The 128,840-nt window shown below is 47.3% G+C and overlaps 5 protein-coding genes and 1 pseudogene across 9 annotated transcripts; 4 read left to right on the plus strand and 2 right to left on the minus strand.

Moving 5' to 3' along the window:
• Positions 1-805: 805 nt before the first annotated feature.
• Positions 806-38,998, plus strand: LOC118721574 (sodium/potassium-transporting ATPase subunit alpha-4). The gene is made up of 22 exons (XM_045583410.1): positions 806-958; positions 1,135-1,194; positions 2,771-2,974; positions 3,561-3,674; positions 5,961-6,095; positions 6,374-6,491; positions 10,257-10,525; positions 13,231-13,429; positions 13,657-13,766; positions 13,935-14,069; positions 19,869-20,058; positions 20,202-20,374; positions 24,893-25,029; positions 25,769-25,919; positions 26,489-26,657; positions 28,329-28,483; positions 28,640-28,763; positions 30,311-30,456; positions 34,491-34,621; positions 34,730-34,831; positions 38,603-38,694; positions 38,970-38,998. The coding sequence occupies exons 1-22, from the start codon at positions 806-808 to the stop codon at positions 38,996-38,998; spliced, it is 3,096 nt and encodes a 1,031-aa protein (XP_045439366.1).
• LOC118721343 (high mobility group protein B1-like) lies at positions 15,463-16,327 on the minus strand. Its single transcript, XM_036442220.1, is given in 1 exon segment — positions 15,463-16,327. A coding segment is annotated over 1 exon segment (786 nt). The 3' UTR covers positions 15,463-15,541.
• LOC118721833 lies at positions 17,182-17,279 on the plus strand (annotated as a pseudogene).
• A 3,753-nt stretch (positions 38,999-42,751) lies between the features above and the next one.
• CASQ1 (calsequestrin 1) lies at positions 42,752-52,817 on the plus strand. The gene is made up of 11 exons (XM_036442722.2): positions 42,752-43,376; positions 45,204-45,288; positions 46,037-46,137; positions 46,367-46,478; positions 46,780-46,853; positions 47,176-47,306; positions 48,348-48,393; positions 49,029-49,083; positions 49,286-49,386; positions 50,138-50,212; positions 52,217-52,817. Exons 1-11 carry the CDS (start codon positions 43,098-43,100, stop codon positions 52,370-52,372), a joined length of 1,215 nt encoding a protein of 404 aa, XP_036298615.1. The 5' UTR covers positions 42,752-43,097; the 3' UTR covers positions 52,373-52,817.
• A 3,476-nt stretch (positions 52,818-56,293) lies between these two features.
• Positions 56,294-66,035, plus strand: PEA15 (proliferation and apoptosis adaptor protein 15). The gene is made up of 4 exons (XM_036442737.2): positions 56,294-56,443; positions 62,356-62,529; positions 63,839-63,994; positions 64,117-66,035. Exons 2-4 carry the CDS (start codon positions 62,358-62,360, stop codon positions 64,179-64,181), a joined length of 393 nt encoding a protein of 130 aa, XP_036298630.1. The 5' UTR covers positions 56,294-56,443; positions 62,356-62,357; the 3' UTR covers positions 64,182-66,035.
• A 1,497-nt stretch (positions 66,036-67,532) lies between these two features.
• DCAF8 (DDB1 and CUL4 associated factor 8) lies at positions 67,533-117,223 on the minus strand. 5 transcript variants are annotated; one of them, XM_036442711.2, is made up of 14 exons: positions 117,139-117,223; positions 115,931-116,005; positions 94,570-94,644; positions 90,934-91,604; positions 89,899-90,039; positions 88,914-89,008; positions 81,101-81,211; positions 76,668-76,740; positions 76,153-76,210; positions 75,532-75,639; positions 73,867-73,997; positions 69,597-69,716; positions 69,069-69,185; positions 67,533-68,486 (listed from the first exon to the last, which is right to left on the minus strand). In XM_036442711.2, the coding sequence occupies exons 3-14, from the start codon at positions 94,616-94,618 to the stop codon at positions 68,370-68,372; spliced, it is 1,791 nt and encodes a 596-aa protein (XP_036298604.1). In that variant the 5' UTR covers positions 94,619-94,644; positions 115,931-116,005; positions 117,139-117,223; the 3' UTR covers positions 67,533-68,369. The 5 variants fall into 5 exon arrangements, with proteins under 5 accessions (XP_036298604.1, XP_036298603.1, XP_045438942.1 ...); XM_036442710.2 differs by having other exon boundaries at positions 116,967-117,191; XM_045582986.1 differs by having other exon boundaries at positions 116,927-117,191.
• Positions 117,224-128,840: the final 11,617 nt, after the last annotated feature.

The following is a 128,840-nucleotide window of genomic DNA, read 5'->3' on the forward strand; positions in this document are numbered from 1 at the left end:
GGGCCTGGACTAGGGGCTCCCAGCATGCCCTGAAGCCCAGCTGGCCCCTCACTCCCACTGCATTTCCCACCTGCTCAGGTCCCTGTGGCACCTTCATCACTTAGGCACTAGCTACCATCCACCTGTTCTTCTCCCAGGCCCTTACCTTCATCTCGTCCCCTCCATCTCCTCACCCTTTTACCTCTAGGTAACTCTCCTGGGCCCCAGCCTCTTCTCACCCCTCCCCCCCCTGTTCCTACACTTCCTGCTCCCATCTCTGCCTGCTTCACCCTTCACTCCCCTCACCCTCTTTCTCTAGTCTCCTCTCTGGCCTTGACCTTCCTCTCTTAGTCTTCTCCTTAGTCCTCTCCTCACTCCCATTTCCTTTCTTTCTTTCTTTCTTTCTTTCTTTCTTTCTTTTTTTATAATATATTTTATTGATTTTTTTACAGAGAGGAAGAGAGAGGGATAGAGTTAGAAACATCAGTGAGAGAGAAACATCAATCAGCCGCCTCCTGCACACCCCCTACTGGGGATGTGCCCGCAACCAAGGTACATGCCCTTGACCAGAATCAAACCCAGGACCTTCAGTCCGCAGGCTGACGCTCTATCCACTGAGCCAAACCAGTTTCGGCTCCCCTTTCCTTTCATATCTTCACTGCCTGGCTTCTCCATTCTGCTTTCTCTTTGCTCCCTTCTCCACCCCCTCACACCATCATTCCTGTCACTCTCACCCCTCACCCCCTCCTCCCTTTCTGCTCCCCTACTGCCTGTCTCTGCTTCCTTCCCACCAGGCGAACTGGGTCAGCTGAATCCAGAAACAACTATGGCACTTGAGGGGGGAAAGGAACCAGTGGCTCCTCTTGAGCAGAATCCCAGCCCAACAGCTAACGTGGAGCCAAACAAGGGCCAAAAAAAGGTGTCAAAGAAGAAGCAAAAGAAGATAGATCTAGAGGAACTGAAGAAGGAACTGGTCCTGGTGAGAAAACCCAGAATGGATGCGGACCAAATGGCTTCTGAAAATTTTCTCAACCCTCCGCCTTTTAACATCTCCCCGCGGCCCCAGCCATCCCTCTTCCCCCAAGGGCTTCCCCCCTCCCCCGGAAGTGCCCTAGAGTCACCACCTCTCCCTCAGTGACTCTGCTGTCTTCCCAGAACGATCACAAGTTAACCTTGGAACAGCTGAGCGCCAAGTACTCCGTGGACCTGACAAAGGTGGGTGAAGGCACTCCCCCGGGGAGGCAGCCAGGACAAAACCTAAAACCAATGCTCTTACCCTTAACCTGCACGCAGACAGGCTTCACAGGCCACACATGTGGCAAAGGATGATAATGGTAATAGCCCCCCTCCAAGAGCTTAGCATCGAATAAAGGGATAAAAGCATGATTTAGAGCAGCACTTCTCACACCTTTGTCTCTAAGACCCTTTTACACTGGATTATCAAAGAACCCAGAGAGCTTTGCTTCTGCGGGCCATATCATCTATAACTATCATGTTAGAAATTAAAGTGGAGAAATTTAAAACTATTTTCTAATTCATTTTTTAATTGAGAGTAGGCCCATCATATGTATATTAGAATGAGTAATCATTTTAAGACAAATAACTGTCTTTCTAAATAAAAGTGTAGTGGCATTTTACATTTTTGCAAGCCCCTTTGATGTCTAGCTTTTTAACAGAAGATAGCTAAGTTCTCTTATATTTTCAGTATTCAATCTGTTGCAATATCATATAGCCTTTGGGACATTCTACTGTACACTCAAGAGAATAAGACTGTGCTGAAACCGGTTTGGATAGAGCATCGGCCTGCGGACTGAAGGGTCCCAGGTTCAATTCCGGTCAAGGGCATGTACATTGGTTGTGGGCACATCCCCAGTAGGGGGTGTGCAAGAGGCAGCTGGTGGGAATGCAGACTGGTGCAGCCACTGTGGAGAACAGTATGAAGTTTCCTCAAAAAACTAAAAAATGGAACTCCCCTTTCTGCTCCCCTATCCTTTCTGACTGGTGTTTGACCCAATAATCCCACTTCTAGGAATATATCCCAAGAAACCAGAAACACCAGTCAGAAAGGATATATACACCCCTAAATTCCTAGCGGCACAATTTACCATGGCTAAGATTTGGAAATAGCTTAAGTGCCCATCAGCAAAAGAGTGGATTAAAAAGCTGCGGTACATATACAGAATGGAGTACTATGCTGCTGTAAAAAAAAAAAAAAAAAAGAAGGAATTCTTACCATTTGCAACAGCATGGATGGACCTGGAGAGCATTATGCTAAGTGAAATAAGCCAATCAGAGAAAGATAAATATCACATGATCTCACTCATTTATGGAATATAATGAACAACATAAACTGATGAACAAAAACAGATCCAGAGACAGAGACAGAGAAGCATTGATCAGACTGTCAAACTTCAGAGGGAAGGTAGGGGAGGGTGGAGGTAAGGGGGAGAGATCAACCAAAGGCCTAGTATGCGTGCATATAAGCCTAACCAATGGACTCAGACATCGGGGTGAGGGCATTAGTAGCAGGGGGAATGGGGATTTTTCATGAAACCTGTCTGCGTGCAGGTTAAGGGTTAGTAGAGAGAAAAAAAGTTTGTGAATCAAAATCCCACTTATCTAGGAAGAACTTATAGTCTGACCTTCAGAGAAACTTGTTGGTCTCTAGACCCATGCTGGGGCTGTAATGGCAGATCGGAGTTATGAAGCGATACTCCCCTTTGCTATAGCCGTTTTTCTTTTCTTTATTTTTTTGTGATTTTCTACCCATTGTTATTTCTTTTCCATGTAGGGCCTTAGCTCCAAAGAAGCAACGGAAATCCTGGCTCGAGATGGACCCAATACCCTTACCCCACCCCCCACCACTCCAGAATGGGTCAAATTCTGTAAACAAATGTTTGGTGGCTTCTCCATCCTCCTGTGGATTGGTGCCATTCTCTGCTTCTTGGCCTATGGCATCCAGTTATACTTTCATGAGCAAGCTACCAAAGATAACGTGAGTCTCTTCAACTGCTACTGCCCAGCCCTATCTCTGCTGATCTCCGACGCACTTCTGCTCAGCAGCCCAGCACTCCCGAAGCCCTCTGGCCCAAATCCCTGGTGCTCCCGGGGCTTTCTAAAGGAGCCCTCCATGCCTTCTGGCTCCCCTGGTCTTTTCTCTAGTAAAGCTACTGTTTCAGCTTCCTGAGCTACATGGTCCCCTCGAGAAACTTGCTCTCTCTTGAATGATCTTCCCAACTGATCATCATAGCCCTCTGCAGTTCCTCTCTCTTTCCCAGAACTTCAATCTCTTCCTCTCTTTCCTCCCATCTCCCTCCCTCTCTGCCCACCCCCCAACCCCATAAATATAGGATAGAATGTGGGCCTTCATGGACCTGGGGTTTTGCTGGCCCCTTACCAGGGTTCCCTCACCAGGAAGCCATGGGAGCCAGCCCTGTCTCAGACTCTTTTCGGCCCCTGTACTCTCCAGCTGAGCCCTATGGGTCCTAGCACTTAGAGAGATGACTCTGCTCCTTGCAGTTTTCTGAGGGTGAAGGGGACGAGAAGGGTCTACTAATAAGCTCTCTCCTTCCCACCCCCAGCTGTACCTGGGCATTGTGTTAGCCCTCGTGGTCTTCATCACTGGCTGCTTCTCCTACTTCCAGGAGGCCAAGAGTTCCAGAATCATGGAGTCTTTTAAGAACTTGGTGCCTCAGGTACGACTGGTGTGCGAGGATCGAGGGAAAGGAGGTATAGAATGTGGCCAGATGCACAGTTATTAAGTCCCGGGAGGATTATGTCCTACAATGAGTGAGGCTAGTGATGAGAGTGATGCTTACTTTGATCTTCCTCTATCTGGCCTTCAAAGTAGCCTGAGAGTGGGGTGGGGGTGGGGCATTGGTAAGATATGTACACATACAATACCTTAATTAAAAAAAATAATAAAAAGAAATATCATAAAAAAATTTTCTTCCATGATTTCAGCTATAATGTAATAATGTTAATGAAAACATAATGAGACAAATAAATAAATGCCGTGGCTAGTGTGGGAAAAAACAGACAAAAGCAAAGTAGCCTGAGGAAGGCACAAAGTAGCCTGAGGAAGCGGTCTGTTCTAGATGTATGATTTGGCTCTAATGAGCATACTATGAAGCCCCAAATAAGAAAATGCTATTTAATAAAAGCGGGGAGGGCAAAGAAAGATGGGGAGGCTAGATTCTTCAAATGTCAGTGACCTTAGAGACAAAAATACAGTTGTGGAAATGGTCTAGGTTAAAGGAGAGTAGAGAGACATGATAACTAGATGGGATGCCTGGCTCTAGGCTGGCACCTGTGCTGAGGAGAAAGGATGCTGTAGAAGATAAATCGGGTCCATGGACAAAACTGAAAGGCAAATAAATTAAAATATTGTGCCAGCGTGAAACCCACTGAGGTTGATAACTGTGTCGTGGTTATTTGATATCCTAACACTTGGGAAATGAACACTGAAAATGTAGAATAAAAGGTCATGATGTGTGCAACTTGCCCTTAAATAGTTCAGCAGGAAAAGGATTCACATACACCCATATGTAGAACAAAGAACAAGTGACAAAGCAATGAGATAAGATGTTAACAGGTGAATCTGGGTAAAGGTTATACTGGCATCTTTGGTATAATTTTTATTCTTACAATTTTTCTAAAGGCTTAGATTATTTTCAGATAAAACATGTTTTGTTAAGTACTTTGAAGTATCTGACAATAGAAAGAGGTTCCTCGGCATAGGACTGGGAAGTTGGAAAGGAACAGGCTCCCAAATTTCCCAGCAGCATAACGCCATTCTCTCTCTCTCTGGCATGAGCATAATGTAATTCCTTCCTTCTGTAAGAATTCTGGGGAAATGTTTCGGTGGAAGGAGCTAGGAGTTGGGAAACTATCAGTTAGCTTTTGCTACCTAACAAACCACTCCAAGACTCAGTGGCTCAAAACAACAAACATTATTTCTCACAGTTCTATGGCTTGGCTGTTCTGATCTGAGTTGAATTTGCTGATACTGGACGGTCTAAGAAGGCCTTATTCACGTGTCTGAGCTCTCAGCTGTGATTACCGAGGCCAGTTAGGGCTGTTCTTTTTATGATCTCTCTTCCTCCAGGAGGCTAGCTTGGGCTTGCTCAGTATGGCAGCAGAGTGATTCCCAGTGATGTCAGGGCAAGCCCCAGTGTGCAAGCACTTTTAAGCCTACCCTTGCCAATGTCCAATGGGCCAAAGCAAACTATAGCTAAGCTCAAGTGTAGGTTTGTAGAGATAGACCCCATCTCTTAGTGGGAGAAGCATCAAAGTCTCCTTGCAAGGAGCCCTGCAAACAGCAATGGGTAAGAATTTGCAATCTACCAAGAGCCCTTCAGGAATTATATTCTTGTACACCTGAAAATTAGATTCTACTAATCAATGTTACCCCAATACAATTATTTTTTTTCTTTGTAAAAAAAATTTTTTTAAATATATATTTTATTGATTTTTTTACAGAGAGGAAGGGAGAGAGATAGAGCCAGAAACATCCATGAGAGAGAAACATCGATCAGCTGCCTCCTGCACACGCCGCAATGGGTATGTGCCACCAACCAAGGTGCATGCCCTTGACTGGAATCGAACCTGGGATCCACTGAGCCAAACCGGTCAGGGCTGTAAAAAAAAAAAGTTTATTGATTAATTTGAGAAAGAGACGCACACAGAGAGAAAGGGGATATACATTGATTTGTTGCTCCCCTTGTTTATTTGTTCATTGGTTGGCTCTTGTATGGGCCACAACCCTAGCACATCGGGACAGCATTCTAACCAACTGAGCTACCTGGTCAGGGCCCAATATCACACCAATACATTTAGTAATAGACATTTAAAAGTGATGTGATGAGTGACAGTATGAGAAAGGGGAGCCAGAAGGAAGGAGACCAGGAGCAGAAGGCTATAGGCCAGGGGCAGCACTGCAGAAGCAGAAAGCTTTCCTACCTTGTACTATCTTCCCACAGCAAGCTCTGGTAATTCGAGATGGAGAGAAGATGCAGATCAATGTAGAAAATGTGGTGGTGGGAGACCTGGTAGAAGTGAAGGGCGGAGACCGAGTCCCCGCGGACATCCGGCTCATCTCCGCACAGGGATGTAAGGTGAGGGGATGTGGGAAGCTGGGGGAGGGAGAGCCACGCATGGCCTTGAGGCACTGCTGCAACCTGGGCTCAGGGAGAGAAAGTACAGTCTTATTATCCAGAACCTTTAGAAGTTACAAAGTGCAGACTTGGGGTCAGAGACAAGAAGGTGCTGATGCGTAAATCTGTGTTTCTCTCTGCACATCAATAATGATGAGTTGGTGGCAGAGATAGCTGTGTCATCTTTATAAATAAATCTTTTTTCCTCGTGCTCACCTTGTGACTCCTTCCCATCTCAGGTGGACAACTCATCCTTGACGGGAGAGTCAAATCCCCAATCCCGCTCCCCTGAGTTCACCCACGAGAACCCTCTGGAGACCAGAAACATGTGCTTCTTCTCCACCAACTGTGTGGAAGGTGAATATCTCATGATACATACCCTACATGCAAAAGCAGAGATTGAAAGGATTCAGGAAGTCTCTCTCTTCTAAAGGTAGCAGGGCAAATAACAGCTGGCAAGTAGTCTAGGCTCTCCATTATTCATGAGCTGGGTGACCTTTGGTAAAAGGTCAAAGCCATCACATTCACGTTGTATGTGACAATACTAAACGTCAATACCCTGTAGATGTTTATGTGGATTAAAGGAATAATAGATAAAATGCTTAGTACGAGGCCTCACACATTGTTAGTGGCCTATTATTATTCTGGGCAGTGAATGGACTATGCCCTATGAACCGGAAATAGCACAGAAGGGAGGAAAATAATCCAGCCCTGCTCAGTCATTCTCCTGCTGAGGTAAACCCTATCTTCTTACTATCCCGAAAGAGGATATGGGCATTGGAAATTTGAGTTCCCAGAGGTGCCATTCACACTTCAGCTCCTCGCATCTCTGGCCAAAGTGGTAACAATGGACTCAATCGCATGATGACAACTTCATCTTTTCCCCTTAAGGAGATCTGCATGACTCTCTGGACACACTTTAAAGTCATCATTCATACTTAATCAGTGTTTGGGTATCTAAGAAATAGCTGTTTCATAAATTGAATGCTTAGTATGTGTCAAGTGCTACAGATAGCTCTGATTCTCAGAACACTAATAGACATCATCCCTATTTTACGCATGAAAGACTAAGGTTTAAAGAAAGTAAATGCAGTACTCAAGAGCACAACTCAACAGAAAAGAGAGGGTCAAGGATTCTAAAGCAAGTTTGTTCCCACAGATCATGGTCTTTCCACAGACCCTCCTTGGGAACAAAACTTGCTAATGACCTACCTGGTAATAAAATTAGTTTATTTGGAATTACCTCATAAGATAAAGTAACATTAAGACAAAAAAAAAATCCAGCCAGAAAGTAAAATATAGATCAAAATAAATTTTTTTAAAAATTTGATTGAACACAAAGATGCAAGTGAGCAAGCTTTCCCCACAAACTTTAGGAAGAAATTTCGTCAAATTTCTCCTTCCAAAGTAAATTTCTCATCAGCAAAGAATATGCATCAGATGAGAGGGAAAGTGGGTGGTGGCTTTCCACCTGAGAAACAAGCACCTGGCTAGAATGGAGGAGCTTTAGAAGGAGACAGAGGGGTCCAAGAGGTGGCCAGGAGGGTGGAGCTAGGTTGAAGGAGCTCTTCACTGTTCAATTGAGGGGTGTCTGTGCAATCTGCTCACTAGTAGCATAACCTTAACCTTGATGCCAGAACTTTGTCTCTCTGCTTTCACCTCTGTGGACTCTGACAGGGCTGCCTGTACAGATATCTCTCTGGGTTCTCACACCTCTTCGTGGGGGGCCGAAGCTCTATCTCTGGCATTATATAGAAGACTATTATGGGATATAGGAAGCTTGGCCTTGTTTATCTTCCCCATGGTTGCTATCAACCCACCCTGTGTCTAGACACGTTGAGATTAGTTATGAAACCCCTTCTCGCCAACCATGGGGAAACCATAGCACAAGGAATGAAAATGAAGAACTAAACTCTGAACTAGCTATAGATATAGGTGAAATAGATATAGGTGACACCATACTCTATTCCCCCCAACAACATAAACCCGTTGACCACTTCTCAATTATTTTAGTGTCTTCCTTTCACAAAGCTCAATGAACGCCTTTGGTAACCAGTCTGAAACTCATGTGGAGAGTACCTCAGACTAGGAACTTTCCAGAACTTCCACCTAACACTGACCTGACCCGTCTGCTGTCAGAACAGGACCCTGTTCTGAGATTCATCCAGCTGATGGTATCTTTGGAAATACATGTTAGATGTTGTGGGAGCTGCCGGATTAGAGCTGCCCCTACTACTTACACGCGTGCCTTTATGTCTGCCCTGCTGGAGACCCCGAATTCATCTAAATGAAGAAAAGAGTTAAACTAATATTTGAGTGCTTATTACGTACTCAACCTCTTCTAGGCTCCTTTAAAGACATTTATTTCTGCCCTAACTGGTTTGGCTCATCGGATAGAGCGTTGGCCTTCGGACTAAAGGGTCCTGGGTTCGATTCCAGTCAAGGGCATGTATCTTGGTTGTGGGCACATTCCCAGTGGGGGATGTGCAGGAGGCAGCTGATTGATGTTTCTCTCTCATCAATGTTTCTAACTCTCTATCCTTCTCCCTTCCTGTTTTTAAAAAACAATAAAAGTATATATATTTTTAAAAACACATTTATTTCTCATAGCTTCCATCCCACTTTAAAGACTGCATCTCACAGCATTGAAGTAACTCGCCCTAGGGCACACAGAACATTAGAAAGTTGAACTTTCAGCCCTGAGTCTTACTGAGTCTAAAACAAATACTATTTCTATAATATGTTGCTTTTCTGAGCATTTCTGGCTGTGACTTTAATGGTAGGAATTCAGCCATAGTGGTAAAGCAGGAAGCATTGTTTTGAGTCAAGAGTCTTTGCAGGCCCCTCCCCTGAAGCCATGCAGGCAGGTGGTCTGCAGCAAATGTGTGTGAAGGCACACACGACATCCCAGCTCCCCTTCTGATTCCGGCAGTGCTGGCGGAGGGAAGAGCACAGAAGCCTAGCTGTGATGGCCTATCCTAACCAGCAGGGGGCAGACTGGCTCCAGCCAGCAAAGCAGGGAGGGGGCTCATGTCAGAGCAGGGTTCCTCACCTCAACGCTATTGACATTTCTGCAGAATGATTCACTGCGTGGGGAGAGGAGGCCTGTCCTGGGATAGCAGGATGGTTAGCACCGTCTTTGCCCTCTACTCATGAGATGCCAGTAGCAACACCCTCCCACCCAGTTGTGACATTGTCTCTAGACATTGTCTTCTAAGGGACAAATGGACCCCAATTGAAAACCAATGGGTTAGAGGATAAGAAAATACTGGAACAAAGATAGCACTCTAGCCCTAACCAGTTTGGCTCAGCAGATAGAGCATCGGCCTGCGCACGCAAGGGTCCCAGGTTCGATTGCGGTCAAGGGCATGTACCTTGGTTGCAAGTGCATCCCCAGTAGGGTGTGTGCAAGAGGCAGCTGATGGATGTTTCTCTCTCATCGATGTTTCTAATTCTTTCTCCTTCTCCCTTCCTCTCTGTAAAAAAAAAAATCAATAAAATATATATTTTTTAAAAGATAGGACTCTAGCAGATAAGTAACCTCTATTTCTGGGGACCTGGAAACTTCAGTTACCGAGGGCACAATAAGAAACATACAGACACTAGAAGACATTTAAATTAACTGTAATGTAGACCTACTTGACAGTGAAGACAATCAGGTGGCATAAAGTTGGGTATCTTTGGAGAATTGAAATCTCTTCAGATTTTTTTTTTTTAGATTAGAAGACCCTTATTTGTAGGAGCTAAATATGAGGAGGCTATCCAAAACGGGTTTGGCTCAGTGGGAGAGCGTCGGTCTACGGACTGAAAGGTCCCAGGTTCGATTCCCGTCAGAGGCATGTACGTTGGTTGCGGGCACATCCCTGGTAGGGGGTGTGCAGGAGGCAGCTGGTCGATGTTTCTCTCTCATCAACGTTTCTAGCTCTCTAGCTCTCTCCCTTCCTCTCTGTAAAAAATCAATAAAATATATATATATTAAATAAATAAATAAATATGAGGAGACTAGAACATGATGACCTCTCGGAGGTCCTTGAGTTTCCAGTTTGTGTTTGACCACTGACAGCTTCTGTATTAACCAAATCCACTATCCTTCCCAGTTGAGACTCCCCCCTTTCTCCACAGGGACAGCCCGGGGTATCGTGGTTTCTACGGGAGACAACACAATGATGGGCCGCATCGCCACACTGGCCTCAAGCCTGAAAGTCGGCAAGACCCCCATTGCTATAGAGATTGAGCACTTCATCCACATGATCACCTCCCTGGCCGTCTTCCTCGGCGTCGTTTTCTTCATGCTCTCCATTATCTTGGGCTATGGCTGGCTGGAGGCCGTCATCTTCCTCATCGGCATCATCGTGGCCAATGTCCCTGAGGGGCTGCTGGCCACTGTCACGGTGAGTGGCCAGGGCAGAGGGTGGCCTCAGGGCAGACAAGCCACTAGTGTCTCTGCCACTGACCAATCTCTCAAGCCCAGCACGCCCCTGACATATATACAGATGTCAAAGCATTTAGCTTCCATATTACTTTCACTCGCCCCCCGCCATGTTTCCTGGTGCCTTCTTTCCTTCTCAGTGAGAAAGGACGTGAGTTGCATTGCAGAAAAACCATGAGATTATACATCTCGGGGAGTGAATTCCAGTCCTAGCTGGTGAACCTGTCCAAACACTCTCTTCCAGGCCTCCATGTATTGCTCTGTTTATAAAGGGAGATTAGTTTAGAATCATGGAATCGTGTTGGAATGGACTCCAAAGCCCATCAAAATCCAACTTTCCGGTCAGGGCTGACTGTCTTACACAAAGTCTGTGGGAGATGATGAGTGTTTCTAGTCCCACCCCCCTTTTTCAGTCTCTGTTCATCTCATCGTTGGGCTGCTCTCATTTGATTGCATCATGTTGAACAGAAATATAATTCTGTGTTTGGTCTCAGTTTTCCCAGCTGCAGAAATACAAAATAAGTCAATTCTCTCCTACAAACCACCCTTTCGATTGTTGACAGTAACCATTTTGTTTCCTCAAAGTCTCCAGGTAGGAAGTGAAATAATAATCCTGTTTCCCTTAGCTGTATGACATGGTCTTTGGGCCCCTTGTCTTGCTGACCCCTTGTTTAGGGTATGCTTTAGCTTAACTAAAATAAAAATGAGTGTACTACTAGGGGTTGTGGTTGGACTAGCACAAAAATATTGGGAGCAGTGATATTATGTAAATAAAACGTAATCCCATAATTAGAATTATGTACTTGCCTAACCACATCCTAAGAATTCATTAGCTTTTAAAACAACCTTGTCATGCACCTGGCTTTTATTGAATATACTAGAGGTCCAGTGCACAAAATTCATGCACAGGGGGTGAGGGTGTCCCTCAGTCCAGCCTGCACCCTCTCCAATCTGGGATCCCTCTCACAATCCAGGACTACTGGCTCCCAACTGCTCGCCTGCTTGCCTTCCTGATTGCCCCTAACCGCTTCTGCCTGCCAACCTGATCACCCTCTAACCACTCCCCTGCCAGCCTGATTGGTGCCTAACTGCTCCCCTGCCAGCCTATTTGCCCCTAACTGCCGTCCCCTGCAGCCCTGGTCACCCCTAACTGCCCTCCCCTGCAGGCTTAATCGCCCCCAACTGCCCTCCCTTGCAGGCCTGGTCCCTCCCAACTGCCCTCCCCTGCTGGCCATCTTGTGGCAGCCATCTTGTGTCCACATGGGGGCAGCCATCTTTGACCACTTGGGGGCATCCATCTTGTGTGTTGGAGTACTGGTCAATTTGCATATTACTTTTTTATTAGATAGGATGATATATGATCAACATAATTTAAGGTCAACAAAAATTTCTTTATTTAGCCCTGGCCATGTTGCTCAGTGTCAACCCATGCCCCAAAGGGTCTCGGGTTCGATTCCTGATCAAAGGCACATACCTGGTTGCAGGGTCGATCCCCAACCCTGTGTTGGGGCACATGTGAGTGTCAACCAATCAAGTTTCTTTCTGTCTTTCTTTCTGGTTCTCTCTCTCTCTGCCTCCTACCCTCCTTTCCACTAGCTCTAAAAATCAATGAAAAAAATACCATCAAGTTTTTATTTTTTATTTTTAGTGCTGCAATATTTATTCTCACTTCCATCATTTTTTCCATTGTTTTTTAAAATAAATTGGTACACCCCCCTCTACACATACTCCATACATAGCATCTTATTCCACAATAAAAGATTAGCTAATGTGGGCCTTGGAAAGATTGAACTTGAGAAAGAGATGTGGTCTGAACTTGAATGAAAAAGAGGCTGCTGGATAGAAAAGATGAAAGGACCGTAGGGGAGTAGAATATATCAAGGAAAATCAGATCATCATTCTCTGTAATGCCTGATAAAAGAATATACTCAGGTTTTAAAACTCTGCCTTCAAGCACAACCCAAAGTCACTTTCCTAATTTTCTTTCCTGTAGCCATAGATGGAAGGTGTTGTTGTTGTTGTTGTTGTTGTTTTAATATTTTTTAAATATATTTTATTGATTTTTCACAGAGAGGGAGAGAGAGGGATAGAGAGATAGAAACATCGATGAGAGAGAATCATCGATCAGCTGCCTCTTGCATACCCCCCCACTGGGATGTGCCCGCAGCCAAGGTACATGCCCTTGACCGGAATCTAACCTGGGACCTTTTAGTCCATAGGCTGATGTTCTATCCACTGAGCCAAACCAGTTTCGGCATGTTGTTGTTTTTTTTTTGTTTGTTTGTTTTTTAACTAGATAGGGACATAAGGGAAATTAGTACAAAAAAATTAAGATAGAAAAAAAAATCAGCCGGGACCGGTTTGGCTCAATGGATAGAGCGTAGGCTTGGGGACTGAAGGGTCCCAGGTTCGATTCCGGTCAAGGGCATGTACCTTGGTTGCAGGCATATCCCCAGTAGGGGGTGTGCAAGAGGCAGCTGATCGATGACTCTCTCTCATCGATGTTTCTAACTCTCTATATCTCTCCGTTCCTCTCTGTACAAAAATCAATAAAATATATTTTAAAAAAAAAAAAAAAAGGAAAAAAAATCAGGTTTCCAAAACACGAGGTGGTGTGAGTGGCCAACAGCTTGTCTCCACTTGTTCTCTGACTTTTCACGGCCTCAGGTGTGCCTGACGCTGACAGCCCAGCGCATGGCCAAGAAGAACTGCCTGGTGAAGAACCTGGAGGCGGTGGAGACGCTGGGCTCCACCTCCACCATCTGCTCTGACAAGACGGGCACCCTCACCCAGAACCGCATGACCGTCGCCCACTTATGGTTCGATAAGACCATCTATGAGTCGGAGACAAGTGAAGAACGGCTTGGTGACTAGTGGCATCAGGGGGGCCAAAAGAGGAAGGGTTTGGGGGAATGTGATGAGTGAGCTGAGAGGGAGTGGAGAGTGCGGACAAAGGAAAGACAGCTGGAAGGGAGTGAGAGAAGGAAGGCTCAGAGGAAAGTGTCTCATGAAGTTGTGGGCTAGAGACAGGATGGAAATAGCGCCCAGCTCTAACTCCCTCTCCCTGGTTCACGGTCTGTTCTTCCTCCCCAGAGCATGTGTTTGACAAGAACTCTGACACTTGGCCCATACTGGCCCGAGTCGCTGGCCTCTGCAACCGGGCTGACTTCAAGGCCAACCAGGAGGACGTTCCGATAGCTAAGGTGTCAAGCCCAAGGGGCAGAGGGTGCCTCAGTGTCCAGGGTATAACCCACCTCTCCCTCTCCCCACAAAAGATCTCTTTCCTGGCTCTCAGGGATTCCCCTGGCACCCCCTCCCCTCTCAGCCCCTCTCCTTGTCCCGGACTTATATACAAAACCCCCTTCTGGCAGCGGACAACGGCAGGGGACGCTTCTGAGTCGGCCCTCCTCAAGTTCATCGAGCAGTACTACTGCCCCGTGAAGGAGATGAGAGAGAAAAGCCCCAAGGTGGCAGAGATCCCCTTTAATTCTACCAACAAGTACCAGGTACAGGCCGACGAAGGTGGGAGAATGATTGGCGGGGAGGGGGAACAAGGGTGGGGTCGAGGAGTGGAGAGGGGTATCTTTTAGGGAAGCAGGAGTTTCGTCTTTCACCTCTCCTCTGAGCAGTAGGACAGAGAGGGCAGACACCCCGCATCCCAACTAGGAAGAAGCTCCCCTCAAGGAGAAGTAAGGGAGCAGCAGGCGATGGAAGGGAGAGGGGCTGAGCCCTAAGCTGAGTTGGAGACCCCACTACCTGTGGGAAGAGCGAGTCATCAAAGGCTCTCTGAAGGCTGGGCAGTGGGCATCACGTGACAGCCCTGCAGCTGTCCGGAGGCATCTCTGTGACGGCTGGCCGGCTGCCGGGCTAGCCAGCAGAATAGGCTGGCTTACCAGACGCTCCCCATAGGCGCCAGATTTCATTAGTCATCTTTTTTTTTCATTCCCTGCCTGCAGTTCTAGCGGCTGCTGGCAGGTAAGCGATCAGGGGTCCCCAGCGTGTTTGTGAGCTTCATTTCCCAGGAGCACTTTCTCCGCCACCCAGGGAGGAGTGGCGGGCGAGGGAGGAGGAGGGCCAGGGAGGGACGCTGGTGGCATTAACAGTACACTCCATGGGAGGAAAGGGAAACCCAGTATTTATTCTATTTTTTTAATTAAAAAATTGTATTTACTTAGAAACATTCAGAATGTCAACAAAACTGCTGCAATTTTTAAAAATATATATATTTTATTGATTTCTCACAGAGAGGAAGGGAGAGGGATAGAGAGCTAGAAACATGGGTGAGAGAGAATCATCGACCAGCTGCCTCCTGCACACTCCTTATCAGGGATGTACCCGCAACCAATGTACATGCCCTTGATGGAAATCAAACCTGTGACCCTTCAGTCCGCAGACCGACGCTCTATCCACTGAGCCAAACCAGTTTCGGCTGCAACGTTTTTTGCAATTACAGAGTGGTATTCAGTTAACAGGACAGCAATTATTTCGTATAAGCTGCGTCAGAGACAAGTGAAGATGGCAAAACTACCATTCCCATAGATTCCCTGTTTCCTCAAAAAAAAGACAGTGTCTTATATTAATTTTTTCTCTTGTGCCCTAGGTCTTATTTTCAGGGGATGTCTTATCTTTCCATGTGCTAGGTCTTATTTTCGGAGTATGTCTTATTTTCGGGGAAACACGGTATCTAGTTTGTGCTGGGCACCAACAAGAACTGCTTTAAGTTTCCATGCCAATGTACAGCCCCCAGACTGTGCCAGGAAAGATTAGCGGCTATTGGAAATACCACCAGGACCGGGCTAGCTACAGACACATTCGCTAGTGTTAACTATACAAAAAAAAAAAAAAAAAAGACACTGTACAGTTTAAAAACAAATCTTACACAGCCTTGCATTTCAATTCTTTTCTTTAAAAGGAGTGAGTTGTGTACAGGGGGGTTAACTGCTTTATAGACAAGAAAAAAAACTGCGCTAGAACCAACTTATTCATCATCTTCATCTTCATCATCATCTTCATCCTCTTCTTCCTCCCCATCATCTTCCTTGTCTTCTTCCTCTTCCTTCTTTTTCTGGCTTTTTTCAGCCTTGACAGCTCCCTTTTTGGCAGCATCAGGCTTTCTGTTAGCTCGGTAGGAAGCGATATCCTTTTCCTATTTCTCCTTCCGCTCAGCACCCTCCTTTCCATAAGGCCGCTTGTCATCAGCAGCAGCTTGAGTCCACATCTCTCCCAGCTTCTTTGCAACGTCACCCATGGATGGGCCAGGACGCCCTCCTCTGATTTTTGAGCGAGAATCAGAACAGAACAAGAAAAAGGCCGAAGGAGGCCTCTCGGGTGCCTTGGGATCCTGGAATTCCTTTATTGTTTCCCCTTTAGGAGGAATATACGTTTTCATTTCTCTCCCATAACGAGCCTTGTCCGCCTTTGCCATGTCTTCAAATTTCCCTTTCTCCTTAGTAGACACGGTCTTCCGCCTCTCTGAGCACTTCTTAGGAAACTCGGAGAAGTTGACTGAAGCATCTGGGTGCTGCTTCTTGTGCTCCTCCCGGCAGGTTTGCACAGAGAAAGCAGACGATGCCATTTTGCCTCTTGGCTTCTGAGGGTCTCCTGTGCCCAGGTTTAATTCCTTCCCCCCAGCGAGCACAGTCACCCAGTGCCCGGCGCTGTCTCTGTGGAGCTCAATGTACTGCCGAAACCCAGCATTTCTTTCCCACGTTGGAATCCTGGCACATTTTGAAGTGTGGAGGGCTGGGAGTGCTGGCACTGCCATGATGGGAACTCTAAGGTTTGTGTTCTGTGGGACAATTTTGATTTGCTCAGGGGTGTGGGGCTCTCCAAGTTCATGCACAACTGTCAAGGTCAGACGTTCAGGTGCAGTAACAGAGTAGAAAGGAGACTCCCAAACGCCAGTTCTGTGTTTGTGTCTTAAAATGCACCTGATTGTCAATAGCCAAGTTATGAAAGAAACCCAAAGGCCATTAGTGGACGACTGGAAAAAACATTGGAATTTTTAAAAATGTGGTGACACATGTATATATTGAAGTCTTACCATTTGTGACAGCATGGATGGACCTAGAGGGTATTATGTTAAGTGAAATAAGTCAGTCAGAGAAAGACAAATACCATGTGATCTCACTTACATTTGGAATCTAACAAATAAAATAAAATGGAAGCAGACCGATGGTTACCAGAGGAGAGGGGACTTAGGGGGCTGAGTGAAAAAGGTGAAGGATTAAGAAATACATTGAGCTGAAACTGGTTTGGCTCAGTGGATAGAGCGTCGGCCTGTGGACGGAAAGGTCCCAGGTTCGATTCCAGTTGGTGATTCTCTCTCATCATTGATGTTTCTCCCTCTCTCTCCCTCTCATCTCTGAAATCAATAAAAATATGTTTTTTAAAAAGAGTATAGGATTGTCTAACCACTACACTATATACATGAAACTGATAACAAATAATAATTTTTAATAAATCTTTATTCAAATTATGACAATTGTTTCTCCTTTCCCCCTCCCCCAAATAATAATTTTTAAAATAATAAAACTAAGAGCAGAAATTCATGTATAAACATTTTTAAACCATAAGAAAATATTTTCTTAAAAAAAAACACAAAACACATGGAATAGTGCTGGTGCCCACAGAGCATATGCTAAAATTGGAACAATACAGAGAAGATTAGCGTGCCCCCCCATAACATGCAGATTTCCTCAACGTTCCATATTTTTATATTTGCAGGTTGCTTAAGAGGGTAGATCTTAAAGGTTTTCATCACAAAAAATATTCATAAAAATATTCATAAAAATATTCATATCCAAAAATAATAAAATAAAAAAAGCTAGATAGATTTCTAAAAGCCCAATTATTTTCACATTGAACACCGAACAAGTAAGAGTTAAAGAACTAGATCCATCGGGGGGTGTGTGTGTGTGTGTGTGTGTGTGTTTTGTCTCAACTGGCTTTTAGTCGGTGTAATAAGATAGGTCTTTTAGACTCAAACTGCAAACTTATTCCCACTTTTTTTCCTGACATTTAGTGGCCTCACTAACCAGACAGGAATTTTTGCTAGACAGGCCTGATTAGAGCCTTTGACCGGAAAGAATTAGGTGCCTCTCCCTCTATATGATTCAGAATAAAAGCAAAACACAGCCACGTTTGTCGGAATGTCCAACAAAACAGCCGCGCTGCCCAAAGTGACGACGTTTGTGCTTTCACTGAGCTATTGAACATCAAACAGCAAAACCCTCCGCTGGTGGCCGTGAGCTCAGCCAGCCGCCAGCACCCAGCTCTGCGGGCTTGGCAGGGGCTGCTTGCCGGAGGCCCCGGGAAACCCTCTGGCGTGGTTCACACCCTGCAGACCACCGCCTTCACTGGCCTGCATTCAGGGTAGTTAGAGGCTCCGGTTTGCAAGGTCTTTCTTAGCCTGCGGTCCCTTTCCCTCCCTGAGATGGACGTGAAAGAAAAAAGGTTCTCTGTTCTCATGTTTCCAGATGATTTCCCCCATAGTTTCATGTGCAATTTCTATCAAGATGTGATTTTTCTGTGACCAAGTTAACCGCTAATGTAGGCCTTGCTGTCATCCCCAGTAATCACCAATAAATAGTCTACACAGATGTGTTCAGCACTCAGAAAGTTAAGCTTTATGAAAAATATATTTTTTTATTGATTTTTTATGGAGAGGAAGGAAGAGGGATAGAGAGCTAGAAACATCGACCAGCTGCCTCCTGCACACCCTCCACCGGAGATGTGCCTACAACCAAGGTCCATGCCCTTGACCGGAATCGAACCTGGGACCCTTCAGTCCGCAGACCGACGCTCTATCCACTGAGCCAAACCGGTTTCGGCAGAAAGTTAAGCTTTTTAAACCTTCGCTGCTTCTGCTTAAATAAGTTCAGGTGTTTCAACTGCTCAAGCAGTTTTTTGAAAGTTGGAAGGACCAACTTTGACCAGGTTGCACACACCAGCCTCCCCACTTCCTTACCCTCCGGGCAGTGCCGTCTGGCCTCTGCACCAGCTCGTGTCCTACCCACATGCTAATTCCCCTCCCAATAGCCCGTGGACCAGGAATTTCCTGTGGATCCTAAGAGGAGCCCACAGAGAGTTCCTTTCCACAGGTCAGAGATGGTGGGGAAATGCAAAACCAAAGCTGACTTAATTTCTGTCTCCTCTGGTGTGTTGTTCCTCGGGTTTCCTCCATGGATATGCCCCTCTCTCCCCCCACTAGCCACACTGGCCCTGACCCTCACATTCGACAGCCCCCACGGACCACCCACACCATCCAGCCCCTCTCAGGGGACTTTCTCGTGATTTTAGGAGGGTGTGGAGAGGGGGCTAGAATGAGTAACCTATTTTTAAACTGTGTTTCACAGTTTTTAAAGGGTTTTTTTTTTCTTCAAATATTATCTATCATACAAACTCAATGAAGTACGCACTGCCAGTCCTTTTGCATTTCATCAAAAAGCACTACGGTTTTGAGAAGTCAAATGGGTTGACGTGAGGCCATGAGGCATTCAGGCTCAGGACACAGGTCTTTGGGCTCTAAGCTCTCTCTCCCGCCCTCTCTGCGGTGCTTGCCAGCCCACCACTTCTCTCCAAGCAGAGCAGAGGCAGGGAAAGTGAGGCACTGGCTTCGGCCCGCAGCCTCTAGTGAGGCTGAGAAGACAGAGGTTCGTATGCAAACAATCCCAGCCGGAGGCTCCGGGACAGGGCGGGTGGGCTGGCCGGGCCTGTGTGGAGGAAGGGCTGCGGGGTTCTGGCACAAAGGAAATGGAGGTATAACATTGGTTGCCTGTTTCACCTTCAAAAACCTTTCCCTTGCCCTGGCTGATTTGGCTCAGTGGATAGCGCGTCGGCCTGCAGACTGAAAGATCCCGGGTTCGATTCCCATCAGGGGCACGTACCTTGGTTGCAGGACATCCCCGGTGAGGAGGTGTGCAGGAGGCGGCTGATTGATGTTTCTCTCTCATTGATGTTTCTAACTCTTTCTCTCCCTTCCTCTCTGTAAAAAAAAAAAAAAAAAAAAAAAAAAAAAAATCAATAAAATAGCCGAAACCGGTTTGGCTCACTAGATAGAGCGTTGGCCTGCGGACTGAAGGGTCCCAGGTTCGATTCCGGTCAAGAGCATGTACCTTAGTTGCAGGCACATCCCCAGTAGGAGGTATGCAGGAGGCAGCTGATCGATGTTTCTATCTCATCGATGTTTCTATCTCCCTTCCTCTCTGTACAAAATCAATAAAATATATATTTTTTAAAAACAACCTTCCCCTTGCCCCACCCCTGCTCTGCTGTTCCACCAGTGCTTCCCCTCCTCTCCCTAGATGTCCATCCACCTGCGGGAAGACAGTTCCCAGGCCCACGTGCTGCTGATGAAGGGGGCTCCGGAGAAGATCCTGGAGTTCTGCTCTACTTACCTTCTGTTGGGGCAGGAGTACCCCCTGGACAATGAAATGAAGGAAGCCTTCCATAACGCCTACCTGGACCTGGGAGGTCTGGGGGAGCGTGTGCTAGGTGAGGGGCTGGGGAGAAGACCCTCGCAAGAACAGCATCAGAGTGGTTCTGGGTGGTGGGGCGAAAAACATCGAGGCTGTTGGGGTGAGCAGGGTGGGGACGCACATCAAGAATGACTGCTGGTGCCTTCTGGCCCTCTCCAGGGTTCTGCTACCTGAACCTGCCTAACACGTTCTCCAAGGGGTTCAAGTTCAACACGGATGAAATCAACTTCCCCATGACCAACCTCTGCTTCGTGGGGCTCATATCCATGATCGACCCTCCCCGGGCTGCCGTGCCCGACGCCGTGAGCAAGTGTCGCAGCGCGGGCATTAAGGTGAGGCTGGGGCACGCCAGGGGCCGCTCCTGTGCCAGAGCAGGGAAAAGCCTTGTGTAGAGTTGGTTCTTAATAACACTGCTTTCATCAATTTCTGTTTCCTTCCGCTTAGAAATGTTTTCGTCTTAAGAGCCTGAGAGTAAATGTCCTACTTTTTTTTAATTTCTCTATTGATTAGGGTATTAAATATGTGTTCTCATTCCTCCATGTATCCCCAACCCCCCCACTCATGCCCTCACCCCTGGTGTCTGTGTCCATTGGTCACGCTTATATGTATGCAATACAAGTCCTTTGGTTGATCTTTCCCCCTTACCCTCACCCTCCCCTACCTTCCCTCTGAGGTTTGACGGTCCGATGAATACTTCTCTGTCTCTGGATCTGTTTTTGTTCCTCAGTTAATGTTGTTCATTATATTCCACAAATGAGTGAGATCATGTGATATTTTTCTTTCTCTGACTGGCTTACTTCGCTTAGCATAATGCTCTCCAGTTCTATCCATGCTGTTGCAAATGGTAAGAATTCCTTCTTTTTTACAGCAGTGTAGTATTCCATTGTGTAGATGTACCATAGTTTTCTAATCCACTCATCTGCTGATGGGCACTTAAGGCTGTTTCCAAATCTTAGCTATGAACATGGGGGTGCATATATCCTTTCTGACTGGTGTTTCTAGGTTTTTGGGATATATTCCTAGAAGTGGGATTACTGGGTCAAATGGGAGTTCTATTTTTAGGTTTTTGAGGAAACTCCATACTGTTCTCCACAGTGGCTGAACTAAATGCCCTCTATTGTTAGACTCCTGTCTTTTGTGGAACATTACAATCATCAAGAGAACTTTAAAAACCTGGTGCCCAGGTCACATCCCAGACCCACTGCATTAGAAACTCTCAGGGTGAGACCCGGGCATCTGCATTTTTATAAACTCTCCCAGAGAGTCCAATAGGCCGAAAAGCTTGAGAACCAGCATCCTGGTACAGTGCTTCTCCAACTCCTGTGCACATGACATTGACACCGTCTCTGCTCCTACCTAATGTGCTGGATCCCAGACTGGAGGAGAGCAGGTGACAGTGGGGGGCGGGGGCACATTAGAGGTACTTAAGGAGAGCTAGCTGCTATCTGTCAGAGCTGGCTTATCTTAGACCTTTGACTTTTGCCAGTTTGGAGGCAGCCAGGGCCATGCTAAGTTCAATGATTGGCCACAGAGGAGTGGGAGCCAAGGAATGGATGTAGAAAATAATGTTGAGTGAATCCCCTAATTGCTACCAGATGTTTGGGGGTGATCGAGTTCTTTGCAGAGACGCCATCATTATAGCACATTTACACAAGCTGACCAGGTTGTCCCGATATTCCCCAATGGTCTGTACGCTGCCATAGCGATTGTGGGAGCCACGTGGAGAAGGGCCTTGTTTGCATTTCGAAGAGTTGACGTGGGCTGCGAGGTGAGGAATAACACTGTGGGTGTGCCTAAAAGTGATCTCATCAGGGAATGCATGGGTCTCTGCAGCAAGAAGTAACCATTTGTGCCCCCCCGATGGGGAGGCCCAAACAGGAGACTAATGGGTGATTTTAGCCAGAATGACCTCACAGCCCGAGGCAGAATGTCTGAGGAGACATCCCAGGCTGGCCTAGAGCGGGCAGAGGCCTCTGTGCTTGCTGGGCAGCGGCTGGCTCGGGCTCACAGGTCTTGTAATTTCTTGCTTCTTCTGGACCCGACGCCGGCAGGAATTTGGCAGTCTCGGTGGGGAACTTTGAGTCCTCCCTTTCCTTACAGGGAAGGGAAAGGCTTACTGTGACCACACGTAGTGGACATGTGGGGGGTTGTTCCATGGGGAAGAGCCTTTCAGGGTCCATCTGTAATGGAGTCGATGCAGAACTGAAGGACAGCACTGGGCTGCTGGGAAAGGTCGAGTAACATCTGCAGGGCAGCACGTTTTTACAAGAAGTGACTGTGGAACTGGTATTTCCCAGGTAGAGCCATGTGCCTGGGTCTTTGGAATAACTGTGATTTATAATACACACACATACACACACACACACACACACACACACACACACGTGACATGGTGCACAAAATTCATGCACGGGGGTGCGTGGGATGTGTTTCTCTCAGCCCAGTCTATACCCTCTCCAACCTGGGACCCCTCAGGGGATAACCTGCAGTTGGACATCCCTCTCACAATCCAGAACTCAGAACTGCTCGCCTGCCTGCTTGATTGCCCCTAACTACTTCTGCCTGCCAGCCTAATTGTCCCTAACTTCTCCCCTGACGGCTTAACTGCCCCTAACCACCTCTGCCCTACATCCAGGCCCCAAGATTTCCTCCTCCAGCTGACCACAGGCATCCAGGATCTGGACTTCCCTCCCTCTGGTCAACCATAGGTGCCCAGGCTGGCTGCAGCCCCAGGGGATGCTGAGCAGGTGGCTATGCCTGGGCTGCAGCCACAAGTGTTGGTGCCCAGGACTGTGGGGTGGGCGGCTTCTCCGTCTTCCCAGGGACGCAGTGTAGGCGATTTCTCTGGCTGGCTGCAGCCAGCCTCAGGCTCGGGGGCCGGTATCTCTGTCTCCCCCAGGACTTGGGGCAGGCGAACATGAAGCCTCTGCTGCTGTCTGCAGCCTGGGATTAGGGGGCAGGTGGCTTCTTCGTCTCCCTAGCTGCAGCCTGTCTCAGGCACTGGTGCCGGACTTCTCCAACCCCCACAGGCCTGGAGTGGGGGTGGAGAGCTGCTGCCATGTTTTCAGGTTAATTTGCATACTCACTCTGATTGGCTGGTAGAGTAGCGGAGTGGCAGCAGCCACTTTTATTAGTGTGTGTGTGTGTGTGTGTGTGTGTGTGTGTGTGTGTGTGTCTGTGTATAATCTATTTGCCTCTACCTGAGGCTCGCGGGAGCATGGAGCGACTCTACCCTCGCGGTGAGGCTGGCCTCCTCTATGAACTGCAGTAGAGCCCGCAGCAACGCTGCCAACCCTGGAGCTCGCCTCTCAGATGCATGGGAGCCTGGATGAGAGGGGGATGAGAAGGGGAGGGCAGGGAACAAAGGAACAAGAGGGCAGCTTGCAGCGCTGCGTGGGGACATCAGAGGTACAGCAGCCGGAAGAAGTTAGACATGAAATTCTTTTAATACTTGACGAATCCCAGAGACTGCCAGATGCCCTTTCCCTCACAGAGACCCATTCTCTGCAGAACTGGCGTCCGTTGTCTGCACGAATGTCCACTCGCTAAGAAACTGCGTCCTCGGAGCTCGCTCTCGGGGTGCCTGGCATGGAGGTGGTACTGCCAGGAGCTGCCATTTGAATGGTCAATCTGGGCTAGGGGCGAGGGGCATACCAGGACGACACCACACCTGGCCTACAGGCCTCAGGTCACTATTGATGAGCCACTGAAAAGTGCAGGGCGCTGTGAGCCCAGAAGGCATCACTGAGGGCTCAGTCTGAGCCTCATCTGGAATCTTCTGTGCAGCCCCCTCCCAGACCCTCGCCTTATCCCTCCCCGACAGGGCAAGCCTGGTGAGGACCCAGTCCCCACACGGAGACGGGGTGCTGAAACCAGCGGTGTGGGTAACAGCTCGTAGCGTGACCTTCCTCCAGCTCCAGCACCCCAACTTAGCCACACTCCCTTCTTCGGCCAGCCTGGGTGCCAGTGTGGGGGGAGGAGGGCTCAGAGGAGAACTAGCAGGCTTACCTCCGTGCTCTGGAAGCAGACAGACGGGCTTTTCCAGGACCTCTGTTCCGGAAGCAGTTAGATAGTTCAGTCACAATCAGATAGTGTCCCTTTCCTCCCTCGGAGCCTGAAAAACCGGGTCCCTGGGAACTATGAGCATTGGTGCCAGAAGCAGCCCTTCCTTCATCCCTTGGTTTGGTCATTGTTGGTTGCTGGTTACTGTGTTAGGCAGTGTGCTAAGGCAGGAAATTCACAAGGTGGCATAGCTATGCCCCGCCCCCCCCCCCCCTCACAGAGCTCTCACCAGCATGTGGGGGGAGTCTATAAGCAATGGCACCCCCTAAGCAGAGAATGCTAGCAAAGCACGGAGCATGGACCCCTGACCTCTGGGAAGGAATGGGGCTCGGGCTAGTAACTGCTATGCCAAATGGGCTGAAATCTGGGGGCACAGGGAGGCAGTGGGGGAAAGAGAGGAAGGAGTGAGGCTCAGAATGCACCTGGGCCTTGATGGAATTTCGCTCGGCAGATGGGTTATTCCAGAGATTCCTTTATTACCGTTTGTTGTATGTGTAGGCATTTCTGTCTTTGAGCTTAAAGAAGTAGAATAGCTTCTGAAGCACTTAAATGAAATTCTGAAAATAGCAATATACCTAAATCTCTGACTTATTCCTGGAAAACCTAGTACCCAAATGGTCTTCCATGTTGTGACCTGGTGATCCTGGCCCACCCACAAGGATTGAAGCAAAGGTTCTTGGGAATGAGCTCCTGAAAGCAGCGGTCTGTGAGCTCTCAGAGAGGAAGGGGAGGGACCCAGGACCTCCCGGAAGATGATTCTCCTCCTCTGCGCTCCCTTCCCAACACAGGTGATTATGGTGACAGGGGATCATCCCATCACAGCCAAGGCCATTGCCAAGGGTGTGGGCATCATCTCAGAAGGTAACGAGACAGCAGAGGACATTGCTGCTCGGCTCAATATCCCTATCTCCGAGGTCAACAGCAGGTGAGAAACCCCTAAAGAACTCAGATCTGCCATGTTTTCCTCTGTCATCAGCCTGTCTTCCCGCCCCCCCCCCGTCCCCTCCCCCAGCCAGGTTCCACGCACTGAAGCTCCTGAGGGACCCTGCAGCAGGCCGGAGGTGCAGGGCTTACATAGTGCAAAGTAGAGTGTAACAGGAAAGTGACCACGTGGGTTTCGGAAGACGTGGAACAAAGATGGAGATGGAGGAAGGGGAGATATGGTTGGGAAAGGGGGGAGGAGATGGCTCGTATCCACCTGGGGTCAGTGAATGGCTGGGACACATGAGGAGACCGAGCTGAAAGGAAAAACAAGGAGGCTACGGTAAAAGTGGGTTATGGGGCAGCTGATGAATTCTCTACACACTGAACTGGCCTTTGGAAATTCTTTTTGCACCCTGGCCGGTGTGCCTCAGTTGGTTGGAGCATCGTCCCAAGCACTGAAAGGCTGTGGGTTTGATTCCCAGTGGGGACAAGTACGGGAACCAATCTATGTTTCTCTCATACATAGATGTCTCTCTCTCTCTCTCTCTCTCTCTCTCTCTCTCTCTCTCTCTCTCTCTCTCTCTCTCTTCCTCTCTCCATCCCCTCTCTCTAAAATCAGAAATAAATAAATAAATAAATAAATAAATAAATAAATAATCACACAAACCCATATCGTCCAGTGAGGATTAAAAACAAAACACAATTTAAAAATAAAATAAAATAAAGTTCTTTTTGCTCAGGGATGCCAATGCCATCGTTGTGCATGGCTACAAACTAAAGGATCTGAACTCGGAGCAGCTTGACACCATCCTCCAGAACCACACGGAGATCGTGTTTGCTCGGACCTCCCCGCAGCAGAAGCTCATCATTGTAGAGGGATGCCAGAGGCTGGTAAGGGGGCAGCGGAGCTGGGGAGGAATCTGCAGAAATCAAGTGGCACAGCCCCGGGCCCACACCGAGCAGAGGAATGCGTGCTGGGCCGGAGGACACTCCAGAGTATCCCATCCTGAACCTCAGAATCTCAGAGATGGGCAGCAGTTTGTGGGCACCCTGAGAGGTCCCCCCAAGAGTTTTAATATATATTTTTAATATATTTTATTGATTTTTTTACAGAAAAGGAGAGAGAGGGATAGAGAGCTAGAAACATCGATGAGAGAGTCATCGACCAGCTGCCTCTTGCACACCCCCTAGTGGGGATATGCCCGCAACCAAGGTACATGCCCTTGACTGGAATCGAACCCGGGACCTTTCAGTCAGCAGACCCATGCTCTATCCTCTGAGCCAAACCGGTTTCGGCAAGAGTTTTAATATATGAGGAGGACCAGGAGAAGGAAGGGCTAAGAGGCCTACATCAAGCATGATGACAATCAAGAAGCGAGGGATGATGAAATCAAACTGGTTTGGGGAACTGGCCTTGAATCTGACGGTGATTACTTCGCTCCCTCTGTGCCCCCTCCCAGGGCGCCATCGTGGCGGTGACGGGCGACGGCGTGAACGACTCGCCGGCGCTGAAGAAGGCGGACATCGGCATCGCCATGGGCATCGCGGGCTCCGACGTGTCCAAGCAGGCGGCCGACATGATCCTGCTGGACGACAACTTCGCCTCCATCGTCACGGGCGTGGAGGAGGGTGAGGACGCGGAGCTGGGGCGTGTCCCTCACACTCACGTGGGAGTCGGTGTGCAGTGCTCCTTCCCGTCGCTCGTCATCCAACTTGGAGGATGCTGCAAAAACTGGGGGGAATCTATTATGTTTAAAATCATTTTTCTTGAGATAGTAATGCTTATGGCATGGACAGGGCTAGTTATTTAGTATCTACAATCTGATCATGGATTTCATTTGTATATTGTAAAAGAAAAAGAAAAAGACTGGGGAAAATCACTGTGAGACAAAATTGTGCAAACTAGATTCATTTAGTACTTGGACCATTACAGTCAGGAGCCCTTTTTTATTAGACTGGAGGAAATGCCAGATTATTTAGGAAGACTAGGACTGTACTATAGTATCTTCTTTCTTTCATATATATGTATATGTATATGTATATTTTATTGATTTCAGAGGGGAAAGGAGAGGGAGAGAGAGATAGAAACATCAATGGTGAGAGAGAATCATTGATTGGCTGCCTCCTGCACACCCTACACTGGGGATCCAGCCCAAAACCCAGGCATGCGCCCTGACCAGGAAGTGAACCATGATCTCCTGGTTCATAGGTCAATGCTCAAGCACTGAGCCATGCCAGCCGGGCTATAGTGACTTCTTTCTTCTCTCATGGAGATTCAAGCAGGTCCGCAATACATTCCAGCCATCTCCCTGGACTACTTCAAGCTCCATAATGTCAGGAGGGCCCCATAGGGACCTATTCTATGAACGATGTTGACAAACTAAGATCCTTTGGATCCTGGCCTATAAATTGATTGCATGAGCCAAAATGATTACCTCTTTCCCAGAGAATTCTGAAGACAATACACATTGGTAAACGGGAACTCCAGAACTCTGCCTCCCAGGCTTCCTGCTTTCTGCCTGGAGCTAACTTACTAAAACTTACATAATAGGACAATTCACAGAATAGGAGTAGCTGTCGTTTTATGGAGACCTCAGATGATCCAGATGTTCAGTATTTTATATCCAGTTCAATACATTTTTCAGATTCAATACATTACCGTCAGATTCAATCCATAGTTGTACCAGGTACTATTCTAGATGCTGGGGATGCAACCATGAGGAATCAAAAGACACACATTCCTGTTCTCAGGTCATTTCATTTCTAGCAGAACAAGGCAGACAATAAATTGTATAGTATAGTATAAAGGACGCTGCGTGCAATGAAAAAAATAAAGCAGGAGTCCAGGGAGACATTCCAGTTTTTGAGAGGGTCATCAGGGAAGAAATCAAGCCATCTTACAAGGCAGAAGGTGAGGGGTAACCAAAGTCACAAGCCAGTTATGGCAGAAAATGAGATCAGAACCCAAGCCCAGGCTCTATCCACTTCAGCCTCAATCTTCTAACCACTTTTATATTGGGGTTCACAAGCGCCTCTGAGTGTTAACCAGGCCCAACCCTGCTTACTAAGCCATGTTGAATCCAAGAATGAAGAGTGCATAGATATGGCATGTTGATAAACCTTGGCTCTAATTCATAGACACACAATTTAGAAATAAAATTCGGACCACCGAGGCCTAGGACCTCCAGACACTTGCATGGATCATGACACTGCTTTATAGAGGTCCCTCTGTCCAGGAGCTGGTCTGTGGGAGGTATGTCCTCACTAGTCTTCTCATAGAAGGTTGACCCTTCTCCCCAGGCCGCCTGATCTTCGACAACCTGAAGAAATCCATCGCATACACCCTGACCAGTAACATCCCTGAGATCTCCCCGTTCCTGTTCTTCATCATCCTCAGCATCCCCCTGCCTCTAGGCACCATAACCATCCTCTGCATCGACCTGGGCACGGACATGGTAAGGACCAAACCGGGACCTGGCTGCAGAATTCCTGTGAGATGGACTGAGTAGGAGGAGGAATCTGTGTCCAGGGACAGGGACCGAGCTGGGATTACTTGTGTGTTTCCTTCTGAATTGTGTGTCTCCCTGTTCCTCCCACCCTCCATTCTCCAGGTCCCTGCTATCTCTTTGGCCTATGAGAAAGCTGAAAGTGACATCATGAAGAGGGTTCCACGGAACCCAAAGACTGACAAACTGGTGAACGACCGTCTCATCAGCATGGCCTATGGACAAATTGGTGCGGCCAGAATGAGGGGGGAGGGAGTGGGGGATGGTTGCACCTGTCTCGCCATCGGAGCCATCTCAGTTGGGAAGTCAGGTCGTTCTTGACCACAAACGGTGTTAAGCCCTGGGAATACAAGGAACCATTGATCTGTGGTCTGCTCTTGACTTAAAGCCTGGGCAGGAAGGAACAAATAGATATAAGATGATAGCTTCTTTCCAAATGCCAAAAAAGTGAGCATAGACAGGAGTACAAAACCAAGCAGGCTCCCCAATCATGAGGATTGTCAGAACACTTTATGAGGGAAACAGGCCTTAAACTTGATGCTGAAAGATAGGGCTTAGATTAAGTGTGGTTAAGTGAGGCGGGGCAGGGAGAAGAAGAGAAATTTACATGGTCTGGTTGTTGAAGGGTGAATAAACCAGTTTATTCCTGATAAAGGAGTAGTGGAAAATAAGGCTATAGGCCATCAGTCCAGGTTTGAAGTACATTTGAAAACCGTTAGATGTCTTTGTTCTCGGGCTGCCAGGTGCAGTAGGGTGTTTCAAGAGTAGAATGAGGGCTGGACAGGGAAGAGATTGAGGTCAGGGGAACCTGGCTCAGAGAAAGACTTCAAAAGGCAGACATTGGAAGGGGTCCATCCCAACATCTAAAGGTGGAAACACACAGAAAAAGTAGAGATGTAGGAGCCAAACCTACGTTTGTATCCCCATTTTACCACTTGCTGCATGACCCCCGACAATGACTGAATCGTTTTTGTGCTTTTGTTTTCCACTGAAGAGACGGAAATAATAGTTCAGACTTGTGAAGACCAGTGTCCACGGTCATCTGCCCAGGGCAGAGCTCTGTAGTTAGCAGGCTATTGCTGTGGTCCAGGCATGGGGAATAGAGGTTGTGAGTAAGGGAGAGGCAAGGCCCTGATGGGAGAGAGGAGAGGAGAGGGGAGGGGAGGACTTTGCGAGTCTTCTAATGTCAGAGGAAATTGACAGGGAGGACTCCAGCACTTACTCACTGGGGAGAGGGAAGACATTTCCTCGAAGGTCCTTTTCAGATTTTAAGGTTACATGATTGAAAGATGACGCTGGGTTAGAGCTTAGAAATACACATCAGGCCTTGGAGGTCAGTCCAGCAGAAATGATGGGGTCAGATCATTGCTGGAAGCATCTTCAGCATTACAGCTCCACACATACCAGGCCAGCTAGAAGCAAGTCCCAGCCACCACCCCTTCCAAGGTCTGCCTTTTAAAGTCTTTCTCTGAGAGCCGAGACCAGTTTGGCTCAATGGATAGAGTGTCAGCTTGGGGACTGAAGGGTCCCAGGTTCGATTCCGGTCAAGGGCATGTACCTTGGTTGCGGGCATATCCCCAGTAGGGGGTGTGCAAGAGGCAGCTGATCGATGACTCTCATCGATGTTTCTATCTCTCTATCTCTCTCCATTCCTCTCTGTACAAAATCAATAAAATATATTTAAAAATAAATAAATAAATAAATAAATAAATAAATAAATAAATAAAGTCTTTCTCTGAGCCAGGTCCCCCTGTTCTGTGATTCTACCACTCACAGGGATGATTCAGGCTCTGGCTGGATTCTTTGCGTACTTTGTGATTCTGGCCGAAAACGGTTTTAGGCCTATTGATCTGCTGGGCATCCGCATCAACTGGGAAAATCGATACTTGAATGACCTGGAGGACAGCTATGGACAGCAGTGGGTGAGTAAGAGGGGTGGGGTAGTAGATAGTGACTACCTAGTAGTAGGTAGCAAGAGTGAAGACGTGACAGGCCCTTCTAGCTGGTGTGGCTCAGTTGGTTGAGCATTCTCCCATGCATACAGGAGGCAGCTGATGGAAGTTTTGATGTTCCGTTCTCACATCAATGTCTCTCTTTCTCTCTTTCCATCTTCCTTCCTTCCTCTCTCTCTAAAAATCAATAAAAACTCTTTTTTTTTAAAAAAGAGAAGTGACAGGAAGAGTGGGTTTATCAAATTTTTGAAGAGTGGGAAAATGGAGGAAGCAGAGAGAGTTGTTGCGTTATCTCTAGTCCCAAGTGAGTATTGTAACTTTCAACCTCGTTCTCTAGTCATGTCAGCAAATACTCTTCTCTTTGTTTACGTGACTTCATTTGTGTTCATTCCTACTGTCTGTTTTCTGTCCTTACCTTCCTGTACCTTTTGGCTTCCTGGAAGTCTTGTCTTGTCAACTTTTGAGGTCTGGTTTCTGTTTTTTCTATCTTCTAACCATCATTACCCAGAAATTAGTGCTTGGGCCTCTGTCTCCTGTTTCACTGTCTCCCTCAATGGGAGCTCAAATATGATAATAGAATTTCAAATCCAAAAACCTATTTTCTTTGTATATCCCTTCTTTGTAATTCTAAACTATTTTAATTTTAGAGAGAGGAGGGGGAAAAGAGAGAAACATCAATTTGTTGTCCCACTTATTTATACATTCATTGGTTGATTCTTGCATGTACCCTGACTAGGAGTCGAACCCACAACCTTGGCAGATCAGTATGACACTCTAAGCAACTGAGCTCTCTGGCCAAGACTCATTCTAAACTTTTTAAACTTAGAGGATTCCTCTCTGTAGTGGTCTTTCATAACACTCAAGATGAATGAGACCAAACTGAAGCCCTCTAAACCAACACTATATGTTTAAGAATTTTAGTAAGTTTTTTTTTTTAATCTGTGAACTAGAGGCCACGAAATCCATATACTGGGGGGAGGGGGGAAGGTCCCTCAGCTCAGCTTACATCCTCTTCAATCTGGGGACCCTCAGGGGATGTCTGATTGCCGGTTTAGGCCTGATCCCACAGTGATCAGGCCTAAACTAGCAGTTGGACACCCCTCTCACAATCCGGGACTGCTGGCTCCCAACCGCTTGCCTGCCTGCCAGCCTGCCAGCCTGATCCCACTTAACCACTCCCCTGCCAGCCTGATCGATGCCTAACTGCTCCTCCGCCAACCTTATTGCCCTGTCCCCAATTGCCCTTCCCTGCTGGCCCATAACCCCCAACTGCCTTCCCTGCAGGCCTGAATCCCTCCTTCCCCATTTTCCTTCCTCTTCAGGCCTGGTCCCCCTAATTGCCCTCCCCTGCAGGCCTGGTCACTCACAACTAACCTCCTCTGCCAGCCATCTTGTAGTGGCCACCTTTGACCACATGGGGGCAACCATCTTGTGCAAGGGTGTAAGGGTTAATTTGCATAGTCCCTCTTTATTCTATAGGATTCTTCTGTCCCAAGTTTTAAGACAGTGGATAATGTGACACCAGTTATTGCTAGAACCTTAGGACCATAGAGAACACAGAGGCTACTATTGTCATTCTATAAATGAGGACACTGAGTTTGGAAAGACTTAGTGACTTTCTCAAAGTCCTACTATGAATCCTAGAAGAGTTGGACTAGAATTCCCAGTTGATTTCCTGCCTGATACTTCCTGCTTCACCATAGTTCCTCCAACCAAGTGAACTGCAAGTTTCCCAAAAGTATGTTAAAATCTGGGGTGTTGCCCTAGACCAGTGGTCAGCAAACTCATTAGCCAACAGAGCAGCAAACTGCGGTTTGCCGACCACTGCCCTAGATGGTTTGGCTCAGTGACTAGAGTGTCAGCCTGTGGACTGAAGGGTCCCAGGTTTGATTCTGGTCAAGGGCACATGCCCTGGTTGTGGACTTGATCCCACTGTGGGGCATGCAGGCGTCGGCCAATCAATGATTCTCTCTCATTGTTGATATTTCTATCTTCTCTCTCCCTCTCCCTTCCTCTCTGAAATCAATTATATATATATAAATATATATAAATATATATAAATATATATATATAAATATATATATTTAAATCTGGGGTGTTGGAATGATTACCCTCACACACACTGAGCCTCATGAAGTCATCAGATATCTGTATTTCCAGCTGCCAGCACTGCTCCAGAGTCCAGTGGTGCCCTGAGTCCCCATTGTCCGTATCACCTCAATCCTCAGCTCAAATCCTTGTTAGTTTTATTTCTTTTTAAAATATATTTTTATTGATTTCATAGAGAAAAGGAAAGGAAGAGAGAAATAGAAACATCAATGGTGAGAGAGAATCATTGATCAGCTGCCTCTCTCACACCCCCTACTGAGGATCAAGCCCACAATCAAAGCCGTGACCCTCCTGGTTCATAGGTTGACCCTCAACTACTGAGCCACACCGACTGGGCAAATTTTATATCTTGATACCATCTCCCTGCTGCCAAGATGCAGCTTGACATGTATTCATTTATAATAAATTAAAGGTAATTAAAATTAATTTGAAATAATATCAGATCACATCAAACATATCCTGAGGAAATGCTAAATGGGTTGAGAAAAATTGTCCTGAGGCATAAGCTCCATAAAGGCTGGGTCTATGTCTCCTCCAGAGCTGTGACTTTCAGATAATCGAGTACAGAGCTGTGCACCCTGGAGGTACTCCACATATTACAGAAGCAAGGATAACTCCTTAGCTTCTAGATATCAATTCCATTGATTACCACCCACTCATTTAGCAACTATTTCTCGAGCATCTTCTATGTACCAGTTACTGTTTTGGGCCTGGAGATAGGGTAGTGAACAAAAATGACCAAGTTACTGGTCTTGTGGAGCATATAGTCTAGTTAGGGGCAGAGGAGGAAACAGAAAATACGCAAATTTAGAACATAGTGGGTCAGGTGGGGTTGGAATTGAGATATTAGGGTCCGTGAGATGGAAAGGTAAAGATAATGGTCAAAGGAATTCTTGGCATTGAAACTACAAAGAAACCGTAGCTGTTGATAAGGACACCCCGGAGTTTCACCCTGGGGACCAAGCAGCCCCCGGGGGGGGGGGGGGGTGCTAAAATCTTCACGCTATGATAGGAGGGCCGGGTGATCAGAGGCTGAGTGCAGTGAAGGAGGGCAGCGGCAAGATCTGATGCACATAAGGAGCCCGGTGATCTTTCAAAGTTCGATACTTGGCTCTAATTTTCAGCCTTTGTTTTCTCATCGTTTAAGGTTTCTTTTTTATTATTATTGTGGACAAGGACACATGAAATACCTTAATCAATTAAGTCTATTTATCTCCCTCCAAATACAACTGTAACCACATTCCACTATCTCTAGTCTCTTGCTATTGTTCAGTCCTATGTAGTTTCAAAGTCTTTGTTCCATCTACAAGTCCTTTACACACATGGCGTTTCCAGTCTCATTCAGCTGCTCCTCTCTGTGTTCCCACAGCCCTGTGTGATCGCGCTCTCTGACAGCTCACCTGGTGTGCTCACATAACACATCTCTCTTCCCCAGTAGACTGTATGCTCCTTACATGGAAAGCGTGAATGAAGGGATGGAAGAATGCCGTCTCCCATCTGGTACCTCCCTCAGACATCCTCTCCCGTCTGCAACCAGATTGCTCTCTGGCCCAGCCTTCCTTCCTGACCTCTTTTCTCTGGCTCTGCTCTTCTCATGAAGTCCACCTTCTTCTCCTACACCTCCCTTCTGATTAACTCAGTCCTGAGCCAAACTATGTGCCAGGCACTGAACTAAGCATGGGAAAGGGACACGAAGACAGAGAAGGCATGACTTAGGACTCTTTCCATCAGGCAACAACTCGTCCTGTGGCATGAGATGTGCTGAGAGAGAGAGGAGGGAGGTGCTGTTGGGAATCTAAGGACCTGACTCAGCCGTGGGGTGTGGGAAGGCTGTGGAGGGCAGACGCCTTCGAGGTTGTCTGACTCCCTTCCGGCGCCACCCACCCTTCCCGCAGACCTACGAGCAGCGGAAGGTGGTGGAGTTCACCTGCCACACGGCCTTCTTCATCAGCATCGTGATCGTGCAGTGGTCCGACCTCATCATCTGCAAGACCCGCCGCCTCTCCATCTTCCAGCAGGGCATGAAGTGAGCGCCTCCGGGGGCCCAGGGCGCCCCAAACCTGCACACAGTGCTGCACCGTGGTCCCGCCCCCGCCTCCCTTCCTCCCTGACTCCACGAAGCATTTCCCCCCAGAAACAAGGTCCTGATATTTGGCCTCCTGGAGGAGACATTGCTGGCTGCCTTTCTGTCCTACACTCCAGGCATGGACGTGGCCCTGCGAATGTACCCCCTCAAGTGAGTAAGGGAGGGATGCAAGGAGGGGGATCTCAGTGCCCAGGCACTGTGTGCCTGAGCAGGGAAAATGGGGTACACTCAATGTTGTAAAAAGAATTGTCTGTGCTGCCCTAACCAGTTTGGCTCCATGGATAGAGCGTTGGCCTGCAACCACAAGGGTCCCCGGTTTGATTTCGGTCAAGGGCATGTACCTTGGTTGCGGGCACATCCCCAGTGGGGGGGGTGCAGGAGGCAGCTGTAAGATGATTCCTCTCATCGATGTTTCTAACTCTCTGTCCCTCTCCTTTCCTCTCTGTGAAAAAATCAATGAAATGTATTTTTAAAAGAATTGTCTGTGCTCTGACAAACGCTTCTTTTAGAGAGAGATTAGGAACTGTGACAAGTGATGGCAACCCCCAGACATGCAAATTGGCAGTGACATCTTTTTTTGATGATGATGTGTGGCTAGTTGTGCAAGGATACCTAGGCTCAGAGCTGAAATAATCATAAAACTAACTCAATATGCACAGCTAATTCTGTCGTAGGTATGCAAGTACGTTTGAATGTGTCTCTAAGCGAACTGGCACACTGAAAGTCTTATTGTTTGGTTCCTTGTTTGGTTCATTCCTGTGTTTTTGTTTTTCACACTAGTCTGTGCTTGTGAAAAAATTCTATTTAAAAATTTTACAGAGAAAAAAGCAAAACTCCCATTCCACTCCACCCCCACTCACCTCCCCACCTGCACAGAAGTAATTGTGTTAATGCTTTGGTGTGCATTCTTTCAACTCGTTTTCTCTGCACTTACATATTTTGCTCACATTTCTGTCCCTTGCAATGTTTTATACAATGCTTTGTATACTGCAGGCGCTCAATTAATTTTTAATAACAGATTGTCATTACTCTTAGATACTGACAATCCCAGGTTCGAATTTCTTTCTTTTTTTTAATTTTGAATTATAGTTGGCATACAATATTATATATTGGTTTCAGGTGCACAACTTCATGATTCAACATTTATATATCTTACAAAAGTAGTCACCAGAGTAAGTCTAGCAACCATCTGTCACTGTACATAGTTACCCAGGTTTGAATTTCAACTCTTCAGTGTATTACTCCGGTACCTTGGGCAACCTCTTAGCATTGTAAAGCCCAGTTTCATCTGCAGTCTCAATAATACAAACCAGGCAGACTGTTGTGAGAATTAAATGCAGAAATGCATATAATGCACCAAGCCCAGGGCTTGGGTCAGAGTCGGTGCTTCGTTAAAAGTAATGCTATGCCGAAACCGGTTTAGCTCAGTGACTAGAGCGTCGGTCTGCGGATTGAAAGGTCCCAGGTTTGATTCCAGTCAAGGGCATGTATCTTGGTTTCAGGCACATTCCCAGTAGAGGGTGTGCAGGAGGCAGCTGATCAATGTTTCTCTCTCATTGATGTTTCTAACTCTCTATCCCTCTCCCTTCCTCTTTGTAAAAAAATCAATTAAAAAAAAAAAATAAATAAATATATATATATATATATATATATATATATATATTCTAAAAGTAACTCTATTACTGTTGCTATTAATGCCAAAGTATACAATGAGTGACCAAATTATTATGAGCTCTGAACTCATAATAATCTGGCCACTCAGTGTATATCCTATATAATAAAAGGCTAATATGCAAATTGTCCCCTCTACCAGAAGTTTGACCAGCAGGCAGGCCAGCCAACTGCCTATGTCCCCTCCTTCTGACCAGGCTGGCTGGACGCCCCACCCCCCCCCCCCCCATGCACGAATTCATGCAGCGGGCTTCTAATACACACACACACACACACTGAGTGGCCAGATTGTTATGCGTTCAGAGATCATAATAATCTGGCCACTCAGTGTAAGTAATAGTAAATGCAGCTGAACATTGCCTATTCTCCCAAACACTCTATATGTACCTGGACCATAACACTCATCACCTCATATTGAGATTATTTATTTTGTGTTTCTTTATCCTCTTTTCTTTAATTGCCTGAGCTCCTTGAGATCAAAGACTACATGTCATCATTGTTATTTCCCCAGAACCTAACACAAACACTAAGTAGACATATGACGTTGGTTGTTGAATGAATAAATGGGTGGCAGTATGTCCATAACTCTGTGTGTGTGTGTGTAAGTGTAAATAATCTTGGCCTAGGCCTGGGCTGTCCACTATGGTAGTCACCTGAGTTCTTGAAACATGGCTAATGAGATGGAAAAACTGAATTTGTAATTTTATTTAGCTTTAGTAAATTTTAAAAAATATGTTTTCATTGATTTCAGAGAGAGGAAGAGAGAGATAGAAACATTATGGAAGAGAGAATCATTGATCGGCTGCCTCCCAGATGCCCCCCACCGGTGATGGAGCCCACAACCCAGGCATGTGCCCTGACCAGGAATCGCATTGTGACCTCTGTGGTTCATGGATCAACACTCAAGCAGTGAACCACACCGGCTGGGCTAGTTTCAGTAAACTTAAAGTTAAAAACTAAAGCAGTGTCAAATATTTTTCCATGAAACAAACCTTTACAGTTTGGGATGGACTACAAACATTTTCATTTAACCACTGAAAATGTAGTGTCTGATTTGCAATGTGCTGTGAGTACAAAGTACTCACTGAATTTCAAAGATTTAGTATTGAAAGAAGAATCTCTCATTAATATCAATGATATCAATGACATTTTGAAATGATAATATGTTGGCTATGTTGGGTTAAGTAACACATATTATTTTATTAAAATCAATTGTTTCTCTTGTTTAAATGTGGCCACTAGTAAATACGACATTTAACCTGTGGCTCTTAACACATTCCGTTCTGACAGCACTGGTCTAGGCCCTCTCTCCATCACCGAGAGAACTTATGTGGTTCTGCTTTAGCCCCTGCCCAGAGTCCATCTCCCGGGCTCTAATCACAAAAGAGGTTCAGGCCGAAACCGGTTTGGCTCAGTGGATAGAGCTTTGGTCTGCAGACTGAAAGGTCTCAGGTTTGATTCCAGTCAAGGGCATGTACATAGTTGTGGGCACATTCCTGGTAGGGGGTGTGCAGGAGGCAGCTGGTCAATGTTTCTCTCTCATCGATGTTTCTAGCTCTCTATCCCTCTCCTTCCTCTCTGTTAAAAATCAATTATATATATATACACAATATATATATATATATATATATATATATATATATATATATATATATATACTGTATATATATAAAGAGGTTCAGGAAGAAAAGGTTCCCAATCACTGCAACACAGAGGAGTGTGCATACTCCCAGGAAAACATTCCCACATGCCTCATCTCAGACCTCTCCTGCTTGGATGACCTCCCCTTGGTGGGTAGAAGGTCTAGAACAGTGGTCGGCAAACTGCAGCTCATGAGCCACATGCAGCTCTTTGGTCCCTTGAGTTTTTAGCAAAAACCAGCTTAGGAGGGCCTTAATTAAGTTAATAACAATGTACCTACCTATATAGTTTAAGTTTTAAAAATTTGGCTCTCAAAAGAAACTTCAATCATCATACTGTTGATATTTGGCTCTGTTGATTAATGCGCTTGCCAACCACTGGCCTAGAGGACTCAGAAAGCGAAGGGGGCCTCCCTCAGCCACAAAGTTGGTAACTAATCCCCATGCACACTGCCTAGACCCCTGCTGTGGCATTTATCTCTCTTCTCTCATCCCCAGACTGATCTCCTCAGAGGCGGGGACCAGCCATCCACCCAACACCTGTTCCCTGCGTCTGCCCTTCTCTGGCCCCTCTGCCTCCAGCCACGCTGACCAGCTCTTGTCTCTGCAGGATCCTCTGGTGGTTCTGCGCTGCTCCCTACTGCCTTTTGATCTTCGTCTACGATGAAATAAGGAAGCTCATCCTTCGCCATCATCCTGGAGGTGAGGCTCCCTGCACCCCGCTCTGACTGAGTGGTCACCAGCCTCCTAACTAGCTCTCCCATCCCACCTGGTTCGTCAGACCCATTGGCCTTCTTACCTCCTCACTGCCTGGGCTGTGCGTGGACCCCGGTCCTTCAGTCAGTCCTTGATTCCACCATCCTGCTCCTTCCAGTCCTTGGTGCCCTCCCACCTGGTCCTCCCTTACCCTTCCGCTCACCCCTCCTTGTGCCTCCCATTGCCTTTCCTGGGCCATTCTGGTCTCTTCTCTCCCGCAGGCTGGGTGGAAAAGGAGACCTACTACTAAGCTCAGAAGAGGAAGAGCATCATGTGACATGGGCTGGTGGAGGGGAGGGGGTTAGGGAGTACGCATTTGGCACGACCTCTGAGTTGGGACAGAGAGATGCTGGGACGAACCACCGTGGATGAGAGAGAGAGAGAGACAATCCTGGGGCTGGGCCGATCACACTATGGCAGGGAGAGGGAGTGGGAGGAGGGTCATGAAGCCCCGTCTGCATCTGACTGGACCCAGCGGAGAGGGACCTTGTCCTGTCGAATCAAGCACCAGTCTAGACAGTAAACGTTTACAACATCTCTCTCGTGGTGGGACGCATCGCATCAGGTTTGGGGAGCGTGGAGGGGACTGTGACGCTCTCACTCTAGATCTTCATGGCAGCCAGGCAGGCGGGACAGTCAGGGACCACAGCTGAGGCTGGGAGGGGATCAGAATCAAGCGCTGTTGCCCTCTGAGTCACTCTTCTACCTGATGGAACAAGGACAGGATGAGTCCAGCTGGAATCAGAGCAATGGGAGAGGGGGGAAAAGAGCAGCAGACCACACGACAGGGGACCACAGTACCACATGCAGTCCATTAGGCGGGCTCAGCCAGCCCCCCACTTTTGTTCCTTGGAGCAGCTTAGAGAAGCAGAGTTTTCTTGCTAGAAGAGAGCTGGCTGCATCCGTGGAGCGCCTGAGGTCAGAGAGGTTAAGTGGCTTGGGAAGGGCCGTGTGGTGAGTGGTGGGTGTGGGGCCGGGGAAGGCACTGGCGATCCCTGCCCTCCACCCTGTGCTGGTCAGGTCATCTCCTCCCCCTCCCACCCTCCGCCCTTTCTCCCTGCTGTTGCCTTGAAATAGAAGCTGAATTGGCACTTCCTATATCCCCGTAGCCTATACATTAGGCCCGTGGTCTGCAAATGGCGGCTCGAGAGCCACATGCGGCTCTTTGGCCCCTTGAGTGTGGCTCTTCCACAAAATACCACATTCTGGGCGAGTCTATTTTGAAGAAGTGGCGTCAGAAGAAATTAAGGTTTAAAACATGTGGCTCTCCAAAGAAATTTCAATCGTATTGTTGATATTTAGCTCTGTGGACTAATGAGTTTGCCGACCACTGCATTAGGCAAACTCCCCCCCCACCCCCACCCCGCCTCATGCCCCAGACTCCACAGCGGTGATGACCGTTCCCCGAACCCTGGTCGGTTCGCTGAGCCTGGGCCTATATGCTGCTGAGGGTCTGGGAACTGAGGAGTCCGCAGGGAGCCTTTCCCTCCTGCCTGGCTCTCCCTTCCTCTCCGCCCCTTCACAGCTTTGCTTTGTGCTCTGGTTACTTCGGCGTGTGGGTCCGTTCATTTCCAGGCTTCTCCTAGAGGAGAGGATTGGCTGTGCCCCACGGAGTACAGAGCCAGAGAGAAAGGCTAAGGAAAGCTGGGGGGTCACCGACTGTCGCCAGAAGCGTGCTGAGCCTGCAGCGGGACAAGGGCCCTACACCGGCCCTTAACTCACAGAACAAAGACATTCTTTCCACCCGCTTCACGTTATAGATGAGGAAACCAAGGTCGTTCTGGTTCCAGAACGTGTGCCCTCCATCACGTTTCAGACTGGTCTCACAATGAGGGCTGGGACAGAAATAGACACAGCCATCATCAACAAGCAAGAGAACCGGATTGTGATGGGCAGAGGGTCATGGGCGAGTCTGGGTGGGAGGCCAGAGAGAAGGGCATTGGAAGGTACAGTCAGCCACTGTCCCCCTCCCCCCACCTCAGAGGCCTCCCCACCCATGCTCCCCTCGCTCTTCCAAGACAAGGTCTCCTGGGGACAGAGCTATATCAGTCTGGGGTCCTTCCCTTCCCCCCTCCCCTGCCCCAGTTGCTGACAGGGCTGAACCAGACCCTGGGATTTGGAGGGGCCAGGGGGTGTGTGGACGAGGTGAGGTACAGAGGGGCCAGCTCCTCGGGTTTCAGGAGCCAGAGCCTCGGGTGTCTGGTGGGTTAAAAATACAGAGGCCCCAACTCAGGGTCATTTGACACCCGGCAGCGGCTGAGCCTGCTGAGCCCAAGGGCCTGAAAGCTGGGGCTCAGCTCGGAGGGAAGGAGCTGAGCAGAAAGCAGAGAGCAAAGCATCGGAGCGCAAAGGATGGGGGGACGGGGTGGGTGCAGCGACTGGAAAGCACCGGGTGGACCTGCAGAGCCAAGGAGGAGCGGGAGCAGGCAGGGGTGAGCAGTCTGCAGCTGCAGGGAAGCTGAGGCGACGGAGCGAGCCTGGGCCACCATTTAGCCCCATTTAGCCCCACTGCACACCCTCGCGGGTACACGGCAGGCCAGAGTCATCATGTCCCAGGGTCTCTGTCCACACGCTCCCCCCTGGCCCCCACGAGCAGATGCTACCTCGATCACTCATCCGTCCCATCCGTCCTGTCCCAGGTCGCTCCAGCGGCGGGGCTGTGCTCATGTGAGCCACATTCCTGTGGCCAGAAGATGGAGGGGTTCTGAGGGCCCGGTCTGGTGTGCCCCGCTGAGGCTGCCTCCGGCCTCTCCCGCACCAGGGACCGCCGTCCCTCCTGGACTCACTCTGCCACGATCCCGGGACTGCCTGCGTTCGGCCCGCCCCCACCCCGCAAGGCCTGCCCCGCGGGAGCGTGGGAAAGTTCACTCCTCTCCCCACATTCCATGCCACCGCCTGGGTGCACCAGAATCGCTGCCGCTCCAAAATCGGGGGGCGCTCGGGGTGGGCGTGGGGGCTTCTGGCGTTGACCCAGCCCCGCCGTGGGGGTGCCTCCGTGCACCCGCGCATGGTGAGCGCCCTGGAGACAGGCCTTCCTTCCCAGGCGCCCGGAGCTGAGCTCACCCCCTGGGCCCTCGCCCCCAAGATGGGCGCCAGCCTTTCCCAACGCGGGCTGGCTCTCGTACACAGAATGAACCTCCTGTCCTTGGCTCGAGGTTTCCCAGCGTTAATCACCCCCGCCCCCCACCAGTGCTTATACGAACCCTTGTCAGAGACATAGGAATGATGAATGAATGAATGAATGAATGAATGCTATTCACTGCTTCCTTGGCACCAGCAGCTCGGGGACCCTCCCTCCCCACTGGGCACAGAAAACCGAGACCCACAGGACCAGAGCCCAGAGCCGGAGCAGGCAGCAGGCGGCCGAGGGCTTTCTCCCCTCCGCAGGGCAGAGGGGCCCCAAGGCCCAACATCTCTGCCCCGTCCTCCCCAAGTTAGGAGCGCTGAGGGAGCAAAGGAAGCTCCTGGAACGGAGCCAGGTCTCCGGTCCTGGACGAGGCTGCGTCTCTTATTCAGAGAATGACCTCATCCTTGGTCCCGGTTCTTAAAAGGGAAGGGGGTGGGGGGGCGCGGGTCTCATTGCCGCAGCCTGGACAGCGTTAGTATTCCTCTCTTAACGACAGGACCCAAGAGACAGACTTCCCCCGGAAGGGATTCCAGGTTCTAGGACTTGGAGTTCATACCGGGCCTGTCCCTCCTCCCCTGCTTCGTGGAATGAACCTCTGGCCCCGAATATCCCCCTCTCTACCCCCACTTCCTCCTCTCTGGGGCCCCTGGCCCTCACCTCCCCTTCCTCCCCCAGCTCCGCCTTCACCAGCCCCAGCTTCATTTACCTCTCGGCTCATCTGCTCTTATTTTTAGCTCCTTCCTTAATATGGTGGTGAGCTAGGCTGGTGTGGGGACGGGGGCTGAGGAGCCCTGGACGTTGGGGGGAGGGGGGGAGGGAGGGGGGAGGGGGAGGCTCCGGGAGGGAGCCGGGGGGAGAGGGGCAGGAGGTGGCAGAAGCCGCTCTCGTGAAGCTGCCCTGGCCTCAGAAGGTTACCCGTCGCCCCTGCCAATGCGGAGAACATATTTAGACAGGACCAGGTGGGGCCGCGGGTGCCAATCTCAGGGCAGCTCGGGTTCCCTCCCCGCCCCCCCGCTCCTATTCCTCCTCTGACCCTTTTTCTCTTGGCTCTGTTGACAGTGTCTCCGGGACCCAGCAGTGTCCTCTGTCCACTGCCCGAGGCCCTTCCCCACCCCACCCTCTCCGTGCGCCCCCCGCTCAGGCCTCAGGACCCAGGGCCCCCCTCCCTCCCCAGCGAACCTCGTCCGGACCCGGAGAGCCGACCCCAGAGCTCACTACCTCCATGCGCGCCGCAGTCAGGATGGGGGCCAGGCCCGGGCCGGGCCTGGGGCTGGCGCTGCTGCTGCTGCTGGTGCTAGGGACCCCCGAGCCCGGGGTGCGGGGGCAGGACGGGCTGGACTTCCCCGAGTACGACGGCGTGGACCGGGTGGTCAACGTCAACGCCAAGAACTACAAGAACGTGTTCAAGAAGTACGAGGTGCTGGCGCTGCTCTACCACGAGCCGCCCGAGGACGACAAGGCCTCGCAGAGACAGTTTGAGATGGAGGAGCTGATCCTGGAGGTGAGTGCCAGGGCGGAGCACGCCCAGCCCCTGTGGGCAGCCCCCCCCCCCCCATCCCACCACCCCACGCAGGCCTTGGAGGGTGGGGTCTGGGGCCGGGGACAGTGTGGCGGGACCCCTGCTTTGGCCAATAGGACCCACGTGGCATGTGGCCTCAGCCGCATGAGAGAGAGAGGCTTGGGGCCCCAAGTACCAGTGGAGCCAGGCAATGTGGGGGTGGGGGCAGGGTGGGGGTTGGGAGGGGGCTGTGAGGAATGTCTCCTCCGCACTACAGGAGCTGGTAGTACCGGGTTCGGCTAGGACTGGGGTGTCCTCAGAAGGGAGGATCTTCAGGAGAAGGGGGGACATGCCCCTCTCTGCGCCCTCAGGAGCAGCACCCCAAAGGGATCTGCACTGAGTGTGGATGTAACCATCCCTAGCATCTCATAAGTCCTTTCCGTCCCGGCTGAAGGCTCGCGAGAGGCCAGCACGCCTCCACGTGGCCCCGTCCCTCGCTCTCCCTCCGCTCCCTCGCTCCCCCCGGCCCCTGCTGGGTGAAGCAGGCTATTCTGGCTGGAACATGCCTGTGGCCGGAAGAGGCTCGGAGCGCCTTCCCCAGCTTCTCTCTGTGGGGAGATTCTCCTCACCCCCGAGCTGACCTCGGCTCAGAGGAGAGGGGGCTTTCCCGCCATCGAACACCTGTGCCCGGAGATGCCGGGCAATGCAGCTGCACGTCCCTCCGCAGCCGGCGTGTGCTAACTCCCGTCCCGGCGTCAGCAGCCCCTCTCCGGCCCGGCCGTACAGAGAGGCCCTGGCTCGCCCAGGGCTTGGAGTATTTCAGGGCAAGAGACCAGGCCCGCGGGCGCTCATGTCTGTGTGCCCCTGCCAGGCTGGAACGGGCCCTCTGATTAATGAGCCGAGTATTTTTATCCTGAGGGCTCAGCATCGCGGCCATCCACCTGCCACTGCCTGCCTCCCTGTCCTCCCGGGGCCGGGGCTGGGCGAGATGGGGCTGAGCCCAAAGCCACACACACCCGGGCCAAGCACGCCGGGCTGAGCGTGAGGCCCGCAGGCTGCAGGGCAGCGGCCTGGGGAGAGAGAGTGGAGGGGACCGTTCAGGGGATGAGGGGGCCCAGCCGTGTCTCTGGCTCTGGCTCTGGCTCTCTCCCTCTGAGGGTGACAGGTGCTGGTCACAGAGACCTCTGCTCTCATCAGCAACATGACCGGCCCACCCTACCCCCACTACGCCCCTGCTCTCCAAATCCTTCCAGTCGTGGGTCACTTGTGAGAATCCCAGGGATGTCACCCCACATTGGGCACTGCTTCTGATGAGGATGGATGTGTGAGCTCAGCCCCGAGTGAGGGAAGGGCCTCGGTCTCTCTAGAGCACATGTGTCAAACACAAGGCCCGCGGTTCAAATCCGTCCCGCCAGGCCTTGCAATGTGGCCCGCACCGCGCTGTCATCACTGCACTCCGCTGCATTTCCATCACAATGACAGTTTATGACTGTTCAGTAAACCATTCGGCCCGGGATTTAGGCTGGATTTTAGATTTTGGCCCCTTCTCTGATTGAGTTCGACACCCCTACTCTAGAGCCAGATTCCTCAGCACTCCCGAGGCTTCGGAGTTCAGCGTAATAAGCACATTGCAAGCGAGCAGTAGACGTTCGGGCATGTGCTGAGCTGAGGAGCATACGTAGGAAAGCAGGAGGTATTTGGATCCTTACACGGCGTCAAGGTCAACTCTTCAACCGCCCGCATCCCAAGTGGCCCACTTGGAAGCACGCGGCGGGGAAGAGGGGTTAGTATGAACTCCAGGCCTTGACCTGAACCCACCCCTCCCTGCAGCTAGCAGCCCAAGTCCTAGAAGACAAGGGTGTTGGCTTCGGGATGGTGGACTCTGAGAAGGACACAGCTGTCGCCAAGAAACTAGGTAAGGGCGGGCGGGGTGGGAGCGCAAGGAGGGGACGGTGGCCTGGAGACTGGACGGGCAGCCCGGGTGTGGGTTAGGCACTCCACCTGCTGCTCTGAAGGGGAGAACTTACTGGCAGGAGGAGGGTGATGGCTAAGGGTCCTGGCCTCTTTTATTCCTGACAGAGACCCAGGAAGAGGTGGCCACGGTCTGCTCCCTATGCTTTTTCAGATAACTAAACCCAGGACGAGGTGCTGGAGAAAAGGGGAGCCAGGGAACTCAATGGGGCTGGGGAGGCCTCAGCAAACACCTCTCCCCACCCCTCCCCCTCCAGAGCTCTGGCTAGGTGTGACAGCACCGGCCACCAGGGGGCGACACAGGCCTGAGACTGGCCATCAGAGATGAGTGGGGGTGGGGTAGTCGGTGATTAAGTCTTCAGAGTCAGTAACAGCAGAGATTAAAGGGTGAACTGGCCACTGGAGTCCCCAGGGGAGGTAACATGAAATCTCTCTTTAGTGTGACAAGCAGAGAGAGGAAAGATCTTTGTACATCCTCCCCTTACACCCCAACCTGATCTCAGCTTCTCCCTGGAGAGCCTCTTGAACCAGGGCGTAGACCCAGGGGTGTAGGGCTAAGGGGCAGAGAGGTGGGGAAGGGGAGGGGAGGTGGTGGGGTCCAGTGGGATTATAGAATGGGCTCTGGCCCTGAATTTGGACTCGGGGGTCTGCGGGAAGGCTGGGGTCACGCTCCTCTCTGGCCCACTCCCCAGGACTCACGGAAGAGGACAGCATCTACGTGTTCAAGGGAGACGAAGTCATTGAGTATGATGGCGAGCTCGCTGCTGACACCCTGGTGGAGTTTCTGCTTGATGTGAGGATTCATGGCCCTGGACTAATGTCCTCGCTTCAAGACTTTATGCCTGTCCTTAAGCAAACCCAACCTTACACGTGCATGCACACACACACACACACACACACACACACACACACACCCCTGAGCACCTTTCCCTGTTCCCAGCCCTCTCTTCCTCATCCTCACTCCTCTCCAACCAGTGAGGATAGAAACGCACTCTCTTCTTTCGATGCCCCTGCTCTCCCAGGTCCTTGAGGACCCCGTGGAATTGATCGAGGGTGAACGAGAGCTGCAGGCGTTTGAGAACATCGAGGATGACAACAAACTCATCGGCTACTTCAAGAGCAAAGACTCAGAGCGTGGGTAACCCTCAGCCTCCACCGTTCTCCTCCCTGGACTTCCCCTTCCCCCACACTTAACCCACCTCACGGCCCCTCCGTCTCCCAACGCCTCGCCACAGTCAGCTCCACCGCCCACCCTGATCTCCCGCACTCTGGCGGTTTCCAGAGGGGTGTCTCCAGCATGCTGCCTCCTCCATCACATGCGTTTCTCACTCTCAGAGGGTCAGAGCGGGTGGGTCTCCGAACAAGGGGAGATGGACGTGAGAGGGCTCCTGGGCGCAGCCTGCTCTCCCAGAGACTGACTCTGCTCCCCCTTCAGATTACAAAGCCTTTGAGGATGCCGCAGAGGAGTTCCATCCGTACATCCCCTTCTTCGCCACCTTCGACAGCAAGGTATTCCCCCCAAGAACACACGGGGTCTCCCTCACCCACCTCAGCAGCCCTCCAATCCCTCTCCCAGAATCTATGGGGGCCTACCTCTTCCCCCACCTCCCTGCACACCACACTCCCACCTCTCCCTCAGGCCTCCCCACCCCAAAGACTTCAGATTCTCTAACCCAGTCCTCTCGTGTCCAATCAAAGCCCAGAAAAGAGGAGACCCTTGTCCAATGTCACAGTGGCAGTCTGACTGCCTTCCCCTTCCCTGCTCCCCTGTCACACTGCTTCTCACCATGACCCTGCATCCCCCGCTCTGCCCCCTCCCCCACCCCCACAGGTGGCAAAGAAGCTGACCCTGAAGATGAACGAGGTTGACTTCTATGAAGCCTTCATGGACGAGCCCGTGACCATCCCGGACAAGCCCAACAGCAAAGAGGAGATTGTCAGCTTCGTGGAGGAGCATAAGAGGTAGGGCAGGGGCGGGCCTCTGAGCACCGGTCTGTGGCATGGGCTGGGGGAATCCCAGCTAACGGGGGGCTCCTCTCGCCTTGAGGCAACCTACTTCCGGATGCCAGTGCTCAAGACACGCTGACTCTTCCCCACAGCGTTTTGCACCCTAACCAGCCCTGAGCCCTTACCCGTAGAAGGTTCTCCATAAATGTGAACTGTGGGTTGTGATGAGCATTGAGTGCCTGTGGTCTTCCAGGAACCAAGAGGTGCTTGCTATCCGTATTTTTCTGCTTAATCCTCTTAACAACCTCAAGCAAAGAGGTTCCACAGGCAACAAGGGTCAGAACTGAATGCCCATCCAGGTCTGGCCGGCGACCTTTCTCAGACCTTACCCTCCCCCAGTGGCGCTCCACAGGCTGGAGAGACTGGCAAGGTGGAGGGAGGACTTTGCTCTCGGGGGACATTGGGCAATGTCTGGAGAGGGTTTTTGGTTGGGGGCGATGCTGCTGGTATGTAGCGGGTAGAGGCCAGGGATGTTGCTACCAGAACAGCCCCCACAACAAAGAATGACCCGGCCCCACAAGTCAATAGTAGGAACCCTGCCCGAAACTCACACAGAGCTCCCTTCTCTCATAGCACGTCCCAGCTGGAAATGGCCTTTCATCGCTGTACACCACACTCTCTCTCTCCCTCTAGATCATCGTCCCTTTAAGCAGAAGTGTGTGTGCTCTGTTTAACTCTATCTACACAGCACCTAGCACAGGGCTCAGAACATCTCAGACACCCAATTCTATTGAATGAATGAGTACATGAATGAATGAATGAGTGAATGGAAAAAATGAATATTCAGATGCTCAGTTCTTAACCTTCCTACCAAAAGGCTCTCTTGCAGTCCCCTTGTCCACCCTCCATTCTCCCACCTGTTTAAACCAAGCCGTGGTCTGAGCCTGGTGCCCAGAGCTTAGACTTCCCCAGATGTCTTTGTTCTGGGCTCCTAGCTGCCCGTGCCCTAGGCAAGGCCCCAGGCAGCCTCTGCTATGGAGACTCTGTCTGTTCTAGATCCACCCTGAGGAAGCTGAAGCCTGAGAGCATGTACGAGACCTGGGTGAGTGCCCCTCGGCAGGGCCAGGCCCTGGGGGAACACAGGTGGGTGCAGAGGCAAGTGCTAGAAACTTCCAGCCCTACTGCTCCTCGCGCCTCGCGTGTAGGAAAGACAATGGCGCCAGCAAAGGTTGGGGGAAGGGGTTGTTCTGAAGAACGTGTCACATGTAAGTTGATGAGGATGACAAGGCAGCTGGTTTGGCTCAATGCATAGAGGGTCAGCCTGTGGACGGAAGGGTCCCGGATTCCATTCCGGCCAAGGGCACAGGCCAAGGATGCAGGCCTGTTCCCCAGTAGGGGGCATGCAGGAGGCAGTCAGCCAACGATTCCCTCTCATCATTGATGTTCCTATCTCTCCCTCCCTTGTCCCTTCCTCTCTGAAATCAATAAAAATATATTAAGGGGAGGGGGGGGAGATGACAAGATAGAGCCACAGTTCTGGGGCTGAAGGGTTTGCAGAGGAGGTCTGGGGCCCAGAGCTGAACGGAGGTGTCACTTGGGAAAGGGTTGTCACCATAAGAAGTCCCCTAATCCAGAAGCTGAGTTTCCATAAAAGTCAGGTTCAAGGAGGATGTAGCGTCTGTTCTGGGCTTTCTGCCTTCGGGGAGTACAGCTAAGGCCCTCCTTCCCCCACCGCAGGAGGACGACATGGATGGGATCCACATTGTGGCCTTTGCGGAGGAAGCTGATCCCGGTGAGGGAGGAGCACTGGATGAATGGGGGGTTGGTGAAAGGGGGGGATAGGGGTGACTGGAGTGGCGTTCCTGGACAAGTGCAAGCGGCCTTGGCTACACTTGTGGAAATGGGGGAGGGGAGGTAAGGGATCTGGATCCTGTCTTCCGTTTGTCCCTTTTCTCTCCACCCACCCCATTCTTCTCGCTGGTGTTTCCTTCAAGACGGCTACGAGTTCCTAGAGACTCTCAAGGCTGTGGCCCAAGATAACACTGAGAACCCTGACCTCAGCATCATCTGGATTGATCCCGACGACTTTCCCCTGGTAAAGAGGCACTGCTCAGGCCCAGACTCTGGCAGGTTCTGGAGGAGCTTGTTTCTGAGTTCCTATCCCATCTCCTTGCGGGAGGGCCTGGGAGATTCTGCCCACTGCACGCTCCAGGGCGCTGTGGGCATGGGGAGGGCCTGAGAAGGGGAGCAGGATCGGGAGGAGCCACATGGGACATCGCCCACATGCCTCCCAGAGCAGAAGCTGGGCGGAGGCTGACTCCTCCTAGAGAAAATCAGAATTTGAGGGAGCACATGGTCACGTGACCCCTGCACGTGGATGTACACAGTCACAGAAGCAAAGCACAGAGGGTCCCTGTCTCAGGGGACATTTTTGTTCCCAACTTAAACCCCAACCCCCAGCATTCATGGTTGAAAACTAACTGAATGAACGAACAGAAATGTGAGGAAATGGGCAGCTACCAGGCGTAACTACCTCAGTGTAGAGATGTGGAAACTGAGGGCGGGAAAGAAGTGACTAGGCCAGAATCACAGGGTCACTCAGTAGCAGATCCAGGATCAAAACAGGGTAGAGTCCAGGTCCCTGGCTGGTCCTGCTCCTTATATTTTCCCTTTGGATTTTCTACCCTTTAACTGCTTAGCTCTACCTGTTCCCTCAGGCCAGGCAGCTGGGCCCTCCTGCTCTGCCGTGGGCTCACAGTGTTCTTTATCCTCGTGCTGACCCTCACCCCCTCCTGGACCCATGTGCTCATCAACCCCATTAAGTTGCCCGTGTGGTGTCTCCACAGCTGGTTCCATACTGGGAGAAGACGTTTGATATCGACCTGTCAGCCCCACAGATAGGAGTCGTCAATGTGACTGATGTAAGTTTCCCTCGTTCATCCCTGGCTGACTCTCAGCTCCGCTTCCCAGAATAGCTGGCTCCCCTCTGCTCTGCTGAGGAGGAGCCGGGTCTTCCCAGAAGCAGCAGACATGCCCAACCCAACCCTAACCCTGACCACGGCCGTCTCCACCTGTTAGAACCGGCTGCTCATCCTTTCAGGCCTTGTTCAAACATCCTCTTCTCCGTGAAGTCTTTTCTGATCTCTCCCCTGGACTCATTTCTTCCTTAGCACTCTCAGAGCCCATTGGCACTGACAACATGACTTCCATGTGGCTATGCATGTACCACACGTGTCCTTTCCAGGGGACTTTGAGGCAGAAATCTCATTTGCATATGGCAGGTGCTTTGATAATGTTTGCAGAGTTGAGCCAGTCTTTGCTTTCATATGATTCTCAGTCTAACTAGGGAGGCAGGCATTCCGTTCACTACCAGAACAGATCTGATAAACTCTATAATAAAGACACAAATAAAAAGCTGGGAAGGCACAGAAATCAAAGTGATTTTCTGCTTGAGAAAATCAAAGAAGCGTTTATTTTTGTTTATTTTTATTAGTGGCTTGGTGCACGAAATTCATGCACATTAAAAGGGGATTAACTAGAGAACACATTTTAATATTGCTATTTGCCCTTTCTCTATAATAGAAGTGTCAGAGATAAAAGAAAATTAGTAAAATGTATATGGAAATCTTCATCCTGTCAGAGTCCAGCACATACCACGGGACCCAGAGTCAAGTCCCCACCCACTCACGTGCACCTTAAAACTGCGTGAGACCCAGACCCGGCCAGTCCTCCCCCATTGGGCTACATCCAGATCAGGCCAGTCCCACCCTTGTCAGGCCCCACCAGATTGGGGGGGTGCAGCCTCAGGTCCCCTGGCCCGGCGCCGGGGTAGGGGGCACGGCCTGAGGTACACCTTGAGATCCCCCATCAATCCCCATTGGATGGGGAACATGGCCTGAGATCCCCTGTCAAGCCCCACCAGAAGGGGGCACAGCCTCAGGTCCCCTGTCAAGCCCCGCTGGGTTGGGGGTACAGCCTGAGGTCCCCCGGCCCAGCCCTGGGGTGAGGGTTGCATCTTGAGGTCGCCCATCAAGCCTCACGGGGGAGGGGGGGTCCCCGCAGCCTCGGGTCCCTGCTGATTGCTCATTAAAGCTCATTAAGGGAACTCGGCCTTCACTGTGGGTACAGCCATCTTGTGTTATGGAACCCCCCCTCCCCTGCCATCTTTGTGGCGGAATGACAGTCAATTTGATTATTCCCTCTTTATTATATAGGATTCATTTCAGAGAGGAAAGGAGAGGGAAAGAGAAACGTCAATGATGACAGAGAATCATTGATCGGCTGCCTCCTGCACGCCCCACAGCCGGGACCAAGCCCGCGGTCAGGGCATGTGCCCTGACCAGGAATTGAACTTGTGACTTTCTGATTCATAGGTTGATGCTCAACCGCTGAGCCACACTGGTCAGGCAGCGAGGGGTTTAAAAGGAGTGTGGCATTCAAAGTGGAGACTGCACAATGTAGAGGAGTTCTACAAGCGAAAATTATGAGAAATCACTTCCAAGCTTATGGAAAAGTCAGTATGAAAGGCCAAAAGTAGGAAAATGAGTATTAGGATCAGGAAAAGGCTGGTAGTGTTTTGTGGCTTGAGAGTCCAGTGATCCCTGAGGCTGGTGCTGGAACAGCAAAGCCTTGAATGGTGAAGCTTCTGACGTGACTCTTTAGGCCGTGGTCCTGCATCACGGCCATGATAGAGAGGTCTGCTTCAGGAGCTCAGCACGACAACAGCATGGCAGGAAGACTGAAGGGAGAAAACCTATTTGCCTATCCAGCCGTTCCTTCTACTCCTATGGTCACTGTTCTAACCTAGACAGATGAAGGGAGGGGACAGAGGAATAGGGAAGGATGTGCAGAGCCCACCGAGTGGGAGGACGGGTCCAGAGAACCAAGTCGGGCTTAGCTCACTCCTCATCTGCGCTGTGTCCTAGGCGGACAGCATATGGATGGAGATGGACGATGAGGAGGACCTGCCTTCCGCCGAGGAGCTGGAGGACTGGCTGGAGGATGTGCTGGAGGGTGAGATCAACACAGAGGATGATGATGATGATGATGACGACGACGATGATGATGACGATGATGACTAGTTGCTATGGCAACCATCTCCGTGCCCCACCTGCTCTCCTCAGGCTCCCTCCTGCCTTCCCTGAAGTCCTCCGGGATACTAGGTCGTTTTCTGCCATAGGGGTCCCCGGGGCCTATATGCTGTGTGCTGAGACTCTGGACCCCTCACTTGATGAGAAAAGAAACTACGAACAGCCCAGCTATCTCATCTGATTTCTGTGTCCTGCCCCACAATGCCTATATCTATTTATTCCTTCCATTGCTCCCTACACTCTTTCTTGTATCTCTGGGCCCCCGTCTCTCCTCTGTTCCCCCCACCTGTGCACACTCTTCTCCCACTTTCCCAAACCCTATATCCTTGGCCAAGAGGAAGAGAGGGCACTGTGATTGGGGCTGGATCGCAGCCATCTTTTGTTAATGTATTTGGGTCAAACAAGAGGCCTCAATAAAGGATCTGGGGCAGCTGAACAGGTGTCTGCCGGTGAGGTGGCACCCCGATGGCAGGAGGGAACCAGCCAGACGGGGTGCGTTGGGTGTGAGTGCCACTTTAGAGGTGGTGATGCAGAGTGGAGGGCGGGCAGGGCGGCTCCCTTCAGGCAGTTATCCCAGTGGAGCTTGGATTGTTTACCGGCTGCAAGTCAGCAAGCCTTTCTGAGCACATGGCGTCACGCACCACTGTTGGCGCTGGGAGAACAGAGTGCCAGCCTGTCCCCACCCTCCAGCTGGTTAACCTCGCTGGGAAGGCAAGACACGCACGCAAACAGCGGTTTTTATTTTTATTTATTTATTTTTCAAATTGATTTTTTACAGAGAGGAAGGGAGAGGGATAGAGAGCTAGAAACATCGATGAGAGAGAAACAACGACCAGCTGCCTCCTACACACACACCCTCTACTGAGGATGTGCTCGCAACCAAGGTACGTGTCCTTGACCGGAATCAAACCTGGGACCTTACAGTCTGCAGGCTGACGCTCTAGCCACGGAGCCAAACCGGTTAGGGCAGTGAACAGCAGCTGAAGGAAAACACACAGCAACGTGTCATTCCATGATTCTGTTTGGCTCCATAGCACCCTCCCTGCAGCTCTTCTGTGAGTGTCAAGACCGAGAGCACACGGCCCTTCCGCAGGCCCCTCCTCCAGGCTCACTGCGCCTTGTGGGCCCCTCAATTCTAGCACCCGGCACCTGCCGGCCCAGCCCTCCATTTACATGTCTGTCTGCCGCCACTGGACTGGGTGCCCCTGGAAGGCAGGAACCCAGGCCTGTTCTGTGTCTACAGGGCCTGGCACACAAAAAGTCGCCCCTAATAAATGCCGGTTAAAAGAAGGAGCCAAGGAATAGGATGAGCTCAGAAGAGAGACATCGGAGTGGGCTTCCCGGCTTCCTTAGGGAAGGGAATCATTTCTAGGCTTTACATATAGAATGGGGTTTGATTAGGGGCAAAGGGAGTTGGGGAGGGGACATCTCGGCCCTGGGAATGTCGGAAGCACCAGGAGAATGTGTGTGCCCTCTGGGAGACACGGAGGAGACCAGGCAGGCAAAAGGAGAAGTGTGAGCGGTGGCGGTGACCTGGGCATGATGGACCTGGACTGCAGAGGTGTCTGGCTTCAATCCTGTGAGCTGGGGGGAAGAGCAACCTTTCCTGTGGATCTAGGGAGGGGAGATGAGGGACAGACCAGAGGCTGGGAGCCCAGCTCTTAGGCTCAGAGGCTGCTGTCACTCCTGGGGTGACGGAGGGAGAACATGGACCCGAGTGGTGGTCATGAGAATGGAGAGGAGATGTTGAGTGTTTTTTTTGTTTTTGTTTTTTAATATATTGATTTCTTACAGAGAGGAAGGAAGAGGGATAGAGAGCTAGTAACATCGATGAGAGAGAAACATCGACCAGCTGCCTCCTGCACACCCCCCACTGGGGATGTGCCCGCAACCAAGGTGCATGCCCTTGACTGGAATTGAACCTGGGACCTTTCAGTCTACAGGCCAACGCTCTATCCACTGAGCCAAACCGGTTGAGTTTTGTACACAGAGGACCCCCCAGACCTGGGCCTGCTAGAGTTCCTGGCAGGAAGGACTCACATTCTCCCCAGCACAGCCCAGGCTGGGGTGCCTGTTGTCAAGGAGTCGGGGGGTGGAGGGTGTGAGGGGGACCAAGTCCATAACTACGGTCTTCATGGATCCGGTATAAGGGTGTTGCTGGGAGAAAGAGAATTTCTGAGTCTGGACGAATGAGACCTGAAGTTAGAAAAGTTTTCCCCTCCACAGACTAACCCAGAAAGTGTTCCTGGGGAAAGTGGTAGAAATAGAGAATAATAACCACGTATTCATCCAACATGTGCCCATTTAATAACTTTAATACATTACTATCGTGGAGCTTACTGCTCAGCGTGGGTCCGTGGAGGCCTGAACTAACAGTAGCTCCCATTTTATTTTATTTTTTAACTGTGTTTTATTGATTTTTTACAGAGAGGAAGGGAGAAGGGATAGAGAGTTAGAAACATCAATGAGAGAGAAACATTGATCAGCTGCCTCTTGCACACCCTCTACTGGGGATATGCCCACAACCAAGGTACATGCCCTTGACTGGAATTGAACCTGGGACCCTTCAGTCCGTGGGCCTACACTCTATCCACTGAGCCAAACCGGTTTTGGCTTGCTCCCATTTTAAACCCCATCTGTGCGGATCTCTAGAGACAGACAATTTCTAAATCTCATGAGAACCCTGAGACATAGGCACAGCACCCCATTTTACCAGCAGGGGTGCCAGTGAGCTCAGAGCATGACCTGCCTGAGGAAGGAGCGAGGCAGGGAGAGCCCTGGTCCCTCCCTGCTTGTGTCTGGAGACCTGGGGCTCCCACCAATTCAGACAAATCCTTTCGCTTCTTCGAGTCTCAAACATGCGGCAATGAAATGGTTTTGGCCCTGCCACACCGAACAAATGAGATGCAGAGGCAAATGAAGAGGGTGTTACCATCAAAGGGGCAGCACAGGGCATATTGGGGCCAGGGCCCAGAGCCAAGAGAAGCGCTGGGAAGAACCCCACCACAGGAGCCAGAGCCTCGTCCAGGGGGAGCATGGACTCTAGAAAGGTCTCCCCGTGGCTTCCGGAGGGGTCTCTGCCAGGTGGCCAGGTGGACACTGCGGGGAGGCCGGGGCCCTCCCAGAGGCCGGCCACGCACGAATGGGCCAGCCTCTCTCCCCAGGACCAGGCCCCGCCAGCGCTGAGCCCAGGCCTTCAGGCTGGAGATGGGGGTGATCGCAGATGCTTCCCCACTGCTTCCTTCCTCCTTTCAGTCTGGCTGAGAGTCCGGGAGGAAAGTCCCCGGGGTGGAAGGGAAGTGAGAGCCGCCTTGGAGGCCCGGGCAGAGGGCAGCCCGGGCGCCGGGGCTGCGTGCGGCTTTGCAGGTTGTCTATATTTGCATGCTGAGCTCAGTGCGGCTCCTTCTCTCCTTCGCAAATAAGATGACATCATGGTGGGGGGAGGCCTGGGGTGGTATATTTGGGAAAAGTAAAACCACACACACACACACACACACACACACACACACACACACACACACACACACACGGGGGGGGGGGGGGGGGAGGCTGGCTGGCTTCATCCTAGAGGGAGCTCTGTGGCCTCAGGGCCGGTGAAGGGGGCCCCGGGATGGCTTCTGGTCCCCACACCTGCCTCCACCCTCAGCCTCCAGGAGCGGTCATTCCCCGGGACCCATAATGGGTGGGGGTGGAGGTCTTTCCAAATCCCAAATCAGAGGACCGGGGGCAAAGGCCTCCGAACCCCCCGCCCCCCAAACCCACTCTGCGCCCCAGGGCCCAGCCCTGCATCCGGGAGAAGGGGTCCCCTCCCCGGGGAAAGGACGGAGCCCGAGGCCTGGGAGCTGGGTTTGGGGAGGAGGCGGCCCCCTCCCCGGAGCCTCCCATCCCCAGCCCCCCGCCCGCTCCTCCCCGGCTCTGACGTCAGGCGGCGGGCGGGCGGGCCGGCCGGCTGGGCTCCGGGCGGAGCGGAAGCGGCGGGAGCCGAGGCGGAGGCTCCGGACGCGGCTCGGGAAGCGGACGCCGGAGGGAGTGCCGCGCCCGCGCCCGCGCTCAGCCCAGGCGGTGAGAGCCCCGGGAGGGCGGCGGGAGGGGCGGACGGGGGGGTTCTGGGCTCGGGGGGACGCGGGTCCGAGGCCCGGCGGGCGGGAGCGTGGGCCCGGGTCCGCGGGGCAGGCCCCCGGTCCGTCCCGGCGGCGGGGCGCCGAGCATGTGCCCGGGCGGCGGCTGCGCCCGGAGCCTAGCCCCCCGGTGCCCGGTCCCCGGCCGGGAGGGCGACGGGGCTGCTCCCCGCCCCGCCCCCGGCGCCCCCTCCCTCCTCCGTGCAGACCTGCCCCGGGCGGCCCCTCCGGGCCCGGCCGCTGCCCCCGGGGCTCCGCGCGCCCTGCACCGGGGAGGGCGTGGGGCCGGCGGCCGCTGGCCCGGAGGGAGGGGAGGATCTGGGGGTGCAGGAGTGAAGGAGCTATAACGTACACCCCTAATTAATTTCACACAATCCGTGTCAAGCTGACGGGGACCCACACACCTCCCGCAGACACGCCGCACACACGGTGACACACGCCCATGTGACTCCCACACGCCCCGCGGCGGGTCACACACATCCCCGCTACACACCCATCACCCCTCACCCCCCCTCAGGGCCCTGGGGGACACCCAGCGGGGTGGGGGCCTGCCCCACGTCCAGCCGCCTCCTCTGGGCATCTGCCCCCCGGCTTCAGATGGCCCCTCTGTGGAACTGGGGAAAGATGGGGACATTCTGACTCCAGGACGGACAGCGGGCCTGGTGCCCTGAGGCTGGTGATGAGGGGAGGTGGGGTACTGAGGCCACTCCTGCTGGTTTATCCTTGGAGCCCCGGGTCCTGGGGATGGCTGGTTTGGGGGCACCAGAATGGCCAAGGGGTGGAGGAGGGGTGGAAGCCAGGGAGAGGGAGAAAATGAAAGAATGAGTGAGTCAGCCACGGACGGAGCCCAAGTCAGAGAGAGAGAATGAAGGGAATGTGTGTGAGAGGGACTGAGATACAGCCCGGGGATGGGAGGGAGGAAGTGAGCCGCAGAGCCGGTCCTTATCGAGGGAAGAGCCTGGGGTGGCAGTGAGAGGGGCTCGGGAAGGGGAGGAGGAAAGCAGGGCGGCGGGCGATGGGGGAGCAGTGAGACACGGGGAGTCGGGGAGAAAAGCTCAATCTGGGTTTTGTTGCCCCAGGAGCTGCCCGGCCCCCAGACTGTCAGGGCAATTAGCTTTAATTGCGCTTCCCTTTGTGGTTAAACATCGTGTTGGGGAAATTGCCAGATATGCCCCAGGCTGCCGACGGCCCTGGTTGCCTGCTTCCTCACTCCCCGACACCTGTGCCATCACGTGTGCGTGTATGTGTATGTCAGGTCAGGCATGAGGAAGAGAGCCACAGCCCTGCCATCCTCTCTCTCTGCTACACAGCGCCACGGGGGACATCATCCATGGGTACGCAGCCAACGCGCCCAGGCCCCTCCCCCCAGCCTGACTTGTCTCCACAGCAGGAGGCTACTCCTTCCCAGCAGAGGAGTAGCTAAGCGTGCAGACGGGGACGCTGAGCCTCAGAGCCCCAGAGTCCTACCCGTGCACAGCCACCACCCAGTGGGATAGGATGGAAGCCCACTGGAAGGAAAGGGGGAGAGACAGGGGTCAGGGAGAGGGGATGGACAGGGAAGGGACAGCCAGATGGGGGGAGGATGGCACAGGCCTCAGCCCTCCTCACTGTCAGTGGCCCCATGCCCTCCCTGGTCCAATGCCAAGTAGCTCCTCCTCTCCGGCTGGTCTTTCTCCTCTTAGACCCAGGGCCCCGTGCCCAGGGGCGACCCATTTTGCTGTTTGAACTGGACACCGAGCGACCAGGTGTCCTGCCCCTGGCACTCCCAGGCTGGCTCTGGAGTCTTCGCGCCCTGTTTTCCGTTACAGGAATCAAGATGCCCACATCCACCACCACCACCACCACCCCCCCCCCCACACACACACACACATGCACACACACACACATGCACACACACACACACACATGCACACACACACAAACTGAACAGAAAAGCAAGGTAAGAAGTCAGTTGAGGAAGAAAGAGTATGATATTAATGAAATAATTAGGGATGAACTACAGAACTGCTGGAATTTGGGGGCCAGATAAAATTTAAAATAGGAACCCTGCCCTCTCCATCTCTCCCCTTCTGCTGGATGACGGACCTTCCTCTCCCCCGACCCACCCCAAGACTGACAGACAGATGCCTACAAGCCCTCCCCTTCTGCCCACTGCGGGACCCCGGCCCTCAGCAGGATCCCACTGCAGCCTGTGGGACAACCTCAGCTTCAGCCGCCCCAGGTGGGAAGGGAGGGCCGCAGCTCCCACTCCCAGTCCTCGGGCCTCTTCCGTTTATTAAGGATTTGGAAGCAAATGCTCCCGCGCAGGGAGAATCATGAATTAAGGCAGAACGCACAGCAGTTCTCCTGGTGCTGCCGCCACCTCCACAGGTGGTACCCCAGGATCCTGTTTGGCTAGGCTCCTCGAGGTACCTCGGGCCTGCTCCTTCCTCCCCACTGTCCATGGGCACCTTCCTGTCATGCCTCCGGCTTGGCCCCTGAAAGGTCAGTCATGCTATCTGTGCCCCTTCCCCTCTGCTTCAGCGCTCCACAGACCTTGTCAGGGCTCCACCTGGGGCCCGCTCGGAAGGAGAAGGGAGGAAGGAAGGAAGGAAGGAAGGAGGAAGGAAGGTGTGAGCAGCGCACAGAATGACTGGGGAGGGGAGGGGCTGACTTCCTGGCAGCCTGGCCCCGGTTCCCGGCTCCCGGTTCCTGCCCTGGTATCCTGTCCCAAGAATGGCCTCGCCCAGGCGGCCTCTGCACTGCTCCAGCCTGGAGGCCCCTCAGGCCCCACAGGGCTTCTGGGACTTTGGTGAGGAAGGTGACATGGAGAGTGAAGGAGCCAGCCTTCTGCAAAGCCCCAGCGTGGCCAGACCACCCGAGGGACAGCTTCCAATGAGACTTGACAGCCATGTAAGGGGACTCCGCTTGCACCCTCGAACCATCCTGCTGCTGCCTCAACTGGGACTCTCCAGGGAGGGAGGCAGCTCAGCCTCCTCTCCCTGCCCCTCAAGGAGCCTCACTCCCGCTTTGTCAGTCTGTTCTTACAACTCCCCACACCCTCCCATCCAGTGGTGTCATTGTCCTGACAACTGAGGGAGGAGGGGGGCACCCAGAACAGAGGTTGCCATGGTAACTGCTGAGCTAAGGCAGCAACCTTCTCCGGGACTGTGCTCCCGGTCCCCCTCCCCCAGGATTCCTCGCTTGCAGCCTGCTCTCTCTCCCAGCCCCAGCTCTTCCTCCATTCTTCGGGCCCCGCACCCCTTCCTCTTTTCTCTGGATGTGAGCCTGTGGTTATCTTCCTTCTTGCATGTGCTCCCAGCTGCTTCAGACACGTACACACACAGACCACGCGCACATCCACACACCCACTGCCTGTGCCCAAACCCGGGCCCGTACCCAGGGGTGGGCATCCCCGTGGAACCTGCGCACACACACTCCCCCTCCGCTCCGCATGCCCACCCCACTTCTCTCTGTATCTGTTTCACTCTTAGAAAGCTCCTACCCACCAGTGTGGGTATCTCACACACATTAGTCCCTCCCCTCCCACCTCCCTATAAATCTGTTTTAGATTCAAAACCCCAAATCTTACCTCCTCCCAGGAGATACACACATACTCTCTCTCTTCCTCTCCCTCCCTCACCCTCCCTCTCTCTTTCTCTCTCTCTCTCTCTCTCTCTCTCTCACACACACACACACACACACACACACACACACACACTTTCACACACACATACACACACACAAATTCTCACACACACACACTCTTTCCCACCAGCTCTATCTACAAACTCCTCTTCCATGTGAAAGCAAAGGAGGTGACCCTAAACCCTGTCCCCTTTCCCCCTGGGTCAGGGTCTTCTTGGGGCATCCTGCCTCCTTCCCAGGCCCCTTCCTTTTCAGTCCTCACACCCCCGCCTCCATCAGTGTTCTCATCCCTGGACTCCCTCCCCACCATCCCTTTTGCCCTAACACACACACACACACCCCGCTTTCTGCCCTCGGATTATCAGGGGAGGGGCAGCTGGGCTCCGGTCTGCGCTGTGACCTAGATTTCCAGTCAGAGACGGTTCCTGGTGCTGACAGTCAGAGAGCATTGTTCCTGGCCCGGCCTGGCAGGGCCACTGCTGGGTCCTTCTGTCTGGCTGGACCAGCGTGTGAGTGAGCGTGCTGGCTCTGTGTGGGGGCTGTGCCGGCCCTGCCGCCTGGCTCATTGTGTATGTGTGTCACGCTGCCTGCCACCAACGGAGGCTTGTTCTGGTGCAAGTAGGGGGCTGGGAGTGGGGACTTCTGGTTCCATGCCTCTTCCTATGCCATGCCTCCCTGCCTCAGTTTTCCTGCATGTAGGCCAGAACTAAGGAAAATAGGAGGTGTCAACCAGCCCCCTTTTGTCTGCCATATTCCCAGCCCGTTGTTGGTGTGATTTGTGGGTAGTCTGCCAAGTACAAGGTCAGTTCACTCCTTGTCCCACTCTGATCGAGCCGCAGAGTGTTTGACATAATTTTAAAAATGCTTTACTTTTCCTGACAAAATATATACTCATTGTGTATAAAACTCACTAGAGATCCATATTTTAAAAAATATTTTATTGATTTTTTACAGAGAGGAAGGGAGAGGGACAGAGTCAGAAACTGATGAGAGAGAAACATCGATCAGCTGCCTCCTGCACACCTCCCACTGGGGACGTGCCCACAACCAAGGTACATGCCCTTGACTGGAATCGAACCTGGGACCTTCCAATTCACAGGCCGACGCTCTATCCACTGAGCCAAACCAGTTAGGGTTAGAGATCCATATTTTATCAGATCCAGAAAGTTCATGTTACTGTCTGACCCATCTTCCTGTGTCAGCCGCAGTTCCTGTCTTAGTGAGTGGAAGGAGGGCCTGGAATGTTCTCGGCCTCCCAGCCAGGGGTCTCCAGGAGAGGCTGGTAAAGGCCTAGGTGAGATCTGGCCTTGCCCAGCCCCTTGTGTGAGTCCTTGCTGAAGGTAGTGCCAGTGGGATGTTGATGCAAACAGGAGTGGCAGCCCCCTTCCTGCCAGACTCTCCCAGCGACACATCTAACCCCTTCCCCGCCACCCAGCCAGCCTGGGAACTGGCAGGGGGCCAGAGCCAGCCGCTTGGTATTCTTGGGCTGGAGGCACAGCACAAAGAAGGGGTGATGGCTATATGGAGGACCAGCAGCAATCCAGGGAGAAAGCCAGCTCCACAAACGGTGGGGGTGGCCCTTTGCTTCCCCCTCCCCGCCCCCACGCCTTGAACCCTAATGACTGAATACAAGGCTGAGCAGAGGGGCCAGGGGACCATTAGGCCAAGCAACTAGGCATCCCTCCAAAATGAGTCATCCGTGGGGCGGTGGGAGTTGAGTGAGAGACCCCTTTGCTTCTGGGGGGAAATGGAAGCTGGAACATGAGATCAGTCAGCTCCAGCCCTTCTCACTCCTCTCGGCCACAGTAAGCCCATCCGAGTGGTCCTTGTTTTGTTGTGTTTTGTTTTTTTTATGGGTTGCAGGTGGGTGAGGTGATTCTGGGGGGACTTGGAGGCAGCTGGTGAGAAGCTCCAGAACAGGTTGCCATGGTAACCACCTCCTCAGTCTGGGGAGCTGTTGCCAGGGTTACTGTTAGAAGGATAAAACGAAGAGAAAAGATGGTGGGGGGGGGGAGACAGTGTAACTTCTCTCCAGGCTCCAGCCTGGTCCCTAGATTCCAAATATCTTCCTGTCTGCTCCCCCTCCCTCTCCTCCTGCCAGCCTGGCCCTCCCCAGCCTCCGTGTTCCAGGCTCTTGCCTGGTGGGGAGGAGCAGAGAGTGGGAAGTGCCAGTGAGTAAACCAGACTCCACACGCAGGCTCAGCCTCCTCTTTGTTCCCCCAACCCCAGACATGGCCGAGTACGGGACCCTCCTTCAGGACCTGACCAACAATATCACCCTCGAGGACCTGGAGCAGCTCAAGTCGGCCTGCAAGGAGGACATCCCCAGTGAGAAGAGTGAGGAGATCACCTCGGGCAGCGCCTGGTTTAGCTTCCTGGAGAGCCACAACAAGCTGGACAAAGGTGGGGGAGGGGACCCAGGCCCCCTGCCGGCAGCTTCTCTCTGGGCTCAGTTCATTCAGCAAATAGCAATGAGCTCCGGGCTCCCATACACAACCGTGCGCTCCCCTCCGGCAAGGCAGGGCAGATTAAAAATGCTGCGAGTGGAGGGGCTTCTTTGGGGCCGGGGCCTTCACGTTCTTCAATAAGTAAAAACATTCATCGGTAAAAAACATCCAGAGTGCTATTCTATATAATAGTAACCCAAGTTGAAAGTGATAAAAAACCACAACTTCTAAGATTTTATCCACTTTTTAAAAAATATATTTTTATTGATTTCAGAGAGGAAGGGAGAGAGAGAGAAACATTAATGAGAATCATTTGGGCTGCCTCCTGCACTCCCCCCATCAGGCATGTGTCCTTGACCCTTCAGTCCACAGACCAATGCTCTACCCATTGAGCCAAACCAGCTCAGGCGATTTTGTCCACCTTTAGAGACCACAACGGTGGAGGGTTTGGGGAGGAATTGGTGTGTAAAAATAACCCTGAAAGGCAGGTGGGATTTCAGAGGCAGAATCTCGAGGAGGGATGCTAGGCCAGGGCCATAGGCTAGAGGTGGGAGAGTTCCTGGTGTGTATGGAAAAGCAAGAAGCCCTGCTTTGCTTGCTGGGGCACAGAGCATGTGCAGAGTGGCAGCGGGTGAGTTACGGCAGTGCTGTGAAGGGCCTTGCGGGACAGGGCGTTGGCTAGGTGAGGTGAGTGACCGGAGTCTGTAGCGGAGGGAGGCCGAGAGGTTCGTTACCACCGCAGCGGTCAGCAGAGCCAGGGAAACGGTCTTAGAATTGGCCAGTCAGAGAACTCCTCTGGTTATGGCTATGCCTTCTCATCGGTAGCAGCCCTGGGCTGTCTGGATCCCACCCTCCGGTCCCACCTATGCTCTCAGAAAATGTTCTCTGAAGCAGCTCAGGGTGAGGAGTATTTGGAAGCCAGTTAATTTTTCTATTTTACATCTCCCCTCCCCCCGCCCAGATATATTTAACCTAAATCCCTCATTCTAAATCCGTAATCTATTCGATAGAGCCGTCACTGATGGATGCTCTGCTCTCCTTGGGAACAGTCATCTGTACTGCTCTTTGGTGCCTTAGCTTTCTTTTCTTGGCTTAGTGGCTCCTCCGCTTCTGTTGCCCCGATACCCACTGTGAGCAACTCGGTCTTGGTTCCAGAGGCCTGATCTGGTAGAATGGGGGGGAGGGTGGGGGGGGTGTCAAAACACACACACACACACACACACAGCTTAGCTCTAACCCACCCTCCGTTTCCTGCCTTGCTCCAGACAACCTCTCCTACATTGAGCACATCTTTGAGATTTCTCGCCGCCCTGACCTGCTCACCATGGTGGTGGACTACAGAACCCGTGTTCTGAAGATCTCTGAGGAGGATGAGCTGGACACCAAGCTGACCCGTATCCCCAGCGCCAAGAAGTACAAAGGTAAGAGGCCAGGCCTTTGCTGGGTACTCCCCTTCTCCCGGGGCTGGTCCTTGGGAGTTGCTTGCCCTCTGGGGCTGCTCAGTGGCCTGCCTGGTGCCTCCCATGTCCCTTTCTGCCCCCAGACATCATCCGGCAGCCCTCTGAGGAAGAGATCATCAAACTGGCTCCTCCACCGAAGAAAGCCTGAGCAAGGGGGAGGAAGAGGAGGAAGGTTGGACCTTCACAGGACCACTCCCTTCCCCAGCCTCCAGGGGAGGGGGCAAAGGCACCTCCCATCCCCTCAAACCTACCCACTTACTAACCTGGTCCTAACCCCCCTACTGTGTGCGTGTGTGTGTGTGTGCACACGCTCTGGCTGTCTGTCTACATGTCTAGCTCATCTAGCTCCTCTTCCTTGTGAGGGGCTGGGGGTCAGAGGCTGGGGTTGGGGTGAGTTTTCCCATCTAGGGAAACTATCCGTATAGAAATGGGCACATTCCTATTTCCCTTTCTCCCCAACTCTCAAGTGTGAGAGCAAAAGGGACCTGCATGTTCCTACGTGGAGGAGCCGAAGGGACACAGGAGAGGCAGGTGGCAGGGAAGGTGAAGAGGCCACCCAGCCCCACCTGGGAGGGCAAAGGAAAGCCAGAGCTCGGAGTGTGGTGTTGGAGCCCACGCGGGACGGCTGTGGAGTTGCCTCCAGCTCTTCCTCAGGTTGGAGAGCCCAGGAAACAGCAGGTCCCTTTATGCTCCCGTCGGACGGGTATGAGCCAGGATCTAATGACAGGATCATGGACCCTTTCCTAGCCCCAAAGCCCTAACCCAGCAGAGCACCCACCCATCTGCTCTGGAGACTGCGGGGAGAATGCCCCCCTGAGCCTGAGACGGGCTGAGGGGCTCCTTCCCCCGCCTTTATTCCTCCTCAGACTGTTGCACATACTGACCCCAAGCCTCGGGAGGTTGGGGAATGAGATTCTTACGTTTTAACCCCAATTCTGCCCCCACCTACAGAGTCCCAGGTGGTTATGTAGGAAACGTTCCCTCTCCTCCTGGCCTAGCACACCCCAAGCCCAAAATAAGGGAAGGAGCTAACTACAGTGTTTTCCTTTGCACTGACCCCCAATTCAACCCAGGAAGGAAGGAAGGGACTTGGTAACCCCTCTCCCTCATCCTGGCGCCTTGGGCTTGTGAGCGCCTCCTACCTGAATCACTACCAGTGCGGTGACCCCAGCCTCCTGCCTGCCCGAGATGCCCCTGCCCACCTGACCGTGCTAACTGTGTGTACATATATATTCTACATATATGTATATTAAACCCACACTGCCATGTCTGCCCTTTCTTGTGGTGTCTAGCATTAACTTATTGTCTAGGCCAGAGCGGGGGTGGGAGGGAAAGCCACAGTGAAGGGAGTGGCAGAGTCAAGTTGCTGCACAGTCAAAACAAAACTTATTTTTTAACTTTAAATTCACATGTAATCTCAAGAGACTATTTAGAGAAAGTTTAAGTTAGGAGCTTTTAGGATGTGGGAGCCAAGCTTGAATGGGAGGGTGGCTGCCGGAAGAGGGAAGAAGCCAGACTGGTTGGAGAGCACGTTCCACGCCCAGCCCAGCCCAGCCCGCCTTTCCCCTCTGGCCACTGCTGCGGACACCTGCCTTAACACATACACCTCGAGTACTCCCGTTCTGCCTTAAGGACCTTCCCCAGTTCCCCCAGCCCTGTCTGGCTTCTCCCTGAAGGAGAGAGAGACTGTAGAATTGGGAAAGGGAAATGAGCAGGAGTTAATTGTCTTTCCAGTAAGGGTATGTTATATGAGAGCAAGAGACCGAGAATGAGGATGAGTGAGAATGAGTAGGAGCTTTCTTTGAAGAGAGGAGAAGATGAGAAGGGGAGAAGGAAGACAGGGTCATTTCCAACAGCCTAGTAATTTCTCTGTAAGGCAAAATAATCTAAGACTAACCTGCCCCCCTCCCCTTCCCCATTGCTGTGAGACTGCTCATTCCTGTGCTCCTGTGTAGTGTGCACGGCCTTGTTCTAACTCTGGAATAAAGGTGATTGACTGTAACTGTATCTGACTGATTCTAGAACTCATATGAATGGTCAGGATTCTGGAGTCTCTGAACAGCTGGAAAGGGAGGGAAAGCAGTATTTACCCCCAAATCCCTCGCTGCAGCCTGGAACAGAGGCCAGGAAAACACCCCTAACAGTACCTCTCCCCTCCCCCATCTCCTAGGTATCACTGAGCTATGGGGCCTATTCCACTTACAACAGTCTCCAGATGGACCTCAAGCACTGGAAACATGACATCCCAGATTAGATTTCCTAGAAGTGCACTAAGGGCAGGGCCAGGCACCTACACTGGAAGGAGCAGAAATAGCCCATCACAAGAGAATGGCCCACCACCTCACAGAGCAGCAGGCAGGGTGGGGGGCTTTACTGAGAGAAAATACACAACCCGTTGCGAGTGCATGGTTTGTGCCCACTGCATCACCTGGCCCGTGAGCAGCAGGAGCACAGATCAGTCACCAGACTCCCTGCCTCCGGACGTGCAGCCGAGGAGCTGCTAGGAAAGGGGCAGGAGGAGGGAGTGTCTGGGAATTCCATCCTTCTCCTCTTCCCTGTGGCTGCCGCAGGATGCAGAGTTCCAGGCTGAGGGTGCAAAGAAATAGCAGCAAAAGCATTTAAGGGCAAGAATTCAACTGGGACTTTCATGTTCAGTGACCAGTGAGAAGCAAAGTGTCCCAGGCCAGCCACCTTAATCCTCAGATCAATGCCCTGTCCCTCACTCCCAAGATAAGATGTGGATAAGGTATAAAGAAAACCCAGGCAGTCTTATCCTATATATATATTCTTCCATTATTAGGAAGAGTGCTATTGTGGGGATTGATGGTATAAAGCACATGTGTCAAACACAAGGCCCGCGGGCCAAATCCGTCCCGCCAGGCCTTGCAATGTGGCCCGCACCTCGCTGTCATCACTGCACTCCGCTGCGTTTCCATCACAATGACAGTTTATGACTGTTCAGTAAACCATTCGGCCCGCGATTTAGGCTGGATTTTAGATTTTGGCCCCTTCTCTGATTGAGTTCGACACCCCTAGAAGGATCAAGCAGCTTTAAAAAAAAAAAAAAAAAAAAAAAAAAAAAAAAAAGCACAGTAGCTAAAGCTGTGTCTTCTGTCACACACAGTCCCAGGAGAGACAGTCCGCAGTGGCAGGACCTTTTCTGAAATCAAAGGTCAGTCAAGTTTTAAGGATGAGCCAGTATGTGGTTAGAAGAGCCATCCTGGGAACCCCGACAAGAGGTACGAGAGCTGAGGCAAAGAGCTGAAAGCCATTTCCTGTTTCCCCAACCCCGAAACAATGAGAGCAGGGAATGAGAATCCTTCCATTCTTGAGCCTCTCACAACCCAACGTTAGCCCCAATCTCTAACGGCCGTACCGAGCGAGTAGGCTGTCCCCTCCACCGTCATTGCTCTCCATACTCTCCTCTAAGCCCCTTTATTGCAATCCGAGAGAATAGGTAGGTATTTAAACTTTAACAATAATTTTAACATGATACATCCAGATTTGACTTGCTTTTTAATATATTTATAATAGATATAAAATTAGGCTTCTAACAGTGATAGGGACAGGGAGATTGCTGCCACCAAACAACTTTTTTTTAAAGTAACAGAAGAGGTAACATCCTTCCTATTCTTCCTCCACTTCTGCCCCTCTTCCCACTTCCCACCAACCTCCCTCACCAGATATTAGGGGGTGATGGGATGAAGAGAAGAGAGTAAAGGATACATAATCAAGTGCAAAACACTGTGATAAGTACAGAGGATGAATGGGTGGAAAGAAAGTGAAGAGTGTGGGATGGTAAGGGGCTCTAAGGACTTCCCAGGAAAACAGATCCTGGGGTGGGGAGGGCGGAGGAAGGGGTGGGGAATAATATAACTGTCATAGATTTTTTAACAATAAAGGGGGAAAAAGGTCAAAAACCTAAACCAAAGAGAGAGTGGAACTTCTACCACCCCCCCTCTGGCTCCTTGGTACTGAACAGCCAGTTATATCCCCAAACCCCCACCCAACAAACAAGGGAGATTAAAGAAAAGGAAACCCTACTCCTATCCCAAACCAGGTAACAAAATAGGCTCCCTTTCCCACTCCCCCAAAAGGCTTTGGGGAGAGGCCATTTCTACAGAGTCCTATGCATTCTTCTGGGAGCCCCTTCCAGGGCCCAACCTCACTCCTAGGACTCGGTGGGTTCACTCCTCTCTGGTTTGTCCTCCTGGGATTCTTCCTTTTATCTAAAGCAAAAAGTCCAAAGTGCGTTTCGGCTGAATTTAAGGACAGGAAAGGGCTCCCAGGCAGGATCAGGTTGGCAGCCCAGCCCGCCCCTCCTGGGTACGAGGCCTCAGGACGGCATGCACTGCACCCGGTCGGGGCCCTCCTCCTCGTCCGATGTGTCTGAGGAACTGGGAGACTCATCAGAGTCTGCATCTGTGGCCCCGACCCCAGGATCTCGCCAGCGCTGTAGAATGGGAAAGGCTTGTCAGTAACTTCCCTGAACCACAAACCTGTTAGATCTTAGCTACATAATTCAGATACTCTAGGCCAGGGGTCAGCAGAATTTTTCTTAAAGGGCCAGACAGTAAATATTTTAGACTCTTGGGCCATATAGCTGTTTTAAACTATGCAACACTGCTGTTGTAGCCACAGACAATACATAAATGAATGGGTATAGCTGTGTTCCAATAAAACTTTATTTACAAAAGCAGGCAACAAGCCAAATGCCATCGTTTACCCCACCCTAGGCCTCTTCTGGTATGAGAAGTAAAACAGAAGGGTCTTCCTGAGACTTATTCCTTCTTCTTCTCAAATCCTTCCCCACCCTCATGACCTTGTCTTTTTGGAGCCATCACTGCATGAATGGCGATGGAGAAAAAGCAGATGCCACTCGTTTTTGCCAGTGGCTCTGCCAAAGCTACCTCAGGGCTCTGATGGGAATGCGGGACAATGAATAGGAAGCCCAACCAAGACCACCCGGTGGCTCTTTAAAGCAGCGAGGAAGTGAGCGATGGGACCTGGGAGCTCCCTTCCCACTCCCGCTTACCCTGTGATGGCGTCTCTGTCTCAGGTGATGCATGAGGAACCAGAGCATGTGGCTGTCAAACAGGTCAGTGTGGTGCAAGCTGTCTTCATCCCGCTCCCGCTTGTTCTTCTTAATCACCTGGAGCAGAAACAGGGTTAGGGACATGGGGGATGTAATGGATGGGGATCCTGGACCTGGTCAGAAAAGGCTGGTGTTCTCTCTAATAAAGACTTCCCCTAGAACTGCCAAGCTGAAGTGGAGCTAGATTAGGTTACGAAAGGGTGCCCAGGTCCATCCGCTGAGAAGGCGGAAACTTTAAATAGAATGATTCTTCCTAAAAAATGTCCCCTGCCCCCACTCTGGCATGAGCCAGAGGCACTTCAAACCTTCATGCCAGCCTGGGACTGTTCCTAGAGCGGCAGGACAGGCATGCAGGGGAGAGGGATCAGAGCAGTGCTTTTGGATAACTGGGCAGCAAATTATTCCTTCCTATGACAATGAAAACTCCGAGTAGATAAGTAGAAAGAACTTTTGTAGTCAAACACTTACTTCCTTTAGCCCTATAAGCTCAGTAGAAGCTTCAGCTGTGGGTGCCCAGATCTTGACATCATGGTCCAGGCCGCTGGTTGCCAGCACAGGCAAGTGAGGGTGGGGCTCAAGACAGTTCACCTAGTCAGGAGGAGAGGAAAGCTCAGGCTCAGGGGTACGGGGAAATATGTTTTAAAAACCACTATTCACATTAAGCAAATAACTCTCCCTGAGCAGGGTTGAGCGACTACCGGAAAGGCAGGCTCACTCATTATGAGGCTAAGCCAGAGCCCTGGAGGCAGAAGGAACTCTGAGCACAGACTGGGTAAAAGACCAGGCCCGTTTCTCATTTCCTACGTATAGGCAGAGGTGGCCTCATCCCCAGAAATAGCCCTAGAGGTGGGCAAGTGACTGGCCAAGCTTAATACTGGCTTCAAAAAAAGGCAATGAGGTCCAGATAATCTCATTCACTATAGAGTCCACAGCTCCAACTTACGCAAGACTGGAAAGAACCATCTCGGGGCCTTTCACCAAGTGGCAAACAGATTTTTAAAAAATGGAAGCAGCAGAGAACAGTCAAAGAACAACTCCCCTCATTTGGCACCATGTACTCGAACAGGAGGAGGCATAGGCTGGGAAAGGCTGAGGTGGGGAGGTGGGGTAATGGAGGCACATTCATGTCTGCCTGGGAACCCTGCACATTTCAGGGGCCAGCATCCTGACACCTGCCCTAAACACACAGTAGGCCTAGCTCTCTGGTGGCAGAGTGCACCAGAGCAGCTTCTCAGGGCAGCCATAGCCTCAATCTCAACCACCCTCTAGCTGTACTCACTGAGCAGGCTAGGGCAGGCAGGCAGGTCCCTGGCTTAGGCAGCTTCCTCCTGTCCCAGGCCCTCCTGCCCCCTGCTGTCTGACTTGGAAACTTTAGCCTTCCTAACAAGGGCAGGGCGCTTCCATGCCCACTAGAAGTGCTGGTCCAGATGGAGCTGCTAAAACATTTTCAGCCTTGTAGTCAGGTGAAGAGTAGACAGGAAAGGCACCAACAATGAAGAAGTGTGGTCCTAGCCATGCCTCCTCTCACCCACCCAGCCATGCAGCCACCCAACAGTCCAAGAAGACAATTCCTGGCAAAGGCTCTCTCTGTTCTCCCTGGACCAACCTCCTCTGCCTCTCCTGACCTTGCAGAGCAGATGAGGGTAAGCTGGGGCCAGCATGGAAAATAAAACTGACCCACAGACTTCTCATCTTCTTTTGTTTTCCATTTACAAATAAACAAAATGCTCAGAAAAGAGCCTGCGTGTAAAGTAGAAGCCCCATTTCTCTCCATTGCACTTTATATTTGGTCTCCTTCAGCGACTGTGCAGAGGTTCCAGCATCTTGAACATGAGGAGCCACAAGATAGAAACTCCAATGCCCAGGAGCATTACCAAAAGCTACACGACTGCTTACATACACAAACCTTGAACTCACTGATCTTACCTTGTGAGTCCCTCTCCTCTGACCTAGCTCTGCTTCAACAAGTCAGAAAATTTAAAAAGTACAGGGGAGAAATTCCTTGGAACTTAAGGCTAAGGACAAAGCCAATGGCAGAAGAAACAACAGAATAAATTACACTATGTACTTAAGCTGGAGCCTGCTGAAGGAGCCAATCGTTTCTGGATCAGGATACCTGAGCACTTCACCAGACCTTGCCTGAATGCCAAGACTTATCTGGTCAATAATGCCGGAGCAGAGAACGGAGCTCTGGCCTTAGTTGTCCTTTGACATCACCCCCAACCCTTGTCCCTGAATGGGAACAAAGAAAAGACTACCGTCTGAGGCAAAAACAGGGTCAAGAGATCTAGGCAAATATGGATGATCATTTCTAAGATCCCTCTGGTTCTGATATTATACTTGATGATACAGACCTGCTATCAGTCTGCATTGAGGTTGGTGCCTGGGGACCCCACTGCTGGGAGATTAAGAAAAAAATAAAATAGAGGGAGTCAAGTGAGATCATATGAATCATTCAGCTTACAGAGGTGAGAATAAGCCAGGAAAGCATTGTAGGTGCAGTCTCTTAGTCTAGTCCCTCACTCACATGACCACCCAAATTCAAGCAAGTATTTTCCATCGGGGCACTAGATTAATCATCAAATCCTAATAGTGGCTGAGCTGAAAAAAAACTGGCCTGGAAAGTGATTTTGGAGGACAAGCGCAGTTCTGCATCTCTGGAATGGAATTCAAGACAATTTATAATCAAGAACAGACTCACTGGTCCCTTGTGACTTCCTTCTGACTATATGCCTGTTATAGAATTCTCATTAAGACTGCATTATTTTGGGTCTGTTCACTGCAGCTGATAGATGAGGACTTAAGAGTAGAAAAAGAAGCAGGTGGCCTAACAGGCTTGGCTCAGTGGATGGAGCGCCGACCTGCAGACTCGGGTTTGGGTTCGATTCCAATCAAGGGCACATGCCCGGGTTTTGAGCTCAATTCCCAGTGGGGGGCGTGCAGGAAGCAGCCAATCGATGATTCTCTCATCATTGATGTTTTATCTCTCTCTCTCTGACCCTTCCTCTCTGAAATCAATTTAAAAAAAATTTTTTTAATAAAGAAAATGAAGCAGGCACCAGAAACATCTTCAAGTTTTGGATTCCTCTTCATTTATATTCAGGCCATAAAAGTCTTGAATATCTACTGATTCCAGGTCAAAAAAACGTAGAGGAAACCAGAAGAAAAATCTCAATTAGCCTCACACCAGGGCAAGAAACACACAGAAGGAATGGGGTTCCAATTGCAAGAAACTGTTCTAAATTTTAACACCACCCTCTGGGTAAACCTCATCAAGGGATGGCAGCTCTTACAGCTCAGAAGGATGAAAAGGAAGAGAGACTAAGCTGACTCAGCCATTCCTTAGAGGCTCTAAACCAGACTTTCTTGGGTAGCCAGTATAATGTAGTCTCCCAAACAGTCTCGCTCATATCTTCTGCAGTCCAAAAAACCTTACAAGAGAAAGCTAATCAACTTCCTTGTGATTCTGGGTCTTAAAAAAGAAAAAAATATACAATGAGTGGCCAGGTTATTATGTTCTCTGAACGCATAATCATCTGGCCACTCGGTGTACTTCTCTTTTTTTAATATATATTTTATTGATTTTTTATAGAGAGGAAGGAAGAGAGATAGAGAGCTAGAAACGTCGATGAGAGAGAAACATCGACCAGCTGCCTCTTGCACACCCCCTACTGGGGATGTGCCCGCAACCAACGTACATGCCCATGACCGGAATCGAACCCGGGACCTTTCAGTCCACAGACTGACGCTCTACCACTGAGCCAAACCGGTTTCGGCTCGGTGTACTTCTCTTGAGTACCTCACTTATTTGATTTCAAATAAATCATGCAACTGATCTGTTTTCCCCTTTGCTGATAGAAAGCTCAGGGCAAATAGGTGGTTGATCTCCAGCAAAAGTCTAGAATACTTTTGGTACTCATTTGAGATACAAATACACTGATTAGCCAGGTTATTATGCGCTCAGAGATCACAATAATCTGGCCACTCAGTGTATATGGTTAGCCAGATACATCTTAAGAGCTAACCATGCTTCACTCCCCAACTCAGGATCCTCACGCTTCTTTTGTGCCATACCTCTATGGAGATTGTCTGGAGAATTCAAAGGATAAGCAGATCGATGTGATCATGGTTTGTAAAGCAGGATGCCCAATCTTTCTTTAAAAAAAATTATGGCCATATTTGCTCTCTCATATATATTGTGTGTTTGTAGCCATTTGAATATAAGCATGACACTTCACACTAAAATACTTAATATGTATCTCCTAAGTACAAGGATATTCGCCTATATAAATAGAATACTATCACAACATCAAATAAATTTAACACTGAATACCATATTATCTAATATACAGACCTTTTTCTGATTTTCCTGATTATCTGAAAAAAATGATCCTCCCAACTTATATCCATTGATCCAGAATCTAGCTAAAATCACTATTAGCTCCTGGGAAGGGATGAGAGATGGAGACGTCTTTGGCATTATATAGGATGGTATCCATTCAACTTTCATGCTTTCCTTTTGCCAAAGGTCCATGGCTAGCGATACCTCACTCAGGCCAGAGGTTCTTCCCTAAGATCCATTTCTCTTTTCAATAAGCCATGTCTTAGAGGGGCAAAGATACGAAAAGGAAGGAAATAGCCTATTGAAAACTCAGCGGTCCTCTAAGACATGCTATCATGTTGTCAGTGAGAATTCAGAGGCCCTGGGGAGCCAGCCCACCAGGCACACCATACTCACCACGCCTCCCTTGTCCCCCTCCATGAACTGAACGATCTGGCAGGATGATTTCTCCCAGAGGAAGATATGCCCGCAGTCACTACCGCTCACCACAAACTCACTCTTGGGGCCATAGAAATTGACGCCTTTTACTGAAATGATAAATGAGGGAATAAACCACATGACGGTTGGCATCAGGCCTTTACCTCAGAGAGAATTTAGTTAGTCACAAACTCTAAAACAGCTAAGAGCCAAAGAATGCCTTTCATTTTCATAGAACAATCAGGAGAATACGTGTGTATAATAGTCATAACAAGAATAATACCAGCTGAAACCGGTTTGGCTCAATGGATAGAGCGTCAGCCTGCGGACTCAAGGGTCCTGGGTTCAATTCCAGTCAAGGGCATGTACCCTGGTTGCGGGCACATCCCCAGTAGGGGATGTGCAAGAGGCAGCTGATCGATGTTTCTAACCCTCTATCTCTCTCTTCCTCTCTGTAAAAAAATCAATAAAGTATTTAAAATAATAATAACAATAATAATAATACCAGTCCCTGAGACTATTTCTCCCAGAGACCCCAGGGCTGAGGAGTTGGTAGTCCCTAGCAATAGCCTAAGTCTCATCATTCCACACTCTTTCGAGCAACCACAGGACTCACTAATGCCTTACTGTCCCAACCTGAATCACCTCAGCTCTGCCTATTTCTAGACAGCTCTGTCCTATGCCCTAGGATTATTCTTGGGACGTGTACTTCACCGTACCTTGTCAACGCTTCCTGAGTCATTAGCTGACCTGAGACTGATGGAGGTACGCATCAGTCTAATCGCCTAAAGCAGCATCTAAACTGTGCTTGTTACCAAGACTCTGCACAACGGGCTCCACTCTCTGTTAGTGAGAGAAGCCAGGAGTCCCAAGCTTTTATCAGAAATGGGACTGGCACTCCTTCTTTGATCCAAGTACAGGTTTTTCCCTCTCTTCTTACCAGCTTAAGAGAAAAAGGAAAACTGACTGCTCTTTCCAAATCAAAACTATGACAGCTATGTTAGGCATGGTAACAATAACAAAGAGCAGCGATTCCCCAATTTTTCTGCACATTAGAATCACGTAAAGGGCTTTTAACATCCCAATCAGGTCACATCCCTACCACTTACATCAGGATGCCTGGGGATGGGAACGAGGCACCGGTGTTTTTAAAAGAATATCACATGACTCCACTGTGCAGCAAAGAATAAGACAGAACAAAAAAGGACAAACTTCATTGCAAACTTGGGCGAGGTACTACACTATTCCTCCTCCTCTGCCTCATTCAAAAGAATCATTTCCTCCTTCTCCTCTCTCTAGAAGTACAGAGTCATCCTCTTGTAGGCACTCAGTGCCACTGAGGAGGGCTTTCCGGGCTTCCTTAACAAGCCCTTCAATCCTGAAGTTAACTGAAACCATAAGAAAAATAGCCCAGTCTCCTTATGCTCAAATCAAGTAATGGCAGAGGTGAGAGAAGCACCCAAACCCTCTCTCCTCTAGCAAAGTAGGCCCACAACAACTCCAGCCCAACAGGGATCCCCTCCCACAGCTCTCAGTGGCAGAGAGTCCACTCCTTTAGGTAGTCCCTATTGGCATAACCTGAATGAGACACTGGTTCTCCAAGCCAGCAGGCTTGGCTACCACAAGCCAGAAAGACAGCCTCACCTGTAGCATTATTTCTGTGGCCCTTATATCTCTTAACATACTGGGCCCCATCACTGTGAGAGGAGTTGAAGAGATAAATGTCTTCATCGTTGTAACTGGCCAGGAGCTCTGCCAAGAACAAGCACACAGCAGTGAAGGCGAAGGCTGAAAAAAAAAAAGCTGGGATCGGGAGCTGGGGGTAGGGGTGGGGCTTCTTGCCAGTAGTGCCCCCTCCTAATACCCACGTATATTAACACCCATCTTACTCAGTTGGAACAGCAGGCGAGTCAGGTGTCTCAAGCAGACTAGGAACACGCTGCTACAAAGGGGTAGCAGAATGCTCGAGATCACACCCATCAATTTAGGAACAAGTCAAGGCTTAAGCACCTGCTCAGGCATGTGGCCTAGACTTAAGGACAGGCCTGTCATCTCTCATCTGCAACCTTCCCCAAGTGGTCCTGGCATCTCCCAGGGTCCTCTGCTGCGTCCTCCCCTGTGTGCTCACCATCAGCAGCCACTCCCAGCCTCTCCACCTGGAGCTCTAGCACAGTGGTGAGCACTACCGGGCACATGCCTCACTGTTCAGCAGCTTCCTAGACAGAGGGGGCATGCCAGCCTAGGAGCTGGGCCCTGCTCACGTACCTGTGCCGTCGTGGCTGTACACAAGACAGGTGATGTTTGCTTTGGACTCACTGTTCACCTGCAATAAGGAGCAGATTCTGACTGATGCCCCACCCCCATCCCCCATTTGTTATACCATCTTCAGGAAAAAAGGTTTCCTTCAAACTCCCCTAATGTTCTCCCAGCGATTGAGAGAGAGACACAGAGAGGAATACAACCAATGAGACATAACCATCTCTGGGGGAGAGGGCTTTCTGTTGGCTGTCTTCCGTGTGTTAGCCACTTTAGATATCCACTGACTCATTAAGCCTTACTATCATGGTACAAGGCATTTAATTCTGTTGCCAGTAGGAAAACTGACCAACAGAGGTGAGGTGAGTGCCCAAGATCACAAGCTGGTAAGTGGTGGAGCCAGGACTCAAATCCAGGTGTCTGATTCAAAAGTCCAAGCTCTTCCCACTATATCAATAAGTTTGGGATTAGCCTTGGGGTCGAGTCAGGGAAGCCTAGAGCCATTGGCCCTTCATGACTCTTACCAGGTGATGAGGACAGAATTTCTTGAGTACTCCATTGTTTTCATTCTCATCAATTTTCCTCTGGTCATAAATCCTGTGGTGGGAGAAGCAATTAAAATGTCAAAACTGCCGAGACCGGTTTGGCTCAATGGATAGAGCGTTGGCTTGGGGACTGAAGCGCCCCGGGTTCGATTCCGGTCAAGGGCATGTACCTTGGTTGCGGGCATATCCCCAGTATAGGGTGTGCAAGAGGCAACTGATCAATGACTCTCTCTCATTGATGTTTTGAACTCTCTATCTCTCTCCCTTCCACTCTGTACAAAAATCAATAAAATATATTTTAAAAAATAAATAAATAAAATAAAATGTCAAAACTGCCCTAGCTGGTTTGGCTTAGTGGATAGAGCATCGGCCTGGGGACTAAAAGGTCCCGGGTTCGATTCCGGTCAAGGGCACATGCCTGGGTTGTGGGCTCAATCCCAGGAGGGGGGCGTGCAGGAGGCAGCCTATCAATAATTCTCTCTCATCACTGATGTTTTTATCTCTCTCTCCCTCTCCATTCCTCTCTGAAACAAAAATATATTTTTAAAAATAAATAAAATATCAAAAACTTAATCTCTCCTTCCTTCATTCCCATCAAGCACCAAACTATCTTTACCTTCCCTAATCTCTCCAATCCAAACTTTAATCATTCATTCAAATGCTTATGAAACATATCATGTCCCAAATATTATGCTAGGTGCTTAAAATACCGTAAAGAACAAGACAGTCCTAGCCAGTTTGGCTCCATGGATAGAGCATTGGCCTGCAGACTGAAGGGTCCAGGTTTGATTCAAGTCAAGGGCACATGCCTGGGTTAAGGGCTTGATCCCCACTGGGGGGAAGAGGGCTGATGATTCTCTCTCATCACTGACGTTTCTGTCTCTCCCCTACCCCTCCCCCCTCTGAAATCAATAAAAATATACTTTAAACACACACAAAAAAAGACAGCTCCAATCTCTGTCCTCACCCATCATTTTTCAATCTCAGAGCCTCCACAGCTGCTCTTAATCTCATTCCTCCAATGACTTTGGTGATTAGTCCATTCTTAACCTCTTCCTCATTACTGTCTGTCCATTTTCTAAAAATTCTCCTTCTACTGATTGTCCTTTCCTTGGAGTCAAATTATGAAAAGAGCAATCTACATTCAATATTTTCACTTCCTCACTTCCTATTCACTTCTTACACCATACCCACCTAGCTTTGGCTCTCAATTCACCACTGAGCTTCTCTGGCTAAAGTCATCAGTAACCAAATTGCCAATGCCAACAAGATACTTTTCAGCCTTTCTTGTCCTGACTGTTCATTACTCCCTCACCTAAAACACTTTTCTTCCTTGATGTCCAACCACTCCTGTATGTTGTTCCTGGGCCTGTCCTTCTTTGTCTATCCCTTAAATACTGACCTTCCACAGAGGTTTAGTCTTAAGTTCTCCTGACTCTATATCAGGAAATTTTTAAAAAATATATTTTATTGATTTTTTACAGAGAGGAAGGGAGAGAGCGAGCTAGAAATGTCAATGAGAGAGAAACATCGACCAGCTGCCTCTTGCACACCCCCTACTGGGGATGTGGCTGCAACACAGGTACATGCCCTTGACCAGAATCGAACCGGGGACCTTTCAGTCCGCAGACCGATGCTCTACCACTGAGCCAAACCGGTTTCGGCTATATAAGGAAATTTTAACCTAGCATCTAAGTAGTATGTGAACATCCAGAAACTGTACTTATGTATATTTTCCAGAGAGATGGGTCTCCATATATTCTCAAAGAGGCCAGAGATTCAAAGGGAGATGGGGGAGAGAAGACTGATCAATACTTCCCATCAGTGATCAAATTCCATTGTCAATGCTTTAACTACCTTCTATGAACACGTCTCATAAACCTAACTCTCCAGCCCAAACTTCTTCTGAGCTCCAGATGTATATCTATGTGCCAACTGAAGTTATGAGATGCCCAAAGTAAATTCATTTTCCTTCTTCTAAAATTAAACTCATTCTAAACTTACCCTTTCCCCTAAATCTCTGTTAATGGCATTACCCTAATTTAAGTGATCAAGATAGAAATCAAGTACTTTCTCTCCTATAGAACTAATTTCCTTTCTGTCAATTAGATTCACTGGGTGTATTTCTTGACTACATCTATTTTCTCCATCCTTAATCAAATTTTGCCTGCATGATATGTAGTATCCTCCTAAACGAATTTCCTTGCTTATACTGTCTTCAGTTTAGAATTATGTCTAAAATGCAAAATTTTATATAAATTTCCTGCTTAAATCTCTTTGTAGTTTTGTATTTTCTACTAAAAAAAAAAAAGTCTAAACTCCTTAGTATGGCTGCCTACTTCTTCTCAAAGATCCCACACATTATACAAAACAACCAGTAAAAACGATGCTCTCCGTGAACATACAGTATCACATCTTGCTATCTCTAAACATACTGTCCACGGAAATACTAATTTCCCATTTGTCTTTAATACTTTCTCCGTGGAATGGTTATTATTACATTTAAGGAGTCTGACCTGAGTTCAAATACTAACTCTGCCACTTACTAGATGAGTAATACTGGGTTTATTAGTATTTGTAATCCTCACACAGGTTTCTCCAGAATCCTCTTTGAAAGCAGAGATTAACGATGTATCTAGCACATGCAGATATTCAGTAAATGCTAGATAAATGAGTCAGTTTATGCTTATATTCTCGACAATCCCTTGTTTAATATCCTACATAAAGAGAATATCCAGGAAATGAATGAACCAGAGCAAAAAAAGAGGAATAGGGTCCTGGTTGGGCAGTTCATTTGTTTAGGGTGTCATCCCAATATGCCAATGTTGCAGGTTTGATCCCTTGTCGGGTACATATAAGATTCAATCAATGAATGCATAAAGAAGTGGAACAACAAATCTATGTTTCTCTTTCTCTCTCTCTCCCCCTCTCATCCTCTCTTTCAAGTCAATAAATACAAAAATAACCCTGACCAGTTTGGCTCAGTGGATAGAGCATCGGGCCATGGACTGAAAGGTCCTGGGTTTGATTCTGGTTGAGGGCATGTACCTTAGTTGCAGGCTCGATCCCCAGTAGAGGGTGTGCAGGAGGCAGCTGATTGATGGATGTTTCTCTTTCATAGCTGCTTCTAACTCTCTATCCTTTTCCCTTCCTCTTGGTAAAAAAATCAATAAAAATATATATTTTAAAAATTAAAATAAAAAAAGAGACTGTTGTATTACCAATTACTACTCTTCAGCAAATATATATTACCTGCTAATCAAGTTGTTTTCTTTATACATAAGTTTAAATCACTGATCTCAAATGTCACTAAGCCACATAAACTTCAGCAAGTCAGTAAATCAGTAAAAAATATTTAATATTCGGCCCTAACCAGTTTGGTTCAGTGGATAGAGCGTCAACCTGTGGACTGAAGGGTCCCAGGTTCGATTCCAGTCAAGGGCATGTACCTTGATTCCAAGAACATCCCCAATGTGCAGGAGGAAGCTGATTGATATTTCTCTCTCATCAATGTTTTTAACTCTCCATCCCTCTCCCTTCCTCTCTGTAAAAAATCAATAAAATATGTATTTTTTTAAATTTTAATATTTTGGTGTACGGACTATTCTGTGTTCCTTAGTATCTAACACTCTTTATCCTTCTTCTTATTACCTTTCTTATAAATAAAATTAATTTCAGAATATAGTTATAAAAATGTGGTCTCATTTAAAGGAAGATAACGATTTTTACCCACCATTAGGAAAAGAAAACAAAAAGTCATTCAATTCTCTAGTGATCCCCTCTCCTCCTCCTTTTCAAACTGAAATCCCTCAGCAACAAAATAAATACATAGTTAAAATAAGCCAATTGGACAGGGATGGAATACAGTTTATGGCTAAGGACCAGAAGGAAACTAACTGATGTACCTGGAAATTAAATCCATGAAGTCCATTTTCCTTAGGATATATACATTAATAGCCAGGGTTACAACAGATATTCATAGTAACAAAAATATCACTACAAAGAAAAGTGGTTTAAGACAATGGGAGCATTGTACTCCAAGTACTCCAAAGTCAAATCATTTCCGTGTCATAAACCAGCATTCAAAGCATGTTAGTGCATGTTAACTTATGTATGAAAATGGTGGGAGTTACTAATACAACACTTGAGATTATGTCTTAACTGCTATGTGGGGACCTTGGTCAATTCATCAAAGATCTTTAAAACTTGATTATTCCTATGTTAAGCCATCTCTCAGAGACTGTTACATTAGGGAGAATACCCCACCAGGAGCTAAACTCTTTTGGAAGAGAGTAAAAAACTCAAGATGGTGGTTAATGAATTCCTAGGCAATTCACACCTTTCCAAAGGGACAGTACAAAACGCATCAGAGTCTCAAACCCTTTTGAAAGACACAGAAAAGCCAGACTCACCTTACAAACTGATCTCGTCCACCCACTGCAAACTGGTGAGTATTGGCAGGATTTACATAGATTGTATACAGCCCCACTTTCTTCTCTTTCTCTTTTGTCACCACCAGCTTCCTTTAAGAGTAGAAAAGCATAAAAGTTATATTCTCCCAAAGATACAGATGGTCATGGCAAGTGACAGCAGGGAGAGTAATGTTTGTTTTGAACATAAGGCGAAAACCCCCTTCCCATTTTTTCATTAAATGCTCCTTTGGGGATGTAGAAAAACAAACAAACTGGAGTGAAGTCATTTTTCTGGTGTTCCTCAAGAAGTGTAAGTTAAAGGCATATGAAAGTATTGTTCTTCAGGTAGTTCCCAGGTTAGCTGGAATCCAACATGATAACCTAACATTAAACAGACAATACTATCCACATCTTTCCATCCTTCATTCATAAATACACGTTCCTAATCACCTGGGAGCAGGGAATGAGGGGGAAGATGAATCACAAAACAGTGGACAGAAAAGACCTTGAGATCAGAGTCTATCTCCTACATTCCAGGCAAGTGTCACTTAAAAAAATCCAGTGTTTAAAATGCACACAGCAACCCTGACCAGTTTGGCTCAGTGGATCAAGAATTGGCCCTCAGACAGAAGGGCCCTGGGTTTGATTTGGTCAAGGGCACGTACCTCGGTTGCAGGCATGATCCCAGGCCCTGGTCAGGGTGCATGTGGGAGGCAACCAATTGATATGTCTCTCTCATGTCAATGTTTATCTCTCTGTCTCTCCTCCTCCCTAAAATTCAAAAGAAAAATATTCTCTTGTGAGGATTAACAAAAAATAAATAAATAGAATGCACAACAGAATGACAAGCCACAGTTTTCTAGCATAGGGGCAATCCAAAAGAAAACAGCATTCTTCTTCCCTGATCTGAAATAAATTAGGAGAGGAGAAAATTCTTATGAAAATAGAGCTGTTATATATTTTTTTTTCTTTAGAGTTAGCATAGATATTATGTTAGTTGCAGATGTACAACCCCATGATTAGACATTTATATAACTTACAAAGTGATCACGCTGAAGATAGTGGTATGTTGTTTTTGTTTTTTAAAATATATTTTTATTGATTTCAGAGAAGAAGGGAGAGAGAGAGATAGAAACATCAATGATGAGAAAAAATCATTGATCGGCTGCCTCCTGCACACCCTCTACTGGGAATCAAGCCCACAACCTGGGCATGTACCATGAATCAAACCCAGGACTCCTCAGTCCGCAGGCCGACGCTCTATCCACTGAGCCGAGCCAACTAGGGCAAAACAGTGGTTTTTAAATCTGGAAAATAATGTCTAAATTATTCATCTCGTCATACCACCAAAAAAAGGAGATTCTTACCAGGGCTTCAGGCTGAGGAAATGCTATGAAATTTCAGTTTTACCCAGAAGATTCTGCCTAATAGCCATAATCTGTCCTACTTTATTTTTTTATTTTTTTATTTTTTAAATATATTTTATTGATTTTGTACAGAGAGGAAGGGAGAGAGATAGAGAGCCAGAAACATCGATGAGAGAGAGCCATCGATCAGCCGCCTCCTGCACACCCCCCACTGGGGATATGCCCGCAACCAAGGGACATGCCCTTGACCGGAATCGAACCCAGGACCTTTCAGTCCCCAAGCCGACGCTCCATCCATTGAGCCAAACCGGTCTCGGCAATCTGTCCTACTTTAAGGGTGGCACTATGAATCCTCTTCCCAGATCTCAGTACCCAACTGGTCAAATATGACATCATAAAGATTAGTCAATTTATAGAAAAGGAAAGACATGAAAGGAAAGAACTGGGCTTTAGCTTTTGTTTTTAATCTAAGCTTTTGCTCATTTCTGTTGCTATGGAAACTGAAATATAATCCTGACAACAAGCTTTTTATAAAGAAATGATTTTTAGCATCCCCTCAGCCAAAACCTGCTCTAGGCAAAGTGGAGAGATTTTACTTGCTCTGAAAAATCTCTGCAGCCTTCCATTAAAAGAATAGTGTACAGAGGTCATTAAAAAGGAATGTCATTAGGGAACACACACACCCACGCACACACACACCCCTCAAAAACACTAGACAGAAAACATATCAAGAAAGTTTCAGGAACACACCAGCAATGAGAAGAGATGGTATTAATTGGATTTCTGACAGGGAAAAGTAGCTGCTCCTTTTCACAGGACTATCCTATTTCCTTAACAATTTGGATTTTCAAAAGGGTCAAATATAAAGGTTGCCATGTGGAAGCGAAATGAAGAAACTGTGAGGATTGATTATGAAGTACTGACTCTACTGTCATGTAATCCTGACATAACTTAATCTTTCCATCTTGCAATTTATTTACTTAAACATTCTCTCCCCCAATGGAAAAATGCATAGAGTACCTTGAGCTTTCTGGAGAATATGTAATGGTGCTATTAAAATGATTAATCAGGCCGAGACTGGTTTGGCTCAATGGATAGAGCGTCAGCTTGGGGACTAAAGGGTCCTGGGTTCGATTCCGGTCAAAGACATGCATCTTGGTTGCAGGTATATCCCCAGTAGGGGGTGTGCAAGAGGCAGCTGATCGATGACTCTCTCTCATCGATGTTTCTAGCTCTCTATCTCTCTCCCTTCCTCTCTGTACAAAATCAATAAAATATATTAAAAATATTGAGATCCAAGATGGCTGTAACCAGGTCAACACCTAGCCGCAGCCGCACACAATAATTTCAATAAAATACAACTAAAATATAAAACGGACATTGCCCAGAACTACAGGAAGGTTGACTGACTGGAAATTCTACAGCGAGAAGCAAGGAGATAACCAGAAGGAGGCGCGGAGGAGCTGGAAAAGCCCAAGGTACGGAGACACAGCGAGCGGAGAGGACGGAGCCGGAGAGGAGGGGGAGGCGGAGTGCCTGGCGGGCGTTCCCTAGCGGAAAGGAGACAAAACTCCAACTTGTGCTGGGCCCCTGACTGCTCTGAACCCCAGTTCTAGGCCAGACCCCGGGGACTCAGGCTCAGCCATAGGGAGCCGGGCTGTAAGGCGGAACCCCGGGGAGAGGCGAAAGGAGGTCCCGGAGGCGCGCACACTGCGCGCAGAGAAGGACGGTCCGCTGTGCCGCAGGATTGCCCTGACGGGAAGGAGACTGGGCTCCAGACTGCTCTGAATACCACCTCCAACTCCACTTCCAACTGAACTGAACCCCAATACCGGGCTCAATTGGGGAGAGCATAGACTGTTTGGCAGCAGGCGAAAATCGAGGGCACCTTTCCCTCAGAGGCGCTGGCAGCGAGCACTGAAGGACCCGCATAGGGCGGGGCTGACGGAAGCCAAAGCTGCAGGCTCCACCCTGAAACCCCGTCCCATCTGTAACTGTGAAATGCAACAACAAAATAGATCACAAACGAAAGAAATGGAGGACAAAAAGCGTCTGGATATAGAGGTTTTTCAAGAATTTCCTAGAAAAGATGGATAAGACCTATGAGGATATGAAAAGAGATCAACTAGAATTAATAAGGAGTCAATAAGAAATGATAAGGGATCAACAAGAAATAAAGAATACATTGTCTGAAATAAAAAATATTTTACAGAGTCCTAAAAACAGAAGGGAAGATCGCAAGAATCAAGTCAAAGATTTGGAACATAAAGAGCCAGAAGACACTCCTCCACAGAAGCTAGAAGGCAAGAGAATCCAGAAAATTGAAGATAATGTAAGAAACCTCTGGGACAACTTCAGGCGAACCAACATCAGAATTATGGGGGGTCCAGAAGATGAGAGAGAGCAAGATATGGAAAACATACTGAAAGAAATAGTGACAGAAAACTTCCCCCACCTGGTGAAAGAATTAGACTTACAAGTCCAGGAAGCGCACTCAACTCCAAACAAAAGGAATCCAAAGAGGACCACACCAAGACACATCATTATTAAAATTCCAAGAGCAAAAGACAAAGAGATAATATTAAAAGAAGCAAGAGCAAAGAAGGTAGTTACATATAAAGGAGCACCTATATGATTGTCAGCTGACTTCTCAACAGAAACCATGCAGGCCAGAAGGGAATGGCAAGAAATATTCAAGGTGATGAATAGTAAGAACCTATAGCCAAAGATAAGCTATCCAGCAAAGCTATCACTCAGAATCGAAGACCAGATAAAGAGCTTCACTAATAAAAAACAGCTAAAGGAGTTCATCAACACCAAACCAGAATTATATGAATTGCTGAAGGGGGTTCTTTCAGAAGAGAAAGTAAACAAAGATAAAAATTATGAACAACAAATACGTAACTATCAACAAGTGAATCTAAAAACCAAGGAAATTAAAAAAAAAATCTGATGAACAATAGTAACTGTTGAATATAATAGAATCAGAGGTATGGAAGGGAAGTGAACTGACGATTCTTAGGGAAAAGGGGAGAGGGGGGCGTGGGAAGAGACTGAACATAAACTGTGCACCTATGGATGAGGACAATGGGGAGTGGGGAAAGGGCAGAAGGTGGGGTGGGAACCTGGTGGAGGAGAGCAATGGTGGGGGGGAAAAAAAGGAACACTTGTAATAATATGAATAAAAACTTATTAAATATATATATATGTGTGTGTGTGTGTGTGTGTGTGTGTGTGTATATATATATAATAAATAAAATAAAATGATTAATCAGCCCTGGCCAGGTGGCTCAGTTGGCTGGAGCATCATACAGTACAACAAAAGGTTGTGGGTTCCATTCCCAGTCAGGACACATATGGGAAGCAACGGATCAATGTCTCTCTCTCTCTATCTCTCTCTCTCTCTCTTTCTCTCTCTCTGTCTCTCTAACCTCTCTAAAAATCAATAAAAATATATCCTCAAGTGAAAAAAAAGATTAATTATGGCAGAGGGAAGTAGCATACAAAAGAAGCCATATGAAACAAATCCACCAAGTTTTGTCTTAAAATTTGCAACTTTTTAAAGAGCAGGCATGTTCCAGCAAAAATGGAAAAATAATTACAGATCAGACCAAAAAATTCCTTTGAGGACTATCTCAAACTGGCTTTTCCACTGGCTAAAGGAGTATTTACCAAGAGCTCCAAATGCAACTTTTTTCCCAAGATGTTAGCCAATTTCACCAGCTCCCAGAGACTCAACTATCATATAGGATGGGGCAAAAGTAGGTCTACAGTTGTGAGTACCCAAAACAAAGTATATTCTTGTTTCATTTTTTATTAACTAGAGGCCCGATGCATCAAATTCATGCAAGGAGCTCAGCCCTCGCAGCCACAGAGGCTTGCCTTGGCCCTTGCAGCCCGGCTTCGTCCAGAAGGTCATCAGGCTGCCTGGTCTAACTAGCATAGTATGCTTTTATTATTATAGATTATTATATTATTTTCAATACAAAAACTACCTACTTTGGCCCCACCCTGTATATACACAAAAGAAAAATTCCCCTATGCCAACTTCACACAATGCCTGGCCATAACCTTCACATTCAGCCCCCACCTCATTCCAGCCTTCTACTACTCCTTCAATCCCTAAAGCAAACCTTTTTGAAGGCTCACTGTATCTTATTCCCCAAATCCAGAATTTGGGCATCCTCCTACGTGAAGTTTCTCTTACGTTCCCCCTCTTAGTTTCTATCCCATCTGTCACCCAGATCTTTGGTCATCTCTCAGCCAGATTTTCTGCTATCATTTCATTCCAAATACAATGACTTACCAAAACTGAGTTCTCTGCCATTACTAGAACCAGATTCCCATTCCCTGTGGCCTAACAATACTTTTCCTCTGACCTTGAGCCACAGGATAAGATCTCATGCTGTTTCACAACTCTTCACCAGAGCAGACCAAATAAATTCATTATTTTTTGCATCTTTGCCCTTCCTCTCCCCTCTTGAAAACTTGCTGATGTTCCACTATCATCATAGAACCACAGAACTTCTGAACTGAAAATAACAAAAATTCAGTTCAAGAGACTGAATTATTTTCTCAACGCTGAATAATTGCAGGCTAGCACTGGAAGGCAGATCCCTTGTCTCCCAGTCCTATTCCTTTTCCAGTATAAGCCAAATAGCTCCCCAAACTCATGCTCTTGAAGGTTTATATAAATAAGCAGTATATCTTTTTTGCAAGCCTAAAACATTTCTATCGTATCCCGATAAACTAGAAACACCAATCAGAAAGGATATATGCACCCCTATATTCATAGCAGCACAATCTACAATAGCCAGAATTTGGAAACAGCCTATGTGCCCGTCAGCAGATGACTGGATCCAAAAACTATGGTACATCTGCACAATGGAATACTATGCTGCCATAAAAAAGAAGGAATTCTCATCATTTGCAGCAACCTGGATGGAACTGGAGAGCATCATGCTGAGTGAAATAAACCAATCAATGAAGGAGAAACACCACATGACCTCACTCATTGGTGGATGATAAAGATCATTATAAACTGATGAACCAAGAGACAGATATAGAGAAAGTAAAGAAACAGGCAGACTGTCAAATAAAAGTGGGGAGGGGAGGAAGATCTGGAGGAGATAATAGATCAACTGAAGGACTAGTATACATGCATATAAGTACAACCAATGGACACAAAACTCTGGGGAAGGAGGGGATGTGTGGGAGGGAGGGAGGGGGGCAAAAAAAAATTAATAAAATATGTAAAAATAAATAAATAAATAAAAAATAAAATAAAATTTAAAGGAAAAAAAAAAACACATTTCTATCGTTTAAGTAATTTTTGAGACTCTTCCACAATCTAGACAACTTTTTTTATACTTATGTCTAAAAATAATCAGCCTTACGTTTATATTCCCTAAATTAATTTATACTATTTTACATGTATACTATATAAATCAGTGTCATACATTCCTTAATTTTGCTACTGACATACAAGATGTTATAATGATTTTTAAGACTAACAAGATAATAACCTAGATAATTCATCATCAAGGTCATGGTTAAATAAACTGTAGTATGCCATGTTATAATATATATGTCATGGTTAAAATATGAAGTAGACCTTTATGGTCTGACAGAGAAAGATTTACAAAATACAGCATATTATGAAAAAAGCGAACTGTAGACATGTTTCTATATTAACTATCCTATCTATGGTGAAAAGTATACAAAAAGGATTGCATAAAAGTATATTAAGACACACAAAAGTATACAACAAAAAGGATTGGAAAGGTATTTAAAATTGTTAGCAATGATTGCCAACAGCCAGAAAAGTGGGGACCTGGGAGGTGTGTATGAGAGAGCATTTTGTCTGTATATTCTTTATTAGAATTTCCTGTGTGCATGCGTGCGTGTTTGAGAGAAAATACACATACACACACAAAGACGCCGGGATCCAAACAAGATGCTATGATATCACACAGCTGAAAAAGAATATAATTTACCCATGAGTCTAAAACCAATGTAAAAAGGAGCTGTGATATGATGGGGTTCAATATATACCAATATTTTTGTTCAAAATTAATCATTTGTTTACATGTTTTGATACGTAACTGAATTGGAACTACACAGGACCACATCTCTAAGCTGCTTTGTAGAGTAAGTTCTTCTTGTGGGTAAGTTGAGTGGTACACAAGATAATGGACGGCTATTAAAGCCCACATATAATAAGATAACTGAACTCTGATTTAGAAACAAAAAGACTGAATGGCACTTCACTTCTGAGGAACAGTCAAATATCAACAAAGTTAAGGAATTCCTAAACCCTTATCTGCTTCTCATAGGAACAAAGGGACCATTCTGAGGGACCAGAGAATTGAGCATTACCTACGCCATGTGGAATATTTTCAAGGCCAAGAGAGCCAGTTCTGTAAAAATACTACTAGCATACTTACGAAGCTGGCCGGTCTTGTCTGAGGTCAATGGTGAAGACAACTGCATCTTCACCTGCAGATAGAAACGTACAAGGAGAGTCTGGTTCTAGGGCCAACTGTAAAAAAAAAAAAAGGGCAAAGATGAGGTTTCTAAAGATTGGAATTAGAGGTTATTTTAGTTCATCCCTTTATCTTTAGAAGGGCTGCATTTAAAATGTCTCAGCAGGAAAGGAGATAATTTAATAAGTCCATCCTCTCTTGTTCTGTGTAAATTACTTACAGCTTGTTTATACAAGTCAAAAGGACAGGTGATTTGCTATTTTAACTAAGTCCCCAAAGGATTTGAACAGACAGTGATACCAAAGGAAAACATCAGAGATTAAGGCTCATTCACAAATAAAATCAATTTCCCACCCTTAGGTGGGGAGAGAAAGGGTGCCTAAGTTTCATTTCCCTATTTTCAGTTCTAAAAATAAGTGTACTTGGAGGTACACTTAAGATTCACAGAAATACATAATTTTCACATTGCCTGAGCCATCCAGGTCCACCTATATATTTGCTTAGGCTTTTAAGAGCAGACCATCGTCTTTCCATGACATGGAAGAACATGGTACCCACTCTGAGACGAGGCAGCTCCTCACTGGCTGCCACCATGACTACATGGTCTATATTCCCAGGTCTAAATAGAGCTCCCAGCAATAGTGATCAGAGTATTTTAAAGGTTTGGAAGGCATAAGAGACCTCAATGATCTCCAACTCACTCCTGTTTGGCTTAGGGATTAAGTATAATCAATTAATATTGCATTTGCAAGATTTACAGATCTCTCAAATACTTGCCTTCCAAGAAGTTTAGGATGGTGGCTGCTTTCTCTCCCTTCTTATGTACAAATCTTAGGATTAAAAGAAGGGAGGAGGAAGGTAACTACATTAAATACAGATTCAAGAAGACCTTGGTGAGATCCACAGAGGAGCTGAATTGCACATCCTTCGGGGCAGATTTACTTACCTTGTGGGACGCTCCCTTATGCTGGGCCACACGCTTCGTATTCTTGCAGCACTGTGTGGCAGACAACTCTGCTACCCGCACCTGCCCATCACGGGCACACATGGCCAGGGTAGAATCACCACTGTTAGGAAGGAACTTTGCCTGGGGTGTTAAGAATAAAAAAAGGCACACACAAAAGAAATTCAGGAGATAAATTTGAGAAGAAAAAAAAAATGAGAACCCTAACTCGCCCCCTTGTTTCACAACAGATGAAAATTTAGCTCGCCAGCTTTAACAAAATTGATTCAAGTCTAATTTCTTCCATAAGTTAGAGTAAGGGGAAAAAATTCTGACATAAAAGAGCATTTCATTTGACTCTGGAAGATTGAACTGGTACAGGGTAAGTACTCAGGTGAACTAGTAATCTACCCTCCAGGGGAGAATAGTAAAGAAAAATTTGCTAAAAGGTAAATTAAAGGGATGTTGGGAAAGGAGTGAACATGCTTAGAGATAAATGGTCTATACCAATATGATGTATTTCGCTGATGAGTAAAATCTTCAGATAACAATAATATTAACTAACATCAAATGTTTACTAAGTACCTGACACAGTTCTAACTGCTTAGCTTCCATTATTTAATCCTCATAATCCTCTATGTTATTAGACCTACATGATAGATAAACTTGTCAGAGGTTAAATAACTTGCCAAAAATTACACAGCTAGTGAAGGACAGGGCTAGGATTTGAACCCAACCAGTCTGGCTCAATAGTCTCTGCTCTTACACAGTATGCCTCCTACCAGAGCACATCTGGTTCCTTCCTGATAATTTCTAAGCACTCTATCTATAATGAGACTTCCAACAGTCTTTATGCTCAAGGAAAGAAAAGCTTGCCATAGGCCTTTAACTCCTCTAAGGCATTATGAGAGCCACGAAAGGATCAAGTTTGATGTCTAAATCCTGCAACTTTCTACCAGCTCTCAATATAGGGAACAGCTCAGATTCATCTAACTCATGCCAGATTTCCTCAGTTGCCATTCTGCTCCCCTGCCTCACCTGGAAGACATTGCTTTTGTGGCCACTCTCAAAGTCCAGTACCGGCTGCCGCCGCACCCAGTCCCAAACCACCACTTTCAGGTCATCACTGCCACTGGCCAGCCAAGTTCCACGCTGGTTAAAGTGCAGGGTATTGACACAACCAGTATGGCCCTCGAGCCCATGCTGCAGGCGGAAACGTTGCACAAAGACTCTTGCCCCACAAGCCTCATATACAAAGCGGGAACTTGAACCCAGTTCCCGCTCCCGAAGGGCAGGAAGAGCTTGCCAGCGAGGTCGGGGAAGAGCTGATGTCTCCGAGGACACCCAGTCCTCCAAGGCCCGCTCATCATCTGATGAGTCGTGGTCACAGCTGGCCCGCTTGCGCTGTACACGACGCCGAGGATGCTCTTCTTCCTCCTCTTCTTCCTCATCCTCTTCCTCTGAGCGATCATGGACTTGGTTTTCATCATTTATGGAGTAATGGCCAGTGTCCTCCATGCTGTCAGAGTCCTTGTCTTCACCTGAGCTCTCTGTATCTGTGTCTCGACTTTCTGTGCTGGTGCGATTGGGGCCACCATCATCCCCGGTCAAGCTCAAGCTCAGGTCTGAGGCCTCTACTTCAATGCCTGAGGATGTCTCCCTCCCCTCTTCAGCACCAGACATCTCCTCTGGACTGCTAGACATGCTTCCTGCATGTAAATGAAACATGGGTAGTTGGGGGGTGGGGGGAACAAAGAAGGAAATAGGATAGTGATTAGAAGCATTTTCCTGCCTTAGTCTAAGAAACTGTCACATCAAAAGACCCAGAAACCAACTTTGGTCAAAGTTTTTTCTGAGAGGGAATCTTGGATAAGAAGTTGAAAAGACTAAGATCAAAGCTACACACAAATAAAAGTACTTATTTCATCAGATCTGAAGAAATGGAGAATCTAAGAATATAATAAATTCTCAAGAGGCAAAGCATTGGCAAACTGTATGGAAAGTATGCTTTATACCTTAGGCTCAGTTCTGCTGGATTGGGAATTCATTAGTTACAGTAAATAATTAAACTAAATATAAAAAAAAAGAACAGCCATCCCTGCAAGAGTTGGCATAGCTATCTCTCAGAAAAAGATGGAGAAATAAATGAATAAAATCACTAGGATAGTAGGTAAGGAGTTGGACTATTTCCCACTACTTCCCACCTCTCAAATTCTAAACTGAAAGGTCTACTAAGAATCCAGAAGGAAGTACAAAAGTGGGAATTGTAATCATTTGAATGAGTTCTTGGTCAATTTTCGTTAATATAGGTATTCTGACTTATTTCCATTAATTTAATAATTTTAATACTATTTTTGGTTATACAAACTGTTTGAGACAAAGTTCTATCAGGAAGCATACATAAAAATGGTAAGAAGAGGAGGTACTACAGTTGATACCTGAGAAACAAGTTCACCATCTTCTAGATTCTAGACCCTCCCTGTTGGTAGTTATAAAACAACTGTGTCGTACTGAATACGTAATATAATCCCCTACAATTAGATACTGTATTCTATCAAAAAACAGCCTTCTTTTTTAAATAGAAATTTTATCTTGCCAAAAGTAAAGGCTGTTAGGAAAGGGAGACCAACTATAGGTGATTCTGGTATGAGCTTTTCAACTGTAATACCACTCTAATGTTTAAAAATTCAAAGGACTGGAGCACTTTACTGTTTACTCATCTAGATTAGAGCAGTACTTTCTGAAAATCTTTGTAGCAATGGAACTCCTTTTCCAATGAACTCTTAGACAAAACCCAATACAGAAAACTGATAATATAAGTGATTTGGTTCAAGTAGTAACCGAAAGTTGGGAGGCAAAAACAGCTCTTTTCAAAAAGCACCTCAACTATGAACACAGTGTGAGAACAACCAGGCTAGTAGGAACTTGCTGATAAAGGGGAACAGTGTAGCAATTTGCTCCTACAAACTACAATGGTCAGAACTGCTATACCCAAATGCAATTGGTTTAAGATTTGGAGTGTGAGAAGGCATAAAACAGTGGTTCTCAACCTTTTTATGCCTCGACACTTTAATACAGTTCCTCATGTTGTGGTGACCCCCAACCATAAAATTATTTTCGTTGCTATTTCATAACTGTAACTTTGCTACTGTTATGAATCGTAATGTAAATATATGTGTTTTCCAATGGTCTTAGGTGACCCTGCTAGCAGTTTTATGGTTGGGGGTCACCATAACATGAGGAACTATATTAAAGGGACGCAGCATTAAAAAGATTGAGAACCACTGGCATATCATACTACACCTACCACTTCTGTGGAAAAGGAAAAATAAAAGGCCAAACCCCTAGCATTTATTATTAAAATCATGATTTAAAAATTAAGACAAGCCGAAACCAGTTTGGCTCAGTGGATAGAGCATCGGCCTGCGGACTGAAAGGTCTCAGGTTCGATTCCAGTTAAGGGCATGTACCTTGGTTTCGGGCACATCCCCAGTAGGGGGTGTGCAGGAGGCAGCTAATCGATGTTTCTCTTTCATCGATGTTTCTAACTCTCTATCCCTCTCTCTTCCTCTCTGTAAAAAATCAATAAAATATATTAAAAAAATAAAAATAAAGACAATTTTGGAGCTATTCTATCACATTAACATAAAGGTGAGAGCATTCCACAAGCTCAGAAAGAGGACCTTATAGTCAAGGACCAAGATCTAGGTCATGGACTAGCAAAAAATTTTTCTGCCAAGGGCCAGAGAGTAAAAATTGGAGGCTTCATAGGCCAAATGGATCTCTGTCACAACTACTCCACTCCTGTAGCACAAAAGCAATCATAAATACTATGTAAATGGGTGGGGCATGACTGTGTTCCAAAAAACTATAAAAACAGTGGCAGGCTAGACTTGGGCTACAGGGTGTAGTTTATCAATCCCTGATCTAGCTAATGGCAAAACTCCAAATCAATTATACACCTCAAACCCTCTAGAATGCCGTGTCTTGCAACTAAGCCCAATAAATATGAGCCACAGCGATAAGAAAAGAAAAAAACCTCACTTCCCCCATCATCAATTTCATTACTCTGCCAATCACATCAAATAGATTTTAGCCTATAATCCTGACCTGCAAGGTGCTGAGAAATGCTGGACACTGTGGTACCCAACTACTATATCCATTTGATGGACATTTCCCCAGTTTAGAAACTGGCTCAAGGTTAAAGCATTGGTTGAATAACTCAGGTAGTAGCTAACTCTATCAGAATCTTCATATCTTGCCTTCAAACCTGCACTAGAGCTACTTGGCTACACTGGCAAAAAAAAAAAAAAAGGAAGCATGAATGGATGAATGGAAAGAAGGCAGGAAAAAAACCCCAATTCCAGTCGGTTTATGTTCTATCTTCATCTCTTATCTAATATCTCTATTAAACTATGATCTACCATGGTAAGAGACTTCTCATTATGACTGTACAACGTCACCTTCCCAGCAACTCTCTTGTTCCCACCATCAACTAGATGTTCTTTTCTCCTTTTTAAGAGCATTTCCTAGGTCTTATCCACATTTACCTTTCAGAATTCCAAAGGAAAGATTTCCTTCCCTCCACTAAAATTCATGTCTCCACTCTCTTTGGGGGAGGAGAATCTAAGGTGATAAAACAAAAATAGCTTCACCTTCATTTTGGCTCCTTACCATTAGCTAAGTCTGTTTTGCCATCTGTGCTGCTCCCTTTTCTGGACATCTTGATTGTTGTTTATTGTAGCCAGCCTGGATTTGGAAGGGGGAGAAAATAACAATTAGAAAACAATCTTGGAAAGATGATAAAAGGAACAGGGAGATTTAACAATGGACACCTTTGTCATTTTTATAAAAATGATTTTTGTTGTGCTCAATAGGGATTCTCAGATACTGAAATCACACCAAATTTTCCCCCTATGCCTAAATTCCATTAAAGAGACATATCTTTGTGAAGTCAACTGCAATCTCTTTACCTTACTGAGTTACTGGCAGTGTTTTTTTCAGATGGGAAAGAGGGAACTGAAATAAACTTGAAACTGTAGGCACATATAAAGTGATACGCTATATAACAAAGAGGGAATATGCAAATAGACTGTCACTCCGCCACAAAGATGGCTGTGCCCACAGTGGAGGCAGGGTTTCTGTAACACAAGATGACTGCACCCACAGCAGAGGCCAAGTTCCTGTAAAGAGCCTTAATGAGCAATCAGCAGGGAACTGAGGCTGTGCCGCACCCCCCGACCCCCGTATGCTTAATGGGGACCTCAGGCTATGGTCCCTGCCCAGCGGGGCTGACAGGGGATCTCAGGTTGCATCTGCCACCCAGCAGGGCTTAATAGGGGACCTCAAGGCACACCCCCCGCGGGGCTTGACAAGGCTGGGACCGGCTGGGTCTGGGTCTAGCCCAGTTGGGGGGAGGGGTGGCTGGGTCTGGGTCTTGTGCAATTTTGAGGAACATGTGGGTGGATGAGGACTTGACTCTGGGTCCTACGGTGCACCCCAGACTCTGACAGGAGGAAGATTTTCATATACATTTTACTAATTTTCTTTCATCTCTGACACTTCTGTTATAGAGAAAGGGCAAAGAGTAATATTAAAATATTATAGTTCCTCTAATGAATCCCCTTTTAATGTGCACAAATTTTGTGCACCTAGGCCACTAGTCCTAAATAATAAAAGTGTAGTATACAAATCGACTGAACAGCCAAATAGTGGGACGACCATCGGGGATCACGCTATGATCACTGGTGCCAGGCCAGCCAAGGCAGGTACGATGCAATTGGTCAGGGCTGGCCATTGCCACATGATCGCCCCACAGAGGGAGGCCTAGGCCACCAGTGGCCAGCTGGCTGTGGAGGGTGGGCAGGGCCTCACTGTGCGAGGTAAGCTGAGTGCCAGCAGGAAGCTGATCCTGGAGGAAAGCCAGGGCCGGCAGCCAGGGAAAGGAAGGCCTACTCTTGCACAAATTTCATGCATCAGGTCTCTAATATATTATAAGCAGAGAACCTTAATTCAATACAAAGCTAGCTTCAGCATTGCCCTCTATGCAAAAATCTTGTTTTAAATGTTAGACTTTTGTATCTAAAAACTCTATACTACACTGTCTTCACAACATGAAGAGGTGGGTCAGATTCTTTATATAATTTTGGACACTAAACAAGAGATAAAAGCACATGGCTGGTGTGGGTCAATGGTTGAGTGTCAACCCATGCAACAGAGGTCACTGATTCGATTCCTAGTCAGGGCACATGCCCATGTTGCAGACTCGAATCCCAAGAGGAAGGAAGGGGGCAGGAGGCAGCTGACCGATGATGTTTGTATCTTTCTCCCTCTCCCTTCCTCTCTCTCTAAAACCAATAAAAACCTTTTTGTTAAAAAAAAAAAAAAAAAGAGAGAGAGAGAGAGAGAGAGAGAGAGAGAGAGAGATAAAAGAAATCAAGCTCATGAGGTAGAGTAAGAGCTTGGGCATTATGTTCACTAGATGCTTATCTTCACACTTACAGGTGCAGGTACAGTATTAACTATTATAAGAAGCAGAGATCCATTAGAACTCAGAGTCCCTCTGCCCCACACCTCTAAGAAAGAACGTAAAAGGGGTTTTTACTCCTCTTACAACTAATGCTAGTCAACAAATACAAAGCTGGAGAAGAAAAGGGCAACACTTGTATTAAATCATCTCAGTCCATTTCATAATTTCATAATCTCACCAACTTTCAACAGATTTGTCTTATTAGCAAAACTATAATTAGGAATCAGGGTGCCTAGCTTTTTTCCTTTTTTGCCACTGTAACACATTATTTTTTTCAGGGTCTCACTCCCACCTGGGGCAAATTCCAAAGAGCAAAGAAAAGTATTATTCAGCCCAGAGTTTTGTTAAGCCCTTTCAGTGCCTTGGACAAAAGGCATTGGAAAAAGACAAAGTATGATTATGACTCCAGTCCTGCACCCAAGCACACTGGCCTTTCAACAGCCTTTTCATTCCCATAACAATGATCCCAGAGGCAGCCCCATCCTTAACCTTATCCCCTATTATTCTAGTCTACAGAAATCCAAGTTACTGCAAAAAGTGTCCTCTGCCAAAAGACAGCTGCCCAAAGCTTGCTCATAGTAGGCCAGAGAGGGGGAAAGAAAATAATGCAAGAGCAGGACTGAAGCTGGAAGAGTGAGGATGAAAGACAAAGGCAATAAGAAACAGAGTTGTGAAGCCACATAAGGAAAAACAGTGATGGGCTGTTTGCAGAGCAGGCTGTTTTTCTCCTCCTGCTTCGATGATCTATTTTTGTACAGTATTCTGCACACAACACTTGTTTTTCCTTCATAGCAGTCCCTGTTTACATTCTTTTAATATATCAGCGATATAGTCTTCCCCCCCTAGGGTTTTAATTAATTACATTAATTGTAAAAGTCCTACAAAGTGAGGAAAATAATTGCACTACTCTGTTCAGATTAAAAACTAAGATCATAAGTATACCTTATGGCCAACTGAGAACAGATGTGATATTTCCTCACCTCTAGAATCAAAGCTGTCAACCATGCTATACTTCTCACCCCACTATTACTCACTCCCAGAGAAGACTAAAGCAGCTCCAGAGAACCTTCCTCAAAACTGGATCTCATCCACTTCTACAGAAGCCCAGCCTGCCTGAACTTTAGTCATAATGGCTCTACAGGCTTTCCCAGCCTCCATGACCAGGAGGAACCAAAGCCTACTGCCGACCTAGCTCTGAGAAGCGGACAAAGGAGAGCCATGAGGTTCAACCCATACCCAGAGATTACAGACCTCATCTTTTGGGGAAATTGGTTGAAGGTTCTTACAAGAAGAAACTCTTTGAGGAAAAAAGTTGACAGAATTTAATGCTAAATTCAGAAACAAAGAAAACCCCGTGAATGCTTATGTTAACTCTCATCACTAAATTGCTATAGGCCAGTGGTCGGCAAACTGCAGCTCACGAACCACATGTGGCTCTTTGACCCTTTGAGTTTTCAGCAAAGGCCAATTTAGGAATATCCTAATTAAGTTAATAACAATGTACCTACCTATATAGTTTAAGTTTTAAAAAAATTGGCTCTCAAAAGAAATTTCAATCACTGTACTGTTGATATTTGGCTCTTTTGACTAATGAGTTTGTAGGCCATTGATATAGGCAGATGGCTTCTAAAGGTCATATTTTAGGGGCCACAGAATTTAGCAAGGGGAGGAAGGAAGAAAGCAAAGGAGGGGGGAGGAAAGAGGAGAGTAGAGAGGGAGAGAAACACTGACTGGTTGCCTCCTACACGTGTCCTGACCTGGGCTGTGAATTGAACCCGGGACTCTTTGGTGTGTAGGCCAACACTCTACAATGAGCCAGGGCCCTTCTTCATTCTTTAATGCACTATATTGCCAACAAATCCAGTTTTACCTTGATTGATCCCTTCACCAGCCAGGGCCCTTCATTCTTTAATGCACTATATTGCCAACAAATCCAGTTTTACCTTGATTGATCCCTTCACCAGCCAGGGCCCTTCTTCATTCTTTAATGCACTATATTGCCAACAAATCCAGTTTTACCTTGAATGATTTCCATGTAAAATCTAGTCCAGAACAAGCCAAACTGAGCTTGGAAGAGCTGATGAGCTCATTGCCACAGGTAGCTAGGGGAAGCTTAATTAGATTAGCTCTACTGCCTGTACACTAAAAATAACCATAACCCCTGCCAAACTGAAGGTTAAAGAGTAAACTATTGGGGGATGGAGAAAAACAGGCTCAGGTATCATTTTAATTTCTTTTTTTTTTTTTAATATATTTTATTGATTTTGTACAGAGAGGAAGGGAGAGAGATAGAGTCAGAAACATCGATGAGAGAGAGTCATCGATCAGCTGCCTCTTGCACACCCCCTACTGGGGATATGCCCGCAGCCAAGGTACATGCCCTTGACCGGAATCGAACCCGGGACCTTTCAGTCCCCAAGCCGACGCTCTATCCATTGAGCCAAACCGGTCCTGGCTCATTTTAATTTCTACCTAAAAAACTCCAGTGACCTAGATTTTTCTTGACTTAATAAGAAAAAGGTCTTAAATTTTTAACCAAATAGATGACACAATATTAAGTATAAACTAGGAAGAGTGAGAGTTAATACAGTATGTAAGAGTATTTTGAGGAAGAGGTACCAGGTACCAAGTGTCTCCTGTTTAAAACCACTGAGGCTGCCTCCTTTTCTAAAAAAAAAAAAAAAAATTTAACTGAATATATCAAAATTAAAAATTTACTCTTCAAGAGACACTGTTAAGAAGATGAAAAGACAAGCTATACAGACTAAAAGAAAATATCTGCAAAATACATTTAAGGATAGCAAGCAGAATATATTTATAATCTCTCGCAACTAAATAAGAATCACTAGAAGATAGCCGAGACTGGCTTGGCTCAGTGGATAGAGCGTCCGCCTGCGGACTGAAAGGTCCCAGGTTCAATTCCGGTCAGAGGCATGTACCTTGGCTGCAGGCACGTCCCCAGAGGGGGATGTGCAGGAGGCAGCTGATCGGTGATTCTCTCTCATCGATGTTTCTAACTCCCTCTCCCTCTCTCTTCCTCTCTGTAAAAATCAATAGAATATATTTTAAAAAAAAATAAAGAATCACTAGAAGATAACCTCAATATCATTAATTAGAGAAATACAAATTAAAACCACTATGAGAATCCTCTACATGCCTATTAGAATGTTTACTATTTTAGAAATAATTATAATGCAAACTTTATCAAATGCTAACAAGTAGAGCAACTAGGACTCATACACTGATGCAAAATGGTAGTCACTTTGGAAAACATTTTGGCAGTTTCTTCTAAAGTTAAACATGCACTTACCACACAACCCAGGAATCCCACACTCAGGAATGTATTCAAGAGAAATGAAAATATATGTCCACCCAAAAGCCTGCAGGTGAACGTTTTGGTGGCTTTATTCAGAGTCATCAAACACTGGAAACAAATGACCTTCAGCTAGGTCATGGATAAACAAACTGTGGTCCATCCACACAATGGAATACTACTAAGCAGTAAAAAGAAATGAACTACTGATACACATAGAACACGGGTGGATCTCAAATATCCTATTCTACGTGAAAAAAAAGCAAGATTCAAACAGCTACCTAATATGATTCCATTTTTAGCACAATCTGGAAAAAATAAATTATTGGGACATAAAGCAGACCAGTGGTTGGCAGGGTTGGGGATAGGGGTAGGGAAGGGAATGACTACAAGCGCAAGTGAGAAAACTTTTTGGAATGATGAAAATGTTCTATGCTTCAATCATGGTGATATTGAAAAACTATGCATTTGTCAGAATCCATACTAAGTCACTGAAAAAAAGAGTAAACTCCATGTGCCGAAACTGGTTTGGCTCAGTGGTGGAGCGTTGGTCTGCGTACTGAAAGGTCCCAGGTTCGATTCTGGTCAAAGGCATGTACATTGGTTGCGGGCACATCCCCAGTAGGGGGTGTGCAAGAGGCAGCTGGTCGATGTTTCTCTCTCATTGATGTTTCTAGCTTTCTATCTCTCTCCCTTCCTCTCTGTAAAAAATCAATAAAATATATAATTATATTTTAAAAAAATAACCTCCATGTAAAATCATAGTTCAATAAATCTGATTGGAAAAAAAGAAATGAGAAGTGGAAGGAGAGAAATCATGCCAAGTGTTAAACCCAACAATAAAAAAGACTAAATTTTCAAGGCTGTGATTATTAATATTTTTAATCCCCACCCGAGGACATGCTTAGAGAGAGGAAAAGAGAGAGGAAAGAGAAACATCGATGTGAAAAACATTTATCAGTTACCTTCCATATGCTCCCCTGGGGATCAAATCCACGACCCAAGTACGTGTCTTGACCAGGAATCAAACAGGCAACCTTTCAGAGCATGGGACAATGCTCAACCAACTGAGCCACTTCAACTGGGCAAGGCTGTGATTATTAATAGAAGTTAGCTCAAGTGGTCAATATACTACAGTAAGCGAGAGCAAACCGTCAGGTCTTCTTGTATGAAAATGAAAGTGCAACCACATCTGAGGCAAGATGAATCCTAAACACAAAGAAAGTCTCCACCCCTATTTATTGTGTTGTTGGCAGCTAAGAATATCACAGTACTTCAAAGTAAATCTAGTGGTTGTACTATTAATATGTATATTTATGTTTTTCATTTTTATTTTTTTAAATTCCTCTGAAGTTCATCTTAACTGCTTTGGAGCCTAGAATCTCTGAAAAATGATTAACTCTACCTTACCTCATATCCACTGGAAACTTGACCATCTAAATATTAGTCCTTGATCTCTTCACTGAGCTCAGTGAGGTCCCATGAGTTACATAATCCCAGCACTCCATCAGGCCAGGCCAGCAGTCTTGCTACGCATGCCTTCATTTTGCAACTCAGGTGTCCAACTCTCCAATACAGACACCATATTTACATGAGACAAAGTTTTAGAATTTCCTCTGAAGCTAAAAGGTAATCTTTGAAAATGCTTCAATTATTAGAAAGACAGGTATCTGAGAGCCACACAGTCTTTGGTTCCTCTCGAGAGAACAGATGTCCCATACCACTCATAACTGAACAGCTGTTCAGGGCTGATCTCCATCCAAAGTACAAATTTGCTTTTCAGTCCAAAGTCACACGGTCCATCTGGAATCAACCATTCCTACTTTCCCCATCCCAAATTTTTGTTTTCAAGCTGAAATGGCTCATTTTAAAAAAATATATTTTATTGATTTCAGAGAAAAGGAAGAGGGAGATAAAAACACCCATGAGCCGGGACCAGTTTGGCTCAGTGGATAGAGCGTCGGCCTGTGGACTGAAAGGTCCCGGGTTCGATTCCAGTCAAGGACATGTACCTTGGTTTCGGGCACATCCCCAGTGGGGGGTGTGCAGGAGGCAGCTGATCGATGATTCTCTCTCATCAATGTTTCTAACAACCTATCCCTCTCTCTTCCTCTCTGTGAAAAATCAATAAAATACATATTAAAAAAAAAACAAAAAAAAAACACCCATGATGAGAATCATTGGTTAGCTGCCTCTTGCAAGTTCCTCCACAACCCAGGCACTTGCCCTTGACTGGAATCGATCCTGGGATCTTTCAGTTCGCAGGCTGACTCTATCCACTGAGCCAAACCGGCTAGAGTGGAAATGGCTCAATTTTATTTATTTTATTTTATTTTTTATTTTATTTTATTTTAAATACATTTTATTGATTTTTTACAGAGAGGAAGGGAGAGAGAGAGCGAGCAAGAGCTAGAAACGTCGATGAGAGAGAAACATCAACCAGCTGCCTCTTGCACACCCCCTACCGGGGATGTGCCCGCAACCAACGTACATGCCCCTGACCGGAATCGAACCTGGGACCTTTCAGTCCGCAGACCAACAACGCTCTACCACTGAGCCAAATCGGTTTTGGCGAAATGGCTCATTTTTAATTCATCCTCCTTACCTTACTGTTTTTCTACTTAACAATAACAGTATTTTTCTACTTAACAATACAAGCCAACTTTCCTAACTCCTCCCACCAGCTACTTGCTTGCTTTTCATTTTTTTTTAATAAGTTTTTATTGTTCATATTATTACAAATGTTCTTTCCCCCCCCACACCATTGCTCTCCTCCACCAGGTTCCCACCCCACCCTCTGCCCTTTCCCCTCTCCCCATTGTCCTCATCCATAGGTGCACAGTTTATGTTCAGTCTCTTCCCACGCCCCCCTCTCCCCTTTTCCCCAAGAATCGTCAGTTCACTCCCCTTCCATACCTCTGATTCTATTATATTCAACAGTTAATATTGTTCATCAGATTTTTTTAATTTCCTTGGTTTTTAGATTCACTTGATAGTTACGTATTTGTTGTTCATAATTTTTATCTTTGTTTACTTTCTCTTCTGAAAGAACCCCTTCAGCAATTCATATAATTCTGGTTTGGCGGAGATGAACTCCTTTAGCTGTTTTTTATTAGTGAAGCTCTTTATCTGGTCTTCGATTCTGAGTGATAGCTTTGCTGGGTAGATTATTTTTGGCTGTAGGTTCTTGCTATTCATCACCTTGAATATTTCTTGCCATTCCCTTCTGGCCTGCATGGTTTCTGTTGAGAAGTCAGCTGACAATCATATAGGTGCTCCTTTATAGGTTACTACCTTCTTTGCTCTTGCTTCTTTTAATATTCTCTGTCTTTTGCTCTTGGAATTTTAATAATGATGTGTCTCGGTGTGGTCCTCTTTGGATTCCTTTTGTTTGGAGTTGAGTGCGCTTCCTGGACTTGTAAGTCTAATTCTTTCACCAGGTGGGGAAAGTTTTCTATCACTATTTCTTTCAGTATGTTTTTGATATCTTGCTCTCTCTTATCTTCTGGGACCCTCATAATTCTGATGTTGGTTCGCTTGAAGTTGTCCCAGAGGTTTCTTACATTATCTTCAATTTTTTGGATTCTCTTGCCTTCTAGCTTCTGTGGAGGAGTGTCTTCTGGCTCTTTATGTTCCAAATCTTTGACTTGATTCTTGCGATCTTCCCTTCTGTTTTTAGGACTCTGTAAAATATTTTTTATTTCAGACAATGTATTCTTTATTTCTTGTTGATCCCTTATCATTTCTTATTGACTCCTTATTAATTCTAGTTGATCTCTTTTCATATCCTCATAGGCCTTATCCATCTTTTCTAGGAAATTCTTGAAAAACCTTATAAGCATAGATTTGAACTCTATATCCAGACGCTTTTTGTCCTCCATTTCTTTCGTTTATGATCTATTTTGTTGTCGCATTTCACAGTTACAGATGGGACGGGGTTTCAGGGTGGAGCCTGCAGCTTTGGCTTCTGTCAGCCCCGCCCTATGCGGGTCCCTCAGTGCTCGCTGCCAGCGCCTCTGAGGGAAAGGCCCTCGATTTTCCCCTGCTGCCAAACTGTCTATGCTCTCCCCCAATGAGCCCGGTATTGGGGTTCAGTTCAGTTGGAAGTGGGGTTGGAGGTGGCGTTCAGAGCAGTCTGGAGCCCAGGTCTCCTTCCCGTCAGGGCAATCCTGCGGCACAGCCGACCGTCCTTCTCTGCGCGCAGTGTGCACGCCTCCGGGACCTCCTTTCGCCTCTCCTCGGGGTTCCGCCTTACAGCCCGGCTCCCTATGGCTGAGCCTAAGTCCCCGGGGTCTGGCCCAGAACCGGGGTTCAGAGCAGTCGGGGGCCCAGCACAGTCGAAGTTTTGTCTCCTTTCCGCTAGGGAACGCCCGCCAGGCACTCGGCCTCCCTCCTCTCCGGCTCCGTCCTCTCCGCTCGCCGCGTCTCCGTACCTTGGGCTTTTCCAGCTCCTCCGCGCCTCCTTCTGGTTTTCTCCTTGCTTCTCGCTGTAGAATTTCCAGTCAGTCAACCTTCCTGTAGTTCTGGGCAATGTCCGTTTTATATTTTAGTTGTATTTTATTGAAATTGTTGTGTGCGGCTGCGGCTAGGTGTTCACCTGGGCGCAGCCATCTTGGATCCTCTTGCTTGCTTTTCATTTATGGAACCTGATTTACCCCGGGCACCCTCACTCAAATAATATAGTGTTTATTAATCAGACGGAGAACCTCAGGCACTAAAATTCAAAAGGATCACTCCCAAAAGATGAAACTCATACAATATACATATTTATGGGAAGGCAGGCCTTTAGATCTGACCACTTTCTATTTAGTCTTTGGAGGAACTGAATATACTACACTATTTCCTCTGGAAAACTGGAGAGAGGAGCAGAAAGAAACTATGAATGTTTCTGGATCAGGGAAATTAATCTTTATTTCTACTGTGCAAAAGATCTAACTACCCAGGGCACCCCAACTGTACATCCAGCCTCCCTTGTTTATCCAAATTATATGCATCTGGCACCACCCAGTGGCCCATTTGTACACAGACGTGCTTGTAATACAACAATGTACAAGGCAATATAGGAGCTACTAATATTAACAAGGCAGTCACCACCTTTTGTAGCCAATAGTCAATTAGAAAAATGAGCATACAACCAACTATAAGAGATACATGTATCATTAAAAATAAATTTAAAATATAGTTCCAAAAAAATGTATATACACACTTTGAATAATTATAAAGGCAGTGCTTATTAAAATATATTTCATTCTTAAAACTGAGCTATCAGCTGTTAAAGTGCCTATACGTTTTTGGGAGACACCCTGTACATATAATGCAGTCGCAGTTGATAAGCGGAAAGGATTTTATTTAATTTCTGGGAGAAAGGAAAAGCTTCCATAGAGAAATTAGATTTTAAACTGGGCTTTGAAGGAAGGATAGGATCTTATTTTATTTTTTAAGACTTTTTAAATTGACTTTCAGAGAAAGAAGGGGTGGGGGAGAAAGAGAGAGAAATCAATCAGTCACCTCCTTCACAGTCCTCCTACCCCACCGGGGACTGACCCATAGCCAGGCATGTGCCTTGACCAGGAATCGGATGGACAACATTTCAGTGCACAGGTGGACACCCAACCAGGGCAGGAAGGATAAGATTTTAATAGGCAGAATTGAGAAATACATTCAACCAGCATTAGAGTAAGACATGGAAAATGAAGAAGCCTGGTATATTCAAGAAAATACATGTATAGTCTGGTTTGACTAGACAGTGGGGTAGAATTGATGGAAGGTGCTCTAGCCGATATGGCTCAGTTCATTTGAGTGTCCTCCAATACATCAACGAGTGGTGGGTTCAATTCCTGGTCCAGGCATATACCCACCCAGGTTTCAGGTCTGACCCCAGGTCTGGATGCATGTGAGAGTCAACCAATCAAGATTTCTCTCTCACATGATGCTTCTCTCTCTCTCCCTCCTTCCCTCCAAGATCAATAAAAAAATAATTTTTTAAAATATATTTTATTGTTTATAGAGAGGAAGGGAAAGGGACAGAGTTAGAAATATCAATGAGAGAAATATCAATCAGCTGTCTCCTGCACACCCCCTACTTGACTGGAATCGAACCTGGGACCCTTTAGTCCGCAGGCCAACGCTCTATCCACTAAGCCAAACTGGTTAGGGCTTAATTATTTTTCAAAGTATGGAAGGTGTATGTGTATTAGGCATCAGGAAGATTATTTTGTCAATGATAGTAAGATGGACTGAAATGGACAGAAAAGGAAGGAGAAACAAGTTTGAAAGCTACTATTATAGTTGCCAAGGTAAGAAGCAATGAGAACCTGTTTTATGTTGATGGCAGAGAAATTAAAAGGAGATGAATGTGAAAAACATTATAGAAATAGGATTAATAGTATTTGACTCACTAAGTTACAAAACTCAAAAAAATCAAAAAGACAACTTTGAGCCTAGGTTCCTAGAGGAAATCAAGTGCCATAAATGAGAAGATTGCATGTGGGGAAAGATATGAATTTTATTTTAATTATATCTAAAATCTAAGCTGACATGTCAGCAATGTAGAGGAGAACTAATAGAGGTCTGAACATTGATAAATTCGGGCCAGAGATACAAATTTGGAAATTATTTGTATAGAGAAGCTTCAAAATCAAATGTCTTGTAAATTATACTTCACTTTAAAAATAAGCACAATTTACTATAGCTAAAATTTGGAAACAGCCTAAGTGCCCATCAGCAGATGAGCACTTAGGTACATCTACACAATGGAATACTACCCTGTGGTAAAAAAAAAAAAAAGAAGGAATTCTTACCATTTGCAACAACAAGGATGAAACTGGAGAGCTTTATGCTAAGTGAAATAAGCCAGTCAGAGAAAGATAAATATCACATGATCTCACTCATTTGTGGAATATAATGAACAAAAACTGATGAACAAAAACAGATCCAGAGATAGAAAAGCATCCATCAGACCGTCAAACCTCAGAGGGAAAATAGGGGAGGGAAAGGGTAAGGGAGAGCGATCAACCAAAGGACTTCTATGCATGCATATAAGCCTAACCAATGGACACAGACACTATGGGGGAGAGTGCATGAATGGGGGATTAGAGGGACAATGGGGGTAAGGACATGTATGTAATACCTTAATCAGTAAACAAAAAAATAAGCCAGTATTGATCAGTGATTAGAATATCTGCCACACATGAATAAGTCGTGGGTTCAATTCCAGGTCAAGAGCAAGTACCTGGGTTTCAGGATGGATACCCGGCCCGTTTTTTTGTCTCCTTTAGATTCCCCACGTGTGTGTGTGTGTGTGTGTGTGTGTGTATGTGTGTGTGCGTGCGTCCCTCTCTCACGCCCTTGCTCCTTCCTTTCCACTCTCTAAAAATCAATGGGAAAAAATGGTGAGGATTAACAAAAATAAATAAAAAATAGGGGAATAAGTAAAAATAACAAGTACCCAAGAAAGCTCTGAGAATAAAGTTCAAAGAAAGAATCTCAGGGGAATATACTACCTCTAGGAAAAAGAAAGGAAAGGGAGACAGAAAGGCATAGGGAACTAGAAAGAATGACTAGAGTGTTAAATGCTGTAGCTATCAAGAGATAAAAATGGCGGAAACCAGTTTGGCTCAGTGGTAGAGCGTCGGTCTGCGGACTGAAAGGTCCCAGGTTCGATTCCGGTCAAGGGCATGTACATTGGTTGCGGGCACATCCCCAATGGGGGGGTGCTGGAGGCAGCTGGTCGATGTTTCTCTCTCATCAATGCTTCTAGCTCTCTGTCCCTTTCCCTTCCTCTCTATAAAAAAATCAATGTTTTATTTTACTTTATTTTTTAGAGAGAGAGAGAAAAATGTTTCAAGAAGATGGGGATGGTCCATGTTTCAAATGCTACAAAGAAGTACAGAAACATATACACTGAGAAAAGGCTTTAAGAGTCAAACAACTTTCTATGGAATTACCTCAGTTACTGAATATGAATCCTGGTTTTCTCTTATTTGAGTCATAAAAGAATTCAGCCATCTCTTTGATTTAGTTAAGTCCGTTAAGATTATTTCCTTAGCCCTAGCAATTATAGTTTGGCTCAGTGGATAGTGTCATCCTGGGGATTGAAGAGGCCCAGTGCATGAAACTCATGCACGGGGGGGGGGGGGGGGGGATGTCCCTCAACCCAGCCTACACCCTCTCCAATCTGGGATCCCTCGAGGGCAGTCCAACACCCCTCTCACAATCCAGAACTGCTGGCTCTCAACCACTTGCCTGCCTGCCTGCCTGATTGCCCCTAACCGCTTCTGCCTGCCAGCCTGATCGCCACCCAACTGCTCCCCTGACTGATGTTTAACTGCTCCCCTGTCAGCCTGTTTGCCCCAAACTGCCCTCCCCTGCAGCCCTGGTTGACCCCAACTGCCCTCCCCTGATGGGCCAGTCACCCCTAACTTCCCTCTCTTGCCAGCCTGGTCGATCCTAACTGCCCTCCCCTGCTGGCCTGGTCGCCCCCAACTATCCTCCCCTGCAAGCCTGATCTCCCCTCCCCCAACTGCCCTCCTCTGCAGGCCTGCCCCCCCCCCTCCCATCAAACTGTTCCCCTTGAGGGCCTGGTCCTCCCCAACTGCCCTCCTCTGCTGGCCCAGTCACTCCTAACTGCCCTCCCCTGCAGGCTGTTCCCTCCCAACTGTCCTCCCCTGCAGGCCTGGTCACCTCCAACTGCCCTCCCCTGCCAGCCCAGTAATCCGTTAACCCCTAACAATGTACCTACCTATAGAGTTTAAGTTTAAAAAATTTGGCTCTCAAAAGAAATTTCAATCATTGTACTGTTGATAATTTGGCTCTGTTGACTAATGAGTTTGCTGATTATTGTCTTATATGCATACATGCACTACCTATAGACACAGGCAATAGGGTGGTGAAGACCTGGGTTGGGACAGAAACTGAGTGGATGGGGATTACGGAGGGGGGGGGGGGCCCATCTGTAGTACTCTCAACAATAAAGATTTTAAAAAGATTATTTCCTTAAAAAACTACTGGCCTACTAATTAATCATAACCTGAGACCCATCTATATATATAAAAGCCTAAGTGACCACCATTTCAAACAGTCACTGTGATGCACACTGACCACCACGGGGCAGATACTCTATGCAGGAGCTGCCCCTTGGTGGTCAGTGTGCTCCCAACAGGCACCAGATGCCAGCCGTGAGCCTGACAAGTGAGGCTGTAGGAGCGAGAGCCTCTCCCCTGGACAATCCCCCTGCACACCCCTTCCCCATCCAGACCAGGATCAGGACCTGCACTGGGACTGACTGGGTGAGAGCCCGTGGCCACTTCCCAGTCATGGGCTCACAAAGACCGTAGCGGAGTGGCAACAAGCCTACTAAGTGGCGGGATGAGTGGGAGCTGTGCGGTGCCTGGCCCAGGCTTGGGCTCCTCTCCAGCTGCTTGCCGCCTTGCATACTACTATATCCCTTGTGAGATGTTGGACTGCAGGTTTCAGCCCAATCCCAACAGGCCACGCCGAGGGACGCCATTGGTGCACAAATCATGCACCGGTCCTCTAGTGTTTAAATATTAAAAAATGTTTTTAGCCGAAACCAGTTTGGCTCAGTGGATAGAGTGTCGGCCTGAAGACTGAAGGGTCCTGGGTTCGATTCCGGTCAAGGGCATGAACCTTGGTTACAGGCACATCCCCAGTAGGGGTGTGCAAGAGGCAGCTGATCAATGATTCTCTCTCATCAATGTTTCTAACTCTCTATCCCTATCTCCTCCTCTCTGTAAAAAATCAATAAAATATATATATATTTTTTAAATGTTTTTATTCATATTGTCATTTGGATAGCTATTTTTTAAAGAGGAAATTCAGAGAGGAAAAGAGGAGAGATAGTAAAATCAATGAGAAAGAATCACTGATCAGCTGCCTCCTACATGCCCCCACAGGGGAACAAGCCCATGATCCGGGCACGTGCCCTTAACCAGAATCGAACCTGGGACCCTTTGGTCTGCATGTCAATGCTCTATCCACTGAGCCAAATCAGCTAGAGCCTTAATGTTTTTATTGTAGTTTGTTTGTTTTTTGTAAAAAGCGATGTCATTGCCCTGCAAAAGTTAGAGGATTAAAAACAAATGTTTCCAGCCTATACTTTGTAGAATTTTTACTACTTATTCCTAGCCTCTCAACTCTGGTTCCAGATTGCATTTCCTAGAGAAACCTGGGATTGCCTGCCACTCAGCAATGATCCTACAAACACTGCATGGAACTTTGGTAATAGTCCCAAGTCCGTATCTGCTTAACTGTTCTCACTTGCCTTTTAAAGAATTCAGAGACCTGTTAACATCTTCTTTTGAGTACTATATTCATGTCCTATGAACTAGGGTAAAGCAATATACTCAAGAACTCAACAATAGCCAGGACCGGTTTGGCTCAGTGGATAGAGCGTCGGCCTGTGGACTGAAAGGTCCCGGGTTCGATTCCGGGCAAGGGCATGTACCTTGGTTGCGGGCACATCCCCAGTAGGGGGTTGTGCAAGAGGCAGCTGATAGATGATTCTCTCTCATGGATGTTTCTAACTCTCTATCCCTTTCTCTTCTTCTCTGTGAAAAATCAATAAAATAAAATAAAATAAAAGAACTCAACAATATAAGCCTCCTTTTCTTGAAAGTTGAGAAGATAGCCAAGATGAGAACTTCAAAGCAACCACCACAGATGATGAGGAAGATAAGGAAGTCTTGCATCAACTATCCTATTAATATGAACAGGAAATTTGTTCCCCCTTCGGATGGATGCCTTCTCTTCCTGTTGGTAATACCAAATGTCTTATGTTTAGATTATTGGCTTTGGTTCCAATAACAATATTTCAGCCCTCGTCTGTTTGGCTCAGTAGATAGAGCACTGGCCTGCGGACCCAAGGGTCCCAAGGTTCAATTCTGGTCGGTGGCACGTGCCCAGGTGGTGGGCTCCATTCCCAGTAGAGCACATGCAGGAAGCAGCCAATCAATGATCCTCTCTCATCACTGATGCTTCTAGCCTCTCTCCCCCTCTCCCTTCCTCTCTAAAATAAAAAATATTTGAAGAAAAAAAAAATAATGGTATTTCAGTATGTTAAGAATTCATTCTAACCCATCAGTGCTATCTCCAGCTATAGAGCTAAGGAACTTTTTATAACAATTAAGCCCCTTTATCTCAATTTAAATGATTCTAAGAAAAATCCATTAACTAAGGAACTAATTTATTGCTTCCACTATAAAATTATTTACTTTCACATCAAAATCCAGTATTAACAGTTTTTGCCCTTCACATTTCACACCTTCCTTGAGCCCTAGCTGGTTTTGCTCTGTGGACAGAGTATCAGCCGTGGACTGAAGGGTCCCAGGTTTTATTCAAGAGCACATACCCCGGGTTGTAGGTTCAATTCAGTTCCTAGCCCTGGTCCGGCATGTGCGAGAAACAACCAATCAATGTCTCCTCTCTGTTTCCTGCTCTCTGTCTCTCCAACCCCTTCCACCCTCTCTAAAATATCAGTGGAGACTTGTATACATGCATATAAGTACAACCAATGGACACAAAACTCTGGGGAGGGTGGGTATGTATGGGAGGGGGGGGAAATGGTAAAATATGTACACAGATAATTTAATTTAAAAAGAAGAGAAAACAAAATAAAATAAAATATCAATGGAAAAATATCCTCAGCTGATGAGTAACAAAAAAAATTTTCCCTTTAAATCACTGGAAAGGACACTAGAGAGATCAAAGAGTGGTGATACTCCAAAGGAACAATTTATTGTATAATGAAACAATAAAAGGCTAAAAACATCTAGCACCCTCCTACCTGCACTCAGAGGGCAGAGTTAAATAAGGTTAAAATATACTTGATAATGTGGCATTGCTTAAAGTACACTAGAGAATCATAGCCTCTTGGCTACCACTAGAGGTAAACAGCTTTCCAGATAGCTAAGGAAAACCAAGAACAAAAAATGACTTGTGAGATAACTTCACATTAGAATTTGGCCCGACTTCCTTAAACAGTATCCTCACATGATAAGAACAAATATCTAACCTCTCAAATATAATGATGAAAATTTTTGCAATAACCCAATCCATTAGACATACCACATTTCATTAAAAGATGCCATGCCCTAACCGGTTTGGCTCAGTGGCTGGAGTGTCAGCCTACGTATGGACTGAAAGGTCCCAGGTTCGATTCTGGTCAAGGGCATGGACCTGGGTTTTGGGCGCATCTCCAGTGGAAGGTGTACAGGAGGCAGTTATTTCTCTCTCATCGATGTTTCTAACTCTCTATCCCTCTCCTCTCTGTAAAAAAATCAATAAAATATATATTTTTTAAAAAGATGCCATTTCTGTCATATTAATCATGGCCCACACCCTACATGCAAACTTGAGACACACTAAATTCATTCATTTATCTCTAGAAAACACATTCCTGGGGTTAAGGTAGTACTTGATAAATTGGGCTTCTGGCTCAGAAACTATGTTCTGTAGGGGTAGAGATATAAAAAAAAAAAAAATGCGGTAAGTGACCAATTCATAAAATTAATCACACACTAATTTTCAAAAACTGCTCAAGGACTTTCTTCTCACTCCAAGAGAATAGCTGAATAAGTAAATAAGAACTGGTTGTCCCTTTTTCTGACCAATTTTAATAATAATAATGAAGATTCTTTTTTGTTGTTGTTAATCCTTACCCAAGGATATATTTTTCCCCAATGATTTTTAGAGAGTGGGAGGGAGGGAAGGAGGAGGGGAATAAAAGAAGGTAAGAAGGGAGGAAGGGCAAGAAGATTGTGGATTAAAATCATACACCTATGGATGAGGACAATGGGGGGGGGGGGAACCATGGGTGGGAAAAGGAGAAACAATTGTAATAATCTGAGCAATAAAGGTTTATTTAAAAAAAAAAAAAAAAAAGAGGGAGGGAGGGAAAGAAGAACACTGATATAGAGATATATGAATTGGTTGTGTCCCACACAAGCCCTGACTGGGGTTGGGATCCAATCTTCAACTCAGTACATGCCCTTGAACTGGAATTGAGCCCACAAACCTTCAGTGGGCGGACCAATGCTCTAACCACTGAGCACACCAGGTGAAGATTCTTGTGCATATTCACAAAAACCAAAGATAAAGTTTTCAACACGGCTGTTAAATCTAAAAGCATCTGAAATGAAGATATGCATAATCACTTCCTCCATCCCTGTTGCTGATTCAGTGGTTTCAATTGCCTGGATTCCAAATGGATAAGAGTAAATAACAGATTATCGTGCCTCACTGATAATCTGCTTAAAAATAAAGCTAATTCAATCTTAAAAACTAACTCTTAGCACTGATGTTATGCAATAAAAAGCTCTGTTTGGCTAACTGACTTTTATTATCTGGACATTTCCTAGACATGTTTAGAGTAACTTTCTTCAGTAGGTAATATCCAGAAATAAATAATATTTACTAAAAACAAAGTTTAACTAGTCACTTCATGATTGTAAAAGCCTGTAACTCACTGATGGAATGCAAGACCAGAGAGTGTGAAACTGATCATCTCAGGCGCCCGCAATAGGGCACACGTCTACGGAACATCTCCCACTAGCTGTGTCCCATTTGCTTCTGAAATGCCAGTACTGTTTTAATCTGGCAACAAAAAGGCTGCTTTTTTTCAGCTCTCTCTAAAGACTGGCTCCTGCCCTAGGTTGATCCTAGTCAACACCACGGAGCAGCGCTGGGACGGAATTTTACACATTTAACAGAGTGCTGTACTAAATGCCCTGTTGGGTTGGGAACTAAGGTCACAGCATACCTAGCCTCTCACTTCAGCCTGCTAGGAAATTCTTCCTAATGAAATGGGACAATTCTTATGCAACACCATGAAATACAAAATATCTTCAGAATACGTGAAATCCTTGGGGGAGGAGAGGAATGGAGCAGGAATGGAGAATTCTTATCTGTCACACAGAATAATTAGGCAAAATTATGCCTCTTCAAACATATTTCCTTTTTCCACTATTTCCAAACATAGATCTAAAAATCTTCTAAAAATATAAATAATAAAAATGCAATCTCACTATTCTCCATCCCAAGTTTTTTATCTTTGGAGAGAATTTAGATCCTGTTTTATGTTAATGCAAGTTGATCAACTCTAAGTTGATCTCTGGCTTGAATATAATTGCTTTCATCACAAGGTTATCAACACTTTTTTTTTAATATGCATTTTTATTGATTTCAGAAAAGAAAAGGGAAACATCAATGATGAGAGAGAATCACTGATCGATGCTCCCTGCATGTCCCCTACTGGGGATGGAGCCCACAACCAGAGGAACCAGGGACCTTTCAATCCACAGACTGATGCTCTATCAACTGAGCCAAACCAGATAGGGCTAACCAACACATTCTTAATTTTCATGTGGCCTTATCTACTCAAAAAGGCATGGAAGAAAAGCCAACAAGAGAAGGTTAGAAACGTATCATCTGTGCTATCCTATTATTAAGATGGTCCAACTGGGGAGGTGAAATAAAAAACTCTGTATCCCTGACTCCCTAGTCCAGATTCACTTCACACAGAAAGGAGGCCTTTCCATGGTCTAGTTTTTTGGTAATGTATTGATGAGGATCACTGCAGAGCCCAACAACTAGGAAAAACAACGACATACTCTCTCCATGGCAAAAGGAAAAGGCCTGAGGTAGACAGAGCAGAGGTGGTGAGCGCTGAAGCAGGAAAGGAAGGAATTCCAGGCCTACCTCCTTTTACGGTGCTTCCCTTTATACGGTGCTTCCCAGATGCTGTGTTTTTTACAAACTGAATGCAAGACCCTTCACTGGCAAAGAGAGTGCAATTCATTTACTGCAATACACTGCTGCAGTGGCCTGGAAATGAACCACCAATATCTGGAGGTAAGCCTGTACAACACTTGTGTCAACTCTGGTCAGGTATACTAATACAGACACCAGGAGGAATGAAGCAATGAACAAAAAAACCCCACAAACTTATATTTAGTTTAAGAATGCATTTAGAGATATACATATATCTACATCTAATACTCCCCTGTCCTCTGGTCTTGAACTAACCTGAATCATGTTCAATAGACAACCCTTGGTGGGCACATACAAAGTAACATTTAAGCTGACCAATTAAGAATGAATTGAAAAAATAACCAGGAAACAATGTTCAAAAGCAAAATGCAAGGAGATGTAAACTAATGTCTAACTTATTCTAAGCCATATCAACGATGTGTACAGAAAATGGGGGAGGGGGGGGGGTGTGAGAAACCTGTCTGTCATGTACTAGCCATATAAACAGAAGGAAGTGGTATTTATCCCACTTTTGGAGATGTGAAAACAAAGAGAGAAGCTTAAATAACGCGCCCAAAGTCTAAACCTTAGTACAGCGTTTAAACACACGTCTGTCCAGCTCTAAAGCTGTACTTTCCCCTTTATATCTTACTGATAGACCTATGTACCACCAATAATAATCTTATTCCAGTTCATAAGGAGCATTTTCTAATTAGAACCCAATGTGAAATAACGCTCACCAGTGTCACATTCGACCTTTCCTATTGCAAATCAGAGATATTAAGAGTCAGCCAGACCTCCCTCCCAAAGACATTCAGCTCCAGTCACATCCCATAAACTCCAACCACAGCACTATTCTCTGCTTTTAAAACCCAAGAATCTTACAAAAATTACGTTGACAAGTATGTCCTGACTCCTTCTGCCACACTGGCTCATGCTGCTTCCTGCACAGGATGACTGTCTGTCTGTCTGTCTGCTGAACAGCTATAAAAACAAGTTTACTACCTCCAGAAGAGCTGGAATTCTGAGGTGAACTGAACCCAGACACCAACAAAAGGTAGCCTTCAGTTTCCTTACAAGCGGCTAAATATTCTCCTCTAAGGAGCAAGAAATGACGGCCCGAACTAATCCACAGGTTGTAACAATGTAAGAAACACGAACCACACGAAGGCAAAACGCAATGCAAATGAGGTAGACACAGTCACTTCTAGGCTTACCCGAGTTTCGGAGATAAACACAGGAAGAGTTTATGAGAGAGAATCAAGACGTCCCACGGCCCGTTAAACTCGTAAAAGTAATTGAACCAGAGCTGGCACACAGTCAAAAACAATACCCCGGCTCGGGGAAACGGTGGTGGGAATTTTACGACTTGAGTGGTCAGCCCTTGACCGTCAGGGCAGAAATCCAAACGCTCAACTCCTCCTCACCTTTCCGCCTCTCCCGCGGCAGGAAGGGGCAGGCCGGGCTCCTGAGAAAACGGGTCCTGTGGGTTCACTGAAGGGCTGAGAAACAAAGTTTAAGTGGCAAAGGCGTCTCTGCTACTAAACATAGTAAAAAAAACATAAGTACATTATAATGTGTTTGAGATCTCTCCAGAACTATTAAAAAAAAAAAAGAGTAATGAATCTAATTCCGACTACTCTGTAAATAACCTTACAAACATAGTTACGGAAATAAAAGGAACCAGGCGAGTTATCCTCCCCGCTCCACCAACATGTAAAAAAAAAAAAAAAAAAAAAAAGTCACTTAACAGGAAAACCTGAATCTTTTCAACCCTAACGAACCCCCACCCGAGCCTCCCTCCCGGGAGAAACCACCGCGCGGGGGAGGGGTGGGTCCCGGGGAGAATGTGATAGCTCCAGCGCCGGTTTGTTTACAGGCTCCGGCGACAATCATGAGTCAGAAATTCAAGCCACCGGGCGCCTTCCAGCTAACAGGGACCGAAGGGGACCGCTCGACGGCGTCCCGGAGGTCTGGGGGCGGGGGGAGGCAAACCGAGAGAATTCTGTTACAAAGGGGACCGGACGGGACGGGGCCAGCCGGCAACGACCGCCCCTCGGGTTCTCGGACCTCGGCCGCCCTCCAGTGCGGGGTGCGGGGCCCGAGAACTCGGGATGCGGGGGAGGGGGGAGGGGTGCTCAGGGGGGTATCGCGCGGGGCCCTTGAGGGGACTGGGGAGGGCGAGCCGCGTCCCCCAGCCTCTTGGGGGGGTTGGGGGAGGGGGATGGAGCCCACAAACGGGGTCGTCACCCAACGAGGCAAGACGTCCCTGGAGGGCTGTGGGTCAGGCCCTTGAGGGCAATCGGGGCTGCCGGGGGGGAAAGGGCAGCCAGTCCTTGCAGCGGAGACTTGGCTGGAGAGAGGAAGAAGCCCGGAGCCCTGGGCTTGGAAACGAGCCCCACTGTCCTGAGGGGGAAACAGACCAGGGGAGAGTGGCAGGCCAAGCCGGAACGAGGCACGGACCGGGTAGGTCGGGGGTGGGGGAGGGTGTCCGGCTGGGGCAGTTACAAGCACGGGGGCCGGCGGGGCTCGGCAGCCCGCTCCCCGCCTCGGGTCATCCTGCTAGCAGCCGCTCCAACGGTCCCAGGCCCGGCCGTCCCGTCCACTGCCGCCACCAACGCCGCCGCCATCTTACACTGGCCAGCGGCCGCCGCCACCGCCGCCTCCGCTCTCTGCGCCTGCGCCTGCGCCGCCACGCTTTCCGGCCCCGTTTGCGACGCTCGGCCGCGGAGGAGCCGCAGGGAAGGGTGGTCGCGCGAGCTCTCCGCGGCCCAACCTCCGCGAAGGACGCGTGAGGGGCGGGGCTTACGGCCAACGGAAAACACGGCGGGGGCGCGTGCGCATTGCCAAGGAGGCAAAGTTTATTTATTTATTTTTTTTTCTAGTGCTTGGAGGGTCACACGTGCCTTGTGATTCGCAAGGCAAAGCTGAGTTAGCGGCGTCGCTGAGTTGTGGTGGAAATAAAATATATTCCTAATGGGCTAGCAGGCGACCTTCCGGGCGACCTCCATGTCTGCCCTGTTTCTGAATACTGGGAACAAGCAGTTGTGAAGCCAGGTTTTCTCCAAAAACCCTATTTCCTTTGAGACCATTTCCATAAATGGTTTCCATATCTTCGAGGCCCACTTCACACACACACACACACACACACACACACACACACACACACACACACCCCCCCCACCCCGACCGCCTCCATGCATCCACTTTTCCCCCCCAATATATTTTATTGATTTTTCACAGAGAGGAAGGGAGAGGACTAGAGACTTATAAGCATCAATGAGAATCATTGATCAGCTGCTTCCTACACACCCGCCACTGGAGATGTGCCCGCAACCAATGTATATGCCCTTGACCAAATCGAACCTGGGATCCACTGAGCCAAACCGGTTTCGGCCATGCATCTACTTTTAAGGAGTGATTCAGAGCCTTGACTTGCAGCTATTTCTATGAAGTGGGGAGGGACATTGAGGGTTCCCAAGAATGGGCCCGGGAATGCCCACTCTGCTTCCTAACAGAAAGCGTGTAGAAGATCCCTGACAGGGTTACTCCCCCGCTGCCCGGATGGAGGGTTTTTGATCAAAAGGCTAGGGTGCGAGAATCTGACCTCGCCTCCTGTACCGCTACCCTGCACGGTAAGTCATCACTTAGATTGTTGCAATAGACACCTAGCAGGTTTGTCTACTTCCATTATTGTCCTAGTTAAACATTAAGGCAGCCAGAGTGTCCTTTTAGGCTGTAAGTCAGGTCAAAACTTCCAAGCTTCCCATGACACAAAAATCACAATGGTCACAGCAGTCTTCAACACAGGCTTACAAGATCCGGTACCTGTTTCTCTGACTCCTCCCACGCTGCCTAGCTCTACGCTAGCCTTGGCCTTTGGTGTCACTCCAGCAGAAGCATGTTCCACCCCAGGGCTTTTGCACTTGTTTTCTTTCTTTTTCTTTTTTACTGTTTATCTAAGATTTTTTTCCCCTTCAGATATTAGAAATGCAAATGACTTTGGTATGTTGTTCTTATATCCAGCAACCTTGCTAAACTTTCTAATTCCAATAGTTTATTTATAGATTCTTTTGGGTTTCCACATAAACAATTACAGTATACTAGGTAAGAACACCGGTTTCATTTCATTTATTTTATTTTTGGGCCAAAACCAAGCTTTTCCTCCATCATCCCCCCTCCCACCTTTTTGGCAATCATCAGCTTGTATCCTAAAAAGGATTTTTAAAAATGTATGGATTTTTTACAGAGAGGAAGGGAAAGGGACAGAGAGTCAGAAACGTGGATGAAAGAGAAACATCGACCAGCTGCCTCCTGCACACCCCCTACCAGGGATGTGCCCGAAACCAAGGTACATGCCCTTGACCGAAATCGAACTGAGACCTTTGAGTCCTCAGGCCGACACTCTATCGACTGAGCTAAACTGTTCCAGCAGCTTTTATTCTATAAGTCTTTTTCTGTTTTGTGGTGTTTCTTTGTTGTTGTTTTTTAGATTCCACATATCAGTGAAATAATATGGTATTTGTCTTTCTCTAATTTCACTTAGCATAATACCCTCTAGGTCCATTCATGTTGTACAAATGGCAAGATTTCATTATTTTTTATTGCTGAGTAATATTCCATTGCTTGTATACCACACCTTCTTCATCCATTCATCTATTGATGAACACATAGGTCACCTCTATGAGTACCACTCCAGTGAATTCAGGAGTGTATATATCTTTTCAATTTGGCCTTTTTGTTTTCCTTGGATAAATTATCCAGAAGTGGAATTGCTGGGTCATATGGTGGCTCTATTTTTAATTTTTTGAGGAATCTCCATACTGTTCTCCATAGTGACTATACCAATTTACAATCCTACAACAGATATTTATAACGTGAGTTCTCCACTTAATCTCCACAAATCTCTACTCAAATACTTCGTGAGGCAGCTCGTGACCATTCCAACTAAAATGATACATTTTACATACACAAAAAAGAAAGAAAATGGTACCCTACACCACCACCTCCAGTATCCTCTTGCTCTGCATTTTTTATTCATAATGTTTATAAATATATACTTACTGTTTTTTAGGAAAAGAGAAACATCAATGGGAAAGAAATATCCTGCATAACTGCCACCAGGGATTGAGCCCACAACCCAGGCATGTGCCCTGACGAGGAACTGAACTGGCAACCTTTCCATGCATGGGGTGATGTTCAACCGAATCACACCGGCCAGGACTTTCATAACATTTTTTTTAACTGTAACATGTAACCTATAATTATATATTTTTAATCTAAATATATATTAGAATAAAACTCTGTGAAGGCAGGGTCTTTGTCATCTTTGTAACCCGAACATCTAGAAGAGTGCTAGAACACCAAGTAACTATCAAATGCTCCAACCTTCCATTCATTTATTGTATCCAACAATTATTGAATTCCTGCTACATGTAAGGTCCTGTTCTAGGTGCTGCAGCTGCTGCAGTGAAAAAAACAAACCCAGCCAAAACCAATTTGGCTCAGCGGATAGAGCGTCAGACTGAAAGGTCCCGGGTTCGATTCATGTAAGGGCACATGCCTTGGTTGCGGACACATCCCCAGTAGGGAGTGTGCAGGAGGCAGCTGATTGATGTTTCTCTCATACATCCATGTTTCTAACTATCTCTCTCTCTTCCTCTCTTTAAGAAATCAATAAAAAATATTTTTTTAAAAATGACAAAGGCAGATTAAAAAAAAAAACAGATGTCTGCATTCATGGAACTTATTATTAGTGCAGAAGTTGGGAATGTATAGAGAGGAAAGGGACAGGCAGAAAGACGATATTAACTTATGGAGAGTACTGCAAAGGAAAAGAAATGGTGTGCTCTTTTGTACTGGGGGTCCAGGGAAGGCCTCTCTGCTGAGATGTGAATAGAGATCAGTGGGGAGAGCCAGGCAGAGGGAGCAGCAAGGTTAAAAAACCTTGAATCTTGAGTGTACTCTGTATTCAAAGAACAATAAGGAAAGCAGATGAGCATGTAGGAAATTAGTTTAGAGAAACAAGATGGGAGGTCAGATGAATTATGGACTTATAGAACTAAAGAGAGGACTTTGGGATTTTACCCTAAGAGTGCCAGGAAAGCCCTAGTGGGTTTGGCTCAGTGGATAGAGCATCAGCCTGCAGACTGAAGGGTCCCAGGTTCGATTCCGGTCAAGGGCACATGGCCTGGGTTGCGGACTCGGTCCCCAATGGGGGGCATGCAGGAGGCAGCTGATCAATGATTCTCATCATTAATGTTTCTAACTATCTCTCCCTCTCCCTTCCTCTCTAAAATCAATAAAAATTAAAAAAAAAAAAAGAGTGCTAGGAAACCATGGAGGGTTTTGCATAAAAGAGTGACATGATCTGATTTATCAATGAAGAAATTTACTTGGTTGATTCTTTAAGAACTGCCTGCAGGAAGGCAAAATAGAAGCTAAAAGACTAGTTAGGAAGGTAGTGCAGGTCTACAAGGCTAGTGTTGCAGTTGAAGTGGTAGAAAGTGGTTGGATTCTGGATATACTTTGAAGGTGGCAGAGGTGATTTGCTAATAGATTGAATTTGGGGTGCAAGATAAAAAATATATATATATATATATATCAGACCAGAGCAACAGGATAAATAGCAGTGACTTTCTCTGGGATAGAACTCCTGAGGGTGAGGTGACTGGAGCAGGTTTTTTTTTTTTTTTTAAATACCCAATTCTAATTTAGATCTATTAAGCTGGAGATGCCTATTAGATTAGGAACTACTGAGTAAACAATCGAAATACAAATCTGAAGCTCCCAGGAGAAGGACAATTGGTGGTTTTATCTGGGGAGTCATTAAGGTATAAACGGTATAGATAGCCATGGCATGGGAAGTGCTTGGTTAGTTAATATGAAAAAAAAAGAGAGAAACAATTATAAAACTGAGCTCTCTAATCCTGAGGCACTCCAACTAGTAGTTGTCAGAGAAAAAGGAAATCTATCAAAATGTATTTAAAAGGAGCAACAGGAAATAGGAAGAGAGCAAGAGGTCTTATTAAATAAACTTTTAAAAATGTTTTAATGAGTTTAAAGCTGAAAATGACTGAAAATTGCCCAGCCAGTGTAGCTCAGTGGTTGATTATAACCCAGAAAGTCACAGCTCGCTTCCCGGTTAGGGCACATGCCCAGGTTGCAATTGATCCTCAATGTGGGGGCATGTAGGAGGTGGCCAATCAATGATTCTCATCATTGATGTTTCTATTTCTCTCGCCCCTCTCCCTTTCTCTCTCTGAAATCAATTATATATACATATACATATACATATACATATACATATACATATACATATACATACATTTTTAAAAAGAAAATTACTGAAAATTGACCACTGAATTTGGAAACATGGAGGTTAAGACCTTGACAAACCTCCCCTTCTGTGATCTGGTTTCTGTGCTCACTGTTGTGGTGGCCACCATTGCTTCCACCACCAAATTAATTGCTACTGTCACCGGATCTTCTCTTTCTTATTTTGGGCTTTCCTGCATTTGAGGTTGTGATGACTCTTCTAAATATTTAACCCCACTGATTTCTGTGACACGATATTCCATAGTTCTATAACATTTTTCTCTCCATTTATTTAATGAGCTTCATTGTACATGCTCTTCTAAACTGATCTTACCCACTCCCACAGTATAAACTACTACCCACATAATGGTTCCTAAATATTTATTTCCTACATAGGCTTCTCCTTCAAGGTATAGACTCATACTTGATAACCAATGGCACTTGTTTAAAAAATAGCTTTATTGAGATGAAATTCACATATCATACAATTCACTCATTGAAAGTGTACAACTGAAGAGCTTTTAGTACATTCACAGATATGTGCAACCACCACCATCAGTTAATTTTCAACCATTTTTATTTCCTTGGAAAGATACTCAGTACACATTGGCTATTACCCCCTAATCTTCCCACCCTCTCTAGTCCTAAGAAACCATTAATCTATTTTGTCTCTATAGATTTCCCTATTCTAGACTTTTCTATGAATGGAATCCTATAGAATATGGTCTTTTTTGTGACTGGCTTCTTTCACTTAGCATAGTTTTCTTTCTTTTTGGTAAAGATTAATAAAGGCATTGGATCATCTAGAAATCAGATGGGTTTAGCACCAAAATGGCACCAGCAGGCCAGAATGACTGGTGGGCAGGAGGCCCAGTGCAGGCAGTCCACTGAAAAGTGGGTGAGGCAGTTTACTGGAAACTGAAAGCCGTTAATCACTTCCTGTGAAACAGATAATGGGAAGAATAGGAACACCGCAGGGAGGGCAAGAGCCCTGGGCCAGTGCAGAGGAGAGCTAGAGAATGTGCCTAACATTCCAGCCTCTCTCTTCTTTTCCTGTAAACTGAGGATCTGTTTAACATTTTCCACCTCAAGGATTTTTGGCACTGAATTCCTTCAAAGAAAAATGCATCAGGTCCTTCCTATAGCTGCTTGCTGCTGGAAGCCAAAAATCCTTGCTCTCTGTCAGAGGGTCGATGAGGCTTGAGCATAAAAGGAGGCTGTGATAGTGTCTAGGGATGGTATTTCCTGAATACAAGTAGGGCTTTTAACTTGGTAAAAACAAACAAAAACTTTATAAATTTTAGTATTATTGGGGCAATGAGAATTATGACAAATGGTCTAGTGGAAGGAAAGAGACATCAGTTTGGAGGGTTGCAGCCAAATATATAAGAAAACTAGGAAAAAATTCAGGTCCTAGTCAGCCCATGGACTGAAGGATCCCAGGTTCAATTCCAGTCTAGGGCATGCTCCTCACCTGGGTTGGAGTCTCAATTCCTGGCCCCAGGTCAGAACATGTGTGGGAGGCAACCAATCAATGTGTTTCTCTCACTCTCTAAAAATAAAAAAATATCTTTAGGTGAGGATTAACAACAACAACAAAATTTAGAATTTAGTTTAGTTCATGGGTGAAAAAGAAAACTTTGAAGATAATGAACTAAACTAGAGTTTAACATCCACAATTGCATTTGAGAATGCTTTTGATGGTATCCAGAGTCCAGGCACATCTTTTTCAGACCTGACATACTCAGTAAGAATTGCCAAATTCTGGAGGGATAAAGTAGGGAGAAAGATATAAAAGCTTCTATATTGCTTATGAAGGTATAATTTACCAAATTGTTCCAAAATGAAGTCATTAACTTCATTTGTCCTTCGGTATGGTCGGCAAATGGGATAATTGGCTTTCTGCTGTCTTACAGAATAAATTGATTTAAGCTGTTTACCCTCTGGCTGGGTAGGAATAGTGCAAATCCTTTTAAGTTTCCTTTGTTAGGGAAAATAGGATTTACTAGATGGCTGAAGACTACTCAGCAACTAGATTTTCTAGCTGCAAAATGCTATTTAATTCAGTTTCCCTATTTTGCTTATCCTGGCTTACAACTTCCACAAACTTTCTTACAACTTTCAGAAACCTTTTTCTTTATTTTTTAAAAATATATTTTTATTGATTTCAGAGAGGAAAGGAGTAGAAGAGAGAGATAAAGACATAAATGATGAGATAGAATCATTGATTGGGTGCCTCTTGTACACTCCATACTGGGGATCAAGCCCACACCCCGGGTATATTCCTGACCGGGAATTGAACTATGACCTCCTGATTCACAGGTTGACACTCAACCACTAGCCACACTTCCCTTCAAAATGTATCTCCATGCCTGACGCCTTCTATTACTAAAACCATACAATTTTTCCAATTTAATTAGAATTCTTAACTCTTAGAAACCTTAATTTTCCAATGATAACCAAAAAGTAAACAACTAGCATTTCTTAGATTGACATTTATGAACACTCTCAATTTCAAAGAATATACCTCCAACAAAGCACAAGACATTACATTAACAATTCCAAATCTACTTTATAGGTTTTCTGTGACAAAAGCTAAAATCAGGTGAACTTAGAATTTTTAAAAATATATATTTTATTGATTTTTTTACAGAGAGGGAGGGAGAGGGATAGAGAGTTAGAAACATCAATCAACTGCCTCCTACACACTCCCTACTGGGGATGTGCCCACAACCAAGGTACATGCCCCTGACCGGAATTGAGCCTGTGACTCTTGAGTCCGCAGGCTGATGCTCTATCCACTGAGCCAAATTGGTTAGGGCCTTAGAATTTTTTTTTTGAAATATTTATATGTTTATCATTTAACCCAGCAATGATCCAAAGTTTTTAAGTTGCCAAAGACTGGAAATTATGTACAGGCATAGGAGGTTGGAGAAAAAGATGGAAGAGAGGCGGGAAACAGCCTGTTCTAGGGCTATAATTTCCAGGCCTCCAGCCGCCTGGATTTAAAACTGCAACATTTTCCCTTAGAGATAACATGCTAAATTCTGCTTCTGATAATAGCAGGACTATTAAGTAAACATTGGCAGTTACTTTGTTTTGTGTTTGTTTGTTTTTTAATTCTCACCTGAGGATATATTTCCATTCGTTTTTTTAGGGAGAGTGGAAGAGAAAGGGAAAGACAGAGAGAAACATCCATGTGAAAGAAATAGATCAACGGTTGCCTCCTGCAGGAGCCCCGAACAAGGTCGAACAAGGTCCAGGGAACGAGGCCTAGGGAGGAGCCTGCAATTGAGGTAGTGTCCTTGACTGGAATTGGACCCGGGACTCTGGTCTGCAGCCTAAGCTTTATCCACTGAGCCAAACTGGCTAGGGCAGCATTTGCAGTTTTGCTGTAAAGAAAGTTGTCCTTTGGAAGGAGGGTAGGGGAGAGCAGACAAAATCGGGGGGTTCTTGTGGTTTTAGGGGCCTGGAGGTGGGAAGGAAGAGGGAGGCTTTAGAGCTGCGGGTGGGTGTCAGGATGAGGAAGGCCAAAGTTGAAAAGAATGGTCAAGGGAACTTAGGGTGATAGAGGTGCAAAATTTAGAAAGAATATCCCTCCCTAGGATGGGGGTCAGGTACAGAGGTAGAATGAGAAGAGTGGGTAAAGGGGGTGCCTAGTAAGATGCAGGGTAGAGATGAGGAAGCTAATGGCTGTGAGACTAATCTGTCAACTCCCATAATAGAGACTGAGGAGGGGCACGGGTCCCAGTGAATTCAGGGAGGGCAGAATAAGTGTCCCCAGTGTCAATTATAAAGGAGATCGACTTACCTGCCACCACATTAATTCCCCAAAACTCCATCCTGGTGATGTAAGCCTGTGGGCCCTTGTCGGGGCCTGGGCAGCTTGTCTTCAGTAACCAGTCCCAGGAGGTCTGGGAGCTCCAAACCAGATCCAGAGGGTGGCCTGCTGGACTGGCCAAGCTCCAACCTGGAGGGGCCAGACTGATTTCCAGTGGCCTTCCCTTCCGCACCTTGGGCAGGGCCTAGGCGGGGGTCTCAGGTCTGGGCAGGACTTGGCCCAGTGTCCTTCTATATCATCCCCCTCCCATTTGAAGCATGGGCCCGGAGGAGGCTTACCCTTGGTTAGAGAACCGGCACTTCATTTGGGGGTCATGAGAGCGGTGGCTAGGAGCTGACAGGCCTCCTTCTGGACCTCAGCCTTGGCCTGGTCTCCCTTTTGTTTTTGGATTGGGCCTCCTCATCTCTATTATTAAAGACCTTAAAGGCGAGGTTAAGGGGGGCTTGTGGACCTGTGTCTGGTTTTCGAAGTTTGCCACATATGTCGGGGGCTGCTTGGGATATAAAATGGGTGTTTAGAAGAAGGCTTTTCTCTGGGGAGGTGGGGTCTAAGGTGGTAAATTTCTGTAAGGTGGGAGAGGAGAGCTGGGTTTCGTCAAGTGCCCTGAGTGATTTCATTAAGTTTATCACAGTTGACCGTCCTATGGGCAGCCTTTTTGAGTCCGGCAATGAGACAGGTAACCTATGGAGCTGGTGCCCCGAGTCCCATCTCGGGTCAGTTCTGGAGACTACACCAGCGACAACCAGGTCAGCCTCTGCGTCCTGTCTATGGAGGGCATCGGCATGGTCCTGAGCTACTAGCCAAACGTGCTCCTTCTCCTCTGGGGAGAGAGAGGACAGGATGATATAGATGTTGTGCCAGGTCAGGTCATAGGACTGGGTCAGGTACTCAAGATTCCTTAGTAAAGGACATCAGGTTGGTGGGGAAAGACCCAAGACACCTCTCAATCTGTGTGAAGTTGGACATAAAAAATGGGATGTGTACCTGAACAATTTAAAATCCTATATAATAAAAGGCTAATATGCAAATAGACCGAATGGCAAAACTACCAGAATAACCCATCACTATGACGTATGAAAACCAAGGGGTGTGTGTGGAACATGGCGGGCCTTGGCTACTGCGGGACGGTGGAGCTGGGGGAGAGGATATGTGCCAGACCAAGGGGTTGCTGTCATCAGGGCAAGCCTCTGGTGGTTACTGAAAATTCTTTGCTCCATGATCCTACCTGGCACTCCAACCTGCTGCTGGTGCCGGAGCCACCACTCGCACTCACTGCCAGTGCTGGTCCCACTGCTCACACCTGCTGCCGGTGCCAGAGCTACGGCTCACACCCATAGCCGGTGCCAGCCCTGCTCACACCTGTAGCCACCACTGCTTGCACCCGCTGCTAGTGCCTGGCACCAGTCCCCATCACTCAGCGTCATCAACGGGTGTGAGTGGTGGCAGGGAGGAAGGGATAGATAGAAACATCAATGAGAATCATCTATCAGCTGCCTCCTGCATGCCCCACACTGTGGACAGAGCCCACAACCAGAGCATGTGCCCTGACTGGGAATTGTGACCTCCTGGTTCATAGGTCGATGCTCAACCACCAAGCAGCCGGGCCATAGCCACTTTTTAAATGGTGGAACTTTACTACAGATGACACAACATTACTCCAGAACCCTAGAGATCTGTACTGTGGCTCTCCCATTGTGGATTGCCAGGGAATCCACACAACATCTTTTCATTCCAGATACCTCTAGTACTGTGGAATTTTCCAGGTCATAAGGTCCTGCTATCATAGCCCGGCCTCTTGCATTTCTATGTAAGGATTTGCTGCCTCCAGAGGTCTACTGAGACAACGTGCTTCTTTTTTTGGGTAAAAGACACAAGATGCAGCCCAGATGGCATGGCTGGTGACCTATAAATCAGGAAGTCATGGTCTGATTCCCGATCAGGGCATATGCCTGGGTTGCAGGCTTGATCCCCAGTGGAGGGCATGCAGGAGGTAGCCGATCAATGGTTCTCTTTCATCATTGTTGTTTCTCTCCCTTCCTCTCTGAAATCAATAAAAATGTTTTTTTGGTTTTTTTTTTTTTAAAAGAAACATGATGCAGTAACTTATCTTTTACTTTGGAATGTTTCAGAACACTGGATTCAAAAACCAAATATGGCAGGGCCCTAAATTTTTGGTAGGGTTTATCTCCCACCCAGTGGAGTATCTCACCAAGGAATTCCTTATGACGAGATGTTGCAGCAACCTCACTCATGTTTGTATTAATTAGCCTATGGTAAAATTTGTTTCATTTTATGGTTATTTCACTTAAAGTCACAAAACCTATCAACGTTGTTAAATGCAGCCTAGAACCTAGTCAAGGCAGGGTGACATTTCACTAAGTTACTGACTGTGCATTCTGTTCACCAACTTTTGTTCTCTCTTAATTATATAAAAATCAAAATCCTTCTTGGTTGCCCATCTATCTGGTCTGTAGGACCACCCATGTTCCATTACCCAACTCTGCTTGGACCGTGCTGCCCAATGGAACTTCACCCACCCTGCCTCTAAAGATTAAATGGTGCCATTTGGCCTCTGCTATGCCAGAGTCCGGTCATCCCCACTGCTTCGAGGGAAACCAAATCTTCAATATCATCCTCCTCCCATTAGCTTCTACCAACAACCACTTCTAAACTTCTCAAAGATATTGGTTACCACTTGGTTAGTGCCTTTCCTTTATAAAAATTAGTCAGCTGGTAGGTTTTCCAGTGTAATAGACATTCATTCCTATATGCCCACTTTCTGTAAGCCTGTTGATAATATCTCACGTGGTCCGTCATCTTGACTTCATTTACTGTGGGCCATTGTTTCTCCCAAGCTCCCCAAAGCCATCTCAGCAGCATATTATAAATACCTCATGGGAACTTGCCAGGATGTTCAAGTCACAGGAAAGTGTCCCTATTATCACAAATTCTCTAAGAATTTGATTCTTAGTTCTGAAACGATCCAAACCACTACCAATTTCTAACATACAGAAAGGGGCCTACAAAGGGGCACCTCCTTTAAGGTTGGAGAGCAGCAAGAACACTTAGCAAACAGCTTAATTCCAAGCTCAATAATCGAACCTGGCTCAGAGGTCAACCACTGAGCCACGACGGCTAGGCATGGGCATTTTTAAGTAACAGAAAAGGCAGGCTAGAAA

This window comes from Pipistrellus kuhlii, unplaced genomic scaffold (assembly GCF_014108245.1).
Source record: "Pipistrellus kuhlii isolate mPipKuh1 unplaced genomic scaffold, mPipKuh1.p scaffold_m20_p_18, whole genome shotgun sequence".
Taxonomy (NCBI): Eukaryota; Metazoa; Chordata; class Mammalia; order Chiroptera; family Vespertilionidae; genus Pipistrellus; species Pipistrellus kuhlii.

Coding starts and splice junctions, on each gene's coding strand:
- LOC118721574 (XM_045583410.1), top strand. CDS start 806: ATGGCACTTGAGGGGGGAAAGGAACCAGTGGCTCCTCTTGAGCAGAAT. Junction 14,070..19,868: donor ATTCTACCAACAAGTACCAG/GTACAGGCCGAC, acceptor TCCTCTCCCTAG/ATGTCCATCCACCTGCGGGA. Junction 28,764..30,310: donor CATGGCCTATGGACAAATTG/GTGCGGCCAGAA, acceptor TACCACTCACAG/GGATGATTCAGGCTCTGGCT.
- CASQ1 (XM_036442722.2), top strand. CDS start 43,098: ATGCGCGCCGCAGTCAGGATGGGGGCCAGGCCCGGGCCGGGCCTGGGG. Junction 47,307..48,347: donor TTCGTGGAGGAGCATAAGAG/GTAGGGCAGGGG, acceptor TGTCTGTTCTAG/ATCCACCCTGAGGAAGCTGA. Junction 49,387..50,137: donor ATCCCGACGACTTTCCCCTG/GTAAAGAGGCAC, acceptor GTGTCTCCACAG/CTGGTTCCATACTGGGAGAA.
- PEA15 (XM_036442737.2), top strand. CDS start 62,358: ATGGCCGAGTACGGGACCCTCCTTCAGGACCTGACCAACAATATCACC. Junction 62,530..63,838: donor CCACAACAAGCTGGACAAAG/GTGGGGGAGGGG, acceptor GCCTTGCTCCAG/ACAACCTCTCCTACATTGAG. Junction 63,995..64,116: donor CAGCGCCAAGAAGTACAAAG/GTAAGAGGCCAG, acceptor TTCTGCCCCCAG/ACATCATCCGGCAGCCCTCT.
- DCAF8 (XM_036442711.2), bottom strand. CDS start 94,618: ATGTCCAGAAAAGGGAGCAGCACAGATGGCAAAACAGACTTAGCTAAT. Junction 81,212..88,913: donor AGACAAGACCGGCCAGCTTC/GTAAGTATGCTA, acceptor CTACTCTTAAAG/GAAGCTGGTGGTGACAAAAG. Junction 76,211..76,667: donor AATTCTGTCCTCATCACCTG/GTAAGAGTCATG, acceptor TCCTTATTGCAG/GTGAACAGTGAGTCCAAAGC.